Source organism: Symphalangus syndactylus, chromosome 16, assembly GCF_028878055.3.
Source record: "Symphalangus syndactylus isolate Jambi chromosome 16, NHGRI_mSymSyn1-v2.1_pri, whole genome shotgun sequence".
Lineage (NCBI taxonomy): Eukaryota > Metazoa > Chordata > Mammalia > Primates > Hylobatidae > Symphalangus > Symphalangus syndactylus.
In genome coordinates, this window is record NC_072438.2 from 55,626,008 (window position 1) to 55,770,186 (window position 144,179).

At 39.6% G+C, this 144,179-nt stretch overlaps 1 protein-coding gene, 1 long non-coding RNA gene and 1 pseudogene across 2 annotated transcripts; 1 reads left to right on the plus strand and 2 right to left on the minus strand.

The window, feature by feature from the left end:
- The first annotated feature begins 1,515 nt into the window (after positions 1-1,515).
- CWH43 (cell wall biogenesis 43 C-terminal homolog) lies at positions 1,516-79,741 on the plus strand. Its single transcript, XM_055246252.1, has 16 exons — positions 1,516-1,713; positions 3,714-3,905; positions 6,683-6,803; positions 7,164-7,318; positions 9,777-9,978; positions 13,596-13,684; positions 18,911-19,168; positions 22,369-22,494; positions 32,703-32,782; positions 42,302-42,407; positions 44,500-44,635; positions 46,246-46,395; positions 51,672-51,816; positions 56,372-56,433; positions 62,118-62,273; positions 79,475-79,741. The coding sequence occupies exons 1-16, from the start codon at positions 1,671-1,673 to the stop codon at positions 79,551-79,553; spliced, it is 2,100 nt and encodes a 699-aa protein (XP_055102227.1). The 5' UTR covers positions 1,516-1,670; the 3' UTR covers positions 79,554-79,741.
- Positions 20,564-44,852, minus strand: LOC129464818 (uncharacterized). The gene is made up of 3 exons (XR_008651765.2): positions 44,646-44,852; positions 42,541-42,732; positions 20,564-21,348 (listed from the first exon to the last, which is right to left on the minus strand). It is a non-coding gene; the product is annotated as an uncharacterized lncRNA (long non-coding RNA).
- LOC129464817 (triosephosphate isomerase-like) lies at positions 31,649-32,644 on the minus strand (annotated as a pseudogene).
- Positions 79,742-144,179: the final 64,438 nt, after the last annotated feature.

The following is a 144,179-nucleotide window of genomic DNA, read 5'->3' on the forward strand; positions in this document are numbered from 1 at the left end:
CATATTTGTATATGGTGTGAAATATGGATCCAACTTTATTCTTTTGCATACAGATAGTGGTCATAGAATCATTTTTTTGAAAAGACTCTTCCCTGTGGAATTGTCTTGGCAAGTTTGTGAAACTCATTTGACCCTAAAAGGGGGTTTTTATCTCCAGTCTCTCACTTCTATTCCATTAATCTATGTATCTACCCTTGAGATTGAGAGAGCTAGTAATTAACCGATTAAGAACTCTTGACTTGGTCAGGAGCAGTGGCTCACGCTGGTAATCCCAGCACTTTGGGCGGCCAAGGAGGGTGGATCATGAGGTCAGGAGTTTGAGACCAGCCTGGCCAATATGATGAAACCCTGTCTTTACTAAAAATACAAAAATTAGCTGGGCGTGGTGGCATGTGCCTGTAGTCCCAGTTGCGCGGGAGGCTGAGGCAGGAGAATCGCTTGAACCCAGGAGGCGGAGGTTGCAGTGAGCCGAGATTATGCCACCACACTGCAGCCTGGGCAACAGAGCAGGACTCCGTCTCAAACACAACAAAACAGAAAAAACTCTTTGCTCAATACTCCTATGGACTTAATAGCAATGATTGCTGCTAATGTGATTCTAATAATTTTTGGGCATGCCATCATTGTTTAATTTCAGAGCAAACTTTCTGGAACTGATAAATAATAAGCTCTTCTTAAGAAATTAAAGTGCATTAAAATAAATTGCTTTCAGGGGTTCTTAAACAAGTCCAAAACATCCAGGAGTGTGATACATTTGAGCGAGAAATAGCTGGCCTAGTTCACTCTCCACATTAATCAGAACGCCTCCCACCTTCTTTTTAGGGATAAGCACTTTCAAATATCATTATTCATAAACTAGGGGAGGGCCGGGTTTCCACTCGCATCAGTTACTTTCTCTCCCCTGAGACTATCTTGCAGCCGCTGGAATTTTGGGCCCCTTTGCTAGGAGGCAATTAACAAACTGCATTTTTACTATCAAAGCTGAGAGTGGCCCAGCAGTGGCCCTTGCCCTGCCGGCACGCTTCCGATGCGTCGCCCTGGCCTGAAGATCGCCACGGTCGGGTTCGCGCCCCGTGGTCCCCTAAGGCTTCCAGGGAGCTGGAGCCGGTGCACAGGACCTGCTCCTCCAGGGTCCCCATCTGGGTCTCCAGCGGTCCTTCCTCTCTGCCTTCTCCTCGCAGCACACCCCGTGGGCCTAGTCTAAACGAGGGCACCACTGGTCCGGAGTTGCACTTGTTCGCTCCCTCCTGGGCTCTGGCAGCGCTTCATCCCCGGGGTTGCTCCGGGTTCTGGCCCGATAGCAGAGTCAGAGGCGAGACGCATGTCCCCTGCGCCGGCCAAGGGTGCTGCTGGGGCTCGCGCCAAGGAGGCAAAGGCGGGGACCAGAGGCGCCCGAGGCGGCGCAACGCGCACAGGTGGCGCCCAGCCTGGCCAGGCTCTGGCAGGCGAGGCTGGGTGTGGTCGGGAAGGGGCGGGCAGACCGGCCCCACCCCTCCTCGGTTCGGCAAGTGGGCCAGCTGGTTGGGGCTCACTTGGCGAGGGGACGCGGGGACGAGGGGCGCGGACGCGGGCCCGGGAGGACGCGGCGGCGGGGACGTGGGGGCGCAGGGCTAGGGCAGCGGGCCCGGCCCTCACGGCTTTCCTGGAAAGCGCTGCCCCTCGCCGCGGCGATGCCCTCGCTGTGGAGAGAAATCCTGTTGGAGTCGCTGCTGGGTAAGCCGAAGCCCCTCGCCGCGCGGTCGCGGGCGCCAGCTACCTGGGCCCTGTCCAGAGCCATGGCGCTAGGCCAGGTTGGCTGAGTTCGGGTGGGAGGAAAAGGGCGCTCCGTGCCCAGAGTGGAGATGCTTATCGTCCCCTGGGAACTTTTCCTACTGAAGGGAATAAAGGAAAAGACCTAGACTGAAGTCCTCAAGCTGAGTCTGCGAGGCGCCCGCGGGAGACGCCGTAGCCCGAGCTCCCAGCAGCCCTGGGATGGTGCCCAAGGAGCGCGAATTCCCCTCGAGTCGGCCTTGACCCCGCGCGGCCGGCACCGTCCCCAAAGCCTCCCACCCGCGGCCTTTAAGTTTGACTTAATACAGTTCAGCGCTGAACTTTCAAATTCAGAAGGAAAGGGGCACCCGTTTTCCCCAGGAGCTGTAGGTGAACACCGGGCGGCAGCTGCTGCCGTGGGCTGGGCCCAGGACAAGTGGCCTTGGTGTCGGCTGCACACTTGGGCATTTGGCGAAAAGCATCAGACTCGAGTCTCATGAGCTGTCTCACCAGCTTTACAAAATCCCGAGGACAATTTTATTGGTGTAATTCTGTCAGAGCTGTGTGAATAATAAAATCAAAGTTCCCAGACAAACATTTGGGATATTGCTAGAATCCCCGGTTCGTTACAAAACAAAGATCCCTCTGGTCTGGGTGGGGCGCCTTCCTGAGAACTTGATTTTCTGGGAGCTGGTAATTCTCTGGAGGGCTTCAGACTATTTTTTTCTGGCTCAGCCTGTATCTGTAAGTTGGGAGATGTACAGTGCCTAGCATTCAATAAGTACCTCAGGTACTAGGTACTCAGTGCACTTGATCTCATTTAATCCTCCCAACAACACTGTGAAGGGGTTGAAAGTCCTGTTTTGCTGATTAAGAAGGGGAGGTTGGAAAGTCAGTTGGTAGAAAGTTCCCACGCCTAGTGGTTAGACCGGCTACCTTTGGAGCCAGGCTGCTTAGAGTTAGGGCAACTCTGACATTTGCTACTTGTGTAACCTTAGGTACTCACTTAACTTTCTGAGTCTCAGGGTTTTGTTTGTTGTTTTGTTCTTGCTCAGTTTTTGCATTTATAAGAGGGGAGCGGAAATAGTACCCACCTCATAGCATATGGGGCTGTATAAGGAATGAGACAGATGGTCCATGTCAATACTTAGCACAGACCCTAGTGCATGGCAAGTGCCCATAGCGTTAATTATCATTATTGCTCAAGATTATACAGCAGTTGTTGGCAGAGGTATAACTTACTTCAGATCTGGGTATTCCACTACCCTGCACTGCCTCATGAGGATTGGACTGAAAATGGTTTACTCAAGGGGATGACTGCTGCCTCACTCAAGTGCTTTTGGGTGTAGTCTGGGGTTAGAGGAGGGAGTCCTGCTGCTTGCTGCCCTTTTGGACACTCACAATATTTTTCATTATACAGGGGACAACTTAGGTAAGAAAATTTTGTCAATCAGGGTCCTGACGGGATGCCAGATTCAACTCAGATGGTCCAAATGAATAGGACTTAATAAAGAGACTGTCTACAGCCATATGGGCAAGGGAAAGGAACAAGCAAGGGATGTTGAGAGACTCACGGCAGCAGGAAGCCATTCTCTACTGGGGCCTGATGCGAGGAGTGGGAGAATATGTACGTTTCACCAGAAATTTCACTTCTGGGTATATATCCTACAGATATACTCAGTGTCATGTGTTACATAGTGACATTTCACTAGGAAATTGCCATCGCTTTTCTGTCCATCAGTCTCTTAAGCACAACACAGTCAGTGCAGTGAGTTCTGCGGACCCCTACACAGGTGTAGAGCTCTTGTTTTGTTTCATGTCAGTGGAGACAACTGGAACCCAGTTCAGGCCAGAGTCATGAAGAAGAATGACCAGCCCAAGCGGCTGGAGTGGAGGGAGAGGGCTATTATTAGAAACAATGCCGAAGTTACACTTTCTCTCTTTAACTTTTTTTTTTTTTGTAGGATATGTTTCTTGGTCTCTCTACCATGACCTGGGACCGATGATCTATTACTTTCCTTTGCAAACACTAGAACTCACTGGCCTTGAAGGTTTTAGCATAGCATTTCTTTCTCCAATATTCCTAACAATTACTCCTTTCTGGAAATTGGCTAACAAGAAGTGGATGCTAACCCTGCTGAGGATAATCACTGTTGGTAAGATTTAAAAGAATTTCTTTAAGTTGTTTTTTTAAGTTAAAAATCAAGTGAGATTATGTAGACTGTTCTTGGAATACTAAATGTTTGAATTTAAAAAATCAAAGATTTCTCTTTCCCTTACCACTACCATAGAAGAGCTTTAGTAATTGGAAGACTAGACTGAGAATCAATGTGTTTTACGTTTCCAATGCTTTTGCCAGACTAGAAAGACCTAAAAATCACTGCAATGAGTAGGAGAAAGACACCTTAAAGAACTGATCAGCTCTTGAATATGTTGTATTTTTCTTTCCAACTGTGACATAACACTCAGGAACCATTTAAAAAAGTTTGTTAAATAATAATTCACAAGAAATGTGAAAATTATGATGAAAAACACCACAGTAAGCAGTCAAACAAGAAACTAGGAAAAATATTTGCAACTCTTTTAGCCAAAGGGCTAATTTCTCTTATATATAGAGTTCCTACAAACCAATAATAAAAAGAGACCAAAACTCAATAGAAAAGGGGGCACAGGACCTGATCAGTTCACTGGAAAGGAAATACAATTAGTTCTTAAAAATGGAATCAAATGTATAGATCATAAATTATACACATACAGATATGTTTATCTATAGTTTGACCAGTAGATCGGCAAACAGCAGTCTGACTGCACTGTGCAGTAAGGGTGGGGAAACAGGCACTCATACATTGCTGGTGTGAGCATCCATTGGCACAACCTCTATGGAGAACAATTTAGCAGTATTATCAAAATTACAAATATGCATATTTCACCAGAAATTCCACTTCTAGGAATATATCCTACAGATATACTCACAGTCACGCATTGCCTAGTGACATTTCACCAGGACATTGCCATCACACAACACAGTCAGAGCAGTGAGTTCTGTGGATTCCCACAAAGGTATAGAGCTCTTGTTTTGTTTTGTGTCAGTAAAGATGAAGTCTTGCTATGTTGCTCAGGCCGATCTCGAATTCCTGAGCTCAAGCCATTCTCCCTGGCCTCCCACAGTGCTGAGATTATAGGTGTGAGCCACTGCTCATGGCCTAGAGCTCTTGTTTTTAAAACAACTCAGGCTCAGAAGGATAGTGGTAAAAACTCCTGAGAAGTGTGCCCTTTACAAAGTTGGTGTCCATAGGAATTGAAAGACATGTCAAATGGTCTTGAAATTTTCAGCTCCAGAAATAACAAATGAAGTTTCCTACCCTTAACTGAGTATATAATTATTGATTTCAACTGGCATTGGCTTACAGTATCCTTACATGAACCACCGTAGCTCCGAGTCTTGCAAGATTCATTTCCTTATCACACTCCAGGTTGATTTTATGGGAGTGATCTCATAGGTGGTACTTTCTTGTCACCTTTGGTGCTGCCTATATGGGCCTTACCTATAGATCCACAGACTGAGTAGTTACTGGGACAGTTTCCATTACTTAAGTCCATTTTTGGCCTAGTAACTTCTGGTGACGGTAAGGGATGTGATATAAAATAAGTTTGGGGTAGATATTGTATTTTATTTTGATGCTTCCTATTCCCTTTTCACTTTCTTCCTCCATGAAAACCCATCCCCTTGAGCAGAAGTAGAATTATATTTGGAAATATGGAATAGGTAGGGAACATTACTCAGAGTTGAGGAGGAAGTGGCCAATCTCTGCTAAATGCTGTTCCAGGTGACCATTGAGCTTTGTTGTTGCTAACAGAGGTTGAAGTAAGCCACGATTTGTCTTAAAACTCCCTACAAATACTTCTTAAGGACATGAAACAACTTTGTTTTTAGAGTCCTGAGATATTCTTGTATAAATACAGAGAGGATCTGAGCGTTACATGCCATCTCACTTCTGGCACCTCAGATATTTTAGGTTAATTACTGTGTAATTAACTATGAAACCAGTTAATACTCCTATCAATTTAGATTATTTGTGACCCACCAGAATGGCTATAATCAAAAAAGGCAGACAATAATAAGTGTTGACAAGGATGTGGGGAAATTGGAACCTTCACACATTACTGGTAGAAATATAAGAAATGTAAAATGGCACAGCTGCTTTGGCAAAGCGTGATAGAAGCAGTTATTGTATGATCTAACAACTCTATTCCTTGGTATGTACTCAAGAAAAATGGTAACATCTGTTCACACATAAACTTGTACACAAATGTTCATAGCAGCATTATTCATGAGAGCCACAAAATGGAAACAACCTAAATGCCCATCAACTGATACATGGATAAACAAAATGTAGTATATACATGCCATGGAATATTATATAGCTATGAGAAATAATGAAACACTGATACATGCTACAACCTGGATGCACCCTGAAAACGTTATGCTAAGGGAAACAAGGCAGTCACAAAAGGCCACATATTGTACAATTTAATATGAAGTGCCCAGAATAGGAAAAATTCGTAGAGACAGAAAATAGATTAGTGGTTGCCAGAGGCTAGGGGATGTGGAGAGAAGGGAATGAGAAGTGACCTGCTAATGGGGATGGGGTTTCTTTTTGGGGTGATGAAATTGTTCTGGAATTAGATAGTGGTGATTGTTGCACAACTTTATGAGTATACTAAAAACCATTGAATTGTATATTTTAACATGGTGACTTTTATGATATGTGAATTGTATTTCAATAAAAATTTTAAATACATATATAAAATTATACATCAACTCTGTCTTCCTGAGTATAAAGGTGGTATCAGATAACATGCATCGATGCAGATCACGGAGTTCCAATCCACGCTTGCCAGAAATGCTTAGCTCTCCCTATTTTGTTTGTAGGCAGCATAGCCTCCTTCCAGGCTCCAAATGCCAAACTTCGACTGATGGTTCTTGCACTCGGGGTGTCTTCCTCGCTGATAGTGCAAGCTGTGACTTGGTGGTCAGGAAGTCATTTGCAAAGGTATGGTTAATGTTTCATGTACTTATAGACAAACAAGTATAACCAGTTACCAAAGGGAAACCTGGGGCCAGGAGTTCCAGGTTATAGTTCTTACCTTCCATATGGCCTTGTCGAAGTCTCCTTTTTTTCCTTTTCCCAAAACAAGGACGTGAATACTTGCCATCAATCTCAATAAGGTTTTGAAAATTAAAGAATTATAGCAAGTTGCTGAAGTTGCTATATAGAGGCCAAGTCACATTCATTATTGCAAATTACCAATAAGACTATTTCAGCCACTTATTCTATGAAACTGAAATTCATGATGGACATAGTACATTGAGTCCACATAAAAAGTGTTTAAAAATACTTTTGCACTTACAGGTACCTCAGAATTTGGGGATTCATTTTAGGACAGATTGTTCTTGTTGTTCTACGCATATGGTATACTTCACTAAACCCAATCTGGAGTTATCAGATGTCCAACAAAGTGATACTGACATTAAGTGCCATAGCCACACTTGATCGTATTGGCACAGGTAATACAGTAACTTAGGAATTTCCTCTTTTGCAGAGCTTACCTTTCCTATGTGAATGTTGCACATCTTGAAAAGAAAATCTATAAAAGTAGTCTTTCTGCATTATATCTATATTTCAGCTTTTTCTTCCTCTGAAATAATAATTGGTGCGGCCAGTGGGCTATTTGCTAAGCAGGAGGCACATTTTCCTTGCCTGTACAGACAGATGGTGAAAATAAAATACCATTACTGGTTTGTAGCACTGTGGCAGTGGGAGACAAGAACCAGGCCTCATATCCCAGCTGGCAGTCAGCTCTGTCTTCCTCCTCCTTTCCCCTGGTCAGGGCTCTCTAGGATGGGATTCTCCATCCTCCACCTCCACACTGACCCCAGTACATCTGTAACATTAAGGAAAGTTTCTGTGACCTATAGCTGTCACTGGAACTCCCTGGGTTTTTTTTCCCAGAGGTCTGAAGCTCCAAATCTAAGACTTGAAAAGAAAGGAAACCTTGCATATGCATGCCGACTTTCCAATTACCTGTCTCTCCCAGGGGCCAGCTTTCTCTGAGACAGAAACATGCCCAGCTTGGAGTTTGTTTTACAAACCAACCCGAGACTTTTCTAAAAAGAAGGGAGAAGTATTAGTAGATTCTGGTTAACTTGCTCCTAGCTTTTTGTGTAACTCTCAGTGAGTCACTGTTCTTCTGTAACTAAAAGGTGAAATCTCACAGATTAATGGAAGTTCAGAGGGTATTGGCTCACCACAAACAAAGTGCTTGTATAATTCCCCCTGTGACTTAGAATTCGGTCTCGTCCCCTAACATATGCTTTACATTCATATCTAGAGGCAGAGACTTGGGCAGCCCATTTTGCAGGTACAGCCTGATAAATATCCGAACTTCAGGGTACTGTTTACATTTCCTGACTTTTCTTCTATCTGGCCTCTGTTTTAAACGTATGTGACCCAGTTCCTGGCTGGCAGTCCCTGCCTCCATTTCTGCTCTGTGCCTTCCTTTATAAAACTGACTGTTCACCCTGCAACTTCTCAGCCTATCTGAGCATACCAAGTATTTTTTGTAGTTTCCTTTGAAGATTTGTTGGGTCCTGGGTGGGGGTGGAGTCACCCACTGTAATACACTGCATTTTACTCAGCAAATTCAGTTAGATGGCTCTTTTTCCTCAAAACTTTCTGCTGAGCCCCCAGACCCCTGGCCTCCCTTCTGTCACCACCGCCCTCTGCCACTCCATCCCATCCCCATAGCTCTCGGCTCTGCCCCTCCTCACTCTGATCCTGTTAATGTCAGAGAAGCTTTCTTGGGCAATTAGACTGCCAGCCATACAGTCAGACCCTAAGACCTTCCTTCTGTCCTGTAGAGGGCTGGATGGGGTCACAAAGCATCTGCCCAATAGGCTCTCTCTGTTTCTACGAAGAAGTCCTCCTGCTGGCATCTTCTCCAGTTGTTACAGTTTTGTGTGTGAAGTCATTGCTGTGACGAATTGGACCTCTTGGCTAAACAGTACCAAGGAGCTACACTGCCCAAGCTCCAATCCCAGGTTCCTAGGTTATCTTTACCAGCTGTGTGAACTTGGAAAGGCTACCTGATCTCTCTGGGTCTGTTTTCTTGTTTTTGAGATGGAGTTTCACTCTTGTTGCCTGGGCTGGAGTGCAGTGTCGCGATCTCGGCGCACTGCAACCCCTGCCTCCCAGGTTCAAGCGAGTCTCCTGACTCAGCCTCCTGAGTAGCTGGGATTACAGGCGTCTGCCACTATGCCCGGCTAACTTTTTTTTTTTGTATTTTTAGTAGAGACAGGGTTTCACCATGTTGGCCAGGCTGGTCTCAAACTCCTGACCTCAGGTGATCCAGCCGCCTCTGCCTCCCAAAGTGCTGGGATTGCAGGCTCGAGCCACTGTGCCTGGCCCTGTTTTCTAATTCGTAAAACAGGATTAATAGTAGAGCCTACCTCATAAAGTTGTGAAAGTTAAATGAGTTAATATAAAGTTAATATACAGGGCTTGGAAGAGGGGTTGGTGCACAGTGGCTGCCCAGTCAATGCACTAATATTACTCTGCATCCACAGAGGGTGAGATGAGAGCCCTGTTCTTTGGGAGGAAGCAGCTTGTGTACTGGAAATGTTCCACTCAATTTGTACAACATTTGTTCCCAAACACAAACACTTTTTCTGCAATGCGTTAACTTCACATGAAGCAAATAATTTTCTGCATTTTCACCTGTTGAATTCCAAAATGCCTTTTCTCCCTTAAACCATTCCTTATCTGGCCTGCATGGAATTATCTCTCCCACTAAATAGCTGTCAGCACGTTTAGCTTCGTATTGTAGTTGCATGTCTCATCTCGTCTTCCGAAGTAAGCTTCTTGAAGCCAAGTTACCATTTCTCCCCCTGCTAAAAGTCTGCTAAATGTAGAGCGCGAATTTCCATATAACTAAACTTTTTCCATATATGTATTTTTTAATTCTAGATGGTGACTGCAGTAAACCTGAAGAAAAGAAGACTGGAGAGGCAGCCACGGGGATGGGCTCTAGACCCCACTGGCTGCTGGCAGGGGCTGCTTTTGGTAGCCTTGTGTTCCTCACCCACTGGGTTTTTGGAGAAGTCTCTCTTGTTTCCAGATGGGCAGTGAGTGGGCATCCACATCCAGGACCAGATCCTAACCCATTTGGGTGAGTTTGGGTTTGGAAGCAATCACAAAATTGGCAGTTACGCCTGGAGGAAGCAATGCCTCCTTTGTCAGACAGCTAGGTCTGTGCTAGCCAGATATTTCAAACCCACTCTCCCTAGATATCAGAATGTGGCGTGAAATTATTGTGTGCTCTGGAGAGAAGGGCACCCGAAGGGTCTTTTCCGCCGTGCAGAAGGATTGCTGAAAAGTAGATATGGGAGGCCCAATGGTTGCACACAGCTAAGTAAGAGGTTCCCAGAGCTCCAGCATAGGCATCCCGAGGAATGCCTGCACAGAAGAGCATTCTCAGTGGTGGGAGAGGAGCAGCATTCCCTGGCCATTTCCTCCAGACCCTCTGGTTATGGTTATGGGCATTTAGTAGGACAAGACCACAGTCCTCCGAGGAGACTAGATTGGCTGCCTGGGGCACAGATCTCTATTCTCAGCAAAGGAGGGCAGCGCCAGGAGATCCCTGCATCTTCTGGTACTTTCTTGTTCCAGCTGTGGGACACACGGGGAGTTAGTAGTCTGGAGTCAAGTGTTGGTCCTTGTGTTTGGTCCTTTTTAACCCTCTCTCTGCTCTTCCTGACACATCTTTTCTCTTGTAACTGGCTCCATCTCTTCTTGCAAAAAAATTGGAGGAATTCTTAAAAGATCTGCCTCTGATATCTTTTCTCTCTTGTAGTGCTGAATTCTCACAATTGAAGGCATGCAGCTGCCTACTGGACCTTTCCCCAGCAGGGATCTGGGCATGTCCCACAGGCTTGTCAACCTCAGCTTGTCCAAATCTGAACTCAGTATTTCCTAGTCCTCCACGCATGTTCTTCTTCCCCCATGCCCAGGTCCACTTTGTCTGTCCACCTCATCATCCAAACCTGAAACCAAGAGTTCGCGCAGAATTCTCCATCTTCCTCATTTTCTCCAACTCAGTTCTATGACTTCTCTTAGATTAACCCCTTCCTCTCTATCCCTAAGTACATCTGCCTTAGTGGAGTCCTCACCATTTTTTCATTCAGGCTATTACTGTTGTCTCCTAATTGTCTCTCTTTAGCAGAATCTTCTCCACATGGCTCCAGAATGATCTCTGTAAAATGCATATCTGATTCCACCACTCCTTTACTTATAATCTCTCAGCAGTTCCCCACCCAATACCAGGCGAAAATACTGCCCCCAATTCTCCCATATAAGGCAGGATGTGGCCCCCCTACTTATCTTTCCAAATGCTTTCTGATCTTATCCTCCTGCTTCACCTGAGTCGAACCCACTTGCGCTTCTCTGGAAGTGCCAGACTCTTCCAGTCCCCCCTCTGCCTGGGCTTGCTTTTCTGCCTTGATGTCCTGGCAAGCCCTATTCCCTTCAAAACCCAGCACAAACATTTTCTCTGTGAATTATTCTCTTATCACAGGGGATACTCCTTTATGCCACATACTATAATACTTTGAGCCAATCAATTTTTATATATGTGTTATATATGTGTACACACACACACACATATGTATCTGTTAGAAACTCTATATTCTGTATTACAGATTTTAAAAAATGTTTTTCTTCCTGTCTAGACACTAAGTCTCCTGAGGGCAGGGAATGGGAAAAGGAATGAATATTGATTACTTACTCTGTGTCAGGTCCTGAACAAGGACGTTTGAAAATATTATTTCATTTAGAGTCTTTATCTTCTTCCATATCTGGGAGGAAGGCAGAGAAGAAAGAAAGGAACAAAAGGCCAGAGAGGAAGGAAGAAGTTTATTCCTATGTGTTAAAGCTTAGTTTCCAAAGTTACCTGTGAAAACAAGCATAAGTTTTGTGGCAGAGTAAAGGAAGAACTTTAATGGTAAATGGTGAGTCCTGGTAGCGAGGAGAGACTCACCATTCAACTCTGGGCCAGTCATGTTACCTCCCTGGCCTTGCTTTTCTCACAAGAAGAATGTAACTAAACTTCAGGGAGAAATTTTCTCACATATATAAAATGAGCATTTGCTTCTCAGACATTTCCTAATCCTGTATGTTAGAATGAGACATTGAAGACAGAAATGCAACTCACGAGACCAGCATTTCCCAAACTGTGTTCTGTGAGATGCTGGTTTCTTGAGATGTTAATGGTTACTCTGAGAAAAAGAAAATGCTTCTACATCCAATAGGTTGAGGAAACAGTGCGTTTCAATCTCCCTTTCTTTGTGCTTCACAATGCACATCAGCATATTAGAGACTTTTGGAGGTTTCTCAAAGTTATTTGAACATGGAATTCTTCTTTAGAACATCTATTAATATCTGACAGAATAGGTGTGTTTCTCAGAACCAGCTTGAGAAATGTTGCATTAGACCATCATCGTGAATAGCTGGGACTACAGGCACTTGACACTACACCTGGTTCACTTAAAACTTTTTTTTTTTTTTTTTCGTAGAGGCAAGGTCTCACTATTTTTTCCAGGCTGGTCTCAAACTCCCGGCTTCAAACGATCCTCCCACCTCTGCCTCCCAAAGTGCTGGTATTACTGTCATGAGTCACTGTGCCTGGACCTATCTGCATTATTTATTAATGGTGTTTATTATATGTCTCCCCCACTGGAATATGAGCTCTATGGGAGAAAGGGATCGTTGTTCATTCATGCATCCCAAACACCTAGCACGGAGCCTGGCACATGGTGGGCACTCAAAAATATTTGTTGTTGATTTGGGAGTAGAAAAAGATCCACACTGTCTTTCATGGCCTCTTCTCATATTTGGTCTTCTGTAGCCCCAGGGTCATTCTTACACAGGTAGGAGCAGGCAGTAATGTGGCTAGTAGCCTCATCCCAGAGCCTGAGGACCATTTTAGATTCTTAGTCCTATGTGGGCTACTGTGTATGACCTCAAGCAGGTTACTTACGTGCTCTTTCCCCCAGTATTCTCCTCTGCAAAATGGGGATAATATTAGCATTTATCTTATAGGCACATGAGAATTAAATGAATAATAATTACAGGGGAAAATCTTAAAATAGTGCCTAGTATGTAGTGCATGCTATGGTTTTGAGCTTAATTTATGTGACAGCTACTTAAATGAGTCCTATGTTCTAGCTATTATTGTTTCTGGGTTTCCTTCTAAAGTTTAGTTAAATTTCTTTTTTCCTCCTCTTGCAACTTTTTGCCAAAATAGCAAAAGAATAAAATAGTTTGTGGTTGTTTTAAAAGACACACAGCTATCAGTTATTTATCAAACTGACACTGGTCTTGGGAAGGCAGAGACTCTAGGCAAGAGCAGTATTGAGGTAGAGGAAAGAAAGAAAAAAAAGCAAACTAAATAGAAACCATTCCAATGACCTTTGCTTTTTGTTCTTGGCAGAATCATTTAAAATGTTACTGACCAACATGGACTGTACTTTAATAGTCTGAGAAAGCTTGGTTACTGTGCTTACGTGATAAGTTGGCAGATATCATTGATCTCATGGCAGAGGTTTTATTCCTCCTCTGTTCTGAATGTGTATAATATTGGCTCCCAGTGGGCTCTCATGATCGCACTGGTTGTTTCACACACATTATCGCTTATATGTACCCAGAGGTGGGAGGTATATTTCTATTTTATATTCAGGATGATGAAATATTACTAATGTCACATGTCTTAGAGCATGTCCTTTTTCACAGAGGTGCAGTACTGCTGTGCTTGGCAAGTGGATTGATGCTTCCAGCTTGTTCGTGGTTTTGTGGTACTGGTTTGATCTGGTGGGTTACAGGTATGTGGAAGTTACCTGCAGATAGAACATCACTGAGCTTGGTTATCCGGTTTGTTTGCAAACATGCGCAACTCGGCTAAAAGTAGATACAACCACACAAATATGTACTGTGGCCAAATGGGCTGTTGCAAACAGCAACTATAACGCAGATGTCACCAAGGTCACCAGTGACTACCTGCTCTGAGTTCCTGCTTCCTCCTACCTCCGCCTCCCTCTCCTCCTGTGGCTGTGCTGCTTTCCTGGACTACACTGCCATAATACTACCTACTCTCAAAAATACATAAACAAGGCACATGTGTTAAGTAGCAGATTTATAAAAATTCTTGACTTTTAATTAAAATATATTATTTTATTTGTATAAATTTATGGGTTACAAGTGAGATTGATTGATTGATAACTTTTAAGTTCAGGGGTACATGTGCAGGTTTGTTATATAAGTAAATTCGTGCAATGGGGGTTTGTTGTACAGATTATTTTGTTACTCAGGTAATAAGCCTAGTACCCGTTATTCTTCCTGATCCTCTCTCTCCTCCTACCTGCCTCTGGTAGACCCCAGTGTCTGTTGTTCCCCTCTTTGTGTCCATGTGTTCTCATCATTCAGCTCCCATTTAATGATAACATGCAGCATTTGGTTTTCTGTTCCTGCATTAGTTTGCTAAGGATAATGGCCTCCAGCTCCATCCGTGTTCCTGCAAAGGATATGATCTCATTCTTCTTTATAGCTGCATAGTATTCTGTGGTGTATATTATCACATTTTCTTTATCCAGTTTACCATTGATGGGCATTTAGGTTGATTCCATGTCTTTGCTACTGTGAATAGCGCTGCAATGAACATATGCGTGCATGTGTTTTTATGGTAGAACAATTTATATTCCTTTGGTTACATACCCAGTAATGGGATTGCTAGGTCAAATGGTAATTCTGTTTTGAGGAATTGCCACACTGATTTCCACAATTGTTAGACTAATTTACACTCTCACCAGCAGCGTATAGATGCATAGATTGGGTAGTGGTCAAGTCAGAGTTCTTAGCCTATCCCTCACCTGATGGATACAGTGAACCCATTAAGTAATTCTCATCAGTAGCAGATTTTACTGAGGAGATGAGGGCTGTGCATTGCCATATTGCTAGCTGCCAGACCTCTTTCACTCTTCAAGATTCCTTGCTTTTCTGTGTTTCAAAAATGCCCTTTAGAATTCCATGATGAAGCTCCATTTCCCTTTCTCCTTTACATGTAACAGTGGAGCTCCCAGCATTCCACCCAGCTTTCCATGTCTGGATCCATGTCATGGATCCCACCCAGGGGTCCATGTCTGCTTACTCAAAGACCTGACCCATCTCTTCCCAGTTATACCCTTTAGGACCCCAGAAGTATCAGTGAAGACAATCATGTTTTGGGCTGCCCTCTTCCCTCTCCCCTAGTCTTTGTGAAGAGGAGGGAGCATTGAACTTATTTTCCTATAACAGAATTATGCCAGCCCTCCTCCTTTCCCTTAAAAGGCAGTATTTAATGATTATAGTCAGGTTTTCTGAATCTAAGTAAAAAAAACCACTTTATTATATAGCAAATACTGTATTTGGTTTATGTGAGGAGAGATGAGATGTTGTTAATACATGTTAATTAAGTTGGTGATTCAGAGTGGTACTCTAGATGCTGTGTGTGGGTTTGAGAGACTGTATCAGTAATAGAAGATTTAGGATGACAACATGGCAAGTGAATTTCTGTACACCATAAGTGCCATCACATTTGCATGGAAATGTATGTGTAATCCAGATACATGGCTAAATCGATGAGGTTGGCCAGGCCCTCTTCCTCCTGGAGCTATGTGAGCACACTGTTGCAGTCTTGTTGAGCTGTTTGTACTTGCTTGTGTATTTTTTGATAGGCATTGTATTTGGAGCCTGTGGAGGTTTGTGTGTACACAGCAGTAATCTTTCTTCTCATCAGAGAGTTTATTTGTGAGATTCCTAAGGAAAAGGGCCAGGAAAGTTTGTCAGTGCTGAGTTTGCATTAAGCATATACAGTAGCTTCTTAATCTGCATATAACTTGGAAAAGGAAAAAGAAATACATTGAGAGTTTGTTCAGCATTTATATCATGCCTTTTCTCATAAAGTAGAAGCAAAGTGCTTATTGGGCAGGTAGTTAACAGCTTCATTTTAACGTGAAGAACACAGAGAAATAGACTGTTAAAGAACAGAAAAGCTGTGAACCTACTGTCTTATACTTATTTCCCCAGACAAGTAAGGTCATATCCTTGAGAGTCAAACCTAATCTAGTTTTGCTGTCTCTCTGGAGTGTTAAATAGTAGCTTTAAAGACTCTAAGAGAAGCAGATTTAAGGCTTCTAGAAGGCTGCTTGCAGTAGAAGAAAGCAGGGCCGTAATTCACCAGCTTCATCTTGCTTTCTGATCACTTACTCACCTGCAATAAGTTGGAGCTCAAGCTTAATTATCTGGAGGTGGTCCCCACTTTTCACTGTGATTTGTCTCTGGAAACCACACAATAAAGCAAGCTGTGGCCAAAGGAATCCTGTTTTCCCATTGTACAGTTTACGTTGACAATCCCAACTGGAGACTCAGCATGAAATTAATTATGGCAGTGACTGAACAATTTCGTACAAGCAAAGATACAGGTGCTTTAAATGTTGATAGTGGTTAAATTAGTAAAGCCAGAGTACTATTTTTTAAAAAGGCTAGATATAGTAAACACATTGATAGGACCCCATTGTACTGTAGTGTCCAGATAATTTTACTATATAGAAAACTTGATTTATTGAAAACTTACCTGTCAGTTATTATAACTGTTATTGAAATAGTTACTATTACTTCTCCTTGATGTCTTTGATGTTGTACAGATTTGGGGGAGATTATTGGAAGGGCTCAAACAAAAGCGGTTAAGGAATACAGTTAAGTGAAAAAGGTAAAGTGACTAACAGTGCATATCATATACTATCATTGGTGTACAAAAAGGAAGGGAAATGCATGTACATATGTATTTCTTTGTATGTGTAGAGTATCTCTGGAAGGATGCAAAGGTAAGTGCTTACGCTGGATTGGTTGCCATCACTAAGGGGAACAAACGGGTTACGGGTCAAAAGTCCCTTTTGTAGCATTTGAATTGTAATTTTGAATTTATAACCTACTTAAACAGTACAATTTTGGTGGATTTAAAATATAGAGCCTATTTAAAATTAGAAATAAAAATGATAACAGTCAAGATAAATTTGAGAGATGTTTTCATTCCCTCTAGATAATTCTCTGTAGTAAGACAAAGAGAACAATATTATTCTAACGTCTTCAGATTACAGTATCAAATTCGGGATCATTCTTTTAAAAACAGTCATTGTAAGCCATAAGTAAGAAAAATTCAACCTCACTAATAGTCAAATAAGTGCAATTTAAAATGTCATAGCATTTTCGACCTTAATTTGGTAAAGATTTTTGGCATTATTACATATATTTGGTGAAGATTTTTACCAAATTAAAGGTGAAATTTTGGCAGGATTTAAGAGGTGTCGAGACTTGGCAAGTTTTCTGCAGGAAGCAAAGACAAGTATTAGGTTTCCTGAAAGTTGGGTATAAGGTTTCCTGAAAGTTGGGTATAAGGTTTCCTGAAAGTTGCTTTCAGGAAAGCAACTGGTCACAAGTCATGACTTTAAAATACTTAATGCCCCTTAACATAAGAGTTGTGTTGCTAGGAATCCGCTTTAAGGAGATAATAGGTAATGTGGTAAGGGATCATGAACATCACACTGTTGTTTTAAAAGCTTGACGTAGGAACCTTCACAAATGGCCGGCAATAGGAAAATGCTTACTTATATTGTGGTGTATTTATCCAGTGAAGTATTATATGTACATTAAAATGTTTTAGAAAAAAATTATTTACACTAGTAAATGTTCCTGATATAATGTTTCATACAAAGCAGCATATAGTCTTTAATATGTGGTACAATTCCATTTATGTAAAAATACTTCTGTATATACACAGAAGATGACTTAGAAATACACAGAAATATTGGCTGTGGTTATCTCCATCTTAGACAATCCTTAATTGCTTCTTTTCAGTTCTGTATTTTTAAAATTTCTAAAGCAAATAGGCATTACAGTTGTTTTATTTTAAAATGAAAAAATTCCATTGAGAATCTAGGTATTTGAAGATCTCCCTATGGAGTTAAACTCCATGGGTTGTAGAGGACCTTGGAATCTAGTTCTCATGCTCATCTGAGAGATGTTCTTTTTGAAGTGGGGAGAAATAGGCAGTCAGGCAGGTGGCATTGCCCTGTGATGGTGCAATGGAATGTACTGATGAACTTATTGAGCCGTGGGGCATTAAGATGCTGACTGGGGCCACTTTCTGCTTCCCACTCCTTTCTGGAGTTCTTGGCCGAAGTAGTGAAGAGCCTGCTGTAGCTACCCTTGAAGGGTGGGTCCCAATTATACAACATGGATTGGAATGTTTCAAAAATGCCATATTTTCTATGGAAAGGGGTTATATTGATGGTCCCAAGATGGAGTGGACCCTGCAGTGCTATTTCAAAGCTGATTTCACAAGAATTGAGGGAAAGGTTATTTGACCTCAGCATTGGCTCAATAAACTAACATTTACAGAGTGCCTGCTGTGGATCAGGCAGAATGCATAGCTCTCGACACCTAGCAGGCTGTCGGGTAATGAATGAACTGATTGCAGAATTGCTAAAGCAGTGAGCCTACAAATGCTACCTCTTCTCTTGGGGCTGTGTGGTTGGAAAAGTCAATGTACCTCTTGTAGGACAGGTGGTAGCATTTAGATGGACAGAAATTCCTTAGAAGCCCCTTAACAGAAGTGTTCTAGAAACCACACTCTACCTGTTTTCTAATGTCCTGCATCTGATTGGTTAAATGCAATGGACATATTTTTGGTATTGCAGATAATTTTAGTTTTTATTGCTGTTAGGATCTTAACAGCAATTACCTAAAAATACCTTTTTCCCTCCTCCTGCCCTTTCTGAAGAAATAGCACTGAACTGAGATTTACTAGATCCACATTCTACCTCCAGTTGAGACAATAACTGGCTGTGTGACATTGGGCAAATCACATTAACCTTGTCAGACCTTAGTTTTCTCATCTGTCTGGAGACTGGATCAGTATACCCCTAAGGTCTGTTGTGGTCCTAAAGGCTATAAATTGGTCATCCTCTAAGCTCGACTGCTTTCCTGCCTGATTCGTTTCTCTCTCTCACAAACAGGAACAGCTTCAGCTGCGGGGCTCCTTTACCTGCACACATGGGCAGCTGCTGTGTCTGGCTGTGTCTTCGCCGTCTTTACTGCGTCCATGTGGCCTCAAACACTTGGACACCTTATTAACTCAGGGACAAACCCTGGGAAAACCATGACCATTGCCATGATATTTTATCTTCTAGAAATATTTTTCTGTGCCTGGTGCACAGCTTTTAAGTTTGTCCCAGGAGGTGTCTACGCTAGAGAAAGATCAGATGTGCTTTTGGGTGAGTACATTTGAAAGGTCTGGATTAAAATAATTGCTCAAAAATATCCTTATGGACTGACCAGGATTTAGCACCTTATGTAACTGGTGGAAATAAACAGGATGATCTAGCTTTCTTAGTAAAATAGACTCTCTTGATTAAAACACAAAACCTGGAGAGATGTTTAAATTATAAATTAAAATCAAATGTATTAATTTACCAGCGCATTTCAGTAATACTTATTACTACAAAGGTCTTTTAAATTAATTAGTTGTGAAGAGATTCAGTCCCTACTAAAGCGTAAACAATGTAACACTTGTGTTATACGATGTGTTAGGAAAAGGTATGATCATGATACTCATGCTGCCACTTCGGTGGTTGGCTCGTAAATATACACAGGGATTGTGATTTTTTTGGGTTCCCCTGAATTTTATTTACGAATGTTTTTTGAGATGAAGTCTTACTCTGGCAGTGGTGTGATCATAGCTCACTGCAGCCTTGAGCTCCTGGGCTCAAGCGATCCTTCTACCTCTGCCTCCCAAGTAGTTGGGTCTACTAGGTGTGGGCCACCACACTCCACTAATTTAAAAAAATTTTTGTAGAGACGGGGGTCTTGCTATGTTGCACAGGCTTGTCTTGAACTCCTGGCCTCAAGTGATCCTCCTGCCTTGGCTTCCCAAAGTGCTAAGATTACAGATGTGAGCCACCACACCTAGACTCTATTATTTTTACTTACCGTATTTGTAACAAAAAATTCATATACCTTAGTTACGTAAATGGTAAATCTCCAAGTCATAGAACAAATATATTTACCATTTTAGTGGTTATGAATTTGCATACCAAAATTATAATTTAATAAACTTAGCTCAGTTTAATATTTTAAAAATTGATTCACATACCAAAATTATAATTTCATAAACTTAGTTCAATTTTAATATTTTAAAAATTGGCTTCTGGCAATAATACAATTATTGGTGTACACCAGGCATACATAAATTGAATGTTGTGAATCATTTTAGTTTATATAATTTTAGCTTAAGTAACATGTAAAATATTTCCATAAAATGTTTGAAAGATGAGGAGAAAAAACATGTTAATAAGGGATCTACTTGTTCATTTGTTCACTTATTCATTAAAAACATTAACACGATTTCACTGGTTGTCTACATTTTGAAAAAAAAAATGATCATGTACCTTATGTTCCAGGAACAGTGCCAGATACTGAAGATTATTTTTTCACCTTTTAATCTGTATAAATTTGTGGGGTACAAGTGCAATTTTGTTACATGCATAGGTTGCATAGTGGTTAAGTCAGGGCATTTAGAGTATCCATCACCCTAACAGGGTACATTGTATCCATTAATCAATTTCTCATCATTGCCCCCTTTCCCACCCTCTCACTCTTCTGGTCTACTTTATCTACCATTCCCAGCTGCTGAAATATTAAAAACACTCACTGTCCTTGCCTACCTGGAGCTTTAGTTGAATGGGGGAAACACCATATATAAAACGAGACAAATACTTAAGAAATTACAGTTGTGTGAGTGCTACTCAGGAGAAGTGAAGGCTTCTATTTGGGTTCTGTTTTTTTTTTTTTTTTTTGAGACGGGGTCTTGTTCTGTCGCCCCAGCTGGCGTGCAGTGGTGCAATCATAGCTCCCTGTATCCTTGAGCTCTCCCCTCAAGCTCCCAAGTAGCTGGGTCTCCAGGCGCACACCACCATGCCTGGCTGATTATGTTATTTTTTGTAGAGATGGGGTCTCACTTTATTGCCCAGGCTGGTGTCGAACTCCTGGGCTTACACAATTCTCCTGCCTCGGCCTCCCAAGGTGCTGGGATTACATCTCCTTAGGTTCTGTTACAGTTCCCCTGGTGCCCTGACAGACATCCAACTACTCTGTACATTTTGCCATATGCTTTTCTACCCCATGAGCTAGACATCTGTCAGGAGAGGCTGGTTTGAAAGATATATTTTAAAATTACATGAAATATTTTTGAATTAACTTGGAGAATTTTGTACTTCTGGTAAATACTCAAGCTTTCATCTAATGAGAGAAACACATTGCTGCATTTCCTCCGTGGTAACCTTGGCTTTGCAAACTTTGTATTTCTTCTGATTTCTTTCAGGTGTGTGTACTGTCTCCTGCTTTGTTTTCTTGTCCAATGCCCTGCTTTTTTTCTTATGCCAGCTTGCTTAGGGATCTGCCATGAGAAGAAAACAAATGAAAGTAAGAGCTATTCCATGCATGAGTTTGTTTCTTTAGAATTTTATGAACAATGAGTTTTTTTTTTAGTTTCTTCTCACTACTTATGGGATTGTAGAAACAGTGCATAATTACAGCTTCATACAACTAAGAACTTTAAAGAAAAATAAGAGTGATGTTATCTGATGAGGCCACAAAAGCCAAGAAATGTTGGTGATATTCAGAGTAGCTTTTAATACAACCGAGTTGAAAAGAATCTTTATTATATCAGAATTTAGCTATAAATTTATTTTCTGGGTTCCTCCTGCTATTTCCTGGAAAATTGGACACTGCTGTTTTTGCTTGGCTTCTGACTTTTACTTGACATTTCTTAAATGCCTTAATTTATTAATTTCCATATGGCAGCATATGTCTGTTTCCATTCTTAGTATGTATGGTTTTAGATGAAGTAAGTAAACTTCAAGTGTAAGCTAGTTTGTTGCGCATCCCAGTTTAGCTCCACTTTATTGGCTGGCCTGTTGGCACACTGTGAGTTCCAGCATGCATCCTCTGTGAGGCCTCTGTGCCCTCACATCCTGGGGCAGAATTATCACAACAAGCACTGCCATATTAAGAGCCTACATATACTCCCTTGTGATCCTCAACCTGGTGCACGGAAGGGCTCTTATTGCATCCCTATGGGAGCTCAGAAGGCTTCACTGTCCCCTGCCCAATCAACAGTCAGTCATGAACACGTTCAGCAACCTAACAACTAGGAAATACTCAAAAAATTCAAAGAAATATGCATTGGGAAAAGGCTGGGGTCCTCTCATTTAAAGCACGATTCCTAGAACCCTACCTGATATTTTCCAGTTATCAAAAGCACTACTAGAGTAATTGTTTAGGTTCTGAGATAAATTAAATCAGTACATGAATTTCCAGGGTATGTTCCTTTAAAAGAAATCTCAGCTGCTGGAATACAACATTGGAAGGATTTTTGGATCAGACTATAACATATTCTTTCTTTCTCTTATAACAGGGACAGTGATGTTAATTATTGGGCTGAATATGCTATTTGGTTCTAAGAAAAACCTTGACTTGCTTCTTCAAACAAAAAACAGTTCTAAAGTGCTTTTTGGAAAGAGTGAAAAATACATGAAACTTTGTAAGTATAGTTTTACATTCTTAAAAAAATGGATTATATAAAATTCTAAACCTATGAAGTTAAAGAGTATAATGATCCCTCATGTATCCTTCATCCAGTTTCAGCAATTCTCAACATTTTGCCATGTTGTTAACAGCTATCTTCTCTACTTTTTTAAAAAAATTATACTTTAAGTTCTAGGGTACATGTGCACAATGTGCAGGGTGGTTACATAGGTATATATGTGCCACGTTGGTTTGCTGGACCGATCAACTCGTCATTTACATTAGGTATTTCTTCTAATGCTGTCCCTCCCCACTCCCCCCACCGCACAGCAGGCCCCGGTGTGTGATGTTCCCCGCCCTGTGTCCATGTGTTCTCATTGTTCAATTCCCACCTATGAGTGAGAACATGTGGTGTTTGGTTTGTTGTCCTTGTGATAGTTTGCTGAGAATGATGGTTTCCAGCTTCATTCATGTCCCTGCAAAGGACATGAACTCATTTTCTTATGGCTGCATAGTATTCCATGGTGTATATGTGCCACATTTTCTTAATCCAGTCTATCATTGATGGACATTTGGGTTGGTTCCAAGTCTTTGCTATTGTGAATAGTGCTGTAATAAACATACGTGTGCATCTGTCTTTATAGTAGCATGATTTGTAATCCTTTGGGTATATACCCAGTATGGGATTGCTGGATCAAATGGTATTTCTAGTTCTAGATCCTTGAGGAATCACCACACTGTCTTCCGCAATAGTTGAACTTATTTACACTCCTACCAACAGTATAAAAGCATTCCTATTTCTCCATATCCTCTCCAGCATCTGTTGTTTCCTGAGTTTTTAATGATTGCCATTCTAACTGGTGTGAGATGGTATCTCATTGTGGTTTTGATTTGCATTTCTCTAATGGCCAGTGATGATGAGCATTTTTTCATGTGTCTGTTGGCTGCATAAATGTCTTCTTTTGAGAAGTGTCTGTTCATATCCTTTGCCCACTTTTTGATGGAGTTGTTTTTTTCTTATAAATTTTTGTAGATTCTGGATATTAGCCCTTTGTCAGATGGATAGATTGCAAACATTTTGTCCCATTCTGTAGGTCGCCTGTTCACTCTAATGGTAGTTTCTTTTGCCGTGCAGAAGCTCTTTAGTTTAATTAGATCCCATTTGTCAATTTTGGCTTTTGTTGCATTGCTTTTGGTGTTTTAGTCATGAAGTCTTTGTCTATGCCTATGTCCTGAATGGTATTGCCTAGGTTCTCTTCTAGGGCTTTTATGGTTTTAGGTCTAATATTTAAGTCTTTAATCCATCCTGAATTAATTTTTGCACAAGGTGTAAGGGAGAAATCCAGTTTCAGCTTTCTACATATGGCTAGCCAGTTTTCCCAGCACCATTTATTAAATAGGGAACCCTTCCCTCATTTCTTGTTTTTGTCAGGTTTGTAAAAGATCAGATGGTTGTAGATGTGAGGTGTTATTTCTCAGGCCTCTGTTCTGTTCCCTTGGTCTATATATCTGTTTTGGTATGAGTACCACGCTGTTTTGGTTACTGTAGCCTTGTAGTATAGTTAGAAGTCAGGTAGCCTGATGCCTCCAGCTTTGTTATTTTTGCTTAGGATTGTCTTGACTATGTGGGCTCTTTTTTGGTTCCATATGAACTTTAAAGTAGTTTTTTCCAATTCTGTGAGGAAAGTCATTGGTAGCTTGATGGGGATGGCATTGAATCTATAAATTACCTTGGGCAGTGTGGCCATTTTCACGATATTGATTCTTCCAACCCATGAGCATGGAATGTTCTTCCATTTGTTTGTACCCTCTTTTATTTCATTGAGCAGTGGTTTGTAGTTCTCCTTGAAGAGGTCCTTCACATCCCTTGTAAGTTGGATTCCTAGGTATTTGATTCTCTTTGAAGCAATTGTGAATGGGAGTTCACTCATGATTTGGCTCTCTGTTTGTCTGTGATTGGTGTACAAGAATGCTTGTGATTTTTGTACATTGGTTTTGTATCCTGAGACTTTGCTGAAGTTGCTAATCAGCTTAAGGAGATTTTGGGCTGAGACGATGGGGTTTTCTAGATATACAATCATGTCATCTGCAAACAGGGACAATTTGACTTCCTCTTTTCCTAATTGAATACACTTTATTTCCTTCTCCTGCCTGATTGCCCCGGCTAGAACTTCCAACACTATGTTGAATAGGAGTGGTGAGAGAGGGCATCCCTGTCTTGTTCCAGTTTTCAAAGGGAATGCTTCCAGTTTTGCCCATTCAGTATGATATTGGCTGTGGGTTTGTCATAAAGAGCTCTTATTATTTTGAGATATGTTCCTTTAATACCTAGTTTATTGAGGGTTTTTAGCATGAAGCACTGTTGAATTTTGTCAAAGGCCTTTTCTGCATCTATTGAGATAAACATGTGGTTTTTGTCTTTGGTTCTGTTTGTGTGATGGATTATGTTTATTGGTTTGCATATGTTGAACCCACCTTGCATCCCAGGGATGAAGCCAACTTGATCTTGGTGGATAAGCTTTTTGATGTGCTGCTGGATTCGGTTTGCCAGTATTTTATTGAGGATTTTCGCAGTGATGTACATCAGGGATATTGGTTTAAAATTCTCTTTTTTTGTTGTGTCTCTGCCAAGCTTTGGTATCAGGATGATGCTGGCCTCATAAAATGAGGTAGGGAGGATTCCCTCTTTTTCTATTGATTGGAATAGTTTTAGAAGGAATGTTACCAGCTCCTCTTTGCACCTCTGGTAGAATTCGGCTGTGAATCCTTCTGCTCCTGGACTTTTTTTGGTTGGTAGGCTATTAATTACTGCCTCAATTTCATAGCCTTTTATTGGTCTATTCAGGGATTCGACTTCTTCATAGTTTAGTCTTGGGAGGGTGTATGTGTACAGGAATTTATCAATGTCTTCTAGATTTTCTAGTTTATTTGCATAGAGGTGTTTGTAGTATTCTCTGATGGTAGTTTGTATTTCTGTGGGATCGATGGTGATATCCCCTTACCATTTTTTATCATGTCTATTGGATTCTTCTCTCTTTTCTTCTTTGTTAGTTTTGCTAGTGGTCTATCAATTTTGTTGATCTTTTCAAAAAACCAGCTCCTGGATTCATTGATTTTTCTGAAGGATTTTTGTGTCTCTATCTCCTTTCGTTTTGCTCTGATCTTAGTTATTTCTTGCCTACTGCTAGCTTTTGAATTTCCTGGCTCTTGCTTCTCTAGCTCTTTTAATTGTGATGTTAGCGTGTCGATTTTAGATCTTTCCTGCTTTCTGTTTCGGGCATTTAGTGCTATGAATTTCCCTCTACACACTGCTTTAAATATGTCCCAGAGATTCTGGTACATTGTGTCTTTGTTCTCATTGGTTTCAAAGAACATCTTTATTTCTGCCTTCATTTCACTATTTACCCAGTAGTCATTCAGGAGTAGGTTGTTCAGTTTCCATGTAGTGTGGTTTTGAGTGAGTTTCTTAATCCTGAGTTCTAATTTCATTGTACTGTGGTCTAAGAGACAGTTTGTTATGATTTTGGTTCTTTTATATTTGCTGAGGAGTGCTTTACTTCCATTTATGTGGTCAATTTTGGAATAAGTGTGATGTGGTTCTGAGAAAAATGTATATTCTGTTGATTTGGGGTGGAGAGTTCTGTAGATGCCTATTAGGTCCGCTTGGTGCAGAGCTGAGTTCAATTCCTGGATATCCTTGTTAACCTTCTGTCTCATTGATCTGTCTAATATTGACAGTGGGGTGTTGAAGTTTCCTATTATTATTGTGTGGGAGTCTAAGTCTCTTTGTAGGTCTCTAAGGACTTGCTTTATGAATCTGGGTGCTCCTGTATTAGGTGCATATATATTTAGGATAGTTAGCTCTTCTTGTTGAATTGATCCCTTTACTATTATGTAATGGCCTTCTTTGTCTCTTTTGATCTTTGTTGGTTTAAAGCCTGTTGTATCAGAGACTAGGATTGCAACCCCTGCTTTTTTTGCTTTCCATTTGCTTGGTAGATCTTCCTCCATCCCTTTATTTTGAGCCTATATGTGTGTGCATGTGAGATGGGTCTCCTGAATACAGCACAGTAATGGGTCTTGACTATCCAATTTGCCAGTCTGTGTCTTTTAATTGGGGCATTTAGCCCATTTACGTTTAAGGTTAATATTGCTATGTGTGAATTTGATCCTATCATTATGATGTTAGCTGGTTATTTGCCCATTAATTGGTGCAGTTTCTTCATAGCATTGATGGTCCTTACAATTTGGCATGTTTTTGCATAGTACTGGTTGGCATGTTTTTGCAGGTGCCGGTTGTTCCTGTCCATGTTTAGTGCTTCCTTCAGGAGCTCTTTTAGGGCAGGCCTGGTGGTGACAAAATCTCTCAGCATTTGTTTGTCTGTAAAGGATTTTATTTCTCCTTCACTTATGCAGCTTAGTTTGGCTGGGTATAAAATTCTGGGTTGAAAATTCTTTTCTTTAAGAATGTTGAATATTGGCCCCCACTCTCTTCTGGCTTGTAGGGTTTCTGCCAAGAGATCTGCTGTTAGTCTGATGGGCTTCCCTTTGTGGGTAACCCGACATTTCTCTCTGGCTGCCCTTAACATTGTTTCCTTTATTTCAACCTTGGTGAATCTGACAATCATGTGTCTCGGGGTTGCTCTTCTTGAGGAGTATCTTTGTGGTGTTCTCTGTATTTCCTAAATTTGAATGTTGGCCTGCCTTGCTAGGTTGGGGAAGTTCTTCTGGATAATATCCTGAAGCGTGTTTTCCAACTTGGTTCCATTCTCACCGTCACTTTCAGGTACACCAATCAAACCTAGATTTGGTCTTTTCACATAGTTCCAAAGTTCTTGGAGGCTTTGTTCATTTCTTTTCACTCTTTTTTCTCTAAACTTGTCTTCTCACTTTATTTCATTAATTTGATCTTCAATCACTGATATCCTCCTTCCACTTGATCGAATCAGCTATTGAAGCTTGTGCATGCATCACGAAGTTCTTGTGCCATTGTTTTCAGCTCCATCAGGTCATTTAGGGTCTTCTCTACACTATTTATTCTAGTTAGCCATTCGTCTAACATTTTTCAAGGTTTTTAGCTTCCTTGCAATGGGTTAGAACCAGCTTCTTTAGCTTGGAGAAGTTTGTTATTACCTACCTTCTGAAGTTTACTTCTGTCAACTCGTCAAAGTCATTCTCCATCCAGCTTTGTTCCATTGCTGGTGAGGAGCTGTGATCCTTTGGAGGAGAAGAGGCACTCTGGTTTTTAGAATTTTTGGCTTTTCTGCTCTGTTTTCTCCCCATCTTTGTGGTTTTATTTACGTTTGGTCTTTGATGTTGGTGACATACAGATGGAGTTTTGGTGTGGATGTCCTTTTTGTTGATGCTGATGCTATTCCTTCCTGTTTGTTAGTTTTCCTTCTAACAGTCAGGTCCTTCAGCTGCAGGTCTGTTGGAGTTTACTGGAGGTCCACTCCAGACCTTGTTTGCCTGGGTATCACCAGCGGAGGCTGCAGAACAGGAAATATTGCAGAATAGCAAATATTGCTGCCTGATCCTTCCTCTGGAAGTTTTGTCCTAGATTGGCGCCCACCTGTATGAGGTGTCTGTTAGCCCCTACTGGGAGGTGTCTCCCAGTTAGGCTACATGGCGGTCAGGGACCTACGTGAGGAGGCAGTCTGTCTGTTCTCAGAGCTCAAATGCCATGCTGGGAGAACCACTGCTCTCTTCAGAGCTGTCAGACAGGGACGTTTAAGTCTGCAGAAGTTTCTGCTGCCTTTTGTTCAGCTATGCCCTGCCCAAGGAGATGGAGTCCATAGAGGCAGTAGGCCTTGCTGAGCTGTGGTGGGCTCCACCCTGTTTGAGCTTCCTGGCTGCTTTGTTTACTTACTCTAGCCTTAGCAATGGCGGATGCCCCTCCCTGAACCAGGCTGCACCTCGGGGGTTGATCTCAGACTACTGCACTAGAAGTGAGCAAGGCTCCCTGTGTGTGGGACCCACCAAGCCAGGCATGGGAGGGTATCTTCTGTTCTGCTGGTTGCTAAGACCATGGGAAAAGCACAGTATTTTGGCGGGAGTGTCCTGTTTTTCCAGGTACAGTCTGTCATGGCTTCCCTTGGCTAGGAAAGGGAAATCCTCTGACCCCTTGTACTTCCCAGTGAGGTGATGCCACACCCTGCTTCAGATCACCCTCTGTGGGCTGCACCCACTGTGCAACCAGTCCCAATGAGATGAACCAGGTACCTCAGTTGGAAATGCAGAAATCACATGTCTTCTGTGTCGATCATGCTGGGAGCTGCAGACCAGAGCTGTTCCTATTCTGCCATCTATTTCTCTACTTTTTTTTGTACTTTAAAGCAAATCTCTGATATCATGCCATTTCCACCATAAATACTCTGTATTGGTTTTATTTTACTTCTAACATAGATAAGAGAATTCAACATGCAGAATTTCCAAAATAATTTGTTCTAATGGTTGAGAATATTTACTCCATTTCTTGTTTTCCTTTTTTGGGGGAGATTATGTTAATGTTTGGGATGCTGATGAACTAAAATCTCAAACGTGAAATTAGTTTACTATTCAATATAGTAAACTCATTTAAAATAGACTGGATTAAATAAAAATGTATTTAATGTGCAGATAGTGTGTTAAGTAGTTGTTAAGTAGGATACAAAGACATGTGAATAATGGTCTCCACCTTCAAGGACTTGGTGCTTTACAAAGGAGACAAAATATTATAGTGTAAAGATATAAAAAACAATTAAGAAGCTATATAAGTTCTCTATGTATTTCCAAAAGAAGTATCACAAAACAGACCATTATATAAAAACCTTCATATATGTTTCATCTTAATTTAAAAGATTATATTTGGCCAGGTGCAGTGGTTCACTTCTGTAATACCAGCACTTTGAAAGGCCAAGGCAGGAGGATTGCTTGGGGCCAGGAGTTCGAGACCAGCATAAGCAATGTAGTGAGACCCCATCTCTACAAAAGATTTAAAAATCAGTCATCTGTGGTGGTGCACCTGTAGTCCCAGTAGTCCCAGCTACTAGGGAAGGCGAGGGCTAAGTGGGAGGATCTTTTGAGCCTGGGAGGTCAAGGCTGCAGTGATGGTGCCACTGCACTTCAGCATGGATGACAGAATGAGACTCTGACTCAAAAAAAAAAAAAAAGAAAAAAGAAAATAAAAGATTCTATTTCTATTTAAACTTAGGGAGAAATGAGATTTTTTTGTGTGTGTTTTCTTATGCTTTGGTATATTCCTTGAAACAAATAACTAGCAGTTTTTGTTTTTAATCCTGACAGTCTTTGTCTTTTTTTTGTTATTGTTAAGAACCATAATTCTTTAATTCACTTATCAAATCGAGGCATTTGGAACAGTTTATTTACAGTTATTTAGTCATTTTTGTGTGATTAAAAGACAAGTTTCTTAGAGCAATTTTAGGTTCATAGGAAAATTATATGGAAAGTGCAGAGATTTTTCCATATGCCTCATGCCCCCACATACATACAGCACCCCCCACTATCAAAATTACTCCCCAGAATGATACATTTGTTATAATAAATGAACCTATATTGATACATCATTGTCACCCAAAGGCCATAGTTTACATTAGGGTTCACTTTTAGTTTTGTACAGTTTAGGGGTTTTAACAAATGTATAATTACATGGATCCCTCAGTGCAGTATCATACAGAATACTTTCTGTGCCCTAAACATCCCCTATGCCCCACCTAATCATCTATTCCTCCTCCAAACCCCTGGCAACCACTAATGTTTTACTGTTTTCATTGTTTTGCATTTTCCAGAATGTCAATTTTTGTCTTTTAAGGGTTTAATCTATTTTTACCATGATTTCTGAATGTATATTTATTTAATTGATCATGTTACTTTTCTTTTTCATTTTCCACTTTTTCTAGGTATGTTTTTTCCTTTTTCTTTTTGATTTTTTTTCATTGATTAGGGTTTTTTTTTTTTCCTTATGCCTCTCCTCCCCACTCCTCTTTCTAGTTTGGAAATTATACTTTCAATATCTATTCTTTTAGTAGTTGGTTGTTTTTCTCTCAGCACATTGAAGATATTATTCTCCTGTCTTCTGCTGTTGAGAAGTCAGCTGTCAGTGTAATTGTTTTTCCTTTGAAAATAATCTGTCTTTTCTCTTTGGCAGCTCTTAAGATTTTTCTTTGTTTTGGTGTTCCATAGTTTCACTGCGATATATCCGGATGCAGATTTTTTCCTCCATCTTGCTTGGTAGTCTTCAGGCGTTATGAATCTGAAGAGTCATGTCTTTTATTACTTCTGGAAAATTCTCAACATTATTTCTGCAAAGATTGCTTCTTTCCCATTCTTTCTCTTTCTTTTTGACTCCAATTAGATATGTGTTGGACTTTCTTATTCTGTTTTCCATTGCTGTTAACTTCTTTCATATTTCTGCCTCTATGTTTTGGGCTGCCCCTTGAACTAATTCTCTATTCAGCTTTGTCTAATGTGATTGTCTTTGAGTTTCTAATTTCAATTATTATAATTATCTTTTTATTTCTGGAACTCTATTTGATTTCTTTTAAAAATTTTCTGATTATTTATTTTAGTCTCATGTTCCCTAGTCATACTTTTGAATACTTTCTTTTATTTTTGTAAATATAATAAGCATACTTGTTTTATATTCTGATTCAGAGAGTTCCAACATCTGTCTCTTTGTTGGCTTGATTCTGCAGGGTGTTTTTTTCCTTTGTTTCCTGCTCATGGAAACTTGTTTTCTCGTGTGTTTTATGACTTATTTTTACTTTAAGCTCATGGTCCTTGGAACATTTTTAGGGAAAATTCTTGAAATCTGGGTTTAAAGAGTTGTCGATGTACACATGTCACACGTGAAAATTAACCCAAGAACTACACATTTCCCCTCTGCACAAAATCATTGGCCAATAAATTCAATAATTTTATAAAGCTTGTTATTTTAAAACAAATTTAGGTGTTTTTTTCCCCTAGTGCCGTGTATTTATTCCCTCCCATATGAGTGGTTCACATACAGAGCACACACAGGAGTGGGCACCATGGAAGAGGTGATGGGAGGATCTTGGCCTCACGGTGTAAGAAGGGAGAGGATGGTTTATCTCCTGCCCTCACTAGGGCCTAGGGGACCCAGGAGCAAATTCCACCCCTTCCACCTCTCAGCCAAGGAGAAGCCACCTTGGTGACATTTAGTTCCAACCATTATAGTAAGTGGAGAAGGGATTGGCCTGGTCCCAACCATTACAGGGTGAAGATATAAACAGTAAAGGAAGGTACAGTTTGGATGAGGCCACAAAAGAGGGCAGATGACACCATCAGAAGCATGTGCAGGGGAGGGGCAGTTACTGGGCTTCTGGGCTGCTTAGTCCCTGGCATGGTAGGACGGGTATGGAAGATGGGTGGGGCTCATTGTTTGGCATTGATGTCCACGAATTCGGGCTTGAGGGAAGAACCACCCAGGAGGAAGCCATCCACATCAGGCTGGCTGACCAGCTCCTTGCAGGTTACCCTGGTCACAGAGCCTCCATAAATGATACGGGTGCTCTGAGCCACTGCATCAGAGACATTGGATTTAAGCCATCCTTGGAGCTTCTTGTGTACTTCCTGGGCCTGTTGGGGTGTTGCAGTCTTGCTAGTACCAATGTCCCACACAGGCTTATAAGCCAGGATGACCTTGCTCCAGTCTTTCACCTTATCTGTGATGACCTTTGTCTGCTCAGAAACAACCTTCTCAGTGATGCCAGCTTCCCTTGCATGTAGCTTCTTCCCAATGCAGGCGATTACTCCAAGTCCCTCTGCCAGAGCATGGGCCACTTTCTGCTCAATCAGTTCATCTGACTACCCAAAGACATGCCTTCTCTCTGAGTGCCCCAGGACCACCAAAGTAGCTCCGCAGTCTTTGATTATGCCAGGGCTGATCTACCCAGTAAAGGCCCCATTAGTCACTTTGTAGCCGTTCTGTGCAGGCACAGCAATCTTGGGATCTAGCTTCTGCTGAGTGAAGTCGATATAGGCAGTGGGGGGAGAGCAAACCACCTCGGTGTCAGCTGGCACCTTGGTCATGTTCAGTGTCAATGGGCTCCCCAAGACTCTTCTTCCACCCGTTCATCTTCCAGCTCCCCCGTGAAGAACTTCCTGGAGGGTGCCATGGCGCTGGAGCTGAGGTGCTGAAGTTCAGTGTCAGCAAATTTAGTTTATTTATTAAAAAAAAAAAAATTATTTCTCTTTTCTGTTTAGTTCTGTGGCTGCTTGTTGGTGTGGGATTGTTGGGATTAGGACTACGGCATAAAGCCTATGAGAGAAAACTGGGCAAAGTGGTAAGTAATTAAAAACTTTGAAATAGAATTTTATATGGTATATGTATATGCATATATTTGTACACTTTACCATTCTGATTGAACCTGGATCTGATGACTTCAGAGCCCTGGACCCTATCTCCTTAACCCTTATGTGCCAGACTGATAAGGTAGTGGGATTATTTTATGAAGTTGGATTCTTAGAATAGGGTAGGCCCATACACGAGAGGCAAATTGTTGATGCTTTTGTTTTATGGAGCTATTTCTGCCATTCATGATTTAACATATCTAAACTATGTGTATTAGTTTGTTCTTGCACTGCCATAAAGAAATACTTGAGACTGGGTAATTTATAAAGAAGAATTTTAATTATCCCACGGTTCTACAGGCTGCACAGGAAGCATGGTGGTATCTGCTCTACTTCTGGGGAGGCCTCAGGAAACTTGCAATCATGGTGAAAGGGAAACAGGGAGATAGTTATCTTATGTGGTGGAGCAGGAACAAGAGAGAGAGCGAGTAGGTGCTACACAATTTTTTCTTTTTTGATGGAGTCTCACTCTGTCACCCAGGCTGGGATGCAGTGGCATGATCTCAGTTCCCTGCAACCTCTGCCTTCTGGGTTCAAGCGAACCCTCTTGCCTCAGCCTCCGGAGCAGCTGGGATTACAGGCGCACACCACCACGCCCAGCTAATTTTTGTATTTTTAGCAGAGGTGGGATTTCACCATGATGGGCAGGCTGGTCTCGAACTCCTGACCTCAAGTTATCTGCCCGCCTTGACCTCCCAAAGTGCTGAGATTACAGGCGTGAGCCACCGCACCTAGCCATTGTCAATAGTTTTTGGACAGGTGGTTTTTGGTTATGTGATTAAGTTCTTTAGAGGTGATTTCTGAGATTTTAGTGCACCTGTCACCCAAGCAGTGTACACTGTACCCAATATGTAGTTTTTTTTTTTGTGGTTACATTTTTTTTCTATAGGTTTTTGGGGAACGGGTGGTGTTTGGTTATGTGAATAGGTTACTTAGTGGTGATTTCTGAGATCTTGGTGCACTCATCACCTGAGCAGTTTAACTGTACCCAATTTGTAGTCTTTTATTCCTCAGTCCTCCCACCCTTTCCCTTGAGTCTCCAAAGTTCATTGTATCATTCTTATGCCTTTGCATCCTCATAGCTTAGCTCCCACTTATGTGCAAGAATATATAATGTTTGGTTTTCCATTCCTGAGTCACTTCACTTAGAGTAATGGTCTCCAATTCCATCCAGGTTGTTGCAAATGCCATTATTTTATTCATTTTTATGGCTGAATAGTATTCCATTACACACACACACACACACACACACACATATATATATAATCATATTTTCTTTATCCACTTGTTGATTGATGGGCATTTGGGCTGGTACTATATTTTTGAAAGGTCAAATTGTGCTGCTGTAAACATGTATTTGTGAGTACCTTTTTCATATGACTTCTTTTCCTCTGGGTAGATACCCAGGAGTGTGATTGCTGGATCAAATTGTAGATCTATTTTTAGTTCTTTAAGGAATCTCCACACTGTTTTCTGTAGTGGTTGTACTAGTTTACCTTCCCACAGAAAGTGTAAAAGTGTTCCTTTTCACTACATCTATACCAACATTTATTAGTTTTTGATTTTTTGATTATGGCCATTCTTGCAGGAGTAAGGTGGTAACACATTGTAGTTTTTGGTCAGGCATTTCCCTGATCATTAGTGATGTTGAGCATTCTTCCGATGTTTTTTGGCCATTTGTGTATCTTCTTTTGAGAATTGTCTATTCATGTCCTTAGCCCACTTTTTGATGGGATTATTTTTTTTTCTTGCTGATTTGCTTGAGTTCCTTGTAGATTCTGGATATTAGTCCTTTGTCAGATGTATAGATAGCAAAGATTTCTCCCTACTTTGTGAGTTGTCTGTTTAGTCTGCTGATTATTTCTTTTGCTGTGCAGAAGTTTTTAGTTTAATGAAGCTCCATCTATTTATCTTTGTTTTTGTTGCATTTGTTTTTGGGTTCTTGGTCATGAAGTCTTTGCCTAAGCCAATATCAAAAGAGTTTTTTCAATGTCATATTCTAGATAGAATTTTTATGGTTTCAGGTGTTAGATCTAAGTCTTTGATCCATCTTGAGTTGATTTTTGTATAAGGTGAGAGATGAGGATCCAGTTTTATTCTTCTACACATCCTTGTCAATTATCCTAGCACTATTTGTTGAATAGAATGTCCTTTTCCACTTTATGTTTTTGTTTGCGATGTCAAAGATCAGTTGACTGTAATCATTTGGCTTTATTTCTGGGTTCTCTACTCTGTTCCATTGGTCTATATGCCTGTTTTTATACCAGTACCATGCTGTTTTGGTGACTAGGGCTTTATAGTATATTTTGAAGTTGGGTAATGTAATGCCTTTGATTTATTATTTTCACTTAGTCTTGCTTTGGCTATGCAGGCTCTTTTTTCTGTTCCGTATGAATTTTAGAATTTTTTCTGGTTCTGTGAAGAATGATGGTGGTATTTTTAATGGGAATTGCATTGAATTTGTAGATTGCTTTTGGTAGTAGGGTTATTTTCACAATATTGATTCTACCCATCCATGAACATGGATGTCTTTGCATTTGTTTGTGTCATCTATGATTTCTTTCAGCAGTGTTTTGTAATTTTCCTTGTAGAGGTCTTTCACCTCTTTGGTTAAGTATATTCCTAAATATTTTATTTTATTTATTTTTTTAGCTATTGTAAAAGGGGTTGAATTCTTGATTTGATTATCACTTTGGTCACAGTCGGTGTATAGCAGGGCTACTAATTTGTGTACACTAATTTTGTATCTTGAAACTTTGCTGAATTCATTTACCAGTTCTAGGAGATTTTTGGTGGAGTCTTTGGGGTTTTCCAGGTATACCATTATGTCATCTGCAAACAGTGACAATTTGACTTCCTCTTTATCAATTTGATACCGTTTATTTCTTTCTCTTGTTCATTGTGCTGGCTAGAACTTTCAGTACTATGTTGAATATCATGGTGAAAGTGGGCATCCTTGTCTTGTTCCAGGCCTCAGGGGAATGCCTTCAACTTTTCCCTATTCAGTATAATGTTGGCTGTGGGTTTATAATAAATGGCTTTTATTACCTTAAGGTGTGACCTTTCTATGCCGATTTTGCTGAGGGTTTTAATCATAAAGGGACGCTGGATTTTGTCAACTGCTTCTTCTGTGTCTATTGAGATGATCATGTGATTTTTGTTTTAAATTCTGTTTATGTGGTGTATCACATTTATTGACTTACTGATGTTAAACCATCCCTGCATCCCTGATATGAAACCCAGTTGATCATGGTGGATTATCTTTTTGATATGCTAGTGGATTCAGTTTGCTAGTATTATGTTGAGGATTTTTGCATCTATATTCATCAGAGATACTGGTCTATAGTTTTCTTTTTTTGTTATGTCCTTTGCTAGTTTTGGTATTAGGGTGATACTGGCTTCATAGAATGATTTAGAAAGGATCCCCTCTTTCTCTATCTTTTGGAATAGTATCAATAGGATTGGTACCAATTCTTCTTTGAATGTCTGATAGAATTCAGCTGTGAATCTATCTGTTCCTGGACTTTTTTTTGTTAGCCACTTTTAAATTGCCATTTCAATCTTGCTGCTTTTTATTGGTTTGTTCAGAGTTTCTATTTCTTCCTGGTTTAATCTAGGAGGGCTATATATTTCCAGAAATTTATCCATCTTCTCTAGTTTTTCTAGTTTATGTACATAGAGGTGTTCATGGTAGCATTGAATGATCTTTTGTATTTCTGTGGTATCTGTTATAGTATCTTCTGTTTTGTTTCTAATTGAACTTATTCTTTACTTGGGTTATCTCACTAATAGTCTATCAATTTTATATATCTTTTCAAAGAGCCAGCTTTTTGTTTCATTTATCTTTTGTATTTTTGTTTGTTTGTTTCAGTCTCATTTAATTCCACTCTGATTTTTGTTATTTCTTTTCTTCTGCTGGGTTTGGGTTTGGTTTGTTCTTGTTTCTCTAGTTTCTTGAGGTGTGACCTTAGGTTCTCTATTTGTGCTGTTTCAAACTTTTTGATATAGGCATTTAATGCTATGAACTTTCTTCTTAGTACTGCCTTTGCTGTATCCCAGAGGTTTTGATAGGTTGTGTCACTATTATCATTCAGTTCAAAGAATTTTTAGATTTCCATCTTGATTTCATTGTGGACACGATGATCATTCAAGAGCAGGCTATTTAATTTCTATATATTTGCATGGTTTTGAAGGTTCCTTTTGAAGTTGACTTCCAATTTTTATTTTTATTTTTTTTGAAATGGAGTTTCTCTCTTGTCACCCAGGCTGGAGTGCAATGGCACAATCTCGGCTCACTGCAACCTCTGCCTCCCAGGTTCAAGTGATTCTTCTGCCTCACCCTCCCAAGTAGCTGGGATTACAGGCATGCTCCACCACGTCCAGCTAAATTTTGTATTTTTTAGTAGAGATGGGGTTTTGCCTCATGTTGGTCTGGCTGGTCTTGAACTCCTGACCTCAGGTGATCCACCTGCCTTGGCCTCCAAAAGTGCTGGGATTACAGGCATGAGCCACTGCACCCGGTTGATTTCTAATTTTATTCCATTGTGGTTTGAGAGACAGTTCTTGCTATAATTTCATTTTCTTAAATTTGTGAAGACTTGTTTTGTGGCCTATCATATGGTCTATCTTGGAGAATGTTGCATGAGCTGATGAAGAGAATGTATATTCTGCAGTTGTTGGGTAGAATGTTCTGTAAATATCTGTTAAGTCCATTTGTTCTAGGGTATTGTCTAAGTGTTTCTTTGTTGACTTTCTCTCTTGATGACCTCTCTAGTGCTGTCAGTGCAGTACTGAAGTCCCCACTGTTATTGTGCTGCTATCTCATTTCTCAAGTCTAGTAGTAATTGTTTTATAAATTTGGGAGTTCCAGTGTTAGGTGCGTATATATTTAGGGTTGTGATATTTTCCTGTTGGACCAGTCCTTTTATCATTATATAATGTCCTTCTTTGTCTTTTTTAACTGCTGTTGTTTTAAAGTTTGTTTTGTCTGATATAAAAATAGCAACTCCTGCTCACTTTTGGTGTCCATTTGCATGGAATATCTTTTCCACCCCTTTACCTTAAGTTTATGTGAGTCCTTAGGTATCAGGTGAGTCTTTTGAAGACAGCATGTACTTGGTTGGTAAATTCTTACCCATTCTGTGTCTTTTAAATGGAGCATTTAGGGCATTTACGTTTAACGTTAGTATTGAGACGTGAGGTACTATTCTATTCATTGTGCTATTTGTTGCCTGAATACCTTGGGTTTTCTTTCATTGTGTTGTTGTTTTTTAGGTTCTGTGAGATTTATGCTTTATGGAGATTCTATTTTGGTGTATTTCAAGGATTTGTTTCAAGATTTAGAGCTCCTTTTAGCAGTTCTTGTAGTGCGGGCTTGGTAGTGGCAAATTCTCTTAGCATTTGTTTGTCTGTAAAAGACTATCTTTCCTTCATTTACGAAAGCTTAGTCTTGCTGGCTACAAAATTACTGGCTGATAATTTTTTGGTTTAAGGAGGCTAAAGATAGGACCCGAATCTATTCTAGCTTGTAGGGTTTTTGCTGAGAAATCTGCTGTTAATCTGATAGGTTTTTCTTTATAGGTTATGTGATGTTTTTGCCTCATACCTCTTAAGATTCTTTTTTTTGTCTTGATTTTAGATAACCTGATGACTATGTGCGTAGGTAGTGATCTTTTTGCAATGTATTTCCCAAGTGTTTTTTGAGCTTCTTGTATTTGGATGTCTAGATCTCTAGCAAGGCTAGGGAAGTTCTCCTCAATTATTCCCTCAAATATGTTTCCAAACTTTTAGATTTCTCTTCTTCCTTGGGAACACTAATTATTCATAGGTTTGGACATTTAACATAATCCTGAACTTCTTGGAGGCTTTGTTTATCTTTTAAATTCTTTTTCCTTTGTCTTTGTCAGATTGGGTTAATTTGAAAGCCTTGTCTTCAACCTTTGAAGTTCTTTCTTCTATTTGTTCAATTCTATTGCTGAGATTTTCCAGTGCATTTTGCACTTCTCTAAGCGTGTCCATTTCTAGAAGTTGTGATTTTTTTTTATTTATCCTACCTATTTCACTGGAGATTTTTCCATTCATATCCTGTATCTTTTTTTTTTTATTTCTTTAAGTCTGACTTTACCTTTTTCTGGTGCCTCCTTGATTGGCTTAATAGTTGACCTTCTGAATTCTTTTTCTGGCAATTCAGTGATTTTATCTTGGTTTGGATCCATTGCTGGTGAGCTAGTGTGATCTTTTGGGGGTGTTAAAGAACCTTGTTTTGCCATATTAATAGAATTGTCTTTCTGGTTCCTTCTCATTTGTATAGACTATGTCAGAGGGAAGATCTGGGACTCAAGGGCTGCTCTTCAGATTCTTTTGTCCCACAGGGTGCTCCCTTGCTGTGGTGCTCTCCCCTTTTCCCCAGGGATGGGACTTTCTGAGAGCTGAACTGCAGTGATTATTTCTCTTCTGGATCTAGCTACCCAGCAGAGCTACTGGACTCTGGGCTGGTACTTGGGAGTATCTGCAAAGAGTCCTATGATGTGATCCATCTTCAAATCTCTTGGCCATGGATAACAGCACTTGCTCCAGTCGAGGTAGCAGAGGAGTGAAGCATACTCTGTGAGGGTCCTTGGTTGTATTTTTGTTAAGTGTGCTGGTTTTGTTGGCCTCCAGCCAGGGCGTGGCACTTTTAAGAGCACATCAGCTGTGGTAGTGTAGGCAGGATCAGGTGGTGGGTGGGGCCATGGTACTCCCACAAAATTATGTCCTTTTTCTTCAGCTACCAGGGCCGGTAGAGAAAGACCATCAGGTGGGGGCAGGGTTAGGTGTGTCTGAGCTCAGACTCTCGTTGGACTGGGCTGGCTGTAGCTGCTGTGGGAGATAGGTGTGTGGATCCTAGGCCAATGGAGTTATGTTTCCAGGAGAATTATCGCTGCTTCTGCTGTCTCACACAGGTTGCCAGGGAAGTGGGAGAAAGCCGGCAGCCACAGGCCTCACTCAGCTGTCATGCAACCCACAGCACGAAAGGCTGGTCTCACTCCAACCGTGCCCTGACAACAGCACTGAGTTTATGCCCAGGCAGCCGGTGAGCAGGGCTAGGAACTTGCCCCAGGCTACAAGCCTCCCAGCTGAGAAAGCAAGCTGACTCATAGTTCCTTGGCTGTCCCATGGACCCTGCAGCAAAAATCCACTTCCTTCAAAGTGTCTGTGGATTCCCTTGGCTTTCTTGGCATGTTCCTGTGGTAGTTCTTGGAGCAAAAATTCACAATGTGGGTCTCCATGCGCTGCTCTCTCTGTTGAAGTGGGAGCTGCAAGTCAGTTTTGCCTCCTATTTGCCATTTTCCTGCCATCCCCAAGATGTAGTCTTTTATCCCTTACCCCCTCCCACCCATCCCTCCAAGTCCCCAAAGTTCATTGTATAACTCATGCCTTTGCATCCTCATAGCTTAGCTCTCACTTATAAGTAAGAACATATAATATTTGTTTTTCCATTCCCGAGTTCCTTCACTTAGAATAATGATATTCAGCCCCAACCAAGGTGCTGCAAAAACATTATTTTGTTCCTTTTCATGGCTGAGTAGTATTCCATGGTGTATTTATATACTACATTTTCTTTATCCAGTCATTGGTCGATAGGCACTTAAGTTGGTTCCATATCTTTGCAATTATGAATTGTGCTGCTGTAAACATGTGTGTCCAAGTGTCTTTTTAACATAATTACTTCTTTCCTTTTGGGTAGATCCCCAGTAGTGGGATTGCTGGATCAAATGGTAGTTCTCCTTTTAGTTCTTTAAGGAATCTCTAAACTGTTTTCCATTGTGATTGTACTAATTTACATTCTCATGCTGATTTTATTTTACTTGCAATGGAAGCCACTGTAGTGTCTCAAGCAGGAGAGTGAAGAAAAATGATATATGTCAATTTGGCTGCTCTGTGAAAAATGGATTATAGAGGGGTGTGAATGGATGCAAGGAGATAAGTTCTGAGGCTTCTTCAGCTGTCTCATAGAGAGATGATGGTGATCTTTGCTGGTGTAATGGAAGTAGAGTTGGAGATAAATGGATAGACTTAGAATATATTTTGAAAGTAGAACTGATAGGACTGGCTGAGAGGGTAGATGTTGTTGGGTGAGGAGAAGGAAGGAATCAAGACTTCTATGTTTTTGGTTTGAGCAACTGGATGAAGGGAGGTGGCATTTCCTGGAAAGAATGAAGGAATAACATGTTTTGGAGTGATGACATCTAGAATTAATTACAGAAGAATAGTTGTAAGAAAAAGGATAGCATGATAAATATAATATGCCTCTTGAAATCTCTGTTGATGGTTCTGCTTTCTTTGCTAGGTAGTCATTTGATTTTTTTCTGTTTTTACCGTTTTAAAAATTATTTAAATTATTTTGTTAGTACATAGTAGGTGTACATATTTTTAGGGTGCATGGGATGTCTTGATAAAGGCATGCAATGTGAAATAAGCACATTTTGGAGAATGGGATATCCATCCCCTCAGGCATTTATCCTTTGGGTTACAAAGAATTCAATTACATTCTTTATTTTAAAATATATAATTATTATTGACTATAGTCACCTTATTGTACTATCAAATAGTAGGTCTTATTCTTTTGATTTATTTGGACCCATTAACCATTGCCACCTCCCTCCCTGAGTCCCCCACTACCCTAGTAGGTAATCATTTGAGATGGATACTTAGAGTTGGGCAGTGCATTATCTGACTCACTCACAACCTAAGAGAGGACCTCGTAAAGGGGGCTGTGCTCCTGGGCCTTGACCTTTCCAGTACAGCAAGGGTGTTACATCATTCATAACTAGGTTAGAATAGGCTGACCACTTCTTCAATATGTTGAAGGCCCCTCCGTATCCCTCTGTGTGATTCATTTCCCATGCAAGAGTAAACACTACCCTGAGTATTGTGATTTTTTTTAGCACTTTCATGAATTCCTTTCTATTGTTACCATATATGACAGATCCCTAGACAATATTTTTTTTTCTAAATGACATCTGATGTATGTATTTTGCAACATACTTTTTTTTTTAAATTTAAAATCATCTTTCTGAGATTCCTTCTTGTGGACCTATGTAGCCCTAATTCATTTATTAGGGCTGTGTAGTGTTCCATTCCACATAGCACCATTTGTTTATTCATTTTCCTGTTGATGGACAGCCAGGCTGTTTCTAACTTTTTACTATTATAAGCAGTGCTTATTACAAAACTCACTTTTCAAACATCCCTCCTAACTTCCAAACTTAAGCTAGAAGTTCACAGAAGACTAATTTGAGAATGCTATATAGCAAATATCTCCTTATTTTCATGGATTAAATGTGGGAAAATGTCTAAGGAAATTCCTTTGCTGAAATAAGAATTTTGGTAGAGAAGAGTGAAGAAAAGTGGGTCACTGAAACTGCCATTGTTCACAGTCATCCTAAACTACTATTAAAACAATTCCTCAGGCACCAGCCAAAGAGGTCTCTGCTGCCATCTGGCCTTTCAGGTTTGGATATGACAATGAAGGATGGTCTAGTCTAGAAAGATCAGCTCACCTGCTCAATGAAACAGGTAAGTCTTCCTGGAATTAGTTCCAGGTTTTGAGAAACTATTATTGTTACTTTTATTTTCAGCAGGGTCATAAGCCATAACTTAATACAGGTATTAAATTAAATTTATGACCAGCAGATGGTCATAAACTCACCTCAAAAACGCTTTACTTTGGCAGGCAGCTGCAGGGGGACTGAGCTGCTGTAACCACTCCTGTCTTTGTTTGAGAGCAATCAATTCAGTTGATTCTGAGCAACTCCTCATACTGAGTATCTTCAGGAGATTCATGTTGTGTTGTTGTTCTTAGGGATGCCCCTGCTAGTAGCTTCTGTCACCTAGGGACCCACTGTTGGGGACCAGAAGACTTGGATCAAAAGGCAGAATGGGTTGTAGGGAAAAGAAAGAGAGATCAGACTGTTAATGTGTCTATGTAGAAAAGGAAGACATAAGAAACTCCATTTTGACCTGTACTAAGAAAATTGTTTTGCCTTGAGATGCTGTTAATCTGTAACTTTAGCCCCAACCCTGTGCTCACAGAAACATGTGCTGTATGGAATCAAGGTTTAAGGGATCTAGGGCTGTGCAGAACGTGCCTTGTTAACAATATGTTTACAGGCATTATGCTTGGTAAAAGTCATCGCCATTTTCCATTCTCGATTAACCAGGGGCACAATGCACTGCAGAAAGCCACAGGGGCCTCTGCCCAAGAAAACCTGGGTATTGTCCAAGGTTTCCCCTGACTGAGACAGCCTGAGATATGGTCTCATGAGAAGGGAAGGACCTGACTGTCCCCCAGCCTGACACCCGTAAAGGGTCTGTGCTGAGGAGGATTAGTAAAAGAGGAAGGCCTCTTGCAGTTGAGATAAGAGGAAGGCCTCCATCTCCTGCATGTCCCTGGGAATGGAATGTCTTGGTGTAAAACCCGATTATACATTCATTCTATTCTGAGATAGGAGAAAACCGCCCTGTGGCTGGAGGCGAGATATGCTGGCAGCAATGCTGCTCTGTTACTCTTTGCTACACTGAGATGTTTGGGTATAGAGAAGCATAAATCTGGCCTACTTACACTTCCGGGCACAGTACCTTCCCTTGAACTTATTTGTAACACAGATTCCTTTGCTCACATGTTTTCCTGCTGACCTTCTCCCCACTATCACCTTATTCTCCTGCTGCATTCCCCTTGCCGAGATAGTGAAAATAGTAATCAATAAATACTGAGGGAACTCAGTGACTGGGGCTGGTGCGGGTCCTCCATATGCTGAGTACCGGTCCCCTGGGCCCACCGTTCTTTCTCTATACTTCGTCTCTGTGTCATATTTCTTTTCTCAGTCTCTCGTCCCACCTGACGAGAATTACCCACAGGTGTGGAGGGGCTGGCCCCCTTCATGGGTCAGAGGGAGGTTGATTTGTGAAGCAAATTGCTTTCAACAGACCTAGGGCCAATTTGATTTGTTTCAATGCTCTGGGGTGCTCATTCTGTTGAAGCATCTTTGAAATATGAGAGTCTTTTTGGTTCTTAGACCAACTACGGATGTATGGAGCAGGATAAGTAAAGGACTAACCTGTTCTGGTTATTCTGAATGATAAGCGTGCCTCCTGAGACATGTCTGAGTGTCTATATGGATGTAATACCACTAAGACATTTCTTTGCCCCTTAGCCCTTTTTTAGTCTGATTACAGGCTTCCAAGGCACACCTGGCCAAGATCTAAAAAAGCCAGTCAACTTAGTTCTGGGTCAGTACTATGGAGCTGTCTGTCCTGGAATAAAATGCTGTGGTGTACCATTCTCCTGTTTCTGAACATAAATTGGATATTTGAGAAATGCATTAAGATTATTTGAAATTTTGGGAATGATGTTGAGCACATTTGAAAATTTTTATCCTTCTCGGTAGTTCCTGGAGGTGTTTCATGTTTTAATTGCATTCTAAACGTGGGAAAATTCCTTTAGAGCTCAGATTTGAGCCACTTCCCTCTAGTGACTCACTAAAAATTGCTTTGTTTTTGGGTTTATCAGTAAAGAAAAAAAGGTTAAGGGTCAAGAATAAAGTGTTGCTAATTGTTTTTTGCCTTGCTGTGATTCACCACTGTATGCTACTTTTTTTTTTCTGAACAGGTGCGGATTTCATAACAATTTTGGAGAGTGATGCTTCTAAGCCCTATATGGGGAACAATGACTTAACCATGTGGCTAGGGGAGAAGTTGGGTTTCTATACAGACTTTGGTCCAAGCACAAGGTATCACACTTGGGGGTGAGTATACGTTGGGAATTAATCCTGAAGATAGTCCTGAAAGGCTAGGCTGCATAGGCTTGGAGTGGCAAGTTGATATTGTCATATCTTTGGTGAATGTGCCCCAGTGATGCTTCCTGGGGGATGAGGAGGTGCTGGAGATATGCACATTCTGTAATTTTCCAAATGGTTTTTCTGTGGCTGGATATTTTCAGTTCTTCAGCATTATAAACCAATCAATCTAGGAGCTGAGGTTGCAGCACCAAACATGTCTGGCCTGGATGCTGTCCTCATGGAGCTTACCTTCCAGTGTAAGACAGAAAATCAACATGTACACACAAAAAATAAATAAGGTACTTCACAATCATGATAAGTGCTGTGTAGAAAAGAAACCACTGTGGGAGAATAAGTGCGTGGACAGCGGCCATGCAAATGCTACTAGAGGCAGGGTGGTCAGGAAGGTCTCTGTGAAGATGTCATGGTGAGCAGGACCCAGGACAAGCCTTGGGAAGGGCTGAGGGAACAGTCAGGGTGAAGACTGAGGCAGGATCCATCTTGATGTGCCTGGAATATGGGGAGCCAAAGAGCAACTGGTAAGAAAGGAAGTCAAGGATGGGTACCTGATCATAGAGGGCTCCATTTTATCCAGTTGTAGTTGGAAGCCACTGGAGGATTTTAAACAGGATAGTGATCTGGAAGAACAGATTCTCAGGGGCAAGAGTGGGAGCCAGGAGGCAGAGATGATAGGTGGGATAGCACAGATGAGAGATGACAATGGGAACAGTGGAGATAGTGAGAAGAGGACAAACTCAGGAACTATTTTAGAATAGAGCCAACAGAACTCACAATAGTTTAGATGTCAGGGGAGGGGAAGGAAGAATCAAGGGTGATGTCTATGTTTTTGACCTGAGTACCTGCTAAGAGATGATACCCTTTAATGGAATGGGAACCATCAGGAGAGCTTTAGGTTTGTGCTAAGTGTGAGATACCCCAAGACAGTCAAGTCATGCCCAGTAGGCAGTTGGGTATGGCCTGGAGGGCTGAGAAGGACACGCCAGGCTGGAGATGTACCTTCAGCTATCATCATATAGACATAGACCTGTCTCAGAGACTCCATGAAGGTGACAGAGAATGCGTCTAGCTAGGGAAGAGAAGCCTGCTAAGGACTGAGCTCTGTGGCTTAGAGTGAGGTGGAATGCCTTTTCACATGCCTATAGGACAGTTTTTCATTTCTAATTTTGTAAGTTGTTACTCCATGTCCTAGCTGGCAAGATTGTACCTTCCCATATGTGTTGATTAATATTAGAATTGTTTATGCAAATGTGTTGCCGGAGTAACTGCAAATACAATGGGTTTTTTGTATTACTAATGCTGCCCTTTTCATGTGTCCATAGCACTTATTAAAACAGAGTTGATGGTGTTTCCTTAGTGACACAGTGAGACGTGCTAACTAGCATATGAAATGATCTGACAAGTGGACTGCCATATAAATCTCTGCCACATTGCTTTGAATGTCCCTTGGTGGGATGCGTGCAGTGGGACACATCCCTTTTTAATGCATTTGCTTAGTCCCAGTGCATGGTAGAGTGGGACTGACAATGATGCCCATGTCTCTTTTCATTCCAATACAGGATTATGGCTTTGTCAAGATACCCAATTGTGAAATCTGAGCATCACCTTCTTCCGTCACCAGAGGGCGAGATCGCACCAGCCATCACATTGACTGTTAACATTTCGGGCAAGCTGGTGGATTTTGTCGTGACACACTTTGGGAACCACGAGTGGGTTTCTTTGGCCTACCTAATATTACACAAATGCCAAGAAATGTTATTAACAATGTACTTTGATTTCTATGAAATCACCTTTCTCATTTTCTTCTTTTTTACCTCCCAAAGTATTTCTCCCTGTGTTGCTAGTTTTAAAAATCAGACAGAAGCATTTAAGATGCAGGCAGCCGTTAGTGCTGGTGTAGGGACAGGCCGTGTTAGTCTGCATTTACTGACCTGTACAGTCAATTCCCTGTGCAGGGGCTGTCCAAAGTGCATTACTGTGTTTGCTCTTCACTCTGTGTAAGGTAAGCACTATTAGAGCCCCATTTTGCAGGTAAAGAAACCACGCTGAGAGAGGTCAGACAACCCATCCAACCAGGAGCAAGCACACAGCCAGGGCATAGGCAGCCCCAAACCCAAGGTTGCAAGTGCTTGCAACCACACAATAAACCAGACAACAGAAAAAGAAATTCCCTTTTCCTACAGGATTACTGCTACAAATGGAAGTACTGTTGGGATTTGAGGTTATTAAATGACATCTCTTCTCTCCCTCATGTTTTCACAAACAACAGATAGGCAGAGGAATCTGGAAGAGGGAGACCAAAATATCACTTTGAATACTGATAAGCCTATTTGGACAACCTGGCTTAAGTGCCCATATGGACTTGTGAATACATACCAAAATATACACGAACCTGACTCCCCCTAAATGGTGGGCCTACCCTGCTTGCCCTGGCAAGCTCTCTCCTTGATGGAAAGAAGAGGATGGAAAATAGCCTGTCTGCAAACTGGCAGCTTCCAAGGAGAGTAGAAAAGAAGGATTTGAGACAAGCACATGAAGTTAATTTCAAGACTATTGAATTAGAAAAGTCCTCCCAAAAAGTAAAGAATGGGGAGAGAGGCCAGTGATGGTTTTCTAAGGAAGTCCCTCTACAAGCAACATGAAGAGTGGGGAATGAGTTTTATCCCCAAAGAATAACATTTACAACCGGTGACAGTACTGAATAAATCATGAATAATCCCAGCAATATATTGTAAAAGCAAACATAAAAGTATGTAACTTATACTCGAGCATACTAAACCACAATAATTTAAACATGCATATAAAGAGCTATGAGCTATGACATTCACATGCAAGCTTTGCCTGCATTAATGACACAAGAGGCCACAGAACTTTAAAGTGGCATACTTTAGGAAAACAACGTTGTCGTACTATATGTTTTATTTAAACAAATTGGTGTGTCTGCCACTCTTATTTCCCTGGTTACCTCACTGTTTCTAACACTATTATGTGAATCTGTGAAAGCATATTTGAATATTTTCTTAAATAAGTCATATCATAAATAATATAAATAAACCATCGAAATATAATTAATATGAACCATTTATGAACCAGACTCTTGCTTACCTCCTTAGAAATAAGAAGAGTGTTTGGAGGATGGATGATATAGATGGTTCATATCTCTTAAAAAAGCTCTTTGAAGAAATACTTTCTTTTTTTCCCAGTGGTTTTCATGTAGCAAGTACAGGCATTCAGAAATTATTCCCATGACCTTATGTTGTACTTAACATTGGGTTTATCTTTAAAAAAACATAGGTACTTTCATGTTTAAAGGTTGCAAGTTCTCAACCTAAGAAACGGTTGAACTCCTTCCCTTTTTTCCTTTGCCTTTTTCCCCATCCCCTTTAACTCTCTCCAATGTATCCCAAAATGTAAAGAATAGGTTTTAAAAGGAAGAGAAAGATAAAAGAGAGCCCTAGGAATGCGCTTGGAAAAGAGGAGGGAAGGATTGCCTTTTCTCACTTTCTGTTAACCACCTACTTAAAGCTCTCTGGATAACACCATATCCTTTACTTGCTGTCTTGCTCATTTGATTCAATAATAATGACAACAATAGCAGTAACAATAATAGTGAACACTTATTGATGATACATAACTCCAGGGATGAAGGCAGTGTAGTTTAATGATTAAGAGCATGGGATTCCAGAACCTGGAATCAGACAATCCTAATTCATTAACTAGCTGTGTATCCTTTGCTGAGTTTCTTAACTACCTTGAGCTTTAGTTTTCTCATCTGTAAATCAGGTGCAATAGTCCTACCTATTCCATGGGGTTCTTGTGCTCATATTACCTCATGCAAAGTACATGAATGTAGTAAGTGCTCAATCAACACTGGCCATTACTAAACCAAATCAGACAACTATGAATATAAGATATATTGGGCAATTAAAAAATAATTCATTTGTCAAACATGAATCAAGCATCTGACATGTCCCAAGCACACAGCTAGACTCAGTCCTTGCTTTAGGAACCACTGCTCTGAGCCACTCCCCAGAAGTACTGTCCGGGATGCTGTAGCCTCCCAACAAGCGACATAGGAAAGTTAACCCTTGAATAATTTGTGACGTGATCACGACATGTTTTATTTGTCTTTGTTTTCTACAGTACTAGATACACAAATTCTTACTGTGAATAAATACTTAGAGATTTCGTTTTCCAGTGATTATGGCATATAAATGTGAAAATCCTATTAGGAATGAATAATTCCTAATGCTTGTGCATGTTATTAGCTGATTCAACAAGATTTCTAAAAGTACTGACTGCACAAATATGTCTTTTACCACCACTAAATAGGAAATAGCAGCATTTTTTAGAAGTTCCTCAGGCAAACACCATAATGAAAATTGATATTATTTTAGGTAATTAACTGAGCCACTAATCACCATTTAAAGAAATCTATAACATGCATCATATACAAAGAGAAGAGAACACAGAATCCATAATCTGACACTATGTGACTGTTGCAGGTTAACCTTGGTAAGTTCCAGTTCTCGTGTCTCTGGAAATGGGATAAAATTCTCTTTTCCAGCTTACTTTATAGGGTTATTGGACTGACAAAATATTAACAGATAAGAAAACATAAAGCATATGTGAGCTCTGTCTCTTTCTGTCTTGCCCTCTTTCCTTGTACACATACATATACTTTTTGCTTTTATTACTCTCACTAGGTAAGATTTATCTCCTGAGAAAATGTAAAACCAAATTCACAGATTACTTCCAGTTAGATGTTACTAAAATATATTGGATTGAAAACACTGCCTGTGATTCAGTAGCTTTGGAATTTTCTAGACCTGGATTTGAATCCTTGTTGTAGGTATCAGAAGGAACAGAATTCCCTGCAGACCTAATGAAAGAACTACTTAACAAGATGCTGGAGGGACCTATGGAACAAATAAGAGAGGCTGAAGCACTCAGACACTAGTAACAGTGGGGAATCGTTACCTGCCTTACGGCTGAAGGAACAGGCAGAGAAAACAGTGTTCCCAGAGCCCAGTGAGACCCAGAACCAGGACAAGGGACCACCTGGCATAGAATGCAGCTACTGCCAGAGGGACTGGGGAAGGAATCCCTGAATGTTGCTCTTCTCCCACCTTTTAATCTCCCATGGGTGCCTCCAATTGGCCAAACCTAACTGGAAACCAGCAGAGAAGGATCTCCAGGAGATGAAATCTGCAGGGATCAGCCTTCCAGGGCATAGAGAAACACAGAGGATGAATGTGGGCTGGGGAGATGAAGAATAACCATAGGCATATTAGCCTCATTCAAAAATAGAGCTACCGCCTGCCTTCTGTTGTGAGAATTCAGTAGCAAAGGGGTTTAACAAATGGCCATTCTTTTCACTCTTTTATTTCTTGAGACATCTTTTAATAGTCCTCAGCTATTTTTATCCAACTCAGTCCTGTCTTGAGATCCTAACTCAACAAGGTTTCTCCAGTCTTCTCAGTGCTTGGTGATCTTCTATTTTTCTTTGTCATTCTCCCCCTTAACACTCATGTATTAGCTACCTTCCTATGTAAATGCCTGTGTTTGACTACTGCCTATCTGTTCTGGGCTCCATTCCTTGCTCTTACTCTCAGCTATGCATTGCAGAGAACTGCATTTCCCACAGTCCCTTGCCTTCTGGCTTCTGGGTAGGTTTGGCCAACTGGAGGCACTAGTGCAAGGTTGGAGGGAGTAGAGAAGCGAGTGTATTTCTCTCCTTCTCTCTCTGCTTCCTCTGGTGTCTCTGGGAGGAGCTGAGTCTCTTCTGTGGCTACAGCTCTTCTTTGTATGGTCCCAGCTCCTCTGGGAAGCCTCCTCCGTTGCTACCTCTCCCACTAGTCAGCGCTGGCTTCTGGACTCTGATAATATCACCTCCTCTTGTTTTCGCTGTGGCTGTAGAGGTGGTACTGGTTTCTTATTGTTGTTAATCTCTGATTGCCTCATTGACTCCTATCTGGCTTCCCATCACCTAGCTAACCAATTCCCTATATTAAATTCACTTTGTTTGAAACATCTAGGGTGTTTCTGTTTTCCTGGCTGGATCGTGTAAAATATGATGTTCTATTTCCCCCCAAACGGACTGACTCTAAACTCCCCAGAAGCTTGATGTACCCACCTAAGTATCTCAGTTATAGGTTTGCAGTGCTTAGCATAATAAAACACCATGTTCACCCGGTGTTTGAGCAGGAGAGCCATGGAGGCTTTCAGAAAGTGTTCAGTTGGGCCGGGCACAGTGGCTCATGCCTGTAATCCCAGCACTTTGGGAAACAAGGTGGGTGGATTGCTTGAGGCCAGGAGTTAAAGACCAGCCTGCCCAACATGCAAAACTCTGTCTCTACTAAAAATACAAAAATTAAGTCGGGCATGGTGGTGTGCACCTGTCATGCCAGCTACTCAGGAGGCTGAGGCAGGAGAATTGCATGAATCTGGGAGGTGGAGGTTCCAGTGAGCCGAGATTGTGCCATTGCACTCCAGCCCGGGTGACAGTGTGAGACTCCGTCTCAAAAAAAAAAAAAGTTCAGTTGAAGGAGCTTAGGTTACATAAGCCTGACGGGCTCTGTGAATGTCAGGATTCTTCATCTTGCCAGTATTCCTGGCTCTTTTTACTTTTCTAAACTACTAATTCTTTAGCTGTAATGCTGATGGTGAGTTATCACATTAGCGATTTAATTTCTTCTGATGAAAAGTTGAACAAATGCTGTATTTAGAGTAGATCTTTAAATTGACTTGACTCCATATGATTTGTGAAGAAAGGTCATGTTCTTAGCCAAATGTCTGTCAGCCTATTCATTCGAAGTGCTGTATCTAGGTCTTGTTCATTTGTATCATGTTAAAACAGTTGCCCGAGTAGGAATGACTCTGGGCTTGTTCACTATATGCAGATAATCTTTGGCAACTTAGGTACCTAAGACTTTAAAGTTTGTTTCACAAATACAATAAAGGGCCATATTTTTACATTTTTTAGAGATGACCTCGACAGGAAACTGCAGGCTATTGCTGTTTCAAAACTACTGAAAAGTAGCTCTAATCAAGTGATATTTCTGGGATATATCACTTCAGCACCTGGCTCCAGAGATTATCTACAGCTCACTGAACATGGCAATGTGAAGGTAACATAATCTTAATAGCGTTTCTAATTTATTAAGTAAAACACTTTTTTCTTTCATGTTTTTAAAGAAACCAACCTCACCTAACAATTTAATGTGCAGTCTGAGTATCTACTGCTGCCTAGAAAATCACCACAAAACATGCAAGCTTAAAACAACAGCAATCATCTATTTGCTCATGAATCTGCAATGTGGACAGGGCTCAATGCGGGTAGCTCATCTCTGTTGCATGCAGGGTCAGCTAGGTGGCTCAACCAAGGACTGGAGGATCTACTTCATAGATGATTTATAGGTTGCAAGTTGTGCTTTAGGCTTGGGACCCTGGTTCCTCGCCATGGGCTACTTGGGCTTCCTCCCTGCATGGTGCTGGCTTCCAATAGTGAATATCCCAAGAGAACCAGAAAAAGTCTGTATTGCTTTGTGTGGCACAGCCTTGTAAGTCATATACTGTTACTTCCACTGTCATCACAAGTCTCATCACATTGAACTCTTGATGGGAGGAATATCAAAACCACATGATAAGAATACTAATGGAAAGTGAGATTTTGTTGTAGCCATGTTTAGAAAACACAATCTGCCACACTGTGAAAGTTAATTATGGGGCTGGGTGCAGTGGCTCACGCCTGTAATCCCAGCACTTTGGGAGGCTGAGGTGGGCAGATCACGAGGTCAGGAGATCGAGACCGTCCTGGCTAACATGGAGAAACCCTGTCTCTACTAAAAATACAAAAAATTAGCTGGGCGTGGTGGCAGGTGCCTGTAGTCCTAGCTACTCGGGAGGCTGAGGCAGGAGAATGGTGTGAACCCAGGAGGCGGAGCTTGCAGTGAGCCGAGATTGCACCACTACACTCCAGCCTGGGCTACAGAGCGAGACTCTGTCTCAAAGAAAATATAAATAAAATAAATAAATAAATAAATAAATAATAAATAAATAAATAAATAAAAATAAAAAAAGAATTGAGAGTACAACACAAAATGAAATGCCACATAGAAAGAATGGCTAATTAGCCAACAGGGCCACAGCAGACGACACTGAATTACTCTGCCTTTTCAGATCTAAAACACTTGAATTTGTCAGTGCACCAGAATGTAATCATGTTCTGGGGAACTGCCACACAAATCAAATTCTCAGGAGACTGATATACATATATATACTATAATGCCAAATGAATTAATTTAGAATGAGAATATGATTGTTATGTTTAGTTATGCCCTATGCAGATGTCTTGGTCCCTTTCATTCTGTTTTCAGCTTCATGTCTTGAGATAATATCTGCAGGGAAAAAAGCTTATCCATCTTACGTTGATTTTACTACTTTAACTCTTCTTAGGGTGTAACATTATTTACAGAATTTGGAAGACAGGTGAAAGAGCATGGCATGATGAGAGTTTTCTGCATGAGACAGAAAATAACAGAGAGTGTATTTCTTTATGTAAAAGTGTGGGCAGGTGAATCAGCACTGGAATGGCACTCTGTGATGTTTGGAATCTGTGTTCTATCTTGTGGTTCCATTTGACAAGGCCTCTATTCCCAAGCCAGCAGCCTTTAGGTTCTAGTTAGCAGGATAGAGGAAGGGATAAAGAAGGGGCCAAGAGCATATGCCAGTCCCTCTAAAGGCAAGTCCCAGAAACTGATCTCTAACACTTCTACTTATATTTCACTGACGGAAATTTAGTCTAATGGCCATACCTTGCTGTACAGAACGCTGAGAGGTGCAATGTTTAGTCCTGATGGCCATATTCACAGCTAAAATGCCATAATTTTGGAAGAAGGGCAAGGCAGATATTAGGAAGATGAGTTAGTCTCTGCATTTTTTGGGTAGGCAGAAATTAGAGTGTTAAAACAACAGCAGTCATCTATTTGCTAACGAATCTGGAGTTTGGACGGGGCTCAATGGGGATAGCTCATGTCTGCTCCATGCAGGATCAGCTAGGAGGCTCAACTAGGGACTGGAGGACCTACTCAGTAGATGGTTCACAGGTGGCAAATTGGTGCTTTGGGCTGGGGACCTGGGTTCCTCACCATGGGCTACTTGGGCTTCCTCTCTGCCTTGCAGGTGATTTCCAATAGTGAGTATCCCAAGAGAACAAGGAAAAGCCTGTATTGCCTTGTATAACTTAGCCCTGGAGCCACAGATGGATCCTTGATTTCTGGGTCTTGTCAGAGGGATTATGATACTGACATTTATTTTTATAGAGAATACAAAAGGAAGAAATGTTTTACAAAGAAGATGAGTTCAGTTTTGGGCTGAGTTTGAGGCATCTGTGGGACATTAATGGAGATGTCCAATACGCAGGTGCATATACAGATCTGGAATCCAGAAGGGCAGTGAGAACTAGAGTTATAGATTAAGGAGTGGCCACCATGTAGGGAAGCGTTGAAGCCATGGAAGTGGGTGATATTGCTAGTAATTAGAGAAGTGCAAATTAGAGTGCTAGAATTAGAGCAGTGCAAAAGGAAGACCAAATAAAGCCCCGATGAGGCCACATTGAATGTGGCTATCCTGGGGGTGTAGGTGAAGGAAGAGAAGACAGATTATTTCAGGAAAGGGAGTAAGGAGAGTTCAGAAGAGGAAAACCTGGAAAGTGTGTAATCACAGAGACTGTATCAGTTATTTATCACTGTGTAACAAACCACCTCAAAACGTAGTGGCTTAAAACAGTAATAACTGAATATTCTCATAATTCTTTGGGTTGACTGGGTGGTTTTCTGTTCTTGCCTGGGTTCTCCTGTGCAGTCAGCTGATGGCTTACTTACGGCAGGAGGGTCTAAGATAGCCCCACACAGGCGTCTGGGCCGTGGTGCTGGACCTCTCTTTCTTCTCATGGTCTGTCATTATTTACTAGCCTAGATGATGCTGCATTTACCAGCTGTGTGACCTTGGGGCAAGTTACTTAGCCTTTCTGGGCCTCAAGTTCCACATCTGCAAAGTGGTGAGAGCGGTATCTATGAAATCATAGGGTTGTTTGAGGATGAAATAGAAGATAACATCTGCAAAGCCCTCAGACTTACATGACATATATTATGTGTGTCTGGCTGTATGTTGAAAATCAAATAAGAGAAACGCGTAAGTACATGGTCTATAAAGCACAAAGGAATATTAGACAAGACGAAATTTGGCAAGTCTATGTAAAAATTGCACCCTAATAGGGCATTCTTATACTGTGTGTGTGCGTGTGCACGTGAGTGTGTGTGAGGGAGATACATGGTGTTAAGGAAGAAGACTGATTTGATTTCCATCTAATCCTCTCTTGGTTTCCACTGTCATGATCAAAAGCTGTGTCAAAATTGGTTGTGGATTCTTATATTGCTTTCTCTAGGAGGAAGTTTATTAATGTGGAGAAGAGTTTTAATCATTAATGCTTGGATGAACAGATTTTTCTCTTAAAGAAATGAGTATTTAAATTCTGCAGTCTTAAAAGTTGACAGCATCTTTATTTTTAAACGTTTTTTTGCAAGTCTTACAGCACCTTTAAAAAATCTAATAAACAAAATAATAGTTAAATAGATTTATTTATTATTTATTTAGTTTATTATTCCCAATACTAAAGTTTTCTATTTTCCCAAGACAAACCAGAAGAGTGCTTCTTTATTTCCTTCATCAACATTTTAAATTTAATTTTAAAAATTTCTTATAATTTTTATGTATACAAAAGGTATATGCATGTGTGTACTATAAACAACAATAAAGATTAATTAATAGACATCCATGTGTCTACCACTAAGCTTAAGAAAAAAATAAAGAATCATATAAAATTGTGATGTATTCTTTTAGTGATCTAAAAATGTGTTTTTAATTAAATGTTAATAGTAAAATTCAGAAGTGGTGAAAAATCAGGTATATCTTTTATTTATAAGATGTTTAAACAGAAGAAAATGGAGATTTCTGTCTTCAGAATAAACACCTCATATTTATAGTTTTCCCAACACATGATAGAAAATAATATCTTTCTATTCTCTTTCTTTGATGAATAATAACCCTGGTCCCAAGCTCTCAATATCAAAGAGACTCATGATTGCTCCCAAATGTTCTTATTTCCATGATTCAATTTAACAAACACAGATGGAGCACCTGCTCAACGCCAGGTTTTATGCTAAGTGCCAGGTTGGCCAAAAGTGATTAAGGGTCCCTCTGTGCAGGTGTGGAAGGATGGAGACATAGAAACAGATATGTGGCATGATGGCATAGCTAGTGTGTGTAAAGTACTGTACAGGATGACCAATGAAGGTGAGGTCAGTGCTGCTGGGGATGAGAGACTTGGAAAGCTGCCAGGAGTCAGGGGCTATTTTGTAATCGTTTATTTACCTAAGTCACTCTCCAGACCTCCTTCCTCTTTGTTTTCTCAGCATGCAGTACAGAAGCTAGATGGGTGCATAGTAGGTGCTCAATAAATATATGTAGAATGAGCAAATAATTTGGACCAAAAAAGATCAGTAGGAGCTAGGAAAACAGCATGTACAAAGAGATATGTATCATGTAGCTCACATAGTTTTTGGCAATGTGGAATTGAGCTTTGTTTTTTATGCTTTAAACATTCTCCTCTCTGCTCTTTATTAGGATATCGACAGTACTGATCATGACAGATGGTGTGAATACATTATGTATCGAGGGCTGATCAGGTGAGCACAAGGGTTTGATTTTGTTTTTAATCTATTATTACTGTGATCTTTTGGGTCTGTCTGAGAAGGAAAAACAACAGGAAGCAATTAATTTTTGTTGCTTTTTATAAAAAGCAATCAGTGTTTATAAACATTGATTTGACTATACAGTTTAACATCTTTTTCAAGGCATAGTCTCATAATTTACAAAAGTAGAAATAGCTAAGCAAATTAAGCTTAATTATATAAGAGGATACTGTGTAGGCTATTAGGCATGGTGAATATGTAGCTGTCAACACATGGGAGGAATGGCACCATTTTTGAATGTATGGTTTAGTGGAAACATCATGGACCATTGGATGAGAAAGTCCTGGGCTTGAGTTCCAGCCTTGCCAGCTTCTTATCAATAATCCTGGGTAAGTTAACTAATTTGATGGGGCCATTACTATACTGTAGTGATATCTCTAGGTAAATTGTATTTAAAAAATATCATTCCACATAAAAATATTACCCAAGTATATCATACACATGCATATGCATGTGTATGATATACTTGGATAATACATATTTGGATACATACAGTCATGTGCTGCTTAATGATATTTTTAGTCAACAGCAGACCACATCTACAATGGTAGTTGATAAGATTATAATATCATACTTTTACTGTACCTTTTCTATGTTTAGATACACAAACACTTACCATGGTGTTACAGTTGTCTACAATATTCAGTACAGTTACATGCAGTACAGGTTTGTAGCCTAGAAGCAATAGGCCATACCATATAGCTTAGGTGCGTAGTAGGCTATACCATCCAGGCTTGTATAAGTATGCTCTATGATGTCCACACAATGGCGAAATCGCCTTATGACACATTTCTTAGAATGCATTCTTGTCATTAAGTGACACATGACTGTATACATACATATGTGATCCAAAATAATACAGCTGAGATTTTAAAATTCAAATATGTAACTGTATAAATCAGTTTTGAAGGCAGTATTTGTATCAATAAAGCAAGGAACAGTTTAATACCAAAAAAGAGGGACTAACCATTCTTTCATTCATTTATCCAACAAGTATTTACTAAATCCCCTTTATGTACTGGGTGTTGTTCTCGGGAGTGGCAATATAATAGGAAAAAAACAAAATCCTTGACTGTGGTAGAACTTACATTGCAGTGGAAGGAGACATAAAATAAGCAGATAAGAAATGACAGGCTGGCCGGGCGCGGTGGCTCATGCCTGTAATCTCAGCACTTTGGGAGGCCGAGGTGGGTGGATCACGAGGTCAGGAGATCAAGACCATCCTGGCTAACATGGTGAAACCCCATCTCTACTAAAAATACAAAAAATTAGCCGGGCATGGTGGCGGGCGCCTGTAGTCCCAGCTACTCAGGAGGCTGAGGCAGGAGAATGGCGTTAACCTGGGAGGCGGAGCTTGCAGTGAGCAGAGATTGCGCCACTGCATCGCAGCCTGGGCGACAGCGCAAGACTCTATCTCACAAAAAAAAAAAAAAAAAAGAAATGACAGGCTATGACAGGTGGAGATGTGCATGATGAAAGAAAAATAATAAATCCAGGTGAGAAGGCAGGGTGTGTTCGGGGTGGCTGTGGTAGGTTATAAAGAGTGGGTGGGGTATGATGGAATGATTTCTGGGCAGCACCTCAAGTGGAAGGAGGGACCCCACCTGTGCATACCCTGAGGAACAGCACTTCAGGCAGGGGTGGCAGGGAAAGTTTGAGAGGAGGATGCTGGATGTTGCGGGGTAAGAGCAAGGAGGCCATTGTGGCTGGAGTAGAGTGAGAGAAGTGATATGAGTATGGCAGGTGGTGGTAGATGATGTACACAGTGGGTTGATTCACAGGTTCCTCTACATACAAAGTTCTTCCACAGAGGGAACATGCTGGAGACCTTCCCTGAAACACTCAAGGGTTCTCCTGTTAGGACAGAATCTGTCTGGAGATATTTGACCTGAGCCCTCTAACTGCCATCTTGCGGACAGTGTGGGGAGCCCTGGTGTGGGCTCCTAGGACAGACTTCTCTGAGCCTTAGTAGTCTTTTCTCCATATAGAGCAGTTCATCACCCAAAGGCGTCTTGGCATTGCCTGCCTGAAGATAGGGACTGACGTTAATGAATCACTCTCTAAGTAACCTTATCTTCTAAGATCTGTGGCCTACATTTATGAGAGAAAATGGTTGCTTTCTGGGATGATATAGAATCATGGATTCAACTCCTCTCCCAGTGGGGATATGGCTTGTTCAGTTATGAGTTACAGTCCAGTGAAAGCAAATTGTTAGTTTCTCTTGCTCTAGACCCCATTTGCCATTCAACAAGTATTGATCTAGCAGAATGGATGCCAGGCAATAGGGATAAAGCAGTAAACAAAACAGAGAAGGATCCATATGCTGGTGGAGGGAGGGTGGACAAAAATCGTGAGAAATAATTGCAGGGTGATCTATTTTAGTAGATGATGGGAGTGGTGGGAAAAACTAAGCAGGGGAAGGAGCTTCCAGAATATAGAGGTGGGGTGCGATTGTAAGTAGGGAGCTGGGTAGGTCTTACTAAGAAGATGACATTTCAGCCAAGATTGGAAAGAGGGAGCCATTTGGCCTCCTGGCAGAAGATACTTCCTGGTAGAGGGCTGAGCTAGTGCAAAAGCCCCAATGCAGGAGTGCTGCATATGTTTGAGGAAAAGTGAGGGTAGTGGGGCTGGAAAGGGTTGGGGTGGAGTGGGGTGAGGGGCGGCTGAGGAAGGAAGGAGAGAGTGTGTGGGCAGGCAGGGAAGAGAACAGATCTTGTAAGGATCTGTGGATCCTTAGTAAGCACTTTGGACATTACTAAGTAAAATAGTGACCTTTACTGGTTCTTGGACAACTCCATGGAGCCATATGCTTACTGAGGTGGGCCAAGGAGGCCCTCGAGATGCTAAGACTGTTTCGGTTACACCACTAACTCAGAAACTCTAAAAGGTGCATCACATGCCCAAATAGTGCGGAACAGATAGCTTGACTATAATTTGGTGTTTCCAAAGTGTTACGGTAGGACAGAAGGTGCTGAAGGGTGAGTTTTGTAAAGTATCTCAGATTGAAAACACTGTTTCTGTTTAAATATTTGTTAAAGCAATTGTTTAAATGAGATATCAGAAATTCTAGAAAATGACTTTTCATATAGGCTGAAATAGGTTTAATTTCAAGTTTTAAAAAATGTTGGGAACCAAGGAACAGTGGTATTTATAGTAACTGGTGCCCATAATAGCTCACTGTTGGGCTCTGAAACCTTTATTACCTCCCCTTAGGAGAATGGGAAGGCAGAGTTTATATACATATATAGATAAATATATACATATATATGTATATATACACACACATATATGTGTATATATAAAGTATATATATAAAATACGATATTGTATATATAAAATATATATTTATTTATGTATGAATTTAATACTCTGTGACATAACAAAATACCATAGACTGGGTGGTCTAAACAGCAGAAATTAATTTTCTTGCAGTTCCGTAGATTCTAAGACCAAGATTAAGGTGCCAGCAGGGTTGGTGTCTGGTGAGGACTGTCCCCTTGGGTTGCAGATAACTGTCTTCTTGCCATGTGCCCACATGGCCTTTCCTTGGGTTGTGCCTGCAGAGAGAGAGTGAGCTCTCTGGTGTCTCTTCTTATAAAGCCATTAATCCTTTAGGATCAGGACCCCCTGCACTTATGACCTCATTTAACTTTAATTATTTCCTTAGAAGACACGTCTCCAAATACAGCCACACTAGGGGTTAGAGCTTCAACAAATGAATTTTGGGGGGAACACAAAATAGGAAGGTAATTTAAAAAATTTCCTTATTAATGAAGTTAGGAACTAGGGTTTTTCAGTTTCTGTCCACAAAACTAATTTTGTAAGCTTTCATCTCAATCACCAAATTCAGTGCTCTATACGTAGTAGGTAGTAGGTGCTTAATAAATACTTATTGGACAACAATAGGGGATCCTCTGTTTTAATGGAAGATTTGGATTGTCACATTCTTCAGTTTCAAGGCTTTTGGTGTATTTTTGAAGGCAGTGCCTGTTAAATGGGTTAGAACTTTGATCTTAGAGATTTGGGAATAAATAACCTACATTTACTAAAGACAGTGACCTAGAATTACACAGAAGTGCAAAGATTTAGGACTTGAGCCCAGACAATGCATTAAGCTGTCTGACAGCTCAGAGCCACATCTGATGTTCAGTCACAGCTCTGCTTACCTTTCTCAGTGGGCAGACTTGCCTCTTCTGCTGGTCCTGCTCTGGGTTTCTGTTTCTATTTTGCATGGAGTTACAGGCATAGGCTTTGATTTAAGTGCTTCCCTTCTCCTGCCACTCAGGTCCGAGCCCCCATCATCTTTTACCTAAGTTATTGCAGTGGCCTCATAACTTGTCTCCCTGCTTTGACCCTTTCCCTGAAGATGATTCTCTACCTTGTAGCTGTCACAGACCTCTGCTTCAAACCTCTCTGATGGATTCTCATCTCACTCTCAAAAAATAAAAAAAAAAAAAGCAGCAACAACAACAACAACAACAACAACAACAAAACAGGTCCCCACAGTGGCCTGTGAGGAAGGCTTTGCATGCTCCCTCTTATGCACTTCACTCCGGTCATGGTGGAGTTGGCCCCCAAAACACCAAGCATATTTCCACCTCAGGACTTTTGCATTTGCTGTTCCCCTTCCCTAAACACCATTCCTCCAGTATCTGCATGGCTTGATACCTCCCTTCATTGAATTTTTTGCTGTAGTGTCACTTTATTGCAGAAGTATGCCCTGACCATCCACCATAAGATAGCAGCCTCTCCTACTCATCACTGCCTGTCCTCCTTACACTGCATTCCCCCAGTGCTTACTTACCTGTCACTACCTGACTGATTGTAAACATACATATGTGTTTAATGCATCCTTCCCTACTAGAATGAAAGTTCCATGAGGGCAAGGACTTCGTTTTATTCACGACTTATTCCCCAACACCCAGAACAGTGCCTGCATGTAGTAGGCACTCCATATATATACATATGTGCTTCATTGAATAAACGAACGACTGAAGCTGACCTAAGTCTGTTTTTCTGGAAGAGCACAATGTAATAAAATAAAATGAATTTTTTGTTGTTCATGGTTCCCCGTGTTTTCCACGTGAGCTTCTCAAATAAGAACTCTTTGCGTAATGTCTACAAAGTGCTTTGAATTTCCCCAGGAATTGATGGCTCTAAGCCAAAACAGGATATGGAATTTTTTCAGATATATAAAATCTTTGATTTTAGACTTGAAAGTTGGCTGAAAATATGCATGTGGCATTTGGATTTTTAAAGGTAAGAAAGAATTTAGGCAAACACCCCTGTCATTCTGAAGAATTCCTGTTATTAACTCAAAACATGATTGTGTGGGAGGCAATTTGTATGGCTAGAATATTCATTAGTATAAAAAAAGTAAAGTAAGATTGCTAAGAATAGTTAATTAAATCTATGTACATATTCTTTATTCATTTATATCATAAAAGCAATATTTTGCCAATATTTAGATTAACAATTTAAGTTAATTCCAGTTGTGATACACAGAGTAGAGTAAGAAGTGGGAAACTGGCTTAATAACAAAGGTGGTATAACTTGGATCTCATTAGATTTCTATATAATAATAAAACTTTTACAAACCATTTCTGTTTTTGCTACAGGTTGGGTTATGCAAGAATCTCCCACGCTGAACTGAGTGATTCAGAAATTCAGATGGCAAAATTTAGGATCCCTGATGACCCCACTAATTATAGAGACAACCAGAAAGTGGTCATAGACCACAGAGAAGTTCCTGAGAAAATTCATTTTAATCCCAGGTGAGTTCCTTTATGTTGTAGTTCCAGTTATGAACTACTGCATCCCTCTATGGAACCTACATATTACCTCAAAATGAGCTAGAAATTATATTTTGTCCTAGAGGTTTATTCCAGGTAAGGGAGCCTGTGACAAAGATGATAAAATCTGGTTTGGGTTGAAGTTACGGTGCTTGCTTTCTGGAATCAAGAAATATGTTGTAACCTCAGGTTAAAAAATTTCACATCATCATCATCATCACCATCATCATCACTGCCACCCCCACAATAGCTAGTATTTGAATGCTCCTATGTCCCAGACCCTATTCTAGGTGCTTTTTGTGTTATCTCAATTAATCCTTATTGGTTGGTCCTCATATTATCCGCATTTAATAGATGAGGAAGCTCAAGCTTAAGAACATGAGGTAACTTCACTGGGGTCACATGGCTAGTCAGTGATGGAACTAATAAGTGGGGAGAAAGCCTGTTAGCATCATTGGGTTGCTGGTATTCTCAGCTTTGGCTGCACATTAGATTCACTTGGACAGCTTTTAAAAAATACCACTGCCTGGGCCCCACCCCAGACCAATTTATCAGGACCTCCTGGGGTGGTACCTGGGCTGTGGAATTTAAAAAATTATTTCCAGGTTATTCTAATGTGCAGTTAGGATTGAGACTATGGATCATGGATAATTCATTTACATCACATGTGAAAAATTCATTACCATGTGAAATATAATTTTTTTTTTTGAGGTGGAGTCTTGCTCTGTCACCCAGGCTGGAGTGCAGTGGTGCGATCTCAGCTCACTGCAACCTCTGCCTCCTGGGTTAAAGCAATTCTCCTGTCTCAGCCTCCTGGGTAGTTGGGACTACAGGTGCACACCCTGACACCTGGCTAATTTTTGTGTTTTTAGTAGACAGAGGGCTTCACCATATTGGTCAGGCTGGTCTCGAAAGCCTGACCTCAAGTGATCCACCTGCCTCTCCCTCCCAAAGGGCTGGGATTACAGGTGTGAGGCACCGTGCCTGGCCTTGTTTTGTTTTTTAAAAGAGAAATCTATTTGCAGCAAAACATATGAGTTGGAGTGTGTGCTCTTTTCTTCCCCATGACTGGATAATGAGAGGAAACTTCTACATAAAGCCAAACACAGAACATATCATATACATTATTATTATTTGACATTTCTACCACTTTTACCAGCTAATAAACATTTCTCATTTTTTAGGGGGAGAAGAGAAATCTCTCCATTCTCTTTTTCTTCTTTGTCCCTCCTTACAACAAGAAAAAATTGTACCAAAGTGTAGGTGATGAATATGAGGAGAGTTATCACCAAGTCTAGATTTGTTCCAATTCCTGTATTGATCTTGCCCTATGTAAGTGTAATGTGACTAGGAAACTCCTGGCCTTGGGGTCATCTGTCTGGTTCAAATCCTCACTCTTGCCAGTGAACAGTTTGGTAACTGTGGGCCAGTTGCTTAACCTCTCTGAGCCTCAAGTGCCTCATCTAAAAATGGGAAAACTAGTAGTGGTTACTTCCTAAGGCTATGTGAGGTATGAATGACACAAAAAGTTCTTAGAATAGTGCATAGTGAATGCTCATTGTTTAACAGTAGCTGCAATAGCAACATTAGTATTTGCAGTAGTAATGGTAGAAGTAAAATAAAAGGATTCCCTCCTTTTGCTGATTGAGATGGTTTGTTAAATGGAAGCTAAAAAATCAGGGAAGAAAAGGATTTTCTTGTGTCGTTATTCTTTGTATAGCAGGAGTGTGGAGAAAACCAAATAAAATATTTTTGGCTAACCACGACTGCAGATTGATCCAAACCAACTGTGAAGGGAGCTAGATTTGCTTTCCCACTCAGTTTAATTATGAAAATAGTAAAGGCATAAGTAGAAGGCATGCCTTAATTTTAAAACTGTGATGAGAATATTTAAGATCTACTCTCAGCAATTTTCAAATATACAATACATTATTATTAACTACAGTCACAATGCTTTACAGTAGATCTCCAGAAATTTTTCATCCTGTCTAATTGAAACTTCGTATCATTTCACCAACATCTTCTCAACCCTCCTCTCCCCCAGCCGCTGGCAACCACCATTCTACTCTTTGCTTCCACAAGTTCAATTTTTTCAAATTCTACATATAAATGAGCTCATGCAGTATTTGCCTTTCTGTGCCTGGATTACTTCACTTAGCATGATGTCCTCTAGGTTCATCCATGTTGCTGCGAATGACAAGATTTCCTCTTTTCAGGCTGAACACTATTCCATACATATGTATGTTTGCGTATAGCTGCATTTTCTTTATCCATTCATCTGTCAATGGACACAGGTGAATTATATTTCTTGGCTATAGTGAAAAATGCTGCAGTGAATGTGGGAGTACAGATATTTCTTCAATATTAATTTCTTTCCTTTGGATATATACCAAGAAGTGGGATTGCTGGATCATATGGTAGTTCTATTTTTAATTTTTAAAGAAACTTTGGTAATGTTTTCCATAATATGGCTATACTAATTTACATTCCCACAACAGTGACCAAGGGTTCCTTTTGCTGTACATCTCCTGCCAGCATTTGCTGTCTTTTGCCTTTTTGGTACTGGCCATTTTAACAGGTGTGAGGTGATGTCTCATTGCACTTTTAATTTGTATTTCTTTGGTTAGTGATGGGCGTTTCTTCACATACTAGTTGGTCACTTGGATGTCCTCTTTTGAGAAATATTTATTCATGTCATTTGCTCATTTAAAAAAATCAGTTTGTTTTCTTGCTATTAAGTCTTTTATTTTATTTTATTATTATACTTTAGGTTTTAGGGTACATGTGCACAATGTGCAGGTTTGTTACATATGTATGCATGTGCCATGTTGATTTCCTGCACCCATTAACTCGTCATTTAGCATTAGGTATATCTCCTAATGCTGTCCCTCCCCCCTCCCCCCACCCCACAACAGTCCCCGGAGTGTGATGTTCGCCTTCCTGTGTCCATGAGTTCTCATCGTTCAATTCCCACCTATGAGTGAGAACATGCGGTGTTTGGTTTTTTGTCCTTGCGATAGTTTACTGAGAATGATGGTTTCTAGTTTCATCCATGTCCCTACAAAGGACATGAACTCATCATTTTTTATGGGTGCATAGTATTACATGATGTATATGTGCCACATTTTCTTAATCCAGTCTATCGTTGTTGGACATTTGGGTTGGTTCCAACTCTTTGCTATTGTGAATAGTGCCGCAATTAAGTTTTTTGAGTTCCCTATACATTTTGGATATTAGCCGTTTATCATATATAGGTTGAACATTTCAAGTAAAAAAAATCCAAAATCCGAAATGCTCCAAAATTCAAAACTTTTTGAGCACTGACACAGTGCTCTAAGGAAATGCTTGGGGCATTTCAGATTTTGTACTTTTGGATTTGGGATGCTCAAACAGTAAGCATAATGCAAATATTCCAAAAAATGAATCCAAAATCTGAAATACTTCTGGTCCCAGTGATTTTGGATAAAGAATACTCAATCTATATATGGTTTGTAAATATATTCTCTCATCCCATAGGTTGTCTCTTCAGTCTGTTGATTGTTTTCTTTGCTATATAGAAGCTTATTAGTTTGATAGAATCCCATTTGTCTATTTTTGCTATTGTTTCCTGTGCTTTAGGGATCATATTTAAAAAGCATTGCCCAGACCAATGTTGAAGATTTTTCTTGATGTTTTCTTCTAGTAGTTTCACAGTTTGAAGCCCAAAAATCTTTAATCTATTTTGAGTTGATTTTTGTATATGGTATGAGGTAAGAGTCCAATTTCATTCTTCTGCATGTGGATACCCAGTTCCCCCACCATTGCTTATTGAAAAGGTTGTCCTTTCCCCGTTGTGTGTTTGGGGTACCTTTGTCAAAGAACAATTAACTGTAAATGTGTGGATTTATTTCTAGGCTCTCTATTCTGTTCTATTGATCTATATATCTGTTTTTATTCCAGTACCATGCCGTTTTAATTACTACAGGTTTGTAGTGTATTTTGGAATCTGGTAGTGTGATGCCTCCAGCTTTGTTCTTTTTGCTCATCATTGCTTAGGGTACTTGAGGTGTTTTATGGTCTTATACAAATTTTAGGGTTGATTTTTCTATTCCTGTGAAAAATGTTGTTGGAATTTTGATAAGGATTACATTGAATCTGCAGATTGCTTTTGGTAGTATGAATATTTTAACAATATTGATTATTCCAATTCATGAACACCAGATATGTTTCCATTAATTTGTGGTCTTCAATTTCTTTCATCATCATTTTGTGGTTTTCAGTGTACAGGTGTTTTACCTCCTTGGTTAAATTTATTCCTAAGTATTTTTTGATGCTATTGTAAATGGGATTGTTTTCTTGATTTCTTTTTCAGATAGTTCATTGGTAGTACATAGAAATGCTACTGATTTTTGTATTCTGCTTTTGTATCCTGCAAATTTACTGAATTTATTAATTCTAACAGTTTTTCAGTTTTTTTTAGTGGAGTTTTTAAGGATATATATATATATATATATATATATATATATAATCATGTCATCTGCAAATAGGGACAATTTACCTTTTTCCTTTCCAATTTAGATGTATTTTATTTCTTTTACTTGCTTAATTGCTCTAGCTAGGACTTTCAGTACTATGTTGAATAGAAGTGCTGAGAGTGAGCATCCTTGTCTTGATCCTGATCCCAGAGAAAAAGCTTTCAACTTTTAATCACTAAGTATGATGTTAGCTGTGGGTTGTCATATGTGGCCTTTGTTATGATGAGGTCTATTTCTGCTATGCCTAATTTGTTGAGAGTTTTTATCATGAAAAAATGTTGAATTTTTCAGATTCTTTTTCTGCATCTATTGTGATGATCATATGATTTTCGTCTTTTACCCTGTCAATACATTGTATCATATTTATTGATTTGCATATATTTAACTATCCTTGCATCCCAAGGATGAATCCCCCTTGATCAGGGTGTATGATCCTTTTAATGTACTGTTGGATTCAGTTTGCTGGTATTTTGCTGAGGATTTTCCACATGTGTGTTCATTAGGGCTATTGGCCTATCACTTTCTTTTCCTGTAGCATCCTTGTCTGGCTTTGGTATCAGGCTAATAATGGCCTCATAAACTGAATTTGCAAGTGTTCTCTCCTCTTCAATTATGAAAGAGTTTGAGAAGGTTGGGCATTAATTTTTCTTTCTTTCTTTTTTTTTTTTTGAGATAGAGTCTCACTCTTGTCACCCATGCTGGAATGCAATGGCACAATCTCAGCTTACTGCAACCTCCACCTCCCAGGTTGAAGCAGTTCTCCTGCCTCAGCCTCCTGAGTAGCTGGGATTATAGGCACCTGCCACCACACCCAGCTAATTTTTGTACTTTTGGTAGAGACAGGGTTTCGCCATGTTGGCCAGGCTGGTCTTGAACTCCTGATCTCAGGTGATCCGCCTGCCTTGGCCTCCCAAGGTGCTGGGATTACAGGCATGAGCCACTATGGTCAACCTAATTTTTCTTTAGATGTTTTGTAGAATTCACCAGTGAGGCAATTGGGTCTGGGCTTTTTGCTTCTGAGGAGGTTTTTGATTGCTGATTCAATTTCCTTATGCATTATTGAACTGTTCAGATTTTGAATTTCTTCATGAGTCAGTCTAGGTAGATTGTTTGTTACTATGAACTGGTCCATTTCTTTCTTTTAGGCTATCCAATTTTTTGGCATATTATTGCTCATAGTAGTCACTTATGATTATTTGTGTTTCTGTGGTATCGGTTGTAACATCTCCACACTGATTTATAATTTTATTAATTTGATGTTCTCTCCTTTTTTCTTAGTAAGTCTAGCTAACAGTTTATCCATTTTATCTTTTCAAAAAACCAACTCTTAGTTTCATAGATTTTTTTAATTTTTCTATCCTCTATTTCATTATTTTTGCTCTGATATTTATTATTTCCTTCCTTTTGTTGACTTCAGGCTTTGTTCTTTTTCTACTCCGACAGGTATAAAGTTAGGTTGTTTGATGTCTTTATTTTTTCTTAATGTAGGTGTTTATTGCTACAAAATTCCCTTTTAAAACTGTGTTTGCTACATCCCGTAAGTTTTGGTACATTGTGTTTCCATTTTTGTTTGTCTCAACATAATTTAAATTTTTCCTTTTGATTTCTTCTTTGATCCATTGTCTGTTTAGGGAAGTGTTGTTTAATTTCTACATATTTGTGAATTTTCCAGTTTTCCTCTTATTAATTTATAATTTAGCTATTGTTGTTGGAAAGGCTACTCAAAATGATTTCAGTATTCTTGAATTTGTTAAGGCTTGTTTTGTGGCCTAATGTAAGATTTGTCCTGGAGAGTGTTCCATGAATGTGTGAACCCCCAAAATCTGTGACAGGTCTCAGTCAATTTAGGAAGTTTATTTTGCCAAAGTTAAGGATGCACATCTGTGACACAGCCTCAGTAGGTCCTGACGACATGTGCCCAAGGTTGGTCAGAGTGCAGCTTGGTTTTATATATTTTAGGGAGACATGAGACATCAGTCAACATATGTGAGGTGAACATTGTTTCAGTCCGGGAAGGCAGGACAACTGGAAGCAAAGGCAGGGCATCTCGAAGCAGGGAGGAGGCTTTCAGTTCATATGTAAGGGACAAATGGTTGCATTCTTTTGAGTTTCTGATTAGACTCTCTGAAAGAGGCAGCCAGATACGCATTTATCTCAGTGAGCAGAGGGATGACTTCGAATAGAATGGGAGGCAGGTTTGCCCTAAGTGGTTCCCAGCTTGACTTTCCCTCTAGCTTAGTGATTTTGGGGCCCCAAGATTTATTTTCCTTTCACTTGTGCTTGAAAAGAATGTATACTCTGCTGCTGTTGGATGAAATGCTCTCTATTTATGTTAGGTCGATTTGGTCTATAATGTTGTTCAAGTCTACTGTTTCCTGGTTGATTTTCTATTTGAATGATTTATCCACTGTTGGAAGTGGGTTTTTTTTGTGTGTGTGTGTGTGTAAACATACATTTATTTATTTATTTTTAATTATTGTACTTTAAGTTTTAGGGTACATGTGCACAATGTGCAGGTTTGTTACATATGTATCCATGTGCCATGTTGGTGTGCTGCACCCATTAACTCATCATTTAGCATTAGGTGTATCTCCTAATGCTATCCCTCCCCCCTCCCCCCACCCCACAATAGTCCCTGGAGTGTGATGCTCCCCTTCTCGTGTCCATGTGTTCTCATTGTTCAATTCCCACCTATGAGTGAGAACATGCGGTGTTTGGTTTTTTGACCTTGTGATAGTTTACTGAGAATGATGATTTCCAGTTTCATCCATGTCCGTACAAAGGATATGAACTCATTTTTTATGGCTGCACAGTATTCCATGGTGTATATGTGCCACATTTTCTTAATCTGGTCTATTGTTGTTGGACATTTGGGTTGGTTCCAACTCTTTGCTATTGTGAATAGTGCCGCAATAAACATACGTGTGCATGTGTCTTTATAGCAGCATGATTTATAATCCTTTGGGTATATACCAGTAATGGGATGGCTGGGTCAAATGGTATCTCTAGTTCTAGATCCCTTAGGAATCGCCACACTGACTTCCATAATGGTTGAACTAGTTTACAGTCCCACTAACAGTATAAAAGTGTTCCTATTTCTCCACATCCTCTCCGGCACCTGTTGTTTCCTGACTTTTTAATGATGGCCATTCTAACTGGTGTGAGATGGTATCTCATTGTGGTTTTGATTTGCATTTCTCTGATGGCCAGTGATGATGAGCATTTTTTCATGTGTTTTTTGGCTGCATAAATGTCTTCTTTTGAGAAGTGTCTGCTCATGTCCTTCGTCCACTTTTTGATGGGGTTGTTTGTTTTTTTCTTGTGAATTTGTTTGAGTTCATTGTAGATTCTGGATATTAGCCCTTTGTCAGATTAGTAGGTTGCGAAAATTTTCTCCCATTCTGTAGGTCGCCTGTTCACTCTGATGGTAGTTTCTTTTGCTGTGCAGAAGCTCTTTAGTTTAATTAGATCCCATTTGTCAATTTTGGCTTTTGTTGCAAGGTGTTTTAGACATGAAGTCCTTGCCCATGCCTATGTCCTGAATGGTAATGCCTAGGTTTTCTTCTAGGGTTTTTATGGTTTTAGGTCTAACATGTAAGTCTTTAATCCATCTTGAATTAATTTTTGTATAAGGTGTAAGGAAGGGATCCAGTTTCAGCTTTCTACATATGGCTAGCCAGTTTTCCCAGCACCATTTATTAAATAGGGAATCCTTTCCCCATTTCTTGTTTTTGTCAGGTTTGTCAAAGATCAGATAGTTTTAGATATGCGGCGTTATTTCTGAGGGCTCTGTTTTGTTCCATTGATCTATGTCTCTGTTTTGGTACCAGTACCATGCTGTTTTGGTTACTGTAGCCTTGTAGTATAGTTTGAAGTCAGGTAGCATGATGCCTCCAGCTTTGTTCTTTTGGCTTAGGACTGACTTGGCGATGTGGGCTCTTTTTTGGTTCCATGTGAACTTTAAAGTAGTTTTTTCCAATTCTGTGAAGAAAGTCATTGGTAGCTTGATGGGGATGGCATTGAATCCATAATTTACCTTGGGCAGTATGGCCATTTTCACAATATTGATTCTTCCTGCCCATGAGGGTAGAATGTTCTTCTATTTGTTTGTATCCTCTTTTATTTCGTTGAGCAGTGGTTTGTAGTTCTCCCTGCGGAGGTCCTTCACATCCCATGTAAGTTGGATTCCTAGGTATTTTATTCTCTTTGAAGCAGTTGTGAATGGGAGTTCACTCATGATTTGGCTCTCTGTTTGTCTGTGATTGGTGTACAAGAATGCTTGTGATGTTTGTACATTGATTTTGTATCCTGAGACTTTGCTGAAGTTGCTTATCAGCCTGAGTAGATTTTGGGCTGAGACAATGGGGTTTTCTAGATATAAAATCATGTCACCTGCAAACAGGGACAATTTGACTTCCTCTTTTCCTAACTGAATACCCTTTATTTCCTTCTCCTGCCTAATTGCCCTGGCCAGAACTTCCAACACTATGTTGAATAGGAGTGGTGAGAGATGGCATCCCTGTCTTGTGCCAGTTTTCAGAGGGAATGCTTCCAGTTTTTGCCCATTCAGTATGATATTGGCTGTGGGTTTGTCATAGATAGCTCTTATTATTTTGGGATACGACCCATCAATATCTAATTTATTGAGAGTTTTTAGCATGAAGGGCTGTTGAATTTTGTCCAAGGCGTTTTCTGCATCTATTGAGATAATCATGTGCTTTTGTCTTTGGTTCTGTTTATATGCTGGATTACATTTATTGATTTGCATATGTTGAACCAGCCTTGCATCCCAGGGATGAAGCCCACTTGATCATGGTGGATAAGCTTTTTGATGTGCTGCTGAATTCTGTTTGCCAGTGTTTTATTTAGGATATTTGCATCAATGTTCATCAAGGATATTGGTCTAAAATTCTCTTTTTTGCTTGTGTCTCTGCCCGGCTTTGGTATCAGGATAATGCTGGCCTCATAAAGTGAGTTAGGGAGGATTCCCTCTCTTTCTATTGATTGGAATAGTTTCAGAAGGAATGGTACCAGTTCCTCCTTGTACCTCTGGTAGAATTCGGCTGTGAATCCATCTGGTCCTGGACTCATTTTGGTTGGTAAACTATTGATTATTGCCACAATTTCAGAGCCTGTTATTGGTCTATTCAGAGATTCAACTTCTTCCTGGTTTAGTTTTGGGAGGATGTATGTGTTGAGGAATTTATCCATTTCTTCTAGATTTTCTAGTTGATTTGCATAGAGGTGTTTGTAGTATTCTCTGATGGTAGTTTGTATTTCTGTGGGATTGGTGATGATATCTCCTTTATCATTTTTTATTGCATCCATTTGATTCTTCTCTCTTTTCTTCTTTATTAGTCTTGCTAGCAGTCTTTGAATTTTGTTGATCTTTTCAAAAAACCAGCTCCTGGATTCGTTAATTTTTTGAAGGGTTTTTTGTGTCTCTATTTCCTTCAGTTCTGCTCTGATTTTAGTTATTTCTTGCATTCTGCTAGTTTTTGAATGTGTTTGCTCTTGCTTTTCTAGTTCTTTTAATTGTGGTGTTAGGGTGTCAATTTTGGATCTTTCCTGCTTTCTCTTGTGGGCATTTAGTGCTATAAATTTCCCTGTACACACTGCTTTGAATGTGTCCCAGAGATTCTGCTATGTTGTGTCTTTGTTCTTGTTGGTTTCAAAGAACATCTTTATTTCCCACTTCATTTTGTTATGTACCCAATAGTCATTCAGGAGCAGGTTGTTGAGTTTCCATGTCATTGAGCGATTTTGAGTGAGTTTCTTAATCCTGAGTTCTAGTTTGATTGCACTGTGGTCTGAGAGACAGTTTGTTATAATTTCTGTTCTTTCACGTTTGCTGAGGAGAGCTTTACTTCCAACTATGTGGTCAATTTTGGAATAGGTGTGGTGTGGTGCTGAAAAAAATGTATATTCTGTTGATTTGGGGTGGAGAGTTCTGTAGATGTCTATTAGGTCTGCTTGGTGCAGAGCTGAGTTCAATTCCTGGGTATCCTTGTTAACTTTCTGTCTTATTGATCTGTCTAATGTTGACAGTGGGGTGTTAAAGTCTCCCATTATTATTGTGTGGGAGTCTAAGTCTCTTTGTAGGTCACTCAGTACTTGCTTTATGAATCTGGGTGCTCCTGTATTGCGTGCATATATATTTAGGATAGTTAGCTCTTCTTGTTGAATTGATCCCTTTACCATTATGTAATGGCCTTCTTTGTCTCTTTTGATCTTTGTTGGTTTAAAGTCTGTCTTATCAGAGACTAGGATTGCAACCCCTGCCTTTTTTTGTTTTCCATTTGCTTGGTAGATCTTCCTCCATCCTTTTATTTTAAGCCTATGTGTGTCTCTGCACATGAGATGGGTTTCCTGAACACAGCACACTGATGGGTGTTGACTGTTTATCCAATTTGCCAGTCTGTGTCTTTTAATTGAAGCATTTAGTCCATTTACATTTAAAGTTAATATTGTCATGTGTGAATTTGATCCTGTCATTATGATGTTAGCTGTTTATTTTGCTCGTTAGTTGATGCAGTTTCTTCGTAGCCTTGATGGTCTTTACAATTTGGCGTGATTTTGCAGTGGCTGGTACTGGTTGTTCTTTTTCATGTTTAGTGCTTCCTTCAGGAGCTCTTTTAGGGCAGGCCTGGTGGTGACAAAATCTCTCAGCATTTGCTTGTCTGTAAAGTATTTTATTTCTCCTTCACTTACGAAGCTTAGTTTGGCTGGATATGAAATTCTGGGCTGAAAATTCTTTTCTTTAAGAATGTCGAATATTGGCCCCCACTCTCTTCTGGCTTGTAGAGTTTCTGCTGAGAGGAACCACTGTTAGTTTGATGGGCTTCCCTTTGTGGGTAACCTGACCTTTTTCTCTGTCTGCTCTTAACATTTTTTCCTTCATTTCAACTTTGGTGAATGTGACAATTATGTGTCTTGGAGTTGCTCTTCTCAAGGAGTATCTTTGTGTTGTTCTCTGTATTTCCTGAATCTGAATGTTGTCCTGCCTTGCTAGATTGGGGAAGTTCTCCTGGATAATATACTGCAGAGTGTTTTCCAACTTGGTTCCATTCTCCCTGTCACTTTCAGGTACACCAATCAGACATTGATTTGTTCTTTTCACATAGTCCCATTTTTCTTGGAGGCTTTCTTCATTTCTTTTTATTCTTTTTTCTCTAGACTTCCCTTCTCACTTCATTTCATTCATTTCATCTTCCATCACTGATACTCTTTCTTCCAGTTGATCGCATTGGCTCCTGGGGCTTCTGCATTCTTCACGTAGTTCTTGAGCCTTGGCTTTCAGCTCCATCAGCTCCTTTAGGCACTTCTCTATATTGGTTATTCTAGTTATACATCCATCTAATTCTTTTTCAAAATTTTTAACTTCTTTGCCTTTGCCTTGAATTTCTTCCTGTAGCTCAGAGTAGTTTGATCATCTGAAGCCTTCTTTTCTTAACTTGTCAAAGTCATTCTCCATCCAGCTTTGTTCCATTGCTGGTGAGGAGCTGCATTCCTTTAGAGGAGGAGAGGTGCTCTGCTTTTTAGAGTTTCCAGTTTCTCTTCTCTGTTTTTTCTCCGTCTTTGTGGTTTTATCTACTTTTGATCTTTGATGATGGTGATGTACAGATGGGTTTTTGGTGTGGATGTCCTTTCTGTTTGTTAGTTTTCCTTCTAACAGACTGGAGCCTCAGCTGCAGGTCTGTTGGAGTTTGCTAGAGGTCCACTCCAGACCCTGTTTGGCTGGGTGTCAGCAGCGGTGGCTGCAGAAGAGTGGATTTTTTGTGAACTGCGAATGCTGCTGCCTGATTGTTCCTCTGGAAGTTTTGTCTCAGAGTAGTACCCACCGTGTTAGGTGTCAGTCTGCCCCTACTGGGAGTGCCTCCCTGTTAGGCTGCTTGGGGACCCACTTGAGGAGGCAGTCTGTCTGTTCTCAGGTCTCCAGCCATGTGCTGGGAGAACCACTACTCTCTTAAAAGCTGTCAGACAGGGATATTTAAGTCTGCAGAGGTTCCTGCTGACTTTTTGTTTGTCTGTGCCCTGCCCCCAGCGATGGAGCCTACAGAGGCAGGCAGGTCTCCTTGAGCTGTGGTGGGCTCCACCCAGTTCGAGCTTCCCAGCTGCTTTGTTTTCCTAAGCAAGCCTGGGCAATGGCAGGCGCCCCTCCCCCAGCCTCGCTGCTGCCTTGCAGTTTAATCTCAGACTGCTGTGTTAGCAATCAGCGAGACTCTGTGGGCATAGGACCCTCCGAGCCAGATGTGGGATATAATCTCCTGGTGTGCCGTTTTTTAAGCCTGTTGGAAAAGCGCAGTATTAGGGTGGGAGTGACCCGATTTTCCAGGTGCCATCTGTCACCCCTTTCTTTGACTAGGAAAGGGAACTCCCTGACCCCTTGCACTTCCCGAGTGAGGCAATGCCTCACCCTGCTTCAGCTCATGCACAGTGCACTTCACCCACTGTCCTGTGCTCACTGTCTGGCACTCCCTAGTGAGATGAACCTGGTACCTCAGATGGAAATGCAGAAATCACCTGTCTTCTGCATCACTCATGCTGGGAGCTATAGAGCAGACAGGAGGTGGGTTATTGAAGTCCCCTACTACTATTGTATTGCTGTCTAGTTCTCCCTTCATTTCTGTTAATATTTTCTTTATATATTTAGGTGCTCTGATGGTGGGTGCACATATGTTTATAATTATTATATTATATTGATGAATTGAGCCCTTTAGTATAATGACCTTCTTTGTCTCTTTTGACAGTTTTTGACTTAAAGTCTACTTTGTCTAAGTAGAGCCATCCCTCAGCTCTTTTGGTTATCACTTGCATGGAATATCTTTCCAAACCTTCACTTTCAGTCTATGTATATACTTAAAGCTAAAGTGAGTATTTTTTTAAATAGGCAGCAATTTCTTATAACTTATTTTTTTCACTCTGCCTTTTGATTAGAGAATTTAATCCATTTACATTTAAAGTAATTACTGATAGTTAAGGACTTAGTATTGCCATTTAAAGAATTGTTTTCTGACTGTTTTACAGTTCCTTCATTCTGTTCTTCCTCTCTTCCCTTACGATTTGATGATTTTTTGGGTAATAGTATGCTTTGATTCCTTTCTCTTTATCATCTATGTATCTACTATAGGTTTTTTATTTGTAGATACTATGGGTCTTACATAAAACATAACTATTTATTTTAAGCTGAAAACAACTTTTTCTGCTGCATATAAAAACTGAGATTTAGCTTTTCCTCCCACTACATTTTATGTTATTGATGTCACAATTCACGTATTTTATATAACATGTACCCATTAACAAATTTTTGTAGTTATAGTTATTTTAATACTTCTGTCTTTTAACTTACACTAGCATTAAAAATGATGCTGCATCAGCATTAAAGTATTAACGTTTTCTGAATTTGACTCTATTATTACCTTTACAATAAGTTTTATACTTTCATATGTGTTCACATTGTTAATGTCCTTTCATTTCAACTTGAAAAACTCCCATTAGCATTTCTCATAAAGTGCATCTAATGATGATGAACTCCTGCAGCTTTTGTCTCTTTGGGAAAGTCCTTACCTCTCCTTGTCCCTGAAGGACAGCCTTGCTATACAGTATTCTTGGTAGGCAGTTGTTTTCTTTTAGCACTTTGAATACATCATCTCAATTTCTTTTGGCCTGCAAGGTTTCTACTGAGAAACACATTGATAGTCTTATAGGGGTTCCCTTGAACCTTTTTTTCTCTTTGCTTTTCTCTTGCTGCTTGCAAAATTTTCTTTTTGTCTTTGATTTTTAAAAATTTGATTATAATATGTCTTGGTGGCAATATCTTTGTATTTAATATATTTGGGAGTTATTTGGGCTTCATGGATCTGCATGTTAATCTTCCTCTCCAAATTTGGAAAGTTCAGCTGCTTTTCTTTAAATAAGCTTTCTCCCCCTTTTTTCTTCTTTCTCTGCTTCTTCTGGAACACAAATAAGGTGTATATTGCTTTACTTAATGATGACCTATGATTTCTGTAGGCTATCTTCACTTTTTCATTCTTTTTTCTATTACTCTGCTTGGGTAATTTTGAATGACCAGACTTTGAGCTCTCTGATTCTTCTGCTTGATTGAGTCTGCTGTTGAATCTCTTTATTGAATTTTTCAGTTTAGTTATGATGTTCCTTAGCCCTAGAATTTCTGTTTGGTTCTTTTTTTGATTTCTGTCTCTTTATTGAGATTTTCATTCTGTTTATGTACTCTTTTTCTTATTTTGTTTAGTTGTCTATCTGTGTTCTCTTGTAGCTCACTTAGCTTCAAGATGATTATTTTGAATTTTTCATTAGGCTGTTTTTCATTAGCGTCAGTTACTTGTGTTTTATTTGTTCCTTTGGTGGTATCATGTTTCCTTGATTATTTGTGATCCTTATGGACATGCCCTGGTATCTGTACATTTGAAAAAGTGGGCATCTCTTCTAGTCTTTACAGATTGGCTTTGGCAGGGAAAGCCTTTACCAGTTGGCTGGTCCAAAGATTCTCAGTGGGCTATCTAGCTGGGCTCATGGGTGGACTTATGCTAGAGTTCTTGGGCCAACTTGCTTGATGCCTGGGTCAGCAAGTGGATAGGCTTTGTGCCTGGGTCTATGGGGGCCAGCCTGGTGCTGGGGTCCATTGGAATGGGCCTGGAGCCTGTGTCAATAGGGACCGAAGTCTGGGTCCATGAGGGCCAACCTGATTCCTGGGGTAGATGTGTGGGGTTAGGCCTTCAGCCTGAGTCTGCAGGAGCCACCCTGGTGCTGGAATGAACCTGGTGCCTGGATCCATTGGGATAAACCTGGAACCTGGACCCATGGAGCCTGGGCCTCCTATGTTGAACCCAGTGCTGGGGTCTCCTATTGTGGGCCTGTACTCTGGAATTGCTGGAGCAGGCCTAGATTCTGTTACCTGGGGCTGCAGGGACTGGCCTGGAGATGGGGTGGGTTAGAACCTGGGTTCACAGGGCCAGTCTGAAGCCTGGAACTGGCAATGTGGTCCTGGTGCCTGGGGTTATGAGGGGTGGCCTGGAGCTTGTTGCATAGGGGCCAGCCTAGCACTGGGTTGGGCTTGGAGCCTGGGTCTACAGGTATTGCTCTGGAGGCCAGGTCCATGGGCACTGGAGTCAGGGACCACAAGGCTGGCCTGGAGCTGGGGTAGGCCTAAAGGCTGGGTCCATGTGTTCTGGCCTGGAATCTGGGGCTTTTGGGGGTGGCCTGACACTGATGCCAGTCTGGAGCTTTGGGTGGGGCTGGAGCCTGAATTTGCTAGGGCCGGCTTAGGGCCTGGGGTTGTTGGGGCTGGCCTGGTGTTTAGGTGGGCCTGGAAGCTTGGTCTGTGGGTGCCAGCCTGGTGCCAATGTTCATTGGCCTGGACCTGGTGCTGGGGTCTGTGGCAAAGTTGGGTGCTTACTTTACTCATTTTACCCTATGCAGAGAGTATCTGTCTCTCTACTTACTGTGCCACCTAGTCTTGGGGGAGGAGTGATAGAAGTAACGTGAAGTTGTCCTTCTTACCCTTCCCAATGAGCCTTTTCTTATTTCTCTAATACATTCAAATGCTATAATCTCTCCTCTGAAATCTTTAGCTCTTGTGAAGATATTTTTGTGCATGGATAGTTGTTCAAATGGATGTTTCTACAGGGACAAACACTGGAAAGTCCTATTTTGCCATCTTGCTGACATCACTCTTGTATATATCTATACAAAATTATCCCACCTTTGTAAATGTATGACACATATATGTATGTATGTATATCTGTGTGTAAATATGTGTTTTTGTTCTATTTGCTAATCTGATTCTTTCATCCAAAGAGTATATTATGAACTTCATTCCATAATATTCTTCTTAAAATATGTTTTAATCATTGCATAATATTTCATTGTATGGATGCAACAACATTTAGCTAATCAATTTTGTTATTTTTGCATATTTATTATTTTATTATTATAAAAAGTCTTCTAAGGAATTCTTATCTATTTGAGCATAACTTTGATTACTTCCTTAGGGTCTAGCTCTAGATGTGAAATAGCAGAATCAAAGGTTATGTTAAATTTGATATTCCTTATTATTATTCTTTTAAGATAACAAAGGAAGCAGATCTCCTGTCTCTTACATTATAGAGGTTAGATATTATGGTTGCTTATGAAGAAAAGGAACGAAGTGGCCTCTTATGTGCAAGTCTTAGCTTTCTTCCTAGTGCCTTTTGTATTCTGTCATATCAACCAGAGCTGTATAATTAATTAGTTATTCATGTGCAAAGTAAAGAGTTAATCTGCATCACATTAACACATGTAGAAAATTTAGAAGTTCTGCCAAAATAGATTTTTATATGCATAAATGTAACATGAATAATATTTCAGGTTTCATGACCCCTTTGCCTATAAGAGAATATTATTCAAACTCAAGATGAGAGAGAAAACCTGGACTTATTTTTCAGCAATGTTAGCCAATAATTCTTAAACAGTTGTGCTTTTGGAATTATCCATAACCATGGAAAGAGGACTTTGAGGGTTAAAATTTTAGTTTGCCTTTCCCATATGCATGAATCTTTTTTATTTATTCATTTGCTATTTTATTTTATGGTTGAAATTTTACATAAGAACATACCTTTCTGAATGGCTTTTACATGCCAATGACTTTTTATTTATTTTTTATTTTTTTAGATTTGGATCCTACAAAGAAGGACACAATTATGAAAACAACCATCATTTTCATATGAATACTCCCAAATACTTTTTTTGAAACATTTAGAACAAGAAGTTATTGGCTGGGCAAATCTAAGAAAAAAGTATGTAAGATAAAAAGAAGAGATTAATGAAAGTGAGAAAATACACATGAAGAACCTCAACTTAAAAAAAACATGGTATCTATGCAGTGGGAAATTACCTCCACTTATAAACTATGTTGCTTAATAAAAACATTTCTCTAAATTGTTTTCCCTAAATTTTGATAAAAAGTAGAATGTAGGGTAATAGAAGAAAGTTTCACTATGGAGTTAAAATAATTAAAAATGTCATCTTTTTAAGGCTTAGAAATAGGAAATTTTTTTTGTTTGTTTTCTTTTTTTGAGACAAAGTCTCTCTCAGTTCCCAAGCCAAAGGGCAGTGGTGTGATCACTGCTCACTGCCACCTTGATCCTTAAGGTTTAAAAATAGGACTTTTTTCAAAGTGCAGTGGTGCAATCACTGCTCACTGCAGCCTTGATCTCTTGGGCTCAGGTGATCCTCCCACCTCAGCCTTTGGAGTATCTGAGACTATAAGTGCTTACTACCATGCCTGGCTAATTGTTTAATATTTTGTAGGGAAGGGGTCTCACTGTGTTTCCCAGACTGGTCTCAAACTTCTGGGCTCAAGCAATCCTCCCACCAGCCTCCCAAACTGCTGGGATTACAAGCGTGAGTCACTGCACCCAGCCGGACATTGATTTGTTGATGAGCTGGAAGGACTACTTGTGAAAATCAAGTACTTTAAACCCTCCTTGGGACAAAGCTGGGGAAAATATTCAACAAATTAAGTCTAATTACCAGAAGAATAATGTGCATGTGACTATTACTGACAACATAAGCAGCAGCCCATCACCATCCTTCCCTGAACTGTGAGGGGTCGTCTATCTTTTTCTCCATGCTTACATCACTTCATGGCTGTACATGACACACTGTGTTGATGCCTCCAATCAGTCAGGCCACCAGGCTCTCAGCAAGCATACCTTAACACACAGAGGTGTCCCATGAAGTGATTTTCCTTCTGTAGAATCAAGTAGGCAGGCAAAGGGGAGAATTCAACCCAACAGAACCATCTCCACAGAAGATAATGATTTGAATGTTGGTAATGGACTCAAGTGAGGTCTTAGAACTGGAAAGGACACTGAACGCTGCTTTATCTTTTGGGGGCAGGGATAAAAGTTGTCAGAAAGAAAGTTTCCAAAAGTATTATGTCACAATCTAAGGAGATTCCTTAGATCTATTTAACAAAATTGTATCATACTAGTCTGTTCTCATGCTGCTATTAAGAACTGCCCAAGCCTGGATCATTTATAAAGGAAAGAGGTTTAATTGACTCTCAGTTCCACAGGGCTGGGGAGGCCTCAGGGCACTTACAATCATGGTGGAAGGGGAAGCAAACACATCCTCCTTCACATGGTGGCAGGAAGGAGAAGCGCTGAGCAAAAAGGGAAAAGTCCCTTATGAAACCATTAGATCTCATGAGAACTCACTATCATGAGAACAGCATGGGGGTGACCGCCCCCATGACTCAATTACATCTCACTAGGCCCCTCTCATGACACGTGGGGATTATGGGAGTTATGACTCAAGATGAGATTTGACTGGGGACACATCCAAACTCCAAACGATATCATATACTGAACACACTGCCATATGCAAAACACTGAATTCCTATAGTAGTTTTAAAGATGAATCCATGAATGATCCTGCAGTTTCTTCAAAAGGTGGAAGCTCATTCACTTCTCTTTTACTATGGGCTAGACTTAGTGACTTACTTCTAATGAAGAGAATAAAGTGAAAGAGATGGTATGTGACTCCAAGTCTGGATTATAAACAATACTGGGGCTTTTGTCTTAATCTCACTGTCTGCTTCTGAGAGAAGCCAGCTGCTACGTCATGAGCAGCCCCGTGGAAAGGTGGTGAGGAACTGAGGCTTTGTGCCAATAGCCATGGGAGTGAGTCACCTTAGATTTGGAAACTCCAGCCCCAGAAAAACTTCAGATAACTTCAGCCCCATGTTGGCTACAACTTCATGAGAGATCCTGAGCCCTAAGCACCTAGCTTAACTCGTCCCAAATCTTGACAGATAATAACAGTTTGTTGTTTTAAGCCACTATGTAATGGGGTAATTTGTTTTGTATCAATACATAAGTAACACAGTCCTTAAACTTACTTATATTTGAAAAACTTCGGGAATCTGGCAACAACAAACATGTTTATTCAGTGTCCATTTTATCCATTATACTGTACTAGGCATGTGGTAGTGGTGGGAGGTGTCACTTAACTGAAAAAGACATTGATCTAAACACAAGTATGGGAGATGGGAAAATACGAAGACAGCTTGAATAGCAACTACTGATTATTTACCCTCTGTTGAGCTAGATGCTTTACCAATGTTATCTCCTGAAAACAATACTGCAGGGTTGTATAACCCATGTGCCAACTAGGGTCTCTCTACCTTTAAGCTCTAGGTAAGACAGCCAGAACCCCCATTCCACTCCTGCCAGAAGAGAGTGGCTTCCTAAGATTTCTGTGAATTGTGGGAAGTGAAGGAGACAAGAATCACATTCTTATAGGCATCTCTCTCACTGATCTCCTTCTACCGTCATATTTCAATTTATACATGGTCTCATTGCATTTCTGACACCTGAGTCATGCTACTGTGCATGGTAAATGCAAGCAGATATGCATTTAAAACACATTGTTAGTGCCTGGGGAGACAGATCCACACACAGACAGCAGAAGCTGCCTCTGTTCTATGCCAAGCAGAGAGTTTGGTTGTTTTCTTGACTTCCACAAAAGAAATAAATAAAAAACTCTTAACCATGTGTCTTAGTGGGTAGCATCTTTTACCGAATGTTTGGGAAGATAGAGAAGGGTTTACATTGTAGAAACTCAAAACATATTCAAATGGGGTAATTAGATATTCCCTTGCTTTACAAATCTTTTCTCCACATCATGTAGTTTGGCAATATCCTACTTTCTTCTCTAGTTGTTCATATCTTCCCCAAATTTCTACTAAATCCTAATGCAAATCAGATTAACTATCTTTATATTTTAGCCTCCTGCTTACACATCAGGCTCTTGGGATCTTAACTTCTATGTCCATAGCTTATATAAGTGGGAGGTTTCAATACACCTCTCTTAGTAAATGATAAAAAAAAGGAGAAAGTTTGAATAATATAATTAATCGAAGTGATATATGTGCTCCAAGAAACTTCAAGTTACCCATTATTTTCAAGTGCCTGCAGAACATTTACCAAAACAGACCATATGCTAGGCCAAAAAGCAAGGCTCAACAAATGTCAAAATATTGACTTCATACAGGATTATATTTTTTGATGGTGTTAAGACTAAACTAGAAACGAATAACCAAAAGATAATGGGAAAGTCCCAAATATTGGAAATAGAATAATAAACTTCTAGGTAATCCATGGGTCAAAAAGAGACCACAATGGAAGTGAGAAAATATTTTGAACTAAATAGTAATGAAAATATGGCATATCAAAAGTTATATGATATAGTTTTGTGTTTAGAGGAAAATAATGTAAACTTAAATGCATGAACTGGAAAAGAAGAAAGACTAAAAATCAGTTACATAGGTACCCATCAAGAGAAGCTGAAAAGGCAACAGAAAATTAAACCTGAAATAGAGTAGAATAAAGGCAAAAAGGATAAGACCAGAAATTAATGAAATGGAAAACAAACAACTACAATAGATAAAAGTGACAAAACCAAAGATTGACTCTTTTGAAAAAACTAATAAAATTGAAAACTCTTTGGTAGGACTGATCAGAAGAAAAAGGAAAGAAAGAAGACAAAACTGACCAACATTAGGAATGAAAAGGTAGACACAACTATAGATCTTACAAACATTATAAGAAAATAAGAGGAAATTATTAACAATTTTATACCAATTAATGTCTCAAAAAATAAAGTTTACCACAACAGATACAAGAAGAAATAGAAAACTTACTAAAGAAATAAAATTTTGAAGTCAGGTAGCGTGATGCCTCCAGCTTTGTTCTTTTGGCTTAGGATTGACTTGGCGATGCAGGCTGTTTTTTGGTTCCATATGAACTTTAAAGTAGTTTTTTCCAATTCTGTGAAGAAAGTCATTGGTAGCTTGATGGGGATGGCATTGAATCCATAAATTACCTTGGGCAGTGTGGCCATTTTCACGATATTGATTCTTCCAACCCATGAGCATGGAATGTTCTTCCATTTTTTGTACCCTCTTTTATTTCATTGAGCAGTGGTTTGTAGTTCTCCTTGAAGAGGTCCTTCACATCCCTTGTAAGTTGGACTCCTAGGTATTTGATTCTCTTTGAAGCAATTGTGAATGGGAGTTCACTCATGATTTGGCTCTCTGTTTGTCTGTGATTGGTGTATAAGAATGCTTGTGATTTTTGTACATTGATTTTGTATCCTGAGACTTTGCTGAAGTTGCTAATCAGCTTAAGGAGATTTTGGGCTGAGACAGTGGGGTTTTCTAGATATACAATCATGTCATTTGCAAACAGGGACAATTTGACTTCCTCTTTTCCTAATTGAATACCCTTTATTTCCTTCTCCTGCCTAATTGCCCTGGCCAGAAATTCCAACACTATGTTGAATAGGAGTGGTGAGAGAGGGCATCCCTGTCTTGTGCCAGTTTTCAAAGGGAATGCTTCCAGTTTTTGCCCATTCAGTATGATATTGGCTGTGGGTTTGTCATAGATAGCTCTTATTATTTTGAGATATGTCCCATCAATACCTAATTTATTGAGAGTTTTTAGCATGAAGGCTGTTGAACTTTTTCAAAGGCCTTTTCTGCATCTATTAAGATAATCATGTGGTTTTTGTCTTTGGTTCTGTTTATATGCTGGATTACATTTTTTGATTTGCATATGTTGAACCAGCCTTACATCCCAGGGATGAAGCCCACTTGATCATGGTGGATAAGTTTTTGATGTGCTGCTGGATTCGGTTTGCCAGTATTTTATTGAGGATATTTGCATCAATGTTCATCAAGGATATTGGTCTAAAATTCTCTTTTTTGGTTGTGTCTCTGCCTGGCTTTGGTATCAGGATAATGCTGGCCTCATAAAGTGAATTAGGGAGGATTCCCTCTCTTTCTATTGATTGGAATAGTTTCAGAAGGAATGGTACCAGTTCCTCCTTGTATCTCTGGTAGAATTCAGCTTTGAATCCATCTGGTCCTGGATTCTTTTTGGTTGGTAAGCTATTGATTATTGCCACAATTTCAGAGCCTGTTAATGGTCTATTCAGAGATTCAACTTCTTCCTGATTTAGTCTTGGGAGGGTGTATGTGTCGAGGAATTTGTCCATTTCTTCTAGATTTTCTAGTTGATTTGCATAGAGGTGTTTTTAGTATTCTCTGATGGTAGTTTGTATTTCTGTGGGATCGGTGGTGATATCCCCTTTTTCATTTTTTATTGCATCTATTTGATTCTTCTCTCTTTTCTTCTTTATTAGTCTTGCTAGCGGTCTATCAATTTTGTTGATCTTTTCAAAAAACCAGCTCCTGGATTCATTAATTATTTGAAGGGTTTTTTGTGTCTCTATTTCCTTCAGTTCTGCTCTGATTTTAGTTATTTCTTGCCTTCTGCTAGCTTTTGAATGTGTTTGCTCTTGCTTTTCTAGTTCTTTTAATTGTGATGTTAGGGTGTCAATTTTGGATCTTTCCTGCTTTCTCTTGTGGGCATTTAGTGCTATAAATTTCCCTCTACACACTGCTTTGAATGTGTCCCAGAGATTCTGGTATGTTGTGTCTTTGTTCTCATTGGTTTCAAAGAACATCTTTATTTCTGTCTTCATTTCGTTATGTACCCAATAGTCATTCAGGAGCAGGTTGTTCAGTTTCCATGTAGCTGAGTGGTTTTGCGTGAGTTTCTTAATGCTGAGTTCTAGTTTGATTGCACTGTGGTCTGAGAGACAGTTTGTTATTATTTCTGTTCTTTTACATTTGCTGAGGAGAGCTTTACTTCCAACTATGTGGTCAAAGTATACTACAAGCCTGACTTCAAACTATACTACAAGGCTACAGTAACCAATCAGCATGGTACTGGTACCAAAACGGAGATATAGTTCAATGGAACAGAACAGAGCCCTCAGAAATAACGTCACATATCTACAACTATCTAATCTTTGACAAACCTGGCAAAAACAAGAAATGGGGAAAGGATTCCCTATTTAATAAATGGTGCTGGGAAAACTGGCTAGACATATGTAGAAAGCTGAAACTGGATCCCTTCCTTACACCTTACACAAAAATTAATTCAAGGTGGATTAAAGACTTACGTGTTAGACCTTAAACCACAAAAACCCTAGAAGAAAACCTAGGCATTACCATTCAGGACATAGGCATGGGCAAGGACTTCATGTCTAAAACACCAAAAGCAATGGCAACAAAAGCCAAAATTGACAAATGGGATCTCATTAAACTAAAGAGCTTCTGCACAGCAAAAGAAACTACCATCAGAGTGAACAGGCAGCCTACAAAATGGGAGAAAATTTTTGCAACCTACTCATCTGACAAAGGGCTAATATCCAGAATGGACAATGAACTCAAACAAATTTACAAGAAAAAAAACAAACAACCCCATCAAAAAGTGGGCGAAGGACATGAACAGACACTTCTCAAAAGAAGACATTTATGCAGCCAAAAAACACATGAAAAAATGCTCATCATCACTGGCCATCAGAGAAATGCAAATCAAAACCACAATGAGATACCATCTCACACCAGTTAGAATGGCCATCATTAAAAAGTCAGGAAACAACAGGTGCCGGAGAGGATGTGGAGAAATAGGAACACTTTTACACTGTTGGTGGGACTGTAAACTAGTTCAACCACTATGTAAGTCAGTGTGGCGATTCCTCAGGGATCTAGAACTAGAAATACCATTTGACCCAGCCATGCCATTACTGGGTGTATACCCAAAGGACTATAAATCATGCTGCTATAAAGACACATGCACACGCATGTTTATTGCGGCACTATTCACAATAGCAAAGACTTGGAACCAACCCAAATGTCCAACAACGATAGACTGGATTAAGAAAATGTGGCACATATACACCATGGAATACTATGCAGCCATAAAAAATGATGAGTTCATGTCCTTTGTAGGGACATGGGTGAAACTGGAAACCATGATTCTCAGTAAACTATCTCAAGGACAAAAATCCAAACACCGCATGTTCTCACTCCTAGGTGGGAATTGAACAATGAGAACAAATGGACACAGGAAGGGGAACATCACACTCTGGGGACTGTTGTGAGGTGGAGTGAGGGAGGAGGGATAGCATTAGGAGATATGCCTAATGCTAAATGACGAGTTAATGGGTGCAGAACACCAACATGGCACATGTATACATATGTAACATACCTGCACATTGTGCACATGTACTCTAAAACTTAAAGTACAATAAAAAAAACAACAAAAACTTTGAGACTCAGGAAAAAAAAGTCAGGAAACAACAGATGCTGGAGAGGATGTGGAGAGATAGGAACACTTTTACACTGTTGTTGAGAGTATAAATTACTTCAACAATTGTGGAAGACTGTGTGGAGATTCCTCAGGGATCTAGAACCAGAAATGCCATTTGACCCAGCAATCCCATTACTGGCTATATACTCATAGGATTATGAATCATTCTAGTATAAAGACACATCCACATGTATGTTGATTGCAGCATTGTTCACAATAGCAAAGACTTGGAACCAATCCAAATGCCCATCAATGATTGACTGGATAAACAAAATGTGGCATGTATACACCATGAAATACTATGCAGCCATAATAAAGGATGAGTTCATGTCCTTTGCAGGGACATGGATGAAGCTGGAAACCATCGTTCTCAGCAAACTAATACAGGAACAGAATACCAAACACCTCATGTTCTCACTCATAAGTGGGAGTTGAACAATGAGAACACATGAACACAGGGAGGAAATGTCAAAAACCAGGGCCTGTCAGAGGGTTGGATGCCAAGGGAGGGATAGCATTAGGAGAACTACCTGATGTAGATAATGGGTTGATGGGTGCAGCAAACCACCATGGCACATGTATACCTATGTAACAAACCTGCACGTTCTGCACATGTATCCCAGAACTTAAAGCATAATTAAAAAAATAAAATAATGAAATGAGAAAAAAACAAATAAAATTAATAATTAGACAGTCAAACATAAAACAGAACTTCTGAGCCACACATTCAAGGTCAGAGGCAAGAAAAATTGACATCAGTGCCAGTTTACTCTCATGTGCTCCAGCTCATTCCTGTGTCTTCCAGCTTGTTCTTGCTCTCCTCAAATTTACATCCATCTTCCTTTCTCTATGGCCTGCCTTGCAGATTTCATACTCTAATATTAACTCTCAAGACAATAGCCTTACAGGTGACTTAATCAGCAAACACAGCTATGTAAAGTCAAGTCTATGTAATAAATCCTTATATATATTCTAGTTCTCTTTCTCTGATTAAATCCTGAATGATAAAACTTCCCACAGCAAAAACTCTGCACCCAAATAGATTACCGGTGAATTTTAACAACTATGTATGGAAGAAATAACACCAATCTTATAGACTTTTTACAAAGAATAAAGAAAAGAAATACTTCCCAACTTGCATGAAGTCACCATAACTTTGGTAACTGTGATTGTTGATTTTATTGTGAATTTGACTGGACCACGAGGTGCCCAGATATTTGGTTATATATTATCCTGGGTGTGCCTGAGTGGGTGTTTATGGATGAAATTAACATTTGAATTGGTAGGCTGAGTAAAGCAGATTGCTTTCCCCAATGAGGAGAGGCCTCATCCAATCCATTGTAGGCCTGAATGGAACAAAAAAGCAGGGTAAGGGAGAATTCACTCTCTCTGCCTGCCTGGTTTTGAGCTGGAACATTAGTCTTCTCCTGCCTTCAGATTTGGATTCTGGCTGGAACTTACACCATTGGCTCTTCTGGTTCTCATGCCTTCAGATCAGACTGGAACTATAGTGCCAGTTCTTTTTAGGGTCCAGCTTGCTGACTGCAGATATGGCATTTCTCAGCTTTCATAAATGCACAAGTCAGTTCTTCATCATATATCTCTGTCTTGCAGTCTTTTCTGTCTTTCTGCCTCTGTCTCTATCTACACACACACATACACACACACACACGCGCACGCGTGAGATTCTGCTTCTCTGGAGAACCCAGACTAGTACAATATGAAAGCTGAAAAGAATATTATATGAAAAGAAAATTATAGGCCAATCTCTATCATATACATGGATATAAAATTGCTAAACAAAATATCAGCAAGTCAAATCCAGCACTATATGAAAAGGGACTACATTATGATCAAGTTAAATTTATTCTAGGAATGGAAGATTGGTTTAACATTTGAAAATCAATGTAATTCTCCATATCAACAATATATGTAATGATATATTTAAAAAGCATTTGATGAAAATCTCTTTTCATTATTATTATTATTTTATTATTATTATTATACTTTAAGTTTTAGGGTACATGTGCACAAAGTGCAGGTTTGTTACATATGCATACATGTGCCATGTTGGTGTGCTGCATCCATTAACTCTTCATTTAGCATTAGGCATATATCCTAATGCTATCCCTCCCCTCTCCCCCAACCCCACAACAGAAACCATCATTCTCATCAAACTATCACAAGGACAAAAAACCAAACACCGCATGTTCTCACACATAGATGGGAATTGAACAATGAGAACACATGGACACAGGAAGGGGAAAATCTATTCATTATTTTTAAAACCACCAAAAATCTCTTAATAAACTAGGAATGGAGGAAAATTTTCTTAATCTAAAAAAGCATATGCACAAAATCTTATGGCGAACATGATAACAGTAAATGATTGAATGCTTTCCTCTTGAGATCAGGCATGAGGCATAAATGCTTACTATCTGCTATTGTACTAGAGGTCCTAGTCAGTGCAATACAGTTAGAAAAACAAATAAAGAATAGAAGCTTAAAAAAAAAGAAATACAATTGTCATTATTTTCAGACAACATGATTGTTTATGTAGAGAGCGAAAAATAATCTACAGATGAACTATTAGAATTACTGGAAGCAGAAATCTATTAGAAAATACCCACATTAGAATGAACTGGAAGAAAACTAGCACTCAAAAAGAACTGTAGGGCAGGCACAGTGGCTTACACTGGTAATCCCAGCACTTTGGGAGGCCTAGGCAGGCATATCTCTTGAGTTTGAGACCAGCCTGGGCAACATGGCAAAAACTCATCTCTACAAAAAAATACAAAAATTATCTGAGCATGGTGGCAAGTGCCCATAGTCCCAGCTGCTCAGGAGGCTAAGGTGGGAGGATGGCTTGAGCTCAGGAGGCAGGGGTTGCATTGAGCTGAAATCATGCCACTGCACTCCAGCCTGGGAAACAGAGCCAGACTCTTCCAAAAAAAAAAAAAGAAAAAAAAGTGTATGTTGCTTTAAGTCATCTAAGTCTTTAGTTTTTAAAAATGCGGCCTACGTACCAGTAGCACTGACATCACTTGGGAGCTTTGTAAAAAGGTGGAGTCTAAGGGCTTACCTCAAGTCATCTAACTCAGAATTTACACTTTAACAAGATCCAAAGGTGATGTGTAAGCACACTAAAGTTTGAGAGGTTCTGATCTTGCTGGCCCAAAAAATCTTAAGCCCTAAACTGAGATTAAAGTGATTCTGGATGGCTCATGTCCCCAGACACCTGGAAAAAAATAAAACAAAATTGTGTACAATTAATACTCCTTTTAGGAGGAAGATAACGTTTCAAGAAATTTCTACAATAAGTTCTTATGCACATGGCCAGTACATAATCAAATATGACTAAGCACACAAAGACATCATAAACCATGATAAGCAGAAACAACAGTCAAGGGAAAAAACATCTAAGCCTTCAGGCATGGGATTTACCAGACACAGACTATAAAATAACTGTGCTTCCTGTGCTTAATGTGGAAAGTAAAAAGTTCCTCTTCAAAGTTTCCCTTCCTGTTAAAAGATAATACTAATAATAAATGTTAGAAATCATAGTTTGTTTTAAAGACTTTCTTGAAAGCCTTCTTGCTTTTTCTTAATAACCGTTTGTTAAGCCCTATCCTATGTAGTTGCTAGACATAAAGGAATAGTTAGACATAAAAGAATGTTAGACATAAAGGAATAAGTACTATGTCCTCGTACTTTAACCAAGATACTTGTGCTAGACATGAGTGCAGGCACAGAGTACATTCTATGTCCTTGTACTTGAACCAAGATAGTTGTGCTGGACATGCTCACAGCCATGTCCCAGCTCACAGCCTATATCCCTTCCTTATTTGGGAATATTATTACTTTTCTAAGTCCTTTTGTAAGCAAATTCCTCTTTTTAACCTCCATTGCTTTTACCTATTTAGAAAAGTTTTTAAGCTGTTAGCCAATCGGGTTCAGTTTAGATTGTGAGGTCTGGCCAACATAAAAGCCAAGCTTGAGCGTTTTGGCAAGAAACTAAAAGCACAAAAAACAACATAGCAGATTTGAAAAGAAAAGAAAAGAAAAAATTTAACTCTAATACTGCACTTTTCCAATGGTCTTAGCAAACGGCACACCAGGAGATTATATCCCATGCCTGGCTCGGAGGGTCCCACTCCCATGAAGCCTCAATCATTGCTAGAACTGCATTCTGAGATTTAACTGCAAGGAGGCAGCCATTCTGGGGGAGGGGTGCTCGCCATTGCTGAGGCTTGAGTAGGTAAACAAAGTGGCTGGGAAGCTTGAACTGGGTGGAGCCCACTGCAGCTCAAGGAGGCCTGCCTGTCTCTGTAGATTCCACCTCTGGGGACAGGGTGTAGCTGAACAAAAGGCCGCAGAAACCTCTGCAGACTTAAATGTCCCTGTCTGACAGCTTTGAAGAGAGTAGTGGCTCTCCTAGCATGGGGTTTGATCTGAGAATGGACAGACTGCATCCTCAAGGGGTCCCTGATCCCTGAGTAGCCTAACTGGTAGGCACCCCACAGTAGGGGCAGACTGACACCTCACACGGCCGGGTACCCCTCTGAGATGAAACTTCCAGAGGAACAACCAGGCAGCAGCATTTGCTGTTCAGCAATATTCACTGTTCTGCAGCCTCCACAGCTGATACCCAGGTAAACAGGATCTGGAGTGGACCTCCAGCAAACTCTAACAGACCTGCAGCTGAGGATTCTGTTAGAAGGAAAATTAACAAACAGAAAGGACATCCACACCAAAATCCCATCTGTACATCACCATCATCAAAGACTAAAGGTAGATAAAACCACAAAGATGGGGAAAAAACAGAGCAGAAAAGCTGAAAATTCTAAAAATCAGAGTGACTCTCCCCTTACAAAGGAATGCAGCTCCTCACCAGCAATGGAACAAAGCTGGACAAAGAATGACTTTGATGAATTGAGAGAAGAAGGATTCAGATGATCAAACTTCTCTGAGGTAAAGGAGAAATTTCAAACTCATTGCAAAGAAGCCAAAAACTGTGAAAAAAGATTAGACGAATGGATAACTAGAACAACCAGTGTAGAGAAGTCCTTAAATGACCTGATGGAGCTGAAACCGTGGCACAAGAGCTACGTGACAAATGCACAAGCTTCAGTAGCCAATTCAATCAACTGGAAGAAAGAGTATCAGTGACTGAAGATCAAATGAATGAAAAAAGCGAGAAGAGAAGTTTAGAGAAAAAAGAGTAAAAAGAAATGAACAAAGCCTCCAAGAAATGTGGGACTATGTGAAAAGACCAAATGTATGTCTGATTGGTGTACCTGAAAGTGACTGGGAGAATGGAACCAAGTTGGAAAACACTCTGCAGGATATTATATTATCCAGGAGAACTTCCCCAATCTAGCAAGGCTGCCAACATTCAAATTCAGGAAATACAGAGAATGCCACAAAGATACCCCTTGAGAAGAGCAACTCCAAGACACATAATTGTCAGATTCACCAAAGATGAAATGAAGGAAAAAATGTTAAGGGCAGCCAGAGAGAAAGGTCGAGTTACCCACAAAGGGAAGCCCACCAGAATAACAGCAGATCTCTTGGCAGAAACTCTCCAAGCCAGAAGAGAGTGGGAGCCAATATTCAACATTGTTAAAGAAAAGAATTTTCAGCCCAGAATTTCATATCCAGACAAACTAAGCTTCATAAGTGAAGGAGAAATAAAGTCCTTTACAGACAAGCAAATGCTGAGAGATTTTGTCACCACCAGGCCTGCCCTAAAAGAGCTCCTGAAGGAAGCACTAAACATGGAAAGGAACAATCAGTACCAGCCACTGCAAAAACATGCCAAATTGCAAAGACTATCGATGCTAGGAAGAAGCTGCATCAACTAACGAGCAAAATAACCAACTAACATAATAACGGCAGCATCAAATTCACACATAACAATATTAACTTTAAATGTAAATGGGCTAAATGCTCCAAATAAAAGACACACACTGGCAAATTGGATAGAGTCAAGACCCATCAGTGTGCTGTATTCAGGAAACCCATCTCAAATGCAGAGACACACATAGGCTCAAAATCAAGGGATGGAGGAAGATCTACCAAGCAAATGGAAAACAAAAAAAGGCAGGGGTTGCAATCCTAGTCTCTGATAAAACAGACTTTAAAACAAAGGTCAAAAGAGACAAAGAAGGCCATTGCATAATGGTAAAGGGATCAATTCAAAAAGAAGAGCTAACTATCCTAGGGGTGGAGCCAAGATGGCCAAATAGGAACAGCTCCAGTCTACAGCTCCCAGCATGAGCCACATAGAAGAAGGGTGATTTCTGCATTTCCAACTGAGGTACTGGGTTCATCTCAAAGGGGAGTGTCAGACAGTGGGTGCAGGATAGTGCAGCACTCCGTGCTTGAGCCAAAGCAGGGCGAGGCATTGCCTCACCCAGGAATGGCAAGGGGTCAGGGAATTCTCTTTCCTAGTCAAAGAAAGGGGTGACAGACGGCACCTGGAAAATTGAGCCACTCCCACCCTAATACTGTGCTTTTCCAATGGGCTTCACAAATTGCACACCAGGAGATTATATCCTGTACCTGGCTCAGAGGGTCCTGTGCCCACCGAGCCTTGCTCATTGCTAGCACAGCAGTCTGAGATCAAACTGCAAGGTGACAGTGAGGCTAGGGGATGGGTGACCACCATTGCTCAGGCTTGAGTAGGTAAACAAAGATGCCAGAATGCTTAAACTTGGTGGAGCCCACCACAGCTTAAGGAGGCCTGCCTGCCTCTGTAGGCACCATCTCTGGGGACAGGGCACAGACAAACAAAAGACAGGAATGACCTCTGCAGACTCAAATGTCCCTGTCTGACAGCTTTGAAGAGGGTAGTGGTTCTCCCAGCATGCAGCTGGAGATCTGAGAATGGGCAGACTGCATCCTCAAGTGGGTCCCTGACCCCCAAGTAGCCTAACTGGGAGGCACCTCCCAGTAGGGACAGACTGAAACCTCACTCGGCCGGGTACTCCTCTGAGACAAAACTTCCAGAGGAATGATCAGGCAGCAACATTTGCAGTTCACCAATATCCACTGTTCTGCAGCCACCGCTGCTGATATCCAGGCAAACAGGGTCTGGAGTGGACCTCCAGTAAACTCCAACAGACCTGCAGCTGAGGGTCCTGACTGTTAGAAGGAAAACTAACAAACAGAATGGACATCCACGTTAAAAACCCATCTGTAAGTCACAATCATCAAAGACCAAAGGTAGATAAAACCACAAAGATGGGGAAAAAACAGAGCAGAAAAACCAGAAACTCTAAAAATCAGAGCACCTCTCCTCCTTGAAAGGAACGCAGCTCCTCACCAGCAATGGAACAAAGCTGGATGAAGAATGACTTTGGCAAGTTGAGAGAGGAAGGCTTCAGAAGATCAAACTACTCTGAGCTAAAGGAGGGAGTTTGAACCAATGGCAAAGAAGTTAAAAACTTTGAAAAAAAATTAGATGAAAGGATAACTAGAATAATCAATGCAGAGAAGTCCTTAAAGGACTTGATGGAGCTGAAAACCACAGCACAAGAACTACATGATGAATGCACAAGCCTCAGTAACTGATGCGATCAACTGGAAGAAAGGGTATCAGCGATGGAAGACAAAATGAATGAAATGAAGCATGAAGAGTAGTTTAGAGAAAAAATAATAAAAAGAAACAAACAAAGCCTCCAAGAAATATGGGACTATGTGAAAAGAACAAACTTATGTCTGATTGGTGTACCTGAAAGTGACGGGGAGAATGGAACCAAGTTGGAAAACACTCTGCAGGATATTATCCAGGAGAACTACCCCAATCTAGCAAGGCAGGCCAACATTCAAATTCAGGAAATATAGAGAATGCCACAAAGATACCCATTGAGAAGAGCAACTCCAAGACACATAATTGTCAGATTCACCAAAGTTGAAATGAAGGGAAAAATGTTAAGAGCAAACAGAGAGAAAAGTCGGATGACCCAAAAAGGGAAGCCGATCAGACTAACAGCGGATCTCTCAGCAGAAACTCTACAAGCCAGAAGAGAGTGGGGGCCAATATTCAACATTCTTAAAAAAAAGAATTTTCAACCCAGAATTTCATAGCTGGCCAAACTAAGCTTCATAAGTGAAGGAGAAATAAAACACTTTACAGACAAGCAAATGCTGAGAGATTTTGTCACCACCAGGCCTGCCCTAAAAGAGCTCCTGAAGGAAACACTAAACATGCAAAGGAACAATCAGTACCAGCCACTGCAAAAACATGCCAAATTGTAAAGACCATCGATGCTAGGAAGAAACTGCATCAACTAATGAGCAAAATAACCAGCTAACATCATAATGACAGGATCAAATTCACACATAACAATACTAACCTTAAATGTAAATGGGCTAAATGCTCCAATTAAAAGGCACAGACTGGCAAACTGGATAAAGAGTCAAGACCCATCAGTGTGCTGTATTCAGGAAACCCATCTCACGTGCAGAGACACACATAGGCTCAAAATCAAGGGATGGAGGAAGATCTACCAAGCAGATGGAAAACAAAAAAAGGCAGGGGTTGCAATCCTAGTCTCTGATAAACAAACTTTAAACCAACAAAGACCAAAAGAGAAAAAGAAGGCCATTGCATAATGGTAAAGGGATCAATTCAACAAGAAGAGCTAACTGTCCTAAGTATATATGCACCCAATACAGGAGCACCCAGATTATAAAGCAAGTCCTTAGTGACCTACAAAGAGACTTAGACCCTCACACAATAATAATGGGAGACTTTAACAACCCACTGTCAACATTAGACAGATCAATGAGACAGAAAGTTAACAAGGATACCCAGGAATTGAACTCAGCTCTGCACCAAGCAGACCTAATAGACATCTACAGAACTCTCCACCCCAAATCAACAGAATATACATTTTTTTCAGCACCACACCTACTCCAAAATTGACCACATAGTTGGAAGTAAAGCACTCCTCAGCAAATGTAAAAGAACAGAAATTATAAAAAACTGTCTCTCAGACCACAGTGCAATCAAACTAGAACTCAAGATTAAGAAACTCATTCAAAACCACTCAACTATATGGAAATTGAACAACGTGCTCCTGAATGACTACTGGGTACATAACGAAATGAAGGCAGAAATAAGATGTTCTTTGAAACATGAGATGTTAAAACAAAGATGTTCTTTGAAAAATGAGAACAAAGACACACATACCGGAATTTCTGGGACACATTCAAAGCAGTGTGTACAGGGAAATTTATAGCACTAAATGCCCATAAGAGAAAGCAGAAAAGATCTAAAATTGACACTCTAACATCACAATTAAAAGAACTAGAGAAGCAAAAGCAAACACATTCAAAAGCTAGCAGAAGGCAAGAAATAGCTAAGATCAGAGCAGAACTGAAGGAAATAGAGACACAAAAAACACTTCAAAAAATCAATAAATCCAGGAGCTGGTTTTTTGAAAAGATGAACAAAATTGATAGACCGCTAGCAAGACTAATAATGAAGAAAAGAGAGAAGAATCAAATAGACACAATAAAAAATGACAAAGGGGATATCACCACCGATCCCAAAGAAATACAAACTACCATCAGAGAATACTATAAACACCTCTACACAAATAAACTAGAAAATCTAGAAGAAATGGATAAATTCCTCAACACATACACTCTCCCAAGACTAAATCAGGAAGAAGTTGAATCTCTGAATAGATGAATAACAGGCTCTGAAATTGAGGCAATAATTAATAGCTTACCAAGCAAAAATGTCCAGGACCAGATAGATTCACAGACAAATTCAACCAGAAGTGCAAGGAGGAGCTGGTACCATTCATTCTGAAAGTATCCCTATCAATAGAAAAAGAGGGAATCCTCCCTAACTCATTTTATGAGGCCAGCATCATCCTAATACCAAAGCCTGGCAGAGACAAAACAAAAAAAGAGAATTTTAGACCAATATACTTGATGAACATTGATGCAAAAATCCTCAATAAAATACTGGCAAACTGAATCCAGCAGCACATCAAAAAGCTTATCCACCATGATCAAGTGGGCTTCATCCCTGGGATGCAAGTCTTGTTCAACATATGCAAATCAATAAATGTAATCCAGCATATAAACAGAACCAAAGACAAAAACCACATGATTATCTCCATAGATGCAGAAAAGGCCTTTGCAAAGTTCAACAACCCTTCATGCTGAAAACTCTCAATAAATTATGTATTGATGGGACATATCTCAAAATAATAAGAGCTATCTATGACAAACCCACAGCCAATATCATACTGAATGGGCAAAAACCGGAAGAATTGCCTTTGAAAACTGGCACAAGACAGGGATGCCCTCTCTCACCACTCCTATGCAACATAGTGTTGGAAGTTCTGGCCAGGGCAATCAGGCAGGAGAAGGAAATAAAGTGCATTCAGTTAGAAAAAGAGGAAGTCGTATTGTCCCTTTTTGCAGATGACACGACTGTATATCTAGAAAACCCCATCATCTCAGCCCCAAATCTCCTTAAGCTGATAAGCAACTTCAGCAAAGTCTCAGGATACAAAATCAATGTGCAAAAACACAAGCATTCTTATACACCGGTAACAGACAATCAGAGGGTCAAATCATGAGTGAACTCCCATTCACAATTGCTTCAAAGAGAATAAAATTCCTAGGAATCAACTTACAAGGGATGTGAAGGACCTTTTCAAGGAGAACTACAAACCACTGCTCAATGAAATAAAAGAGGATACAAACAAATGGAAGAACACTACATGCTCATGGGTAGGAAGAATCAATATCGTGAAAATGGCCATACTGCCCAAGGTAATTTCTGGATTCAATGCCATCCACATCAAGCAACCAATGACTTTTTTCACAGAGCTGGAAAAAAACTACTTTAAAGTTCGTATGGAATCAAAAAAGAGTCCGCATTGCCAAGTGAATTCTAAGCAAAAAGAGCAAAGCTGGAGGCATCATGCTACCTGACTTCAAACTATACTATAAGGCTACAGTAACCAAAACAGCATGGTACTGGTACCAAAACAGAGATATAGATCAATGGAACAGAACAGAACCCTCAGAAATAATGCCACATATCTACAACTATCTGATCTTTGACAAACCTGACAAAAAGAAGAAATGGGGAAAGGGTTCCCTGTTTAATAAATGGTGCTGGGAAAACTGGCTAGCCATATGTAGAAAGCTGAAACTGGATCCCTTCCTTACACCTTATACAAAAATTAATTCAAGATGGATTAAAGACTTACATGTTAGACCTACCCTAGAAGAAAATCTAGGCAATACCATTCAGGACATAGGTATAGGCATGGACTTGATGTCTAAAATACCAAAAGCAATGGCAACAAAAGCCAAAATTGACAAACGGGATCTAATTAAACTAAAGAGCTTCTGTATGGTAAAAGAAACTACCATCCGCATGAACAGGCAACCTACAGAACGGGACAAAATTTTTGCAATCTACTCATCTGACAAAGGGCTAATATCCAGAATCTACAAAGAACTCAAACAAATTTACATGAAAAAAAACAAACAACCCCGTCAAAAAGTAGGTGAAGGATATGAGCAGAGACTTCTCAAAAGAAGACATTTATGCAGCTAACAGACAGATGAAAAAATGCTCATCATCACTGGCCATCAGAGAAATGCAAATCAAAACCACAATGAGATAGCATCACACACCAGTTAGAATGATGATTTTTAAAAAGTCAAGAAAGAACAGGTGCTGCAGAGGATGTGGAGAAATAGGAACCCTTTTACACTGTTGGTGGGACTGTAAACTAGTTCAACCACTGAGGAAGACAGTGTGGTAATTCCTCAGGGATCTAGAACTAGAAATACCATTTGGCACAGTCATCTCATTACTGAGTATATACCCAAAGGACTGTAAATCATGCTGTTATAAAGACACATGCACACATATATTTATTGTGGCACTATTCACAATAGCAAAGACTTGGAACATGCCCAAATGTCCAACAACGATAGATTGGATGAAGAAAATGTGGCACATATACACCATGGAATACTATGCAGCCATAAAAAATGATGAGTTCATGTCCTTTGTAGGGACATGGATGAAACTGGAAACAATCATTCTCAGCAAACTATTGCAAGGACAAAATACCAAACACCACATATTCTCACTCATAGGTGGGAATTGAACAGTGAGAACTCATGGACACAGGAAGGGGAACATCACACTCCGGGGACTGTTGTGGGGTGGGGGGGAGCGGGGAGGGATAGCATTAGGAGATATACCTAATCCTAAATGATGAGTTAATGGTTGCAGCACACCAACATGGCACATGTATACATATGTAACAAACCTGCACGTTGTGCACATGTACCCTAAAACTTAAAGTGCAATAATAATAGAAAAGAGGAGCTAACTATCCTAATAATATGCATCCAATACAGGAGGACCCAGATTCATAAAGCAAGTCCTTAGAGACCTACAAAGAGACTTAGACTCCCACACAGTAATAATGGGAGACTTTAACACCCACTGGCAACATTAGACAGATCAATGAGACAGAAAGTTAAAAGGATATCCAGGAATTGAACTCAGCTCTGCACCAAGCAGACCTAATAGATATCTACAGAACTCTCCACCCCAAATCAACAGAATATACATTCCTCTCAGCACCACACTGCACTTATTCCAAAATGGACCATATAGTTGGAAGTAAAGCACTCCTCAGCAAATAATATAAAGGAACAGAAATTATAACAAACTGTCTCTCAGACCACAGTGCAATCAAACTAGAACTCAGGATTAAGAAACTCACTCAAAACCGCTCAACTACATGGAAACTGAACAACCTGCTCCTGAATGACTACTGGTTACATAACGAAATGAAGGTAGAAATAAAGATGTTCCTTGAAACCAATGAGAACAAAGACACAACATACCAGAATCTCTGGGACACATTCAAAGCAGTGTGTAGAGGGAAATTTATAGCACTAAATGCCCACAAGAGAAAGCAGGAAAGATCTAAAATTGACACTCTAACATCACAATTAAAAGAACTAGAGAAGTGAAAGCAAACACATTCAAAAGCTAGCAGAAGGCAAGAAATAGCTAAGATCAGAGCAGAACTGAAGGAGATAGAGATAGGAAATACCTTCCAAAAAATCAATGAATCCAGGAGCCGGTTTTTTGAAAAGATCAACAGAATGGATAGACCGCTAGCAAGACTAATAATGAAGAAAAGAGAGAAGAATCAAATAGACACAATAAAAAATGACAAAGGGGATATCACCACTGATCCCACAGAAATACAAATTACCATCAGAGAATACTATAAATACCTCTACACAAATAAACTAAAAAGTCTAGAGGAAATGGATAAATTCCTGGACACATACATCCTCCCAAGACTAAAGCAGGAAGAAGTTGAATCTCTGAATAGACCAATAACAGGTTCTGAAATTGAGGCAATAATTAATAGCTTACCAACCAAAAAAATCCAGGACCAGACAGAGTCACAGCCGAATTCTACCAGAGGTACAAGTAGGAGCTGGAACCATTCCTTCTGAAACTATTCCAATCAATAGAAAAAGAGGGAATCCTCCCTAACTCATTTTATGAGGCCAGCATCATCCTGATACCAAAGCCTGGCAGAGACACTATAAAAAGGAGAATTTTAGACCAATATCCCTGATGAACATTAATGCAAAAATCCTCAATAAAATACTGGCAAACCGAATCCAGCAGCACATCAAAAAGCTTATCCACCATCATCAAGTAGGCTTCATCCCTGGGATGCAAGGCTGGTTCAACATATGCAAATCAATAAACATAATTCAGCATACAAACAGAACCAAAGACAAAAACCACATGATTATCTCAATAGATGCAGAAAAGGCCTTTGACAAAATTCAGCAATGCTTCATGCTAAAAACTCTCAGTAAATTATGTATTGATGGGACGTATCTCAAAATAATAAGAGCTATTTATGACAAACCCACAGCCAATATCATACTGAATGGGCAAAAAATGAATGGAAGCATTCCCTTTGAAAACTGGCAAAAGAAAGGGATGCCCTCTCTCACCACTCCTATTCAACATAGTGTTGGAAGTTCTGGCCAGGGCAATCAGGCAAGAGAAAGAAATAAAGGGTATTCAATTAGGAAAAGAGAAAGTCAGATTGCCCCTGTTTGCAGATGACATGATTGTGTATTTAGAAAACATACATCGTCTCAGCCCAAAATCTCCTTAAGCTGATAAGCAACTTCAACAAAGTCTCTGGATACAAAATCAATGTGCAAAAATCACAAGCATTCTTATACACCAATAACAGACAAACAGAGAGTGAAATCGTGAGTGAACTCTCACTCACAATTGCTTCAAAGAGAATAAAATTCCTAGGAATCAACTTACAAGGGATGTGAAGGACCTTTTCAAGGAAAACTAGAAACCACTGCTCAATGAAATAAAAGAGGACACAAACAAATGGAAGAACATTCCATGCTCATGGATAGGAAGAATCAATATCATGAAAATGGCCATACTGCCCAAGGTAATTTATAGATACAATGCCATCCCCATCAAGCTACCAATGGCTTTTTTCACAGAATTGGAAAAAACTACTTTAAAGTTCATATGGAACCAAAAAAGAGCCCACCATGCCAAGTCAATCCTCAGCCAAAAGAACAAAGCTGGAGGCATCATGCTACCTGACTTCAAACTATACCACAAGGCTACAGTAACCACAATAGCATGGTACTGGTACCAGAAGAGAGATATAGACCAATGGAACAGAACAGAGCCCTCAGAAATAATACCACACATCTACAACCATCTGATCTTTGAGAAACCTGACAAAAATAAGAAATGAGGAAAGGTTTTGTATATAATAAATCGTGCTGGGAAAACTGGCTAGCCATATGTAGAAAGCTGAAACTGGATCCCTTCCTTACACCTTACGCAAAAATTAATTCAAGATGGATTGGAGACTTAAATGTTAGACCTAAAACCATAAAAACCCTAGAAGAAAACCTAGGCAATACCATTCAGGACATAGGCATAGACAAAGACTTCATGACTAAAACACCAAAAGCAATGGCAACAAAAGCCAAAATTGAGAAATGGGATCTAATTAAACTAAAGAGCTTCTGCATCGCAAAAGAAACTACCATTAGAGTGAACAGGCAACCTACAGAACGGGACAAAATTTTTCAATCTACTCATCTGACAAAGGGCTAATATCCAGAATCTACAAAGAACTCAAACAAATTTACATGAAAAAAACAAACAACCCCATCAAAAAGTAGGTGAAGGATATGAACAGAGACTTCTCAAAAGAAGACATTTATGCAGCTAACAGACAGATGAAAAAATGCTCATCATCACTGGCCATCAGAGAAATGCAAATCAAATCCACAATGAGATAGAATCTCACACCAGTTAGAATGGTGATCTTTAAAAAGTCAAGAAAGAACAGGTGCTGCAGAGGATGTGGAGAAATAGGAACCCTTTTACACTGTTGGTGGGACTGTAAACTAGTTCAACCACTGAGGAAGACAGTGTGGTGATTCTTCAGGGATCTAGAACTAGAAATACCATTTGACATAGACATCCCATTACTGGGTATATACCCAAAGGACTGTAAATCATGCTGCTATAAAGACACATGCACACGTATGTTTATTGTGGCACTATTCACAATAGCAAAGACTTGGAGCCAACCCAAATGTCCATCAATGATAGAGTGGATGAAGAAAATGTGGCACATATACACCATGGAATACTATGCAGCCATAAAAAAGGATGAGTTCATGTCCTTTGTAGGGACATGGATGAAGCTGGAAACCATCATTCTCAGCAAATTATCGCAAGGACAAAAAACCGAACACCACATGCTCTCACTCTTAGGTGGGAGTTGAACAATGAGAGCACTTGGACACAGGAAGGGGAACATCCCACACCAGGACCTGTCATGGAGTGGGAGGAGTGGGGAGGGATAGCATTAGGAGATATACCTAATGTAAACGGTAAGTTAATGGGTGCAGCACTGCATCATGGCACATGCATACATATGTAACAAACCTGCACGTTGTACACATGTACCCTAGAACTTAAAGTATAATAAAAAGAGTATTAAAAAAAGAGTATTAAAAAAAGAGTGAAGAGAAAATAGAAAAAAAAAGAAAAATTGTAGAACTCATAAATACAGTAACTGAAATAAAGTGTTCAGTGAAATTATTTAACAGCAGAATAGACAAATAATTGAAGAGAATTTGTGAACTGGTAGATAGCTCAGAAGAAACTGAGATCCAAAGGTAGAGGGCAATGGGGGTAAAATTCAAATGTATCTGTTTAATATTCACAAAGGTTCTGTGTTTCTTATATATATAAAAAAACACATATTTAAAAATCCCTTCACACCTTCATACAGTAGTGTGCTGTGTGCATGTGAACAAAAAGTTAGTATAGTTATTATTACATAATACTAGTGGAACATTGGTGTTACGTTAATCCTCTTTAACTTGATGATCATTATTCCAGTGCTTGTAACTGTCCTGACTTCGCAGTTGCTTCTTGTTGCAAAATCCTGAGATAAAACAAAGGCCCTGATATTACGGCTGGGGTGAGAGTGTGGCTGACTACAGTTTCTCCAGTTGGGGACCTTCTGAGTGTACCCACTGAACGGCTTTGGGAAAGGAGGCTAAGGCTTATTATGTAAGTTGTCAGGGAGGGAGGTGACCTCTTAAGAAGTGATGGAGACTTCATGACATGGTCGAATTTGAAATGATTAATGAAGTGGTATAATCTGTGAATCCAGCAAAATAAAATTATGTTCTTAGCTCTCCTTATTTTTAAGATTTCTGAGGAAATCTATAGATTAGAAATTAAATAAATTCTTTGGAAATTTGGGGTTCTTGTTAATGATAACACCAAGCCCATATTCTGTCATTGGATTTAAGAGGGTTGAGAGTTCTGGGAACCTAATTCCTCTTCAATTCCAGTTTGCTTTGCAGAGAAGTAAAGTGTGCAGATGCTCATATTAGCACTGCTTCATAGAAAAATAAGACACGATATTAACATTTCTCTCTGTGTTTATTTTTTATTTTTGCCATAACAGGGCTTTCTAACAATGTCCCCATAAACATTTTCCAACATCTGTGGCAATTCCCATTTCTGTTTTTTTCTTCTAAAAATTTAGCTAGCTAAATTTAAATGTTGAATTTGGATTTTGTTTTCTTTCTTTTCCCCCCAGATTTATTTTAAATTGTAAATAACAATGCACTAGTTTCTTGATTGTGCCCTGAGGGAGGTAGGTTTGGTAATCCAGTGACTCCCAACCTGGGGTGGGTATGGTCTGCAGATGGAAAAAGGTGGAGTCCTAAGGGGGAAAAGGAAGCATCCAGATATCTCCCCCTATTTTATACTGGAGAAGGTCTTTATAGCCAATGTCTTCCATTCTGGAGACCAGGCCGTCCATCTTCAGGACTTTCTCTTCAACCAATTGTCTACTTAGTGGAATCTGGCAATTCAAGAAATATCCTCTTGTTTCTCATTTCTCATTTGATTTTTAATCCCAGTACAGCTTTTAGATGATCACATAGATTCTGGGAAAAATGGAAGAAACAATAACAAAGGAAAAATAGAGTGGGGCAAGATGGCCAAATAGACACCTTCACCAATTGTCCTCCCCACAGGAACAGCAAATTGAACAACTATTCACATAAAAAAGCACCTTCATAAGAACCAAAAATCAAATGAGCATTCACAGTACCTGGTTTAACTTCACATAACTGAAAGAGGCACTGAAGAGTTAGAAAGGACAGTCTTGAATTGCCCACACAATCCCTCTCTTAACCCCCTCAGCAATGGCTGTATGGTGTGGAGAGAGAATCTGTGTGCTTGGTGGGAGGGAGAGTGCAGTGATTGTGGGACTTTGCATTGGAACTCAGTGCTACCATGTCACAGTGGAAAGCAACACCATGCAGAAACTCAACTGGTGACCATTGAAGGAGCATTTAGAACAGCTCTAGTCAGAGGAGAATCACCCATCTGGCAAGCCCTTTCAGCAGGCTAAAGTGCTCTGGAGGTCCTAAATAAACTTGAAAGGCAGTCTAGGGCAGAAGAACTAGAAAGACCTGCTGAGCAAGTCCTGGTGCTGCGCTGGTCTCAGAGCCAGTGTACTTGGGCGACATGCAACCTAGTGAAACACCAGCCAGTGTGGCCAAAGGAGTGCTTGTGCCACTTCTCTTCCAACCTCTGGTAGCACAGCTCAAAGCTCTGGGAGAGATTCCTTCCCTCCACTTGAGGAGAAGAGATGGAATAATAAAGAGGATTTTGTCTTGCAACTTGGATGCCAGCTCAGCCACAGTAGGGTAGGGCACTGGGCAGAGTTTGGAGGCAGCCATTCCAAGCCCTAGCTCCCAAGTGACATTTCTAGACATACCTTGGGCCAGAAGGGAACTTGTTGCCTTGAAGAGAAGGACCCAGTCCTGGCAGAATTTATCACCTGCTGACTAAAGAGAGTTTGGGCCCTGAATAATCAGTAATGGTGGCCAGGTAGTAATCGCCATGCCTTGGGTAATACTCAGAGACATACTGGTTTTAAATGGGACCCACCACATTCCCATCTGTGGTGGCTATGTGGAGAGATTCCTTCTGCTTCAGAAAAGGAGTAGAAGAGTAAAGGGAAGAGTAAAGGGCACTTTGTCTTGCAACTTAGGTACCAGCTCAGCCACAGTGAGATAGAGCACCAAGTAGGCTCTTGGGGTCTCTGATTCCAGGTCTTGGATCTTGGATGGCATTTCTGGACCTGCCCTGGGCCAGAGGGAAGCCTATTGCCATAATAGGGTGAGTCTCAGGCATGGCAGCATTCACCACAAGACGACTGAAGAGCCACTGGGCCTTGAGTGAACATTGGCAGTACCCAGGCAGGACTTATTGCAGGCCTGGGGCAGTGGTGGCCATAGGGAGAGACTTTTTTGCTTGTGGAAATAGGAGGCAATAGTGGGAAGGACTTGGAATTGTGGCTTGGGTGTCAACTCAGCAGAACTAGAGTAGAGCACCAGGTAGATTTCTTTTCTTTTCTTTTCTTTTTGCTTGTATCGTTTATTTCTTTTTTTATTATTATACTTTAAGTTCTAGGGTACATGTGCACAACGTGCAGGTTTGTTACATACATACACATGAAAGAACGTATCTCTGGAAATGCTTTGTGATGTGTGGATTCATGTCACAGAATTAAACCTTTGTTTTGATTCAGCAGCTTGGAAACACTTTTTTTGTTTTGTTTTGTAGAGTCTGCGAAGGGACATTTGGGAGCCCGTTATGGCCTATAATGAAAAACTGAATATCCCATGGCAAAAAGTAGAAAGAAGCTCTGTGAAAACGATTTGTGATGTGTGGATTCATCTCACAGAGTTAAACTTTTCTTTTTATTCAGCAGGTAGGAAACACACTTTTTGGAAAATCAACAAAGGACATTTGGGAGCCCATTGAGCCCAATAGTGAAAAACCGAATATATTGTGATAAAAACTAGCAAGAAGCTATCTGGGAAAATGCCTTTCAATGTGTGGATTCATTTAGAAGATTAAACCATTTTTTGATTCACCACGTTGCAAACATTTCTTTTTTTTATTAATCCTATTATTTTATTTTATTTTTTAACTTTTAATTTTTTATTTTTCTCATAGTTTTTTTTTTATTATACTTTAGGTTTTAGGGTACATGTGCACAACGTGCAGGTTTGTTACATATGTATCCATGTGCAATGTTGATTTCCTGCACCCATTAACTCGTCATTTAGCATTAGGTATATTTCCTAATGCTGTCCCTCCCCCCTCCCCCAACCCCACAACAGTCCCCAGAGTGTGATGTTCCCCTTCCTGTGCCCATGAGTTCTCATTGTTCAATTCCCACCTATGAGTGAGAACATGCGGTGTTTGGTTTTTTGTCCTTGCGATAGTTTACTGAGAATGATGTTTTCCAGTCTCATCCATGTCCCTACAAAGGACATGAACTCATCATTTTTTATGGCTGCATAGTATTCCATGGTGCATATGTGCCATATTTTCTTAATCCAGTCTATCGTTGTTGGACATTTGGGTTGGTTCCAAGTCTTTGCTATTGTGAATAGTGCCACAATAAACATATGTGTGCATGTGTCTTTATAGCAGCATGATTTATAGTCCTTTGGGTATATACCCAGTAATGGGATGGCTGGGTCAAATGGTATTTCTAGTTCTAGATCCCTGAGGAATCGCCACACTGACTTCCACAATGGTTGAACTAGTTTACAGACCCACCAACAGTGTAAAAGTGTTCCTATTTCTCCACATCCTCTCCAGCACATGATGTTTCCTGATTTTTTAATGATGGCCATTCTAACTGGTGTGAGATGGTATCTCACTGTGGTTTTGATTTGCATTTCTCTGATGGCCAGTGATGATGAGCATTTCTTCATGTGTTTTTTGGCTGCATAAATGTCTTCTTTTGAGAAGTGTCTGTTCATGTCCTTTGCCCACTTTTTGATGGGGTTGTTTGTTTTTTTCTTGTAAATTTGTTTGAGTTCATTGTAGATTCTGGATATTAGCCCTTTGTCAGATGAGTAGGTTGCAAAAATTTTCTCCCATTCTGTAGGTTGACTGTTCACTCTGATGGTAGTTTCTTTTGCTGTGCAGAAGCTCTTTAGTTTAATTAGATCCCATTTATCAATTTTGGCTTTTGTTGCCATTGCTTTTGGTGTTTTAGACATGAAGTCCTTGACCACGCCTATGTCCTGAATGGTATTGCCTAGGTTTTCTTGTAGGATTTTAATGGTTTTAGTTCTAACATTTAAGTCTTTCATCAATCTTGAATTAATTTTTGTATAAGGTGTAAGGAAGGGATCCAGTTTCAGCTTTCTACATATGGCTAGCCAGTTTTCCCAGCACCATTTATTAAATAGGGAATCCTTTCCCCATTTCTTGTTTTTTGTCAGGTTTGTCAAAGATCAGATAGTTGTAGATATGTGGCATCATTTCTGAGGGCTCTGTTCTGTTCCATTGATCTATGTCTCTGTTTTGGTACCAGTACCATGCTGTTTTGGTTACTGGAGCCTTGTAGTATAGTTTGAAGTCAGGTAGCGTGATGCCTCTAGCTTTGTTCTTTTGGCTTAGGATTGACTTGGCGATGCAGGCTGTTTTTTGGTTCCATATGAACTTTAAAGTAGTTTTTTCCAATTCTGTGAAGAAAGTCTTTGGTAGCTTGATGGGGATGGCATTGAATCTATAAATTACCTTGGGCAGTATGGCCATTTTCACGATATTGATTCTTCCAACCCATGAGCATGGAATGTTCTTCCATTTGTTTGTATCCTCTTTTATTTCATTGAGCAGCGGTTTGTAGTTCTCCTTGAAGAGGTCCTTCACATCCCTTGTAAGTTGGATTCCTAGGTATTTGATTCTCTTTGAAGCAATTGTGAATGGGAGTTCACTCATGATTTGGCTCTCTGTTTGTCTGTGATTGGTGTACAAGAATGCTTGTGATTTTTGTACGTTGGTTTTGTATCCTGAGACTTTGCTGAAGTTGCTAATCAGCTTAAGGAGATTTTGGGCTGAGACAATGGGGTTTTCTAGATATACAATCATGTCATCTGCAAACAGGGACAATTTGACTTCCTCTTTTCCTAATTGAATACCCTTTATTTCCTTATCCTGCCTGATTGCCCTGGCCAGAACTTCCAGCACTATGTTGAATAGGAGCAGTGAGGGAGGGCAACCCTGTCTTGTGCCAGTTTTCAGAGGGAATGCTTCCAGTTTTTGTCCATTCAGTATGATATTGGCTGTGGGTTTGTTGTAGATAGCTCTTATTACTTTGAGATACGTCCCATCAATACCTAATTTATTGAGAGTTTTTAGCATGACGGTTGTTGAATTTTGTCAAAGGCCTTTTCTGCATCTATTGAGACAATCATTTGGTTTTTGTCTTTGGTTCTGTTTATATGCTGGATTACATTTATTGATTTGCATATGTTGAACCAGCCTTGCATCCCAGGGATGAAGCCCACTTGATTATGGTGGATAAGCTTTTTGATGTGCTGCTGGATTCGGTTTGCCAGTATTTTATTGAGGATTTTTGCATCAATGTTCATCAAGGATATTGGTCTGAAATTCTCTTTTTTGGTTATGTCTCTGCCAGGCTTTGGTAGCAGGACGATGCTGGCTTCATAAAATGTGTTAGGGAGGATTCCCTCTTTTGCTATCGATTAGAATAGTTTCAGAAGGAATGGTACCAGTTCCTCCTCGTACCTCTGGTAGAATCCGGCTGTGACTCCATCAGGTCCTGGACTCTTTTTAGTTGGTAAGTTATTGATTATTGCCACAATTTCAGAACCTGTTATTGGTCTATTCAGAGATTCAACTTCTTCCTGATTTAGTCTTGGGAGGGTGTATTTGTCGAGGAATTTATCCATTTCTTCTAGATTTTCTAGTTTATTTGCATAGAGGTGTTTGTAGTATTCTCTGATGGTAGATTGTATTTCTGTGGGATCGATGTTGATATCCCATTTTTCATTTTTTATTGCATCTATTTGATTTTTCTCTCTTTTCTTCTTTATTAGTCTTGCTAGCGGTCTATCAATTTTGTTGATCTTATCAAAAAAACCACTCCTGGATTCATTAATGTTTTGAAGGTTTTTTTATGTCTCTATTTCCTTCAGTTCTGCTCTGATTTTAGTTATTTCTAGCCTTCTGCTAGCTTTTGAATGTGTTTGCTCTTGCTTTTCTAGTTCTTCTAATTGTGATGTTAGGGTGTCAATTTTGGATCTTTCCTGCCTTCTCCTGTGGGCATTTAGTGCTATAAATTTCCCTCTATGCACTGCTTTGAACGTGTCCCAGAGATTCTGGTATGTTGTGTCTTTGTTCTCATTGGTTTCAAAGAACATCTTTATTTCTGCCTTCATTTCATTATGTACCCAATAGTCATTCAGGAGCAGGTTGTTCAGTTTCCATGTAGTTGAGTGGTTTTGAGTGAGTTTCTTAATCCTGAGTTCTAGTTTGATTGCACTGTGGTCTGAGAGACAGTTTGTTATAATTTCTGTTCTTTTGCATTTGCTGAGGAGAGCTTTACTTCCAACTGTGTGGTCAATTTTGGAATAGGTGTGGTGTGGTGCTGAAAAAAATGTATATTCTGTTGACTTGGGGTGGAGAGTTCTGTAGATATCTATTAGTTCCACTTTGTGTAGAGCTGAGTTCAATTCCTGGATATCCTTGTTAACTTTCTGTCTCGTTGATCTGTCTAACGTTGACAGTGGGGTGTTAAAATCTCCCATTATTATTGTGTGGGAGTCTAAGTCTCTTTATAGGTCACTAAGGACTTTATGAATCTGGGTGCTCCTGTACTGGGTGCATATATACTTAGGATAGTTAGCTCTTCTTGTTGAATTGATCCCTTTACTGTTATGTAGTGGCCTTCTTTGTCTCTTTTGATCTTTGTTGGTTTAAAGTCTATTTTATCAGAGACTAGGATTGCAACCCCTGCCTTTTTTTGTTTTCCATTTGCTTGATAGATCTTCCTCCATTCCTTTATTTTGAGTCTATGTGTGTCTCTGCACGTGAGATGGGTTTCCTGAATACAGCACACTGATGGATCCTGACTCCTTATCCAGTTTGCCAGTCTGTGTCTTTTAATTGGAGCATTTAGCCCATTTACATTTAACGTTAATATTGTTATGTGTGAATCTGATCCTGTCATTATGATGTTAGTTGGTTATTTTGCTTGCTAATTGATGCAGTTTCTTCCTAGCCTCGATGGTCTTTACAATTTGGCATATTTCTGCAGTGGCTGGTAGCAGTTGTTCCTTTCTATGTTTAGTGCTTCCTTCAGGAGCTCTTTTAGGGCAGGCCTGGTGGTGACAAAATCACTCAGCGTTTGCTTGTCTGTAAAGTATTTTATTTGTCCTTCACTTATGAAGCTTAGTTTGGCTGGATATGAAATTCTGGGTTGAAAATTCTTTTCTTTAAAAATGTTGAATATTGGCCCCCACTCTCTTCTGGCTTGTAGAGTTTCTGCCGAGAGATCAGCTGTTAGTCTGATGGGCTTCCCTTTGTGGGTAACCCGACCTTTCTGTCTGGCTGCCCTTAACATTTTTTCCTTCATTTCAACTTTGGTGAATCTGACAATTATGTGTCTTGGAGTTGCTCTTCTCAAGGAGTATCTTTGTGGCCTTCTCTGTATTTCCTGAATCTGAATGTTGGTCTGCCTTGCTAGATTGGGGAAGTTCTCCTGGATACTATCTTGCACAGTGTTTTCCAACTTGGTTCCATTCTCCCCGTCATTTTCAGGTACACCAATCAGACGTAGGTTTGGTCTTTTCACATAGTCCCAAATTTCTTGGAGGCTTTGTTCATTTCTTTTTATTCGTTTTTCTCTAAACTTCCCTTCTCGCTTCATTTCATTCATTTCATCTTCCATCAGCGATACCCTTTCTTCCAGTTGATCTCATCTGCTACTGAGGCTTCTGCAATCTTCGCGTAGTTCTCGAAACTTGGCTTTCAGCTCCATCAGCTCCTTTAAGCCCTTCTCTCCATTGGTTATTCTAGTTATCCATTCTTCTAATTTTTTTTCGAAGTTTTTAACTTCTTTGCTATTGTTTTGAATTTCCTCCCATAGCTCAGAGTAGTTTGATCGTCTGAAGCCTTCTTCTCTCAACTCGTCAAAGTCATCCTCCATCCAGCTTTGTTCCGTTGCTGGTGAGGAACTGCATTCCTTTGGAGGAGGAGAGGTGCTCTGCTTTTTAGAGTTTCCAGTTTTTCTGCTCTATTTTTTCCCCATCTTTGTGGTTTTATCTACTTTTGGTCTTTGATGATGGTGATGTACAGATGGGTTTTTGGTGTGGATGTCCTTTCTGTTTGTTAGTTTTCCTTCTACCAGACAGGACCCTCAGCGCAGGTCTGTTGGAGTTTACTAGAGGTCCACTCAAGACCCTGTTTGGCTGGGTGTCAGCAGCAGTGGCTGCAGTACAGAGGATTTTCGTCAGACCACAAATTCAGCTGTCTGATAGTTCTTCTGGAAGTTTTGTCTCAGAGGAGTACCCGGCCGTGTGAGGTGTCAGTGTGTCCCTACTGGGGGGGTGCCTCCCAGTTAGGCTGCTCAGGGGTGAGGGACCCACTTTAGGAGGCAGTCTGTCCGTTCTCAGATCTCCAGCTGTGTGCTGGGAGAACCACTACTCTCTTCAAAGCTGCAGTCAGACAGGGACATTTAAGTCTGTGGAGGTTCCTGCTGACTTTTTGTTTGTCTGTGCCCTGCCCCCAGAGGTGGTGCCTGCAGAGGCAGGCAGGCCTCCTTGAGCTGTGGTGGGCTCCACCCAGTTCGAGCTTTCTGGCTGCTTTTTTTACCTAAGCAAGCCTGGGCAATGGCGGGCGCCACTCCCCCAGCCTCGCTGCCGCCTTGCAGCTTGATCTCAGACTGCTGTGCTAGCAATCAGCGAGACTCTGTGGGCATAGGACCCTCTGAGCCAGGTGCGGGACACAATCTCCTAGTGTGCCGTTTTCCAGGCCCGTTGGAAAAGTGCAGTATTAGGGTGGGACTGACCCGATATTCTAGGTGCCATCTGTTACTCCTTTCTTTGACTAGGAAAGGGAACTCCCTGACCCCTTGCCCTTCGCAAGTGAGGCAATGCCTCGACCTGCTTCGGCTCGTGCACAGTGCGCTTCACCGACTGTCCTGCACCCACTGTTTGGCACTCCCTAGTGAGATGAAACCAGTACCTCAAACAGAAATGCAGAAATCACCCGTCTTCTGTGTTGCTTAGGCTGGGAGCTGGAGACCGGAGCTGTTCCTATTCGGCCATCTTGGCTCCACCGCAAACATTTCTTTTGTGGAATCTAGGAAAGATATTTGGGATCCCATTGAGGCCTATAGTGAAAAAGTGAATATCCCAGGATAAAAACTAGAAAGAAGCTCTCTGTGAAAGCACTTTGCCATATGTGGATTCATCTCACAGTTAAACCTTTGTTTTGATTCAGCGCCCTGGAAACACTGTTTTTGTAGAATCTGTGAAGAGACATTTGAGAAACCTTGAGGCCTGTAGTGAAAGCGAATACACACACACACACACACACACACACACACACACACACACAAACTAAAAAGAAACTATCTCTGGAAACTCTTTGAAATTTATGCATTCATCTCCCAGAGTTGAATCTTTACTTTGATTCAGCAGGGTGGAAAATCTTTTTTTGTAGAATCTGCAATGGGATATTTAAAAGCCCATTGAGGGCTGGGTGTGGTAGCTCACGCCTGTAATCCCAGCACTTTGGGAGGCCAAGGCAGATCATGATGTCAGGAGATGGAGACCATCCTGGCTAACATGGTGAAACCCCATCTCTACTAAAAAATACAAAAAATCAACCGGGCGTTGGGGTGGGCGCCCATAGTACCAGATCCTTGGGAGGCTGAGGAAGGAGAATGGCGTGAAACCAAGAGGTGGAGCTTGCAGTGAGCCAAGATCACCACACTGCACTCCAGCCTGGGTGACAGAGAGAGACTCCATCTCAAAAAAAAAAGCCCATTGAGGACTTTGGTGAAAAAGCAAATATTCCTCAAAAAAAATAAAAGGAAGCTATCTGTGGAAAGACTTTGGAATGTGGGGTCCATGTAATGAAGTTAAACCTTTCTTTTTATTTGCAGGTTGGAAACACTTTTACTGTAGAACCTGCCCAGGGATAATTGGGGGCCCACTGAGACCTGCAGTGAAAAACTGAATATCCCACAATAAAAACTAAAAAGAAACTGTCTGTGAAAAACACTTTGCAATGTGTGGATTCATTTTACAGGGTTAAACATTTCTTTGCAAACACTCTTTGGAAATGTATGAAAGATATTTTGGAGCCCTTTGAGGCCTATAGTGATAAATCATATACCCTGTGATTAAGAAGTAGAATGAAATGAATTGTGAAATGCTTTGCCATAGGTGGATTTGTCTCACAGAAGTAAACCTTTCTTTTGATTCAGTAGGTAGGAAACATTCTTTTTGTAGAATGTGCTAGGGATATTTTGGGAGCCCATTGAGGCGTATAGTGAAAAACCTAATATCTCATGGTAAAAACCAGAAAAAAGCTGTGTGTGAAAACGCTTTGGCTTACATCTCAAAGAGTTAAACCTTTGTTCTGATTCTGCAGGTTGGACACACTCTTTTGGTAGAATATACAAAGGGACATTTGAGAGCCCATGGAGGCCTATATTGAAAAACCGAATATTTCATGGTAAAAACTAGAAAGAGGCTATTTTTGAAAATGCTTTGTAATGTGAGAATTCATCTCATAGTGGTAAGCCATTCTTTTGATTCTGTAGGTTGAAAACACTCGTTATTTAGAATCTGTGCAGGGAAATTCAGGAGCCACTTGAGGCATATAGCGAAAAACTGAAAATCCCCAGATGAAAACTAGAAAAAGCTGTCTGTGAAAACAGTTTGTGATGTGTGGAATCATCTCAAAGAGTTAAACCTTTCTTTTGATTGAGCAGGTATGAAACAATGTTTTTGTAGAATCTGCAAAGGGACATTTAGAAGCCAATAGAGGCCTATAGTGATAAACCAAATATTCTGTGTAAAAACTAGAAAGAAGGTATATGTGAAAATGATTGTGATGTGAGGATTCATCTCAAAGAGTTATACCTTTCTTTTGATCCAGTGGGTTGCAAAGGATTCAGCATCTGCAAAGGGACATTTTTGAGCCAATAGAGCCCTGTAGGGAAACTGAATATTCCGCCCCCTGCCAAAAAAAACCCTCAAAAAAATCTACTTGAGGAAATGCTTTGTGATGTGTGGATTCATCTCACAGAAGTAAACCTTAATTTTGATTCAGCAGATTGGAAACACTCTTGTTGTAGAATGTGTGCAGGGATATTTGGAAGCTCTTAGAGGCATATATTGAAAAACCGAATATCCCACAATAAAAACTAGAAAGAATGTATCTGTGAAAATGATTTGCCATGTGTGGATAAATCAAATCTAGATAAACCTTTCTTTTCATTCGGCATGTTGGAAACACTCTTCTTATAGAATCTGTGAAGGGACATTTTGGGGTCCATTGATGCCTATACTGAAAAACTGAGTATTCCGCAATAAAAAGTAGAAAAAAACTATCTGTAAAAACGCTCTGTGAAGTGTGGATTTATCTCACAGAGTTAAAACTTTCTCTTTATTCAACAGGTTGAATACACTTTTTTTTTGTAGATTCTGCCAAGGCACATATGGGAGCCCATTGAGGCCTAGAGTGAAAAACCAAATATACCACAAGAAAAAGTAGGAAAAGCTATCTGACAAAACACTTTGCAATGTATGGATTCATTTGGGAGTCCATTGAGGCCTTTACTGAAGACCTGAATATTCTGTGATAAAAACTAGAAAGAAGCTATCTGTGGAAATGCTTCGAGATGCGTGGATGTATCTCACAGAGTTAAACATTTCTTTTGATTCAGCAGGTTGGAAAGCCTCTTTTTGTAGAATCTGTGAAAGGACATATAGGAGCCCTTTTAGGCCTATAGTCAAAAACTGAATATCCTATGATAAAAACTTGAAGAAAGCTCTCTGTGTAAACACTATGCAATGTGGTTTCATCTTACAGAGTTAAACCTTTCTTTTGATTCGGCATGTTGGAAATACTCTTTTTGTAGAATCTGTGAAGGTGTATTTTGGAGCCCATTGAGGTATATAGTAAAAAATTGAATATCCCACAATCAAAACTATAAAGAAGTTACCTGTGAAAACACTTCACAATGTGTGGATTCAGCTCATAGATTTAAACTTTTCTTTCTATTCAGCATGCTGGAAACACTCAGTTTGTAGAATTTAAGAAGGATATTTGAAAGCCCATTGAGGCCTATGGTGAAAAACAGAATATCACGTGAAAAAACTAGAAAGAAGCTTTCTTTGAAAATGCTTTGTGATGTGTGGATTCATCTCACAGAGATAAACCTTTCTTTTGATTCAGTTGATTGGAAACACTTTGTAGAATCTGCAAATGGACATTTGGGAACTCATTTAGGCATATAGTGAAAAACCAAATATTCCATGACACAAACTAGAGGGAAGCTATTGTGAAAACGCTTTGCAATGAGTGGATTCATCTCACACAGAGTTAAACCTTTCTTTTATTCAGCCATGTTTGAAATCCACGTCCTGTAGAATCTATGAAGGGACATTTGGGAGCCCATTGTGGCCTATAGTGAAAAACTGAATATTACCTCCAAAAAACTAGAATCTATTTGTGCTAATGCTTTGCAGTGTGTGGATTTACCTCGCGGAGTTAAATCTTTTTTTTTGATTCAGCTGGTTGGAAACACTCTTTTTGTATAATCTGCAAAGGACATTTGGGAACCCATTAAGGCCTTTAGTGAAAAATCAAATATCCCACAATACAAACTATAAAGTAGCTGTCTGTGAAAAGGCTTTGCCATGTGTGAATTCATATCACAGAGTTAAACCTATCTTTTAAATCAGCAGGTTGGAAACATTCTTGTTCTAGAATCTGCAAAGGGACATTTGGAAGCCAATTAAGGCCTATAGCTAAAAACCGAATATTCCCCCCCAAAAAAGCTAAAACGAAGCTATTTGTGGAAATGCTTTGCGAAGTGTTGATTTATCTCAGAAAGTTAAACCATTCTTTTGATTCAGTAGGTTAGGAACTCTTTTTCTAGTATTTGCGCAGGGACATTTTGGAGCCCATTGAGCCTATAGTAAAAAACCAAATTTTCTGCAATAAAAGCTAGAAAGAAGTTGCCTGTTGAAACTTTTGGTTATGTGTGAATTTATCTCACAGAGTTAAACCTTTCTTTTGATTCAGCAGGTTGGAAACTCTTTTTGCAGAATCTGCAAAAAATCATTTGGGTGCCCACCGGGGCCTGTAGTAAAAATCCAAATATCTTGCGATATATACTAGGAAGAATCTATATGTGAAAAGTATTTGTGGCTTGTGGATTCTTCTCATAGAGTTAAAACTTTCATTTGATTCATCAGGTTGGAAACACTTTCTTTGGAGAATCTATGAAGGACACTCTTTTTCTAATACCTTCACAGGGACATTTGGAAGCCTACTGAGGCCCATAGCAAAAAACCAAATATCCCATGATTAAAACTGGAAGGAAGCTACCTGTATAAATGCTTTGAGATGTGTGGATTTGTCTAACAATGGTAAGCCTTTCTATTGATTCAGTAATTTAGAAACACTCTTTTTGTAAAATCTGTGAAGGTACATTTGGGAGCCCATTAAAGCCTATAGTGAAAAACTGAATATTCTTTGATAAAAACTAAAAATCCTATCGGTAAAAACACTTTGAGATGTGTGGACTCATCTCACAGAGTTAATCCTTTCTTTTGATTCAGCAGGTTGGAAACATTCTCTTTGTAGAATCTGCGAAGGGTCTTTTGGGAGCCCATAGAGGCCTATAATGAAAAACTGCATATTCTGTGACAAAAACCACAAAGAAGCTCTCTGTGAAATGCTTTGTGATGTGTGGATTCATTTCGCAGAGGTAAACCTTTCGTTAGATGCAGTAGGTTGGAAACACTCTTTTTGTGGAATCTGAAAAGGGACATTTGGGTGTCCGTTGGGGCCTATAGTGAAAAACTGAAAATTCCCCAAAATAAAACTAGAAAGAAGGTATTTTTGGAAATGTTTTTCAATGTTTGGATTCCTCTCACAGAGTTAAAATTTTCTTTTGATTCAGCAAGTTTGGAGCAGTCTTTTTGTAGAATCTGCAAAGGGACGCTTTGTAGCACTTTGAGGTCTCAGTGAAAAAGCGAATTTTTTTTTTTTATTATTATACTTTAGGTTTTAGGGTACATGTGCACAATGTGCAGGTTTGTTACATATGTATCCATGTGCCATGTTGGTGTGCTGCACCCATTAACTCGTCATTTAGCATTAGGTATATCTCCTAATGCTGTCCCTCCCCCTCACCCAACCCCACAACAGTCCCCGGAGTGTGATGTTTCCCTTCCTGTGTCCATGAGTTCTCATTGTTCAATTCCCACCTATGAGTGAGAACACACGGTGTTTGGTTTTTTGTCCTTGTGATAGTTTGCTGAGGATGATGGTTTCCAGTTTCATCCATGTCCCTACAAAGGACATGAACTCATCAATTTTTATGGCTGCATAGTATTCCATGGTGTATATGTGCCACATTTTCTTAATCCAGTCTATCGTTGTTGGACATTTGGGTTGGTTCCAAGTCTTTGCTATTGTGAATAGTGCCACAATAAACATACGTGTGTATGTGTCCTTATAGCAGCATGATTTATAGTCCTTTGGGTATATACCCAGTAATGGGATGGCTGGGTCAAATGGTATTTCTAGTTCGAGATCCCTGAGGAATCGCCACACTGACTTCCACAATGGTTGAACTAGTTTACAGTCCCACCAACAGTGTAAAAGTGTTCCTATTTCTCCACATCCTCTCCAGCACCTGTTGTTTCCTGACTTAATGATGGCCATTCTAACTGGTGTGAGATGGTATCTCATTGTGGTTTTGATTTGCATTTCTCTGATGGCCAGTGATGATGAGCATTTTTTCATGTATTTTTTGGCTGCATAAATGTCTTCTTTTGAGAAGTGTCTGTTGATGTCCTTTGCCCGCTTTTTGATGGGGTTGTTTTTTTCTTGTAAATTTGTTTGAGTTCATTGTAGATTCTGGATATTAGCCCTTTGTCAGATGAGTAGGTTGCAAAAATTTTCTCCCATTCTGTAGGATGTCTGTTCACTCTGATGGTAGATTCTTTTGCTATGCAGAAGCTCTTTAGTTTAATTAGATCCCATTTATCAATTTTGGCTTTTGTTGCCATTGCTTTTGGTGTTTTAGATATGAAGTCCTTGCCCACGCCTATGTCCTGAATGGTATTGCCTAGGTTTTCTACCAGGGTTTTTATGGTTTTAGGTCTAACATGTAAGTCTTTAATCCATCTTGAATTAATTTTTCTATAAGGTGTAAGGAAGGGATCCAGTTTCAGCTTTCTACATATGGCTAGCCAGTTTTCCCAGCACCATTTATTAAATAGGGAATCCTTTCCACATTTCTTGTTTTTGTCAGGTTTGTCAAAGATCAGATAGTTGTAGATATCGGGCATGATTTCTGAGGGTTCTGTTCTGTTCCATTGATCTATGTCTCTGGTTTGGTACCAGTACCATGCGGTTTTGGTTACTGGAGCCTTGTAGTATAGTTTAAAGTCAGGTAGCATGATGCCTCCAGCTTTGTTCTTTTGGCTTAGGATTGACTTGGTGATGCAGGCTCTTTTTTGGTTCCATATGAACTTTAAAGTAGTTTTTTCCAATTCTGTGAAGAAAGTCATTGGTAGCTTGATGGAGATGGTATTGAATCTATAAATTACCTTGGGCAGTATGGCCATTTTCACGATATTGATTCTTCCAACCCATGAGCATGGAATGTTCTTCCATTTGTTTGTATCCTCTTTCATTTCATTGAGCAGTGGTTTGTAGTTCTCCTTGAAGAGGTCCTTCACATCCCTTGTAAGTTGGATTCCTAGGTATTTTATCCTCTTTGGAGCAATTGTGAATGGGAGTTCACTCATGATTTGGCTCTCTGTTTGTCTGTGATTGGTGTACAAGAATGCTTGTGATTTTTGTACATTGATTTTGTATCCTGAGACTTTGCTGAAGTTGCTAATCAGCTTAAGGTGATTTTGGGCTGAGACACTGGGGTTTTCTAGATATACAATCATGTCATCTGCAAACAGGGTCAATTTGACTTCCTCTTTTCCTAATTGAATACCCTTTATTTCCTTCTCCTGCCTGATTGCCCTGGCCAGAACTTCCAGCACTATGTTGAAAGGAGTGGTGAGAGAGGGCATCCCTGTCTTGTTCCAGTTTTCAAAGGGAATGCTTCCAGTTTTTGTCCATTCAGTATGATATTGGCTGTGGGCTTGTCATAGATAGCTCTTATTATTTTGAGATACGTCCCATCAATACCTAATTTATTGAGAGATTTTAGCATGAAGGGTTGTTGAATTTTGTCAAGGGCCTTTTCTGCATCTATTAAGATAATCATGTGGTTTTTGTCTTTGGTTCTCTTTATATGCTGGATTACATTTATTGATTTGTGTATGTTGAACCAGCCTTGCATCCCAGGGATGAAGCCCACTTGATCATGGTGTATAAGCTTTTTGATGTGCTGCTGGATTAGGTTTGCCCATATTTTATTGAGAATTTTTGCATCAATGTTCATCAAAGATATTGGTCTGGGATTCTCTTTTTTGGTTTTGTCTCTGCGAGGCTTTGGTATCAGGATGATGCTGGCCTGATAAAATGTGTTAGGGAGGATTCTCTTTTTTTCTATTGATTGGAATAGTTTCAGAAGGAATGGTACCAGTTCCTCCTTGTATTTTTGGTAGAATTCGGCTGTGAATCCATCAGGTCCTGGACTCTGTTTGGTTGGTAAGCTATTGATTATTGCCACAATTTCAGAGCCTGTTAATGGTCTATTCAGAGATTCAACTTCTTCCTGGTTTAGTCTTGGGAGGGTGTATTTGTCAAGAAATTTATTCATTTCTTCTAGATTTTCTAGTTGATTTTCATAGAGTTGTTTTTAGTATTCTCTGATGGTAGATTGTATTTCTGTGGGATCAGTGGTGATATCCCTTTTATCATTTTTTATTGTGTCTATTTGATTCTTCTCTCTTTTCTCCTTTATTAGTCTTACTAGTAGTCTATCAATTTTGTTGATCTTCTCAAAAAACCAGCTCCTGGATTCGTTAATTTTTTGATGGGTTTTTGTGTCTCCATTTCCTTCAGTTCTGCTCTGATTTTAGTTACTTCTTGCCTTCTGCTAGCTTTTGAATGTGTTTGCTCTTGCTTTTCAAGTTCTTTTAATTGTGATGTTAGGGTGTCAGTTTTGTATCTTTCCTGCTTTCTCTTGTGGGCATTTAGTGCTATAAATTTCCCTCTACACACTGCTTTGAATGTGTCCCAGAGATTCTGGTATGTTGTGTCTTTGTTCTCATTGGTTTCAAAGAGCATCTTTATTTCTGCCTTCATTTCATTATGTACCCAGTAGTCATTCAGGAGCTGGTTGTTCAGTTTCCATGTAGTTGAGTGGTTTTGAGTGAGTTTCTTAATCCTGAGTTCTAGTTTGATTGCACTGTGGTCTGAGAGACAGTTTGTTATAATTTCTGTTCTTTTACATTTGCTGAGGAGAGCTTTACTTCCAACTATGTGGTCAATTTTGCAATAGGTGTTGTGTTGTGCCAAAAAGAATGTATATTCTGTTGATTTGGGGTCGAGTGTTCTGAAGATGTCTGTTTGGTTTGTTTGGTGCAGATTTCAGTTCAATTCCTGGATATCCTGGTCAACTCTCTGTCTCATTGATCTGTCTAATGTTGCCAGTGGGGTGTTAACGTCTCCCATTATTATTGTGTCGGAGTCTAAGTTTCTTTGTAGGTCACTAAGGGCTTGCTTTATGAATCTGGGTGCTCCTGTATTGGGTGCATATATATTTAGGACAGTTAGCTCTTCTTGTTGAATTGATCCCTTTACCATTATGTAATGACCTTCTTTGTCTCTTTTGATCTTTTTTGGTTTAAAATCTGCTTCTATCAGAGACTCGGATTGCAATCCCTGCCTTTTTTTGTTTTCCATTTGCTTGGCAGATCTTCCTCCATCCCTTTATTTTGAACCTATGTGTGTGTCTCTGCACGTGAGATGGGTTTCCTGAATACAGCACACTGATGGGTCTTGACTCCTTATCCAATTTTTGAATCCATGTCTTTTTATTGGAGCATTTAGCCCTTTTACATTTATAGTTAATATTGTTATGTGTGGATTTGATCCTGTCATTATGATGTTAGCTGATTATTTTGCTTGTTGGTTGATGCAGTTTCTCCCTAGCCACGATGGTTCTATAATTTGGCATGTTTTTGCAGTGGCTGGTACCGGTTGTTCCTTTCCATGTTTAGTGCTTCCTTCAGGAGCTCTTTTAGGGCAGGCATGGTGGTGACAAAATCTCTCAGCATTTGCTTGTCTGTAAAGTATTTTATTTCTCCTTCACTTATGAAGCTTAGTTTGGCTGGATATGAGATTCTGGGTTGAAAATTCTTTTCTTTAAGAATGTTGAATGTCGGCCCCCACTCTCTTCTGGCTTGTAGAGCTTCTGCCGAGAGATCAGCTGTTAGTCTGATGGGCTTCCCTTTGTGGGTAACCCGACCTTTCTCTCTGGCCGCCTTTAACATTTTTTCCTTCATTTCAACTTTGGTGAATCTGACAATTATGTGTCTTGGAGTTGCTCTTCTTGCGGAGTATCTTTGTGGTGTTCTCTGTATTTCCTGAATCTGAATGTTGGCCTGCCTTGCTAGGTTGGGGACATTCTCCTGGATAATATCTTGCACAGTGTTTTCCAACTTGGTTCCATTCTCCCTGTCACTTTCAAGTACACAAATCAGACATAGGGTTGGTCTTTTACATAGTCCCATGTTTCTTGGAGGCTTTGTTCATTTCTTTTTATTCTTTTTTCTCTAAACTTCTCATTTCATTTCATCTTCCATCACTGATACCCTTTCTTCCAGTTGATTGCATTGGCTACTGAGGCTTCTGTAGTCTTCACGTAGTTCTTGAAACTTGGCTTTCAGCTCCATCAGCTCCTTTAAGCACTTCTCTGCATTGGTCGTTTTAGTTATACATTCATCTAATTTTTTTTCAAAGTTTTTAACTTCTTTGCCATTGGTTTGAATTTCCTCCTGTAGCTTGGAGTAGTTTGATCGTCTGAAGCCATCTTCTCTCAACTCGTCAAAGTCATTCTCCATCCAGCTTTGTTCCATTGCTGGTGAAGAACTGCGTTCCTTTGGAGGAGGAGAGGTGCTCTGCTTTTTAGAGTTTCCCATTTTTCTGCTGTTTTTTCTCCATTTTTGTAGTTTTTTCTACTTTTGTTCTTTGATGATGGTGATGTACAGATGGGTTTTTGGTGTGGATGTCCTTTCTGTTTGTTAGTTTTCCTTCTAACAGACAGGACCCTCAGCTGCAGGTCTGTTGAAGTTTGCTGGAGGTCCACTCCAGACCCTGTTTGCCTGGGTGTCAGCAGTGTTTGCTGCAGAACACAGCGGATTTTCGTGAACCGCAAATTCAGCAGTCTGATCATTCCTCTGGAAGTTTTGTCTCAGAGGAGTACCCGGCTGAGTGAGGTGTCAGTCTGTCCCTACTGGGGTGTGCCTCCCAGTTAGGCTGCCTCTGGGTCAGGGACCCGCTTTAGAAAGCAGTCTGCCCATTCTCAGATCTCCCTCTGTGTGCTGGGAGAACAACTACTCTCTTCAAAGCTGTCAGGGACATTTAAGTCTGCAGAGATTACTGCTGACTTTCTGTTTGTCTGTGCCCTGCCCCCAGAGGTGAAGCCTACAGAGGCAGGCAGGCCTACTTGAACTGTGGCGGGCTCCACCCAGTTCAAGCTTCCTGGCTGCTTTGTTTACCTAAGCAAGCCTGGGCAATGGCGGGCACACCTCCCCCAGCCTCGCTGCCACCTTGCAGTTTGATCTCAGACTGCTGTGCTAGCAATCAGTGAGACTCCGTGGGCATAGGACCCTCCGAGCCACGTGTGGGACACAATCTCCTGATGTGCTGTTTTCCAAGGCCATTGGAAAAGCGCAGTATTAGGGTGGGAGTGACCCGATTTTCCAGGTGCTGTCTGTCACCCCTTTCTTTGACTAGGAAAGGGAATTCCCTGACCCCTTGCACTTCCCAAGTGAGACAGTGCCTCACCCTGCTTTGGTTTGGCTCATGCACGGTGTGCTAAACTGACTGTCCTGCACCCACTGTTGGCACTCCCTAGTGATATGAACCTGGTACCTCAGATGGAAATGCAGAAATCCCCCATGTTCTGCGTCGCTTACCCTGGGAGCTGTAGACTGGAGCTGTTCCTATTCGGCCATCTTGGCTCCACCCCCCTGGAAGACTAATTATTTCGATCTATGTTTTTCTGTGTTTTATTGTGAATGCAGAAATTTAAATTATGCTTTGTGCTTTTCCTGTAGAAGACTGCTTAAATGAAATAAAGGAAAACATGATTATAAGTACCTACTATATGAAATAATTCTTATAAGAAAACATGCAGTTTATGAGACATAATGATACCATTACAATCAAGGCCTATACATAAACAGTGAAATAGTCTGTCAGAGAGTAATTTTAGACTAATGTATTGATAAAAGCTGTATGTTGTGAGGGTCAGGCAGGCCCGCCTGTGAATATGATTGCACCAGTTGCTAACTTGCTGGCAGTGCAATCATGGGTTAAACAGCTAATCTCCCAGACCACTGACTTCCTCGCCTATAAAATATGGATAATATAGAATATTCTGTATTTCACAGAGATGTGATAATTCAGTTAGACACATAGGTAGTGTTCCTGGAACAATAACTGTGGCATAGTAAATGCTTAATAAGTACTGATTTCTAACTCCCTTTACTGCTTTATTCTACAGCAGTTTCATTTTACAGAGTTAATACCAAATACTTATAATGTATTTAATATGCATGATCCTTTTAACACCTAAGAGCCAAGAAGTTACTCAAACAGAATAAATGGGTATGAATATATGTTAATAATAAAACATTCAATATACAAATATTTAGTTTTAAATAACTCTTTTATCAAACAAAAAGTTCATCTCAATGCTTTAAGTAATGGCTACCAAAGCCAAACTTAAACGTACATAATAAAAAAATCTAGCTTAAACATGTTGTCAAACATACATATTCAACAGTTGTCAGATGCAAAAGCCACACATATTTTGTAGTTAAGATTTGCATTTGAGTAGGGTGTTTAGTAACAGTCTAAGTGTACATATGACATTTGCATGTTTTAATGAATTTCAAGTAGCTATGATAAAATTCTAAGCCTGTTCTATGCAGTATTGATAGTCATTAAATTGATACATAAGCTGTTTAAGAAAGACAAATACTGCACAGCTCATGGAAAGGCTTATTAAGATTTTCAAATGTCTAATATCATCTGAAAATCCAGGGGGAACATTCTGAATTACAGTATTATGTTTTTACTAGAAATATAACTTGCCATAAGACAAGAAGGCAAGAGTATGGCACGAATGATATTCATGTGGGCTGACTCAATGCATCATGTTGTCATAAATCTGGCCTTTTCATTTCTTCCTCCCACAGACACAAAATAGCAGCATCCGATGCCCAGCAGTAGCAGCAGAGTGGGGTAAAAGCAGCAAAGCTTCCGTCTTCAGGATAAAAGATTCTTCTCATAAGACAATTTGTGATTCTTTAAAAATATGAGGACTTCATAATAAAAAACTATATTGAATACTAATTTTTTGACGGTGTGAGGGAAACATATAAGACATAAACGTGATATCCTTTACTGAGATGAAAACATACCGGTAATATTTTAATATAATCAAAATAAAATCTAAGTAAATTATAGGAGATTATTTGGCATAGTCTAAATACAGAGCCATTACTCTTCAAAGGTTTTCAAGTAAACATTCCCCATAAAATCCTGTAATGAGTTAAAGAATTTATCAGCCTAATAGACACATTATCCCTTTTTTAATTGCAAAGAGACTCCCTACTTTCTCTTTTGCTGCACTACAATCTAATTTCTTTTTACCCAAGCACTCCTTATGGCTAGTTTTTTCACATCTTTTAGAACAAGAGTCCATTCCCACCAATTTAATCTCATTCCTTATCACAACATACTGTTTGTGACACTAACAGTATTTTACATTTTGCATTAATGTGTTATTTACCTCTTGCAGTCAGGATTCCCTAATAAATTACTAGATCTTTGAAGGACAGGAATGAGTTTGTTGCCTTCTCAATGCATGCTCAATGCTGGCCTGGCAAATTATATGGAATCTATAAAATATCTTTTAAATGGAAGAGTACCTAAATGCATGGATGAATGAACTCATGGTTCAATGATAAAAGTGATAAAAAGGAAAAGGATCAAAATGAAAAAGTAAACATAAAAATAAATACATATTCAAAATTAATACATGTATAAAAATTTTAAAGTAGTTAATCAAATTTGCTAGGGGAAGCTGGGCATGGTGGCTCATGCCTGTAATCCCAGCACTTTGAGAGGCCAAGGCGGGTGGATCATCTGAGGTCAGGAGTTCAAGACTAGCCTGGACAACACGGTGAAACCCCATCTCTACTAAAAATACAAAAATTAGCCAGGCACGGTGGCAGGTACCTATAATCCCAGCTACTCCTCCAGAGCCTGAGGCAGGAGGATCACTTGAACCTAGGAGGCGAAGGTTACAGTGAGCTGAGATTGTACTACTGCACTCCAGCCTAGGCAACAGAGTGAGACTTCATCTCAAAAAAAAAAAAATTCCTTGTCTTTTGGAGCCAGGGATGGCTCTATGAAAGAAGATATGGCTGAGCTATATCCTTACAGGATGAGGAAATTCACTAGATTTGGTTCATGAGGAAGTGAATTCCAAGCAGTAATGTATTGTCTTACATTACATAGCATGTGTATGTGTGTGTGTGTGTGTGTGTGGTGTGTGTACATTTTTCATTCAACCAAAGGTTATCAGAGAAATTATGAGGGGATATTTAGAAATAAATTAGAATAAATTCTATGCTTGTTTAACACTCAACATTCTCTTTAGATAATTTTACAGTATTGCATTTAGTCATGATGTTCTGGTTTTTATTTATACATTCATCTGAAAGAGCAAAGTGGTAAAGCTAAAATCAGTAAGTTTGGCTCTGTTTCCAAACTCATAAAAATACAATATGGTGGCAGAAAGATTCTTGTCCTATTTCTTATTTTACCTGGTCTTTTGGGATTTCACATGGACATAGCTGCAAAATAATACTCCCCAAACTTCAGTTTCACACGACTCTAATGTAGAACATTTGCTATAGATACTAGCCAATGAATCTGGTATTACACTTCACAGCCTAGAGAGGATGACTTTTCTTCATATGTTGGCTAGGTGGTAGCAAAATCACGTATTTCATAGATCTCCATTTGTAGTGAATAGGGAATTTGGATCTTAATAAGACATCGGAAGATGAAATGGGTCACACAATACTAAAGCAGAGAAAGACATCCTGATAGGTGTCTTAGAAGCCATAAAATGTTTCCATTTTTAAACAGATAATCAGAATGATTATGTCCTGGGGGCAAGGGCAGAGTCAAACTCAGGAGTTCTTGGTTTAGATAAGTTATTTCCCCCTAGCGGCAATGATACACCATGAACAGACTTGTTCTGAAAGTCTTGTTTGTATGTGAAAGTCAGAATCCTGAACTTTTGTTCCAATTATTTAACTCCAATTGAATTAAATTTAATTTATCAATTTTAAATATAGATTATTTCAATGAAAATTTGAAATTATATTGGAGTGTCCTGTAAGTATAAGGGATATACCAGGTTTATAAGACTTCTTTTAATAGACTATAAATTATTATAACTTATTATTGATGACATATTGAAATATTTTGGATACACGGGACAAAATTATTAAAATTAGTCATATCAGTTATGAATTTTTAAATGTGCCTGCTGATTTGGAATTACATTCATGGCTCATTATATTGCTGTTGGCCACTGCTATTTCAGCCATCCCATATAAAATTACTTACAGTCAGAAAATTTATGAAAGATATTAAAGAGTTCCTCTTCTAAAATGATTTTGCAATTTTCCCTACAAATCTTTGTTCCAAGTTCATCCATTTTCAAAATGAACAGTGACTTACAACAAGAACTAAATAAATATATACATTAAAATTGTTTTATATATAAGAATACTAAAATGTAACAAAAAGAACCAGAATGATAGTCATAGGGTCATGGAGTCAAAGACATAGCTGTGAAGGAAGAACGAATTTTCCTTCCAGATAAATGAGCAAAGATAGGAAATGGCAAGATGAGCTCGGAAGACTTAAGAACTTTTAAGCAGGGCTAAAATAGAAAAAGAAAAAAAAAACATTGAGAATAGCCTGTATTATTTGTATTTTTAAAGAATTATATAGCTGCTGCATTTTATGTTGTTCTCCAAGAATATGCACTTATGTAAGAAAATTCTACTTCAAAGATTTAATGAATGAATGTTTCCTTCTTGTCTGCTATAGCAGTGATACATGATATAAATATGATAGAGTAATGCTTTTTATTTCATTGATAGATACAAAAATAAAGAGACAAAGTAACAGAATTGCAAGGTAACTTTATGGTAGAAAAAGGTGGCCCTCGGGTCCTATTGTGAATAAAAGTTGCCTATTTTATTATCCTCCTCTGGAGTAAGCCAAACATTTCAGTAGACGTAGCTCATAAGAACAGAAGGCATAGATTAGAGAAAGATCTTCACTGGATACTTAAATATGAAAGGAAAACCAAGCACCTGAGTGGCCTACTGTATGGTTACTCAGGCTCCATGTAGGAGAAAACTCAGCACTTTAGCTCCTGGGAAAATTGTCAGGTCAAATTGCATGCCATGGCAGGCACACCATGAGAAGATGTGCACATTTTAAGGGATCATTATGAAAGTTCCCAGATAGCCTGCCTTTTTGTATCCTAGTTTTTATTAAATTTTGAAAATCAAGTGAACTGTGAAAAACCTCTGGAGTCATTGATATGGTTTGGCTGTGTCCCTACCCAAATCTCATATTGAATTGTAGCTCCCATGATTCCCACGTGTTGTGGGAGGAACCTGGGGGGAGGTGATTGAACTATGGGGGCAGGTCTCTCCTGGGATGTTCTTGTGATAGTGAATGAGTCTCACGAGATCTTATGATTTATAAAAATGGGAGTTTCTCTGCACAAATTCTCTCTCTTTGCCTGCTGCCATCCACGTAAGACATGACTTGCTCCTCCTTGCCTTCTGCCATAATTGTGAGGCCTCCCCAACCATGTGGAACTGTGAGTCTAATTAAACCTCTTGCTTTTGTCAATTGCTAAGTCTTGGGTATGTCTTTATCAGCAGCATTAAAACGAACTAATATAGTTATGTATCAGAAAGTTCATTACAAATCTCACCCACAATCAGATGAGCAAGGAAATTACAGAACAAAATGGCAAGACCCAAAATGGGTTAATTAAGAATATCCGATGTATCTTTTTAAATGAAGAACTCTGAAAGCTCATGTAACTGATAATTCTGTTGCAATAATTTTCAAAACCTGTCTTTTGATAAGAGACAGAATTTAGCACGTGGAAGCAGACTCTTTCTGACTACAGGTTCGGATTTTCTTCTCTGTCCACAGCCCATCTTGCTGTGTGATCTGTTATCATCTCACTTTACCTAAGCAGGCCCACCCCTACACTTTCCCCACATCCCTGGGAGTTGGACTCCATCCTTCATGAAGGAGTCCTGGTAGCAGTGATGTGGCAAGGACTGCAGGAATAAGAACAGTAAGAAGAGCAAATGCTAATAGATCCTTTTCAGTGAACCAGGCCCTGCCTACGTGTTCTCCAGGAGCTTACTTCCATAATCCTAAGGATCCTACAAATAAGGACATTGGTGTTATCCTTGCTCTACTAGGGAAGAACCTGGAAATGGAAAAGTTAAGGACATGTTCAAAGTCTCACAAGTACTAAGCAGTAGGGCTTGTGTTAATGACAAAGTGAGCAGGTTTTCATAAGCTCTGCAGAGCTCCAAAATTCGCAGATGTAGAAACTGCAACCTTTTGGTGGGTGGTAGTGGGCCAAAATAATTCTCATTATACATCCTTTGGTGCTAACTTTTGCTAATGGTAGTGATCTCATCTATTTAGTAATTCAAAATAGGTCCTTAATACTTGACATGTTCACAATCTTCTGGGGATGCAAGGGATATAAAAACAAACACAGATCGACCCTCAAATCGTTTGCCATACCTGGTTTTTATGTTCTCTCTTTTGTAGTTCTGAAAGTGTACACGTAATAGACTCAGCCTGGGCTGCTGCTTCATCAAAGTGAGTTTTTGATGTAGTTGTTGTTTTTTCCATTCCAGATGAATTTTCCTACTTTTGTATTAAGTACACTGGTTCAGAAGGTGTAAAACTCATAATAAAATAAATATTGAAACACATCTGTTATGATAAGAGGAGTGTAGGCTGGCTGTTGCTAGTTTTCCTTCTCTCTCTCTCTCTCACACACACACACACACACACTCACACACATGCAGAGAGAATATGCAAATGTGTTTGCCTCAAATAACAGAATATTAGTGTGGTAGAAGAAATAATGCAAGTCAGAAAACCTGGGTTCCAGTCCAGGGCCTGAAGGTAACTCTAATCCAGGTCTCTTAAAGGTCTGCTTATGAAATGATCTGCTGACACCTCCTGTTCATACCTCACGGAGTTCTTGTAAGAAATAAATAAAATAATGAATATTAAAATAACATAATTGTATGCAGAGCAATGTATACAAATACCACATTACCATTAAACCATGTCAACCATACTGTTTCTTAACTGTGCCATCTTGACCTCCAACTCCTTTCTCCTTCTTTGGTCTTTATAAAGCCGATCATGATGCTATTTCTAATCAGCTCTGCTCTTCAATGCTCTGTTAAAGTCTGGGTGTTTCCCCAGCCAGCACTTCCTACGCTCTCCTTAAATGGGTCCCTGTGTTGGGTTTTGGATCTCCAGCATTAAATGTAGTTTCTGATGTGGTAAATCCTCCCTGTGTTTTTTAGAATGAATGAACAAATAGACTCCAGAATATTCCCAAGAAACAACGCCCCAGGCATTGAATTAAAAAGGAAATCCAGACCTATGCATCGTATTTGTAGGTATAAAGAAAGCACTGGGGGAAGCTAGGGGGAAATTAAAATATATTTATATATTAAACATTGAAATGTATAAAAAATGAAGACAACATTCAAACAAAAATGAAATACCCATCTAGTGGACAAATATGTGTTGACAACCTGCTAGTAAAAAGGTACTATTCTACTGTTAAAAGCAAGAAAAAGGCAATAGAAAGACGATGTATTCTTCTGTTTTCAAACAATAGCAGAAAATATACACTAGTATTCAAGTGTTGATTTCTGCACAGATAGTAGGTGATGCTTGTGGCTGAAACAGGACAGCTGAGTGAGGCCACGTTGGTGAAGCCCACGGGATCTGTAATGGGAAAACATGACAGTAGGGCATGAACCCTGCATTTTCATGACCATTTTTCATCACACTCAGTCTTCTTTTTTTTTTTTTTGGTTTGGTTTGGGTTTTTCAGTGCCACCTAGTGAAATATTTATTACCTATAGTGAGTCATGTTGATGAAATAAATGTCTTTATCTCCTTAGACTACAAATAGGCCCACAGTTTTAAAAATCAAATCTGATATTTGATCCTAAAACTCTTTCAAACTAAATTATTGTACATGATTCTATTGACAATATATTTAGAAATTATCCAGTAAACTACGGTGAGTCAAAATTGTGTATTTTTTTATTTTCAACAATTTATATAATAAAAATTGGAATTTATTATTTTAATTTTACTGTGATTTCTAAGTATTCTAAAAAAGTAAAACTTTAACAGCATTGCCACATTTAAAGCCACATTATCAGAAAATTAGGGCAGACAGCATCACAGAACAACTTGCCAGGTATTTTTGTTGCTAGGTTGGTGCAAAATAATTGCAGTTTATATTTTGAATCAAGACATTCAATATATTCTGTTAACGATGTCAGTTAAACTGCAAGTCAAATACATCAACCTTTCTGAAAGATGATCCAGATCATACTGCTAAGTTTTCAGTCTACTCCAACATAATTATTTGGGAAAAGATGAACAGGCTCCCACCATCCCTCTATGCCACTACCCCCACCCACCAACAAAAAAGGAAGAAGTGGTCCTTTAGAGAAAAGCATCATGCACTTGAAGAGAGAGAAAAGGAAAGACAACACTCCGTCATATGGTCTGTAGGTAGCTATGTGGCCAAGGCTCCTGGCATGGGGATTTCTCAGCAGACAGTGAGTGAGAAACATCCAATCTTAACAGTCCCCTTCCACTCACAGCTGCAGCACCAACTGTCATTCACAAGAGTGGGAATGCTGTAACGTATTATAAATTATGCAAACAACACATTGATTTGTCATGAGGGCAATTTAGCCCCATTGCTCTAGTAAAAGAGTATTTACTCTTCCTTGTAGCAACCCCTAAAGGAAATGATTGCACATGAGAAATTGTAATTACCTGGTTTATATATGAAGTACGAATTTGGTGCAAAAGTAATTGCGGTTTTTGACATTACTTTTAAATGCCACAACCACAATTACTTTTGCACCAACTTAATAAATAATAGAAGTCTCTCAAGCCAGGGATGGTCAGGTGTCACCTCGTCATCACATGGGCAATGCTTATTTCACAAGGACAATCAATAGCTGGCATTCTACACAGAGACATGTCAATTACTACCTAGAAGCAGTAGGCTTCCCAGGAGGCCCTCTTGACATGTGGCCACAGTTCCATCGTGATTCTTCCAGTCTCACATGCATTTATTAGATGTTAAGTGCAGGCCTTATTATCCACCTGAGACCGGGGCAGAATATCCATGATAGAACAGGTCCTGAATTCTGCCTTTGCTTGTTGCTTCCAGAAAACAGTGGGGAGTTCTGTTTCAGCTCAAGAAGGAGCAGGTGGGTGATGAATTATCTTTATTCTAGGCTATTCATTTTCCTTGGGACACATTTTTTAAATACAGATTTGGAAAATGAGAGAAACTAAAAATAAGAACATAAAAAGGGAGAAAGTGTTGTGTTAAGAGAGAACCAACATTTGTGATTTTTGAGCAGAAACTTTGTAGTTCACAGTATTATTTCATGCGCTACATTTGATTATAATACTAGACAAGAGATTCACATTATAAAGCAAACATCCTTTGCAATCACCAAGCTCTACATAATAGGAAATGTATTAATGTCAGAAATACTTTTGCAAAATACTGTAGTAGTAAGTTCACTCTGACCATGAAAATCGTGGTCTCCTCCTTCAACAAGAATTGCATCTTACTTATGTATGCCCAAGGGCAGATGCCTAGTACTAAAAAACTGTAAAATAATTGCTAGATGATTTTTTACATCAGGTAATTATCGTGCAAACAAGAATACACACTCATGAAAAGGACAGTGGAAACCAACTAAATTATAGAACTGTGTTGTGGTCTTTTAGGAAGGTAATTGACATACACATTGGTAGACATTGATCATGTCTGTTTCACCAACTTGACACCACTCTTGGGAATTAACAAAAATTGTATAATTTTTGCAAAATATTCTAGAAGTATTAGAAAACCAGAAAGAGTAGCGTTATTTTAATTATCATTGCTTAAATTTGCTTTCATATTTGATAAATAACAGGTCACGTTACCAGGGACTACGATTCTCCGCAATCTGAATTTTCTTTCAAGATACTGTAACCCTGGAGAATAAATTTAACCAACCAGTGTTTTTTTTCCCCATCTAAGACATAGGATATTTAGACATGATTCCAGAAGATGACTGTGAATGATCAAACATGACTTCGTCAAGGTTAGACAATCCTGGTTTTCAGAGAATGGCTTCTAACCCAACTGTAGATACCATCAATCCACGTCCTCTTACTTACAAAGTCTTTATTGAACTATTGAGCTGTATAATATTTCATATTTTTCTTTCCCTTTCTTTGTGTGTCTGGATCCAAGATATAATTTTTTTTCAGAGGCTTTTAACGTGCTTTTACATAAGATATTTTTCAAGAAAGTTACCCAGTGACATAAGTGCATGCGTAATTCTTCCTAGATGCTTCCCAAATCAGATTTAGTTGTTTTGGCCAGTTTGGTTGCTGTAATTATATCAAACATTAGCATTAGGAGTCTTTTCCGTGCATTTGTATGATCGGGAATGAGCTGCATAGCTGGTATATTGTTATATAAGTCTTCCTCTGCCCTTTACCCAAAAAAACAATAAAATCTCACCAGAAACTAAAATTTGTTTTTATACTGTCAGGTTATACTTTTTTTCTGAACTTATTTTAGGCCATGCAATTGCCTTTAACTATCCTTCTGGCAGATCCTGTTTGCACAGTTGGTGAGCTGTCAGTGTCAAGATATAAAGAATGAGTATCACTTTTCCAAAATGCAGGTTATCTGTACCAGCAGGTGTTTGTAGACATAAGTTTTCTTTTGTACAAAGATGCATCTTGGTAGGGCCCCATATTGCAGCCATAGATCCCAGAACTATAGATAAAATTTGAAGACTGAAAGTACGTAGCAGAGAGTGGAACCTTATACAGTACATTTCTTTCTATTAATAGGTACACTGATAATGAAATGCATCATATACATGACTTTGGACACACTACAATCATAGCTATTCATTCTTTTTACTGATGGATCCTGGGAAGTCTAATGCAGAAGTTAGAAAGATTAATGTTTCAGCCTGTGTCTTTAAATGGTATGACTTCTTAGTTCTATGAAATCAGACTTAACCAGGGAAGATAAGGCAACCTACAGTGTGTGCCTGCTTCCTGAGGGTGTGGTGACTGGCCCAGGGCACTCTGGGTTGTATTTAGTATCTATAGAATCCATGGCTCTCACTCAGAGCCCTGGGTGTGGGATCATGTCAGTGCTTTGGAAAACATGCATCAAAGCCTAGAGCCTTTCCCACCACATTCAGCAGCATGTGCTTCAGATGGGTTTGCATTTTGTGTTCTGGTTCTGACTTTCATCCTTTTAAGGACTATTTCTAAATACTTCTCAATGTCCTTGTGTTTGACCTGTTTTCCTTGGTTCATGGCTGCTGTTTCCAACTTTCTATTCCATCTTCAGTGATAAGACAATGTCTAGACATGAGTAGCCCCACAAGTCCAATTAATCCCTACCTCTCTGGAGAGCTATCTGTGAACAGCAACAACAAAAGTTATTTCATAGGACTAAAGAAGGTGGGATCCAAGAAGTCACAGAAAGACATTCCAAGAGTCTCAATCATGCCAGGAGGTAAGTGGAATATGAAAAACGAATGTGGACTTTTACCATATCTACCACAGATATAAAAATACTCCATAAAATGAGAATCATGTAAGACTTAGAGGTCTGCTGTGTAGCATGGCGCCTAGAGTTAACAATACTTTGCTGTGTACTTACATTTGCTAAAAGGGTAGATCTTATGTTAAGTATTCGTATAACAAAATAATAATAAGCAGAAAGCAAAAGGAAATTTTAGTGTTGATGTATAGGTTTATGGCATAGATTGCAGCAATGGTTTCATGGTCTACACCCGACAAACTCTCCAAGGTATATATTAATTATGTATGGCTTTTTGTAGGTCAAAAAAAATTTTAAAGTCAGATGAGAATGTTGCTGAATTTTCAGATAAGAGCTCGCTCGCTCTCTTTCTCTCTGTCTCTCTCACACAGACACACATACACACACACACACACACACCCCATGAAAACTTCTGTAAGAAGTGTCCTAAGAAAAGGTATAGTACTAAAAATGTCGTAAGCTTTCCATGCTTGAGACGGGATTAACTTGAGTTCAAAGAGTCATCTAAAATACCCCAGGGAACATACTGTATTTTTGTTAGGTCTTTGTGAGATTTATTAAAAGTTGAGGTTTGTAAAATCATTTTCTTTGTGATAATACATGTGAGAAGGTATTTTTTAAAAAAATGACAATCTGAAAAGTTGATCGGAGGATAAAGAACTCTCTATCATGAGTAACAAATCAGAAGCCACCAAACAGTGATTCTCAAAGTATGTTCCAGGGACCCTTTGGGGGATCCCTGAGGTACTCTCAGAAGCCATGAGGTCAAAACTGTTATCATGACAATATTGAGATGTCATTTGTCCCTTTCTTATTCTGTTTGGAGTGGACAATGTGGTTTTCCAAAAGCTACATAGTGCACAACATTACAACAGATTGTATGCAAAAAAAAGTTACAAGAGTTCAGTTGTCTGCTGTTAAAGCAGGCATTAATATTTTTGCTCAAATGTAAATCAATACCACTTCTCTGGCTAAATTGTTTTCTTCTGGAAAAAATTACTTTCCTTAAAAAAATGTTATTTCTTATAAATGTGCAATTCATAAAATTTAATGAATTTATAACTATTAATTATGAATAAATTTCTAAAAATGCCTCTGTCTCCATTATTGACAGGGTAAATATAAGTAGATATAACTTACATAAGCAAAAGCTCCTTGGGGGCAGTGTTGCCAGATTTAACAAAGACAAAAGACAACCACAAAATTGCAACAGGATGTTAAATTCCATATTAACAGCAAATTAGTTTGTAGTGTAAGTATATTTCATGGAATATGTGGTGATCCTACTATGAGGTTCTTACAAATTTTTCAGACTATAAAGCGGCCCTGACAGCCAAAGTTTGAGAACTGCTGCCCTAGAAAATATTTAGGTACAGATTTTTCATTTAAATCAAAATTCGCACATAGGTTACCATCAGGTTGCTGCCCATGCTGCTGCCATTGTTTATTTATTTATTTATTTAATTTTTAAAATTTTTATTTATTTATTTTTTGTTGTTTGAGACGGAGTCTCGCTTTGTCACCCAGGCTGGAGTGCAGTGGCGCAATCCTGGCACACTGCAACCTCCGCCTTCCGGGTTCACATCATTTTCCTGCCTCAGCCTCCAGAGAAGCTGGGACTACAGGCACCCACCACCACGCCCGGTTAATTTTTGGTATTTTAGTAGATACGGGGTTTCACTGTGTTAACCAGGATGGTCTCGATCTCCTGACCTTGTGATCCACCTGCCTCGGCCTCCCAAAGTGCTGGGATTGCAGGCATGACCCACCGCGCCAGGCCTGTCATTGTTGTTTGTGATTGATACCATGCTCCATTTTGTGTCTTCATCACCCAGATTTAAACAAGCAAATATTGTTGACAGTCTATCATACAGGTAGTGCTTTTTTTTTTTTTTTTTTTTACTTGCAGTTCTGGGATACATGTGCTGAACGTGCAGGTTTGTTACATAGGTATAAATTTGCCATGGCGGTTTGCTGCATCTATCAATCCGTCATCTAGGTTTTAATCCTCACATGCATTAGGTATTTGTCCTAATGCTCTCCCTCCCCTTTCCCCCCACCTCCTGACAGGCCCCAGAGTGTGATGTTCCCCTCCCTGTGCCCATATGTTCTCATTGTTTAGCTCCCACTTATGAGTGAGGGACATGCAGTATTTGGTTTTCTGTTCCTGTGTTAGTTTTTTGAGGATGATGGTTTCTAGCTTCATCCATGTCCCTGCAAAGGACATGAACTCATTCTTTTTTAGGGCTGCATAGTGTTCCATGGTGTATATGTGCCACATTTTCTTTATCCAGTCTATCTTTGATGGGCATTTGGGTTGCTTCCAAGTCTTTGCTATTGACCCAGCAATCCCATTACTGGATATATACCCAAAGGATTATAAATCATTCTACTATAGGCAGTGCTTTCTTATCCTTATTTCCTTTTCACAAAGCGGTAAAGTCAGCCTCATTCATCCCATTGTACCAGAACTACAGCTGAGCTTCATTAAGTAATGCATGCACACAAAAAGACAGACCTAGTATCTGGGCCATATCCTCTGGCACCAAGATGTGAGGCAAATCAGATGAACTGCCTCCCCATCCTCTCTGCCCGTCTCTGTTGGATTACGTTGATTGTATGATACTCTATCATTTTTTGTTAACTATAAAACTGATTAACCTGGCTGAATCATCATGAGTAGAATACAGATACATAACTTAACTGTGTGAGTAGGACACTTTTTGTAGGATCTGTCCCCAAATGTATACATCATCACGTAATCAGTGGTGTACAGTTGTTTTGCCATTTTTAGTCACATTGATAAGATGATCTGCTTACAGGCCATATGACAATCCATTAATTAAAACAACAAAAATAACTAAACCCGATGTGCTTTGGAATGTATTCAGGTCATTAAAGCATAAGCTGCAAGAATCAGAGTCTATAATTTGTATCTTGGGTACTGGAAAAAGTCTCGAAGTCAGATGATTTGGGTTTTAATCTCGACTCTATCAACTGCTTTCGGTGAGTAATTTGGTTACTGACAATATCTATATGGGCTTTGTTTTTGTCATTCCTATAATAAGTATAACGTCACCTGCGCTACACACCCCAGAGGTTGGAAGGAAGGTGTAACTAAATGTTAAAATGTTTTGCCAGATGTAAAGTCCCGTATAAGTGTAAGATGCGAGCTCTCTGCGCTCCTCAGGCCCTCACGGTGCACCGTGGCCCCAGGCTAGCTCTGTGTGCTTATCTAGTTTGTCAGAGTTAGCACTTCTTTTAAACAGTTTTGTAATAACAGCTTTGAGATACAATTCCCATACCATAAAATTCACCCTCTAAAGGTATACAGGCTGGTGCTTTTTAGTGTACGTGCAGAGTTTTACAGCCACCATCATAATCCCTTTTCAGAAACTTTTATCATTTTGAAAAGAAATCCTGCACCCTCATTAAGTCACTCCGGAAAAGAAATCCTGCACCCCTTTCAGTCACTCTGGAACAGAAATCCTGCACTCCCACTCATTCACTCCGAAAGAGAAATCCTGCACCCCCATTCAGTCACCGTGGAACAGAAATCCTGCACCCCCATTCAGTCACTCTGGAAGAGAAATCCTGCACCCTCATTCAGTCACTGTGGAAAAGAAATCCTGCATCCCCATTCAGTCACTCCCGAAAGGAAATCCTGCACCCCCATTCAGGCACTCCAGAAGAGAAATCCTGCGCCCCCATTCACAGTCACTCCGGAAGAGAAATCCTGCGCCCCCATTCACAGTCACTCCGGATTTCCTCCTCCCTAGACCCCACGCAACCACTCACCTACTTTCCGCTTCAAAAGGTTTTCTGGTTCTAGATACATCATATAAATGGAACCATCCAACATATGCCATTTTGTGACTGGGCTTCTTTCACCCAGCTAATGTTTTCAAGATGTACCCACGTTGTAGCATTTATCATCGTAGTACTACATTTTAAACATTTAAAGAGCTCAGTAGTGCTCCAAGAAGCCAGACTTTGGTAGAGACGGCTGCTTGCTCCCAAATATCATGTTGAGGAAGCCAAGTTGTCATGACACAAAGCCAAGGATTATAAGTAGTTTAGAGTTAATTCATTTGGAAAGGCTTCTGTATTTGATCCCAGAGCTTTGAGATCCATATGACCAGGATGGAGGGACAAAAAGGGGGACTTTTGCTGTTAATCTATGTGAGCCCTGATTGGCAGAGGCCTAGATCCTCCTATTATGCTCTTGGAGTTTATCAACCCACTCTTGAAGAACATAGCTACAGATCTTTTGGGAAAACAATATCCTTGGGAATTTTTTTTCAGTTTACCTAAATTATTAACAAATCTGAGAAGGGGATGTTAAAAAAGAAAGTAACCCATTAATGATGAAGATCTGGCAAACCCCAAAACGATGTCATGGCAAACTGCAGATTTTTAAAAACATCGTATGAAAGTTTACAAATGACTCACAGAGAGAAAAACCTAAAAATATGATGGAATTAGCAATAGTATTACAGTGGGAGTATTTTAATAAAAGTACACTGTAATTTTTCTGTGCTTCTATATTTTATATTTATATAAAGTTTTACTCCTATAAAGTGACAAATCTGCCGTTTTGGAGTGTGTGTATGTGTATAAATATATATATATAATTCAACACCTAGCATATAATATACATATACTTATATATTAATATATAATATACATATTTATATATATAAATATAAAATATACTACAAGAGGGCAGATTTGTCAGTCTATAGGTATAACATTTGTGGATGAACAGAACAATCTTCTAATTTATAGATATTTTAATTTAGGCATATATAAGGACACAATTCTCTCAATAGATTATGTACACATGTACACAATCTTAAGCTATCTTAATGGCATTTGTCAGAACTTTTGAGCTGATACCATCAGAAAAGGGCAAGGATATCGTAGGGAGCACAATTTAATAGAGCACACCTGCTATTTCAGAAAGAAATACCTTCTGCGTGGGGTGGGCCTGGTCCCAAGGATGCTGAAGGACGCCCAAGGATGCTCAAGGTGGCCAGCCCGACTCATATGGCTTTCCTTTTCTTCCCTACTCTCTGGATTACTTTGAAGCAATTTTTGCTGTAAACGTCTGCCTTTGCACAGATGGTTTATCAATTGAAACTTGTTTTCACTCATTGACCTTTACTCTCTTGCCAGAACATTTACAACTCATTAATATTTTTGTTATTGTTTTAAATGTTGGCTTTTATTTCAGATACAGGGGGTACAGGTGTAGGATTGTTACATGGGTATATTGGATCCAGATGCTAAGCATAGTACCCAATAGGTAGTTTTTCAACCCCTTCCCTCCTCCCTCTTTTCCCATTCTTGTAGTCTGAAATGTCTATTTTTCCCATTTTTATGGCCATGTGTGCTCAGTGTTTAGTTCTCACTTGTAAGAGAGAACATGTGGTATTTGGTATTCGGTCCCTGTGTTAGCTTGCTTAGGATTATGACCTCCAACTCCATCCATGTACAATCTGTCAATCTCTCTCTCTCTCCTGTCTCTCTCCTCCCTCTCTCTCTTTTCTTTTCTCTTTTCCTCCCTCCCTCCCTCCCTTCCTTCCTTCCCTTCCTTCCTTCTCTCTCTCTCTCTTTCTTTCCGGAGATGGAGTCTTGCTCTGTTGCCCAGGCTGGAGTGCAGTGCTGTGATCCCAGCTGCAAGCTCCACCTTCCTGGTTCATGTCATTCTCCTGCCTCAGCCTCCCGAGTAGCTGGGACTACAGGCGCCCGCCACCATGCCTGGCTATTTTTTGTATTTTTAGTAGAGAAGGGGTTTCACCGTGTTAGTCAGGATGTTCTCGATTTCCTGACCTCGTGATCCACCCGCCTCAGCCTCCCAAAGTGCTGGGATTACAGGCATGAGCCACCACGCCCAGCCAATTTATTTCTTTATGTGTTTTCTTTCTTGTAGGACTAGGGTAGAAGATAAAATATTAAAAACATAATCTTCCATATATAACAACTTTGAAAATTATATAATACAGTATAACCTATGCAAGGTATATAAAAAACTGCTTGAAACATCAATAACATAGTTAATAACTACATTTTAACAATTTTTAAATAATTTAAATGAATTTAATTTTAACCAAAATCACAGGGGAAAGTCAATTATTTGTTATCTGAAAAATAATATGTAGTTACAGAGAAAGTATCTCATTTTAGTCTATTTATTACTATTTTTAGAATAAAAAGTTAGTTTTCTAGCGTCTTCCAAGGATGAACAATGGAATTCATTTGCTTATCTGCTCATAGATTTGTTTTACCATCATTATAAACTTAGAGATTTTGATGAAGTATATGTGTTTCAATCCATTGTCATTATCATTCTTTTGATGTCCAAATTTTTTGTCTTGTAACAGTAAGAGCTCTGCAAGTTACCCATAGGTTAACCCTAAGTCATCCAAGAGAGCATCTGTGTTCTGTGAAATTATAATATGGTTCCAAATCATTCTGTTCATGATTTGCCAAAGACCTTGATTCAGCCATTTTCTGAGGAGCCCTGATCTCTTTATTTATGATAAGGTGTTTGGAGAGAATAATCTAAATGATTGTAGTAGTACTCATTGTTAATAGGTTAGTTCATGTTTCTAGGACTTTCAGTGGAGGTATAAAAATATTTTCCCTTTCTTTAAAGGAAAGACATCGTGAGTTCACACTCCTGCTTCCAATTCAAATTTAGGGTTACTGAGCTTTTACTTCTTTACTTTTATAATTATCTCTTTGTTGTTGATGTTTATAATAAGAATTCAGAAACTTAGATCTTAACAATATTGATGTAATTATCTTAAAATAAATAAAAGTTTCAGAATATCAATGCCACCATTATTAACATTATTTTTGAAAACAGCTGAAAATTTCTTCAGTGTTTTCATGGAGGGTGCCCCACTAAGTCAGTAAATCTGATTACTATGTTCAAGATTCACTTGACAACGTTCCTTTCTGTATATGTAAACCACAAGTCAGTAAATAAGGAGATTTGTTTTATTTGACTGCAAATTTTTAAAGATGCTTTTGCATTTCATTTTAACCTATTCATAATTATGTAAAACCTTATATATATTTTAAATAAAATCTGCAAACATGTTCTATTAAAAGAAATCTAGCTTTTCTCCCTGCTTTCAGCACACACAACTTCCCATTTCCTGTAATATTTATTTGCTTGTATTTTTTAAATTTATCCTTACAATTTTAAATTTAACCATATATATAGATACAGGTATGGATACCCTCAGCCATTTGTATACGTGAACTTTCACCCTAGGTGCATCCTTCTTGTGCTTTCTCTACCTTGTCTTTTTCTCTTAACAAATCTCACATGTCATGATATTGTATATAGAGATATTGCATTCTCCTTACAGCAGCATGGGACACTGTTGTGGATATCCTGCCATTTAGTGGCTGCACAAGTGGATACTGAGAATAGGTACAGGTTATTTATTCCTCTATTTGTACTTTGTTATTTATTTATACTTTTATTTGTACTAATGCCAGAATAAAAAGTTTTGAGTATATGCCACTTTGACTTTCAACAGCATATGTTTTGGAATAGAGTCCTAGAACTTATCTGCTGTGTCAGATCATAGCAGCTGTATCATTTTATTAATATGTTGCCAAATTTCCTTTCATAGGGAGTATCGCCTTTTGCATTTTGCACAATAGTGCATGAGAGTGCCAGTTTCTCCAGACTGTCATGGAGAAATTGCAAAACTGTGTAAAAACGTACAATTTTACCCACTGGAAAAATGAGAAATGGCATACCATAATTATCATTTTCCTTTCTCTCAATATATCATACAAATTTTAGCACGGTCTTATTTTAAACATCAATAGTGGGTTATTTAAACCTGCTTAGACAATCAAAGACAGAAAATTCTATAAAAATACGGAAATGTGAACTATTTTTAAATGTGCATTTATATGTATAATTGTATTACAATTTGGGCCCTCTTGTACTTTTGTATAATAAAACTGCTATTTATATATCAGCATTAAAGGGAAATATAATTTAAAATATTTGATTTAGAGGAAACTAACAAAATACAGTAGGTATTTTTAGAAATAAGTTATCCATCTGGTATGTTGCTTACATTTTTATAAATGCTGTTACAGATGTGACTTAATGAATGCTAAAATGAGAGATTATTATATAAAGAAAGTTGTACTAATTCTGTAGGACAACGTAATATTGCATATAGTTTTTCTGTTTTGTGATTATTCCTATTATTGTTATTGTTATTACAAGTCATATTATTATTTGCCATAAGGCTAATAGTCATATATTCCAGAATTTGGAACTGTATGTTATTACAGACTAGCTTTAATTGACTCTGATTAAAAGAGTAAGTTCTCAAGTTGAAAACTTGCTGAAGATTTTGTGGTCTGGGCTTTTCTTGTACCTACTGTTATCTGATACTATTCTATAAATATTTCAAATTAAGTATTGATTTGCATTACTTTCATTCTTCCTTGAAGACTCCATCAGGGTGTGTTCAGACAAAAGCATGGATCCCCGAGTGAAGACACGGGAATGTGCAGTGGTAGACCTACCTGGGCTCGAATCAGCAGGCATGCAGCCATTGCTGACCCTCAGGGCTGTGTTTACCCAACAGAGCTGTGTAAGATTCAGCAGAAGCAGCACTTTTTGTATTGCTTTGATCACAGAGGATTTAGAATGCTTATTTTCTCATTAGTTACTCTCTCTTTGTGAGAAGAGCATTAATTTCATTAGCTGGCTCTGACAAACCAATTTGCTTTTAACAGCTGTACTCAAAACCAGATACCATGCTCTGCAGTCATGGTTTTCATTTGAATCATGTAACTGAGTATAAATATAGCTGTCAATTGCTTCATGTCTCCAATAATTCTGGAGACATTTTCTTGCTATGTATCAATAAAACCTTAAATAAAATAGACGAGAGCCTGTGATGTCCTTTGGCACAGGTCTACCATGACTCTGGTGTAACATGCAACTGGAGGTGGCTACATTTTTTTTTTTGCCTGCTATTTAGTGCCTTGATTTATGTGGCACCCTTATATTTTTCTAATCCCTCTTCTGCATTTATTTTCTTATCCTACCACTACGACATTGCAACTTCTGCAGATTTCGTATTTTCCCTTCAGGTCTAACTTTTTTTTTTAAAAGGCCGGGTGCGATGGCTTATGCCTGTAATCCCAGCACTTTGGGAA

Coding starts and splice junctions, on each gene's coding strand:
- CWH43 (XM_055246252.1), top strand. CDS start 1,671: ATGCCCTCGCTGTGGAGAGAAATCCTGTTGGAGTCGCTGCTGG. Junction 9,979..13,595: donor CCAGATCCTAACCCATTTGG/GTGAGTTTGGGT, acceptor CCTTTTTCACAG/AGGTGCAGTACTGCTGTGCT. Junction 22,495..32,702: donor TGAAAAATACATGAAACTTT/GTAAGTATAGTT, acceptor TTTTCTGTTTAG/TTCTGTGGCTGCTTGTTGGT.